Source organism: Mytilus trossulus, chromosome 7 (genome assembly GCF_036588685.1).
Source record: "Mytilus trossulus isolate FHL-02 chromosome 7, PNRI_Mtr1.1.1.hap1, whole genome shotgun sequence".
Classification (NCBI taxonomy): Eukaryota; Metazoa; Mollusca; class Bivalvia; order Mytilida; family Mytilidae; genus Mytilus; species Mytilus trossulus.
Window position 1 is genome coordinate 14092369 of NC_086379.1, and position 144179 is coordinate 14236547.

General features: G+C 31.8%; 5 protein-coding genes across 6 annotated transcripts in view; 2 read left to right on the forward strand and 3 right to left on the reverse strand.

Annotated features, from left to right (window-relative positions):
- Window positions 1–4568: 4568 nt before the first annotated feature.
- LOC134726844 (uncharacterized) lies at window positions 4569–11085 on the reverse strand. Its single transcript, XM_063591247.1, has 6 exons — window positions 10938–11085; window positions 8899–9094; window positions 7831–7916; window positions 6916–6987; window positions 5772–5786; window positions 4569–4902 (listed from the first exon to the last, which is right to left on the reverse strand). Exons 1-6 carry the CDS (start codon window positions 10990–10992, stop codon window positions 4694–4696), a joined length of 633 nt encoding a protein of 210 aa, XP_063447317.1. The 5' UTR covers window positions 10993–11085; the 3' UTR covers window positions 4569–4693.
- Window positions 11086–40962: 29877 nt separating this feature from the next.
- Window positions 40963–56198, reverse strand: LOC134726179 (uncharacterized). Its single transcript, XM_063590579.1, has 6 exons — window positions 56138–56198; window positions 45132–45327; window positions 44209–44294; window positions 42856–42933; window positions 42238–42252; window positions 40963–41169 (listed from the first exon to the last, which is right to left on the reverse strand). Exons 1-6 carry the CDS (start codon window positions 56196–56198, stop codon window positions 40979–40981), a joined length of 627 nt encoding a protein of 208 aa, XP_063446649.1. The 3' UTR covers window positions 40963–40978.
- Window positions 56199–93231: 37033 nt separating this feature from the next.
- On the reverse strand, window positions 93232–117444 carry LOC134724665 (protein PFC0760c-like). Of its 2 annotated transcripts, none has more exons than XM_063587824.1 (5): window positions 117276–117444; window positions 101091–101537; window positions 99724–99765; window positions 98572–98647; window positions 93232–97829 (listed from the first exon to the last, which is right to left on the reverse strand). In XM_063587824.1, the coding sequence occupies exons 2-5, from the start codon at window positions 101284–101286 to the stop codon at window positions 96389–96391; spliced, it is 1755 nt and encodes a 584-aa protein (XP_063443894.1). In that variant the 5' UTR covers window positions 101287–101537; window positions 117276–117444; the 3' UTR covers window positions 93232–96388. The 2 variants fall into 2 exon arrangements, with proteins under 2 accessions (XP_063443894.1, XP_063443893.1); XM_063587823.1 differs by having other exon boundaries at window positions 98572–98650; window positions 117276–117443.
- Window positions 112721–127450, forward strand: LOC134726181 (transmembrane protein 26-like). Its single transcript, XM_063590581.1, has 3 exons — window positions 112721–112777; window positions 125730–126293; window positions 127439–127450. Exons 1-3 carry the CDS (start codon window positions 112721–112723, stop codon window positions 127448–127450), a joined length of 633 nt encoding a protein of 210 aa, XP_063446651.1.
- An 11617-nt stretch (window positions 127451–139067) lies between these two features.
- LOC134726182 (transmembrane protein 26-like) overlaps window positions 139068–144179 on the forward strand; it is a 6733-nt gene continuing 1621 nt past the window's right edge. The window contains exons 1-2 of the mRNA XM_063590582.1: window positions 139068–139279; window positions 142286–142403. Of these exons, the coding sequence (XP_063446652.1) occupies window positions 139068–139279; window positions 142286–142403 (330 nt within the window). The remainder of the gene's footprint in view (window positions 139280–142285; window positions 142404–144179) is intronic.

The following is a 144179-nucleotide window of genomic DNA, read 5'->3' on the forward strand; positions in this document are numbered from 1 at the left end:
CATTTATTATAAATTTAATTTAAATTCCAGCAACCTTTCACGCTGAAGTCCGTGAAAGTTAGAACATACGAAAAAAAAATATCAAACGAATTAAACATTCAAACAAACTCATAAATTTGTTTCGAGTGTTTTTCTATAAATTTATTATATAGACTTTTTCAAATGATTAATTTAGTTTTATTTTATTTTGTGTCGTCGATTAGTTTGTTTTTCTTCAGAAGCATATTAACAATTAAAGTTAAAACAAAAATAATAATTTATAACTAATATCTACGCTTGTGTATTATGATGCGTTGTCTGTTTTCAAAGTTGGCAATTAATCTCTAAACTTTTATCACAAAATATTATATATTAAAGTGGCAAGTGCAATTTGAGGGATCAGCGTACCAATGTGACCCTGAGATGTGACCTCTGTTTCTAGCTTAAGAGAAATGTCTAACCGTTGAACTATCATTAGTTATAATGAGGTTTCCTGATGCACTTGAGCCAATAAAAATCAAATACCTTAATTGTTACTGTAGCTTACAGTAAACAGATGTATTAGTATCGTATTTCACTTCATTGATAAAACACAATATTGTGTAGCTTAGACGATTTATAATTAATCAGTTTATATATCTCTGCAGATTATAAAGTATTTATAGCACACATATGGAAACAGATACGCATACGTCAATGTGATTGCATCAACAATGTGTCAATAGTTGTATTTATGTCCTGCAATTATACTATTTAATTTTTTTCGATAATTAAAATACGAATCGAATATTTCCGCTTATCTCTCATTTAAAATTCTCCCAAACAGAGGTATGCCATGAACAAGATCAGTTTTCAAAATCTTACACTTTAAGCTAATTTAAGTCATTCCCTCACCATTTATACCGTCAGAGCATATATTTTCATCAGCAGGACTGTTAGTTACAAATGAAGTTGAGAATTAGCCTCATCCCAGGCACAGTTTTCAAGATTCTACTTTTAGACCAGACAAATTCAATGCACCTTATGTCGATCCTCAGAAAATTATTAAAGTCATCAGTGATCATCAGTTAGTTCAAACATCACCCCTTTGTTGATTATTTTAAAAATGTGTTTTTTAAGGTCCCTTAATACTGTTGTTTGAGTAATTATTTTTCCATAGTTATAACTTAATTACTGGATTAGATAATTGTCAGTTTACATAATAAAATGAACATGTAAGTAAGTAAATTATTTATTATAGTGACATGTGTAAATTATGTACAGATTATAAACATATAATATATGATAAATAGTAATACACCCGGCCCAATGGACCTATAAGTCACCTCAAATAAAGTTAAACAATTTTATCACGTTCTAATCGTTCGTTGACGTAAGTAAATTTCAAAAATATATAGACATAAAAATATTTGTAAACAAAAATTTAAGCTTTAAATATGTAAAAAAAATTAAGTGTTATATAACAACTGTATGTCATGTATTAAATAAGCTTTTAATTATGATTTATATGGTATATAATTCATATTATCTAGTCCATTGTTATAATGTTGAGGGTTTTATGTTTATAAGTCCTTAAATTCTTTATTGAAAAGCACTTTACGCCCATATGAGCCAATGGCTTAAAACATTATACATAATATACAGTTTACATATATAAAACAACTTGATGAAAAAGACAACGACCCACAATACATAAAATGGATATACTTTTGTGTTTCCATTTTGTAAATGTTTTACTGAGCGAGTACTCTTCACCGAGGTAACATCCCTTCATGTTATTATATATTTTTTTCCATTGTATTTAAGAAAACAATAAATAGATTTCATTTGTCTCCCTTTTTTTTTAGAGAATCAGTTTCAAAATATAGTTATCTCCCATCTTAAATTTAGCCTGTTAGTCAAAGGGAGACAACTTTAATTTTCCACAAAAATTACGGAATTTCATAATATTATGGAGTTCGCTAAGTGCCCCGACTGTATAATGTGATATACATTCTTCAAAAAATAAAACGTCAAGCAAAGAGATGGTATTGAGAATAAAAAACTTTTTGCTCGCTATTGTGTTATACTTGTACATGTATATGTGTTTTCAAAACAGGAATAGACAAATAGCAGATTTCTACTTGTATCATTACAACGAGTAAAAGTCGAAAGCAATAGCCAAATAGCTGTGCCATACTTCTATCTGTGTTTTTAAAAAGAAGTCGATAGAAATAACCAAATGACTGTGTTTTACTGGTATATGTGTCATTTAAACACATAAAAATTGATAGGAACAGCCATATAACTAAATAATATGTGGCCGTGTTTGATTAAGAAAGCCTCGGTCACCCCTTACCGGATAGCTGGAGCAGACAACTAACGGATAACTTTTTTTCAATCCGTTTATGTGTAAAACACATAAAACACAGTAAAACACAGTCATACATGTAGACGGATTGAAAAAAAAGATATCCGTTTATGTCCGTTAGACATCCGTTCTTATTCGTTAGACGTCAGTCCATATCCGTTGCATGTCCGTTAAGCGTATGTTTTATCCGTCGACGTCCGTTCTGTCCGGTGGAAAATTTTGAGCATGTTCAAAACTTTGAACGGACGTCCAACGGATAAAATGTCCGTAGGAAGTCAATTAGCCGTCCGTTTTTTACGGTACTCGTCCGTTTCGTTTCCGCTTTGTATCCGTTACGTGTCCGTTATACGTCCGTTAGAGGTCTGGCAGATGAATTCACCAACGGACTTCTAACGGATAAAACGGATCAAACGGATGTTGAACGAATGTGAAACGGACTACTACCGGTCGTATAATGGATTAAACGGATGATGAACGGATCTAAGACGGATAAATGTTAATTGAAAATTTCTCGTCAGATAGCTAATTAGATGTCTTATGGTTCATGAATTATTATTATTCATAATCGATCATAAAATAAGGGCACATCTTCACAATCAAGCAGCTGTTATTCAGGTCAGACACTGCCCTTTAGCGCCATTTTGAAGATCAAACCAAAACCAGTGACTCAGAACATTGTTTATATTAATGCGAAAAAAATAAAGCCGACACTAATAATACATGTAAATCGCATTAATATTGACAATGTTCTGTGTAACTGTTTTTTGTTTGTTCTTCCAAATGCCGCTAAAGGGCAGTGATAAAACGGATAAGCAAGATACTGTTAATTCCGAAATTGTTGCGTGCACTTATTATTGCGAATTTGTCATTTTAGACTCAAATGCGATTTAAATTTTTGCGAAATTAAGAAAAATTCTGTTTATCCGTTTTATCCGGTATGCTTCCGTTAGGTGTCCGTTTTCTGCGGTACTCGTCCGTTGGATGTACGTTCAAAATCCGTTCTGTCCGATACGTCTCCGTTTCTCGACCGTTGCTTATCCGTTGCATGTCCGTTATGCATTCGTTAGGCGTACGTTTTAGTTGGTCAGTATATCAACGAACTCCCAACGGATAACAATTTTGTCAACGGACAACTTTTATTTTCATCCGTTAGGCGTCTGTTCGTCTTATCCGGTAAGGTGTGACCGAGGCTTAATCAAATCTCACAAATATACGGAGAAAACACAAGTTCTTGTAAAACACCAAAAGAAGCGAAACAAGATGATAAAAAATAATGTTTTGTTTTCCATGCATCAGCTGTGGGTTGTACGTCTGACATAGACACAACAGTATAGATAACACTTTTCTCGATGGTGAACATCAAACCTATGTATTGGCGATTTCAGTTTTGTTTTTCTTATACATTTGTTTGTAGAAAATTGAGAACACAATAGTTGTCATAGAATGTAGTATCAAGTCGTTTAAAACAAACACTTACTTTAGGTAGGACACATTCAGCTCAATATAATATATAGGAAGAAAACATCATCAAACATATCTTAAAGTAATTATCGTTTTATTCTCCATAAACGTTCTTCTATGAGTACCAACACAAATAGGTCAAAATAAGTAGAAAATTAGTACCCATAGTCTAGTACAATATCAATCCATCAATACGAACAAATTATATGTCAGGTCCAACATTTGGATGGTTTTACCTCGGTGGTTTTTTTGTGGGAATGAGTGCGGTTCTTTTTAGTCAAAAATTTAATTTCAAGTTTTTTTTTAGTTACATTGTCTTCAACGTACTGACCAAGTTAACTAATAGTATAGTAACTATATCTCTATCCGCCATCCCCAACTGCAATAAGTCTATGGTCTTGTAGAAAATAAGACGAACTCAAACACACAACAAAACCACAACACAAAACTTTTAGACTAAAGTCTGCTAGACCCATCAAAACCGAATTAAATTAAGTTGTTCAGGAAAGATTAAAAATGTAAAGTTAAAAATGCATGAGAAACTCGTAATGTTACTTTTGTCGTTATTAATCGATCAATAAAACTGACAATCAAGCCTAAATGCTCATTAAACAATACTCATTGTTGAAGGCCATACGGTGACCTATAGCTGTTATTTTTCTGTGTCATGTCGTCTCTTGTAAAGAGTTGTCTCATTTAAAATCCCACTACATCTTCTTTGCTATATAAACAAAAAATAAAGATGGACTCCTCAGTTGATGAATGATATGCAACATAGTTATCAGATATAATAGTAATCTAAAATGGCAAGAAATTACAGAATTTTACAATGAATGTTCAGTTCTATCAATAGAGCAAACTGTATTTATTTAACTCAGTATATCTGACTGATGGCGGATGTGTTCAGTGATGTTTTCTTCTTTTATGACATCGTTTTGTAGGTTGAGTTATTGCCTCAGTGGTTGACTCAGTTGTTGGCTCTGTTGATGTCTCAGTTGTTGTTGCTATGGTAGTTGGTGGACACCCTTCTGGTAGAGTGTCATTTGCGCCACATTGATATTCATCTGAACAATATGACACCGTACCACACGGAAGATTATCTGGGCCCGTAGCTACAACAATAAATAATAAAAAAAAAAACGATAAGCAAATGAAACCCCGACTATACAGCCAGTAAAAATATATCATTTAACACTATGATTAAAGATTTTAAAGTTTTGCCATCAGTGATTCTCAGTTTCTGTTCAATGAATACACGCTATGGTTGGAATGGTAACAGACTTACACAAGTTAAAATAAAGAAAAGATGCGCAAGTTTATGAATTAAATTCACTTGTTACGATTTATTATTCAAGATTATAATTTACATCATAATAAAGCGTTCTTCAAACGCTTTGAGTAAACTCCCGTGTTGACAAATGTTAATATTGTATGTCAATTGATTGATAGAGTAAAGATTTGTATGTTTGGTTTCTTTCGTTATCCAACGTCGTGTTCTTTTGTTTATAAGATACCCGTGGTCAGTACGTCTAAATGACGTCATAGAATAACCGACTCAAACTTTCATTTTGTTGTGTGTCTATATATCATTTTATTCTGGTATCACCTAAGTTGAACAAAGGTATACAGAAAACATATTAATTACATTATATTGAAGTAACTTTTACCAAAATTTGATAATAGGCGTATTTGCGAATCTTTGGTTCTGTCATCTTTATATAAAAATATAACATCATAAATAAATTGATGATATTACCTTTGAACATGAATAGATTCATTCAGGGAAAGTTTACCAACAGTTCAATCTGACATAGCGTTTCGGTTTTATATCTTTATCATTTTCATAAAAACTGTAATACACTAAACTTCAGATGACAGTACTAACTTATTAACCTATTTTTATAAAAAAATTCTTAACGATATAACCACAGCTTGAAAAAATGTTAAAAACATTTGTGTTTCTAATTTTTTCTGTACTTACGTGTTTGTCCAGATTCTGATATCATGTGCATAAATTGAATGAAAAAAAAAATACATACAAATTTAACTAAGAATCATTTATCGACAATACATAGAAACTAATATTAATTTTAAGTCTTTTTTCTTAACTATTTTAATATATTTGATATTATAATGAATGATACTAAAAACACCTCTATTTTTTATTTTTTCAATTATTAGGTGAATGACTTATCATAGATAACCAGGATTAATTTTATATATACGCCAGACGCGCGTTTCGTCTTCCATGACGCTCGAATCCAAAAAGTTAAAAAGGCCAAATAAAGTACGAAGTTGAAGAGCATTGAGGACCAACATTCCTAAATGTTTTGCCAAATACAGCTAAAGTAATCTATGCTTGAGGTAGAAAAGCCTTAGTATTTTAAAAAAATCTAAATTTTGTAAACAGTTAATTTTTAAATATAACAATATCAATGATCATTCATGTGATACCCTCGGGGAAAATAAATCTCCACCAGCAGTGGCATCGACCTAGTGGATGTAAATAAACTCATCATAGATTCCAGGTCTAAATTTTATATATACGCCAGACGCGCGTTTCGTCTATTTCAAAGGACTCATCAGTGACGCTCGAATCCAAAAAAGTTAAAAAGGCAAAATAAAATGCGAATTTGAAGAGCATTGAGGACCAAAATTCCTAAAGCTTTTGCCAACTCCATCTAAGGTAATATATGCCTGAAATTATATTGATGCGTCAACAAACTGTCATAGAAATAACAAAAAAAGACGTCCAAGAAGGTGGTTTACTTTATGTCCGATATTAGAAATCCTCTGGGATAATTCTATAGTGCTTTTGAAAACTTTGCTCGCTAATCCGTATCTTTTTAATTTTTTTTTATCTAACACATTGTTTCAAGTTCCATTTAATAAAATTCTTAATATTTATTCATATTGTTTTGAGAGACCAGGTTTCAAAATCAAACGTTTGCAAACTCACGCTAATTTTTTATGTCTTATATTTCAAAACCAGGCAAGGGCCAGAACGTTTCATGACTTGATCTGCGTTTTAGGTTCACTATTTTTGTATTATCGATTGTTATTTGGAATAAAAAGAGCAGCCAACATCGTATTTTTGAGAAAGCAAAACATGAGAATATATTTACCTTTTGCTAGAAATGGTTTGAAACTCCCTTGAGGATCACAAAAGGTACATACATCATTTGTAGAACGTTTATCTTTTGAAAAAAACAATATGTAAGTTAGTAATAATGGTTACACTAATTAAGACAAAGACAAACATATAAGAGACCCGATGATATAGCATTTATGTTATAGTAGTTATATTGTGTAGCTTTCATTTTAAAACTTCTTTACAGCTTCACAATTTTAATTGGTTGATTAAACGATCAACAGTATTTAAATTTTTTTATTAAAAAGATGATATAAGATCGATATTATTTTTAATAAACTAAAACAACTATATTTTAGAACGATTGTCAATTAATTTTGAGAGAGAAAATATGTTTGGCTTGCTAGCTTTGTATAAGTTTTTGCTCAATAATTTATATTTAGATCACTAACTTCCAGGATAAATTCCAATCAAATTGAAGCATACTATAATAAGTAAGATTTAAGGATTTATATTGTCTACATATATAAGTCTTAATGATTATTTTTGATAAAATATTGAAACAAACAATAAAAGCAGGCAAATAAAAGTTCCACTCTTCAAACATAAGGAAAATAGCTCTAACAGTTTAACATGTTATGCTTCTAAAAACTTGTACTAAGACTCAATTGAAATTTGGAATTATATTGACCCCTCACCATCCGACTGCATCAAATCAGTAAACGGTATAGCGGTTCGTTTTGGCGAGTGTAAAATTTCGTTGTTTTCATTGAAAAAGGTATACGAAACATTTTCGCGAATTCGAAACTTTTCTTAATACCTTAACATGTCCACTTTTAAATTGGCGGAATTTATTTCGGTGGTTTTTATTCTACCCGCGAAAATTGGCAAAAATGTACACCCGGCGAAAATGACCCGCTATAAGGTATGTATATTACCGTTATCTTACCTCCAATTCCAAAGGTGAATGATATAGGTGTCATACCAGGAGTGTAGTCAAAGAGATAACATAAAAACTCGTTATCGTTGTTTACTCTTAAAAATGAAGTAAATAAGGCATATACATGTGTATCAATTTCGTAGTTTGTGACACGTCCATTTACAGATCCAAAATGTATGTTTGTATCAAAATCAAAAATGAAATCAAGGTGTAATTTTTATTAAGGATTTTGGCGGTTGAATCTTGTGAGTTGTGTATTGACATTTGGCCATTTAATGTTGATAAGCGCTTTTATCATGATTATATGTATTTCTAGTGATTCTTTCCTTAACGGAGTTAAAACATAGGACATAACAGTACTCGGATTGTGAATTAATCTGTTTTTATACCAAAAATGAGATTGACCTACAAATTAAAAAAAATAGACTGTCCGAGTAGTTTACTGTTGTTCAAATATAGTTAATCGTTTAGGGAGAGGCAGATCAAGAATTCAAACGAAACTGAGGGAATCGCATTAAATAATTCTGCTTCATATGTTTACAACAAAAATCAATCCAGTAGCGATAAACATTAGTTTCCCTTCGTAGACAAATACTATTGAAACATTCATATGTTGCTTTTTTTATATAATGAATTAAATGTCGATAAAAAAATGTGAAGATTTCTTCTTATTTTTTTTTATTATTACCTAAAACATTGAATGTATTTTATGGTTTCCACATTTTGTTAGCTCTGTTGAATGATAAAGTCCATCTTAGAATTGAGCAAAATATGAATTGGTTCGTTTCCTTTCCATTTTTTTCAATAAACATAGGGGATGTCGTAACGGTCAATGGTTTGTTACCCCGATTTTGTTTTTTGTCCATTGATTTATGAGTTTTGAACAGCGGAATACTACTGTTGCCTTTATTCAAACACACCCATTTTAATTTAAAAAAAGTGTCAGTTTGTGGAAATACATATCAGTGATAATATTAAATGCTTTTTTGTATTTTGTTTTTGTCCAAATCATGCATGTTTACAGAACGGAATCACTTCTGTGATATGGTGAATAAATAATTTATTTATTAATATAACCTGAAGATGAGGAATCGTTCAATACGTTGATAACAGGTTAGAAGATCCGTTGAGTTTGAACCAGAGGTCACGGTATAAGAACTTGTTACACCATCATTCGTAAACGTCCAAACTCCCACCGTCGTGTCCGTCCCATCTATAATACTCAATGTTCGACCCCTCAACTCACATGGAAATTCACAAGTGACATCTTGACCTGCATATGTAGAAGTTATATTTGTAAACTATATATATACTTCTACTAAATGGACGAGGTCCTATTTGTTAGACGGCCTGACGTAAACCCAATAAAAAACTAAAAATTCAAGCAGTTATGTTATATCCATGTTACACTATATAACACTAAGTTTCATATCTGTTATCTTCCACTTCAGTACCAATATTTAGTTTTGTTAGTTTATTTTAATAAAAATAGTTTATAGTTAGTTTATTGTATTAAAAAAGAAAGAACGGATCCGAACAGAAGGATTTTGAAAGCATACCCACAATCCTATTTTGCGAATGTGTTCTAGTATTACGTACAAGGTTGGGTTCAGTGCATTTGATGCTAAACATTTAGAAATGTTTTCTTTGACAAAACATTTCTCAAGTAAAATCAAAACCGGGGCAGGAGATAGAACCTTGCATGAATGGAATATCAATAATGATGTGTTGCCATTCAGAACATGCAACAAATTAAATAATGTGTCTTTGATCAAGACGCACAGAGGCTTTACTACTGTAAATAGTTGATTTATTAATTTTAAGGTAGATTCATGGTATACCATCATCTTGGATTGTACTATCTGAGTACACAATCAGTCTAGTTATTTGCCAAATTCTGCAAAGGAGTAGGTTCAGTAAGACCCCTTTTTGGCCCCAAAAAAAGCAGTTTTAGGAAAGTGTGAAAATGTAATCTTTTAGTTATATTTTGGAAAGTAAAATACTTCTGCTACATAAATATGAGCTGTTGTGACAATACAATGCACACATATCGCGTTCTTTTTTGCATTTTGGTTGATTTTTAGACGGTGTCCGTCTGAAATGAAAGTTGACGCATTTGTGTTCATTCATAATGTAAGTTGTATTTGCTAATAATAGAAAACATATATGAAGGTTGAGGATGAACACGGATTCGGGCACTTTCAATTTTGACAAAAACCATCTGAACGTTTTGTTGCATATTTGACAGATTATTCATATCTAAGCTTAAATATGACTAAATCAGTTAAAATCTTTCACATAAACTAATCGAATCAATTGAAATAGACACTTAAGTGTTAAAAAAGTTTCAAAAAACTTTCTGTAGATGTACCTGAAATTTGAGGCCAAAATCGGCCCTTACCGGACCTAGCTACTCTTTTGACAGATTTGTAATTTGATTGGTTTGACTGTTTATTAGTATGAAGAAAACTTGCTGATGTATTGCATCAATCAAAATATTTTATCAAATACTAAACATCTGTGTTTGAAAATCATTTTATTTTCAAATAAGCCATTCAAGGGAAGATAACTCTTTCAGTAAAAAGATAGACTGAATTGATCGGGAAATTTGAAACACCATTTTTTATTTTTATTTTCTTAAATCATGTTCTAGATCCTATCTTCTTACTATTTATTTCAAAATCTAGCTCATAGATTTCTTTTTATGCACACAAATGTGTTTTTTTCATTATCATTGTAAGCAAATTTATTCAATTTTCAACGACTAATAGCTTGAAAAAAAGCACGGTGACCAATCCCTTTTAATATTGAAAAGTACATAGAGAAATCTTTAGTTCGGCTATCAGAACATTGGATAGAGAGTTGTCTCATTGGCACTCACACCACATCTTTCTATATATATATCTCTGAAAACACATACCTATGATCTACATTAAGCAGATGACAGTTTCAATTTTGTGTATCACAGGCATACATTGTCTCAGTGAATACAAGAAACTCAATACAAAATGCAATGAAATTCCATGCAATTGTAAGTATAGTAATTCAAGAGATTTTACACCCTTCATATTTTGTTTATATTTTTCAGAAAGCAAATCTGATAGAAAGCGCCTTACCTTGTGTATGCTTTGTAACGATTAATACGAAAAATGTCAGTACTTTTGTGTACATTTTATCCAAGATTCACAATGAAAACCCTTTATCAATCTTACAGAAACTGATGCACATCAAAGTGTCCTTCTGGTTATATTAAATAAAACGTGCTTTTTTTCTCTCCATCATATGTTACAATAAGACAACGTTAAACCATGCATGTAAAATAAACTGTAAGATAATATTCAGAAGTTAACATTTGTATTTTACGTGCATAAATATGGATTAAATTTAAGCTGTTGTTTTAGTAATAATTTTATACACTGAAGTGTTACATTAAAATAACTGAACAGACAATTTAGATCGGGGAGCTCGTAATCAAAGGGCGAAATCAAAAGCGAAAACACATCAAATGAATGAATAACGACTGTCATATTCCTGATTTAGAACTTATATTTGCTATATAGAAAATAGAGGATTAATCCTGGTTTAATAGCTAGCTAAACCTCTCATTTAAATGTGAGCGGCAACTCTCTACATGTATCAAGCAAATCAAATATATGCATTCACTTTAGCCATAGTGTGCGAAAAAAGTGTTGTTTATATTTCAAATAAGTTGTTTACAGGTTTCATTCTCAGATAAAGAACTATATAAAGATCATGTTTTCAAATTCCACAATTTTGATTAGCTTAAATGCGGTTTGTTTAAATACACTTTTTCCCTTTTTGTCTTTTGGAAAATGTTGTTTGTGCTGTATTTAGACCCTTCTACCACGAAATTTGTTTTACATGCACACGTATAAAAACTGCGGTTTTTATCCAACGCAATCATAGATTTAAACGTAGTTTTCAATTTAGACTTGTTCATATTTTAACGTTTGGGCTTTTTATGATCCGTTCATCCTATATTGACTCTTAAAATTCAAGAGTCTTTCTAAAAATGAGGGTAAATTTTGTATGGCCTTCCAAATACTGTTTCGATCCCTAACATCACTGAAGAGACATTTTTTGTCGAAATCCAGATCTGGTGTACAAATTAAATATTGACACCATATCTTAGTGGCGTAACATCGTAAAATCAAGTTGTTTTCCATTCGTTGGATGTGTTAGAGCTTTTGATTTCGATGATTTGATGATTTGATGAAGGACTTTCGTTTCGAATTTTACTTTGGATTTGGAATGCTATTTTATTTTTATCAATAAATATGAAAAAAAATGGTGTTTGTTAAACATCAACAAAAACCGGTTTATATTTTATTGAAAATTATTCACCTGAATAGAAATTATCAGATCAATTGATTGAATAAGCTGATGTGTTGATACAAAATTGATCACAATAATACCGATAATCACAATAAGTGGACCAAGCGAAGATTTTATAATACAATCTTACTTAATAGAATTTTTAAGTTTTAATAAATATTATTGTAATAATTTAGCTTGTGTAATGTTATTTTATCAAAATATTGATAATGAACTAGAGATGTGTGGTTAATGCACACAGAATTTTAATATTTAAACAGATGGACGTGACACTAACCCATTGCTGTTAATTGAATATAGATGATAAAAAAAAGACAAAATATCGATAAGGCGAAAGTGGCGGAGAAAAAGAATATTCACCATAGGGAAACCAAAACTATTTTTTTGTTCCAATTTTAAAATATGCGTTGAGGTAAATAAGCATTTCAACTTAACACAAATATTATTTACAAAATAAACATGAACTATTAATTTAACATAGAACTGTCGACAAGACTTTGTACACACGTTTGATTTTAGTGGACCACATTGATATTGGTTTTAGTGAATAATCATGCTGGTCCAATGATATTTACAGAAGAATATACTTTTAACACATGTAGACGTTATTCAACTCATGGCATAGCATTAATTATTGATTATTTATCAAAATTATACTTGATTTTTAGACTGTTGTTCGCTTAACGTACTGTTGGAAATATGTTATACATGATACTTGAATAAACAATATTAAATCATTTTACTTTTATGGAGGATAAACGTTGCATACAGGTTTCTTTCTTGGTCATTGATAGATAAAATATTTACATTTGATACTTAACATGTTTTAGAGTTGGTAGCTGTTTAGTCTTCCCATTATATATATATTTAAGGTGGTATGGGTGTCTTCCTCCATCTTGGATTGTAAAAAACAAAGAACCAAAGGTCAAGATTTTCTAATAAGTCAGCAAAATTTGATGCAGGATTGCAGATATTTAATGTGAATTTTCATTTAAAAGAACCAATTTATAAGAATATATAAACTTATGAATATTAATATTTTTGCAAATATTGATTAATTTTGGTTGTTTTTATTTTAATTTTTTTAAATTGGCAATTTAAGGGGAGGTAACTCTAAAACAGTGCATTTTCTGAAGGAATCTACATGAAATTTTTCTATTTTGTATTTTAGTCGGGGAAAACGTACGATGACCCTATCTTTTATTTTGATATTCTCAAAGCATTGTCTGAAAGCTATATTTTTCTTCAGTATTTAACAATTCTATCATTTTGTTTAGTTTCTAATCCCAAAATGGTGTTTTTCCCTGTATAATCCATACAAAATGTGTCATTTTGTCACGTCCTGTAGCTTGTGAAAATGCCCGGTGACCTATTATGTTTGTTATATTTTTCAACATATATCAATAGATACTACGTTAAGGCAAAGTACGAACAAATTCTATCATTTTTATTTTCGACTCCCATACCACCTTAAGTCGTATGCATGTTATTGATCAGACATTTCTACTCTTATTTGTTACTTGTACTAGTGTGTGCACTACAATATAGCTTGAACATTTTCTATCGATTATGAGAAAGATTACGGATGATTTTATGAAATATAGATATAATAAAAAGTAAATTAACGGTATCAATTTGTATGCGCCAAGTGCGCACTAAGACAATTAATGTATCTTCAGTGATGTAAGAGGATGAAATATTTAAAAATCATAAACCTAAATATTTATAAGCTCTAACCAAAGTAAATGGACCTAGAGTATATAAAAATTCAATGTCTTGATTTGTCTGTGAGTGTTGTCTGCTCTATACATGTACGGTATATCTCAAATCAAGATATTTCAATTATCATGATTATTTCATCTTGTGTTATATTTGGGGTTTAGGTAGATGTAAAATAATAACCAATATGTGATATTTAAAAATTATTAAAACGAGGCAATTTCTTTGATTATAAATTACTCATCTTCTTTATAATTTCTTAGACATCAGATGTTACGATACAGCTAGTACACGTATACTATGACGTCAATGTCTATGTCTAAGTGTTACTAGGATAAAGTTCAGTGTCTCTATCCTTGGTACGATGATACATTTTTTTTTAAATCTATTCTATCGGTTTCGATGAAGTAAAACTTGCATAAGGTATAGAGGTTGATCATATCATTAGTTTGACAAATATAATAATTTGTTACAGGTTTTTTGGTTTCTGTTATGCATGTACTCAATTTATGTTATACATTGATACCTCCATATTTTATCTTTTCTATAGAGAAATTGATAGAAAACCAGATACAAATCAAACAAGTTCTAACCAAAGAATAGTAGGCTAAATATGTTAATTATCTTGCCTGCAATTACATGCCGTTGAAATCAGTGATTATCATAGAAATAACCGCTTTGATGTTCAAGACTTTCCTTGACTAAGCTTATGTGAACATTTCATGTATGTGACTATTTCAAGCATTTTCTGAAATATCTGAATCTTACAGGCATTTTAGAAATTGATTAACACAAAAATGCATTTTACAAGATGTCCGATTTTAGAAAAGAAACCTATTTTATGTATATGCTTAAACACTAACGTGTGTTGCAATATTGATATGACCCTTGTCTGAGATTTTGTTTTTATTGATAGTGAATTGTATGAAACGGTAGTAAAAAACCTAAAGCAAAAGAAACCTTTCAGCTATTGTTATTGTGCCATTTTAAAATCCAAAAGTCTGTTACCTTTTGCAAGCACACTGATTAAGTAATTTGCGGTATTTAATGCAATTCTTCGTTATATGTCTACCATGATATATCATCGTCTCTATTTCTCTGACGACGATTAGCAATGAAAAAATCAATCAAACAACTAATTTATGAAACAATTATTTTACCCATGACGACAACTTTTCATATCACTCGACTATGCTGAGATTTATTTATATTTTCAATCTAAAGTACTATTGATTATTGTGTTTGCCTTAAACATGCTTTATTTTTGCTGAAGGTAGATCATAGTATATATTTTTTTAGACAGAATTTTCTTATAATTTGGCAAAATGAAGATTTTACCATGCTTTTTTCAAAACTTTAATAAAAAGTATGGGTCACTGTGCTATTTTTCAAGCTATGAGTCGTTGAAAGTTGCCAAAATTTGGCTAGTTTGTTCAAGAGAAACCCATTAGTGTGCATAAAAAAAATCTATGAGATAGAATTTTAAAATAAATTGTGAGAAGAAAGGTTTCATAATATGTTTTAAGAAAATTAAAAAAAAACATGGTGTCACCGAACTTGTTTTCTTGCTACAATAAAAGTACAAAATTTCCCTATTAGCCAAGTATAAATTTTTACTAAAAAGGTTATCTCCTCTTTAATGTCTCATTGATAAAAATGATTTTTGAACCCACAAATTTGATATTTGTAAACATATTTTGTTTAATACAATTGATTAACAAGTTTTCTTTATATAGAAAAAACAGTCTAACTATTGAATTGAAAATATTTTTCCAAATTTGCAGATTTAGGCAAATAACTAGACTAATTTTGTACTGTGATTGGCGGTATACCATCAATCTTCCTTAAACCAATGTCTAAGGACAATTTACAAAGAGAGAACATTTTTAATTGTAAAACCATTTGAACATTTCCTGAAGAGCACCTGGGTTATATACAGCCCGACATTTACTGATCCTTTCTAAACGATATATCGAACATTATTTGAATAGAAAAATAAAAGTCTGTAGCTAAACATGAATGGAACACCATTGAACAATTGATATTTGCTCTCTGTAAAACAACTAACATTTTAACAATCAATACCTGAACTAATGATCAATATGATACATATATGAAAAGTTATATTAAAAATACAAGACAAACAAAAATAAACTTTACTATCAAGTAAATATCATAACAAACACTTAACATAATATACACCTTACCCGATTCAGAAGATAACTATGTAAAATTCACTTTCCTTGTATTGCTTAGTGAAAGATGTTAATTAACATTTACCGAATGATATAACATTCCGTCTAACATTTCTAAAGCTACATCTTAATTAGTATAAAGAAAGACAATTCATAATCTAATTCATTATTAGTTTAAATGCTTATACTAAAATCTGTTGAAAAAATAATCCCTAAAATTTCATATGACCTTATTTTTTGTCTTTCTATCTATCTTTTATCATATTTGTCGCGGTGAACAAATATTTTGAATGATATTTTTTGACTATTTCAGAAATATTGAACCCAGAGTTTTTTTAGAATCGATATCTTTTTAAAAGTTGAAAATTGAGATGAAACTACCTCTTCGATTAAATTTCTAAACAGAAGTATTTTTTTCGTTTATCATGGAATGAATTTATGAACAGTCCCTATACATATTTGTTTCCAATTAAGGTGCAATCTTTTATGGAGAGTTCTGTATTATAATGTTCACAGGGAATGATGCCGGAGTCAAAATACAAAAGACATGCATATCCAGACATTTTATTTTCATCCCTTGAAGTAAACGTTTGTAAGGTTAGTAAAATTAAAAACAAAATATAATCAGATTTCGTTGCCATATGCGGATCCAATATTTTGATAAGTGTTGAAAAAAGAAACGTTAAGAAGGAGGATGGCCATAAATATAAATATATATTTAGGTTGAGAAGCTGAATTTGAACCATACTCTTAATTTTGTCAAACCGCAGAAGACATTTCATCCTAACCGAACACATGAGATTGACCACGGACCAACTTATCTTTGCTCTCACACCCAAATATTGCGTGCTTGGAAGATAATACATATACCTCACATAGTAAAAATATACAAAGATACATTTTTCGGAAAAGAGTCATTTTGGGGTAAAAAATGAAATTTTGAAAGTAAAACTGTGGAAAATTGGGAAAACTAAAAAAATCAGTGTGTTATTTCCTAATGCTGATTTTGTTCTCTAGAATGCAGAAACTTAATGAATGAATTATTAAAAGATAGTGAGACATTTATTTGAAATCAATATGTTTAAATATTATCATTATAAAACAGAAAATCACCATAAAAGCAGCTAAAATCGGGAAAAAAATTAGAGTTTTGAGCTTTTGATGGTTTTTTTTTCGTTTGAAAGCCGAATCTTACTATTTGTCATATCTAACCATGCTTAAACTTTGAAAAGTGTATTAAACACATTCTATATGATGTCCTTATCTACTATCAAAGTATGTTTTTGTGTATTGCAATATAAAAAATAATTATTTGATTTGTGTTTATTTGCATTAAAGGGATGCATGCTAGTATTTCTTTTGTTGTAACATCTTACCTCGGAATGTGAATAGGTGCTTTTTTAAGCCTGGTGTAATACATGAGATTATTCCCATGCCATGAAAGGCATTATTCCCGTCGACAGTACATCAGTTGTGATATACGTTGACATCAACGTATTGGAGACAATGTGATTCATGCATATATGATTGGTTGTTTTTTCATGTTTCGAGATAATAGCAGTGTTTCGAATTTCTGAACTTCTGAATACGACGAACAAAAACCCATTTTGCTTAATTTATCAACTGAAAATCTCGAGCCAAACATATGATGCATTTGAATGGCAAGTCGAAGCTGCAATGGTTCAATTACAAGCACCTGAGATCACCCCTTGTTTTTGGTGGGGTTCGTGTTGCATATTCTTTGGTTTTCGATGTTGTGTCATGTGTTCAATTGATTGTCTGTTTGTCTTTTTTTCCTTTTTAGCCAGGTTTTGCGAGTTTATTTTCGATTTATAAGTTTGACTATCCCTCTGCTATCTTTCGTCCCTCTTTTCTTTTTGCTTGCATGATGGCCTGTTCTATCAAACTGATTTGCAATTAGGAGTCCTTTTCCGAATATAAAACCTCAAAAATACTGCCAAACATTCGGGAAAATGTTCTTCATGTGACAAAACATCGTTGTTGCTTGGATACAAATTCTTGTTCACTGGTACATATCTAATTTCGGTTTTAATAATTGCTGCTGCTGTTTTCATAAAAAAAGCTTGCTGTCTTCGTCTGATTTTTTAAGCTTATATTCTTCATAAAAATTGTGTATTATAGAAGACGCAGTTTGTCGGAATGTTACTACATTTTCGTTTCCATTGAACTCTGTTATTTAAAATGTTTTCCCATGATGTTCCTGTACCTTCTGCTTCATGTATCTTGACTATATGCTTCATCACCACACAATTTTTTGTTGAAACGGCCTCTTAAATTCTCGAGTAATGTGGATTTATTTTATTGTGTGGCGTACATAAAAGGCCTGTATAACGAAGTTCAACTATGCATTTTAGTCAGCCCGTATGTTTGATTTCGAGATGCAAATATATGCAAGACAAAGATAAAAGTAAAATCTTTAAAAATAACAACTTAAGGTGGCTCGGCCCTTTAACAATGCGCATATTTTAACGCATGTTTCTTACGACGAGTGCCTTGGAAACGGTCGCTTTCAGGGGTCTTCTCAAAAATAGCTTTGACCACCTTGGAACGCGGGCGTGTATGAAAGCACCCTTGATGATGTAAACAAGTGATGCAGAACGTTCTTGAAAACAGGAAATACGAACGGTCAGAAATTCAGAGTGCTTTCTTCATTTTTCGCATTAAAGTCTAAAAGGAGAGAAATATACATGATTTAAGCATATTAACATTAAAAAAAAAGAATATATAAATACTGACAAAGTCACATGTATGACGTCGACGGTGCCGCTTCGCTTCGCTCCCAAAACACATTCCCATCTTACACGGTCGACCCTTGGGTCCGTTTGTACCAGATTTTGAATTCACTTAAATACGGATTGAATATTCAATGATGTATTGGAGATTTATTTTTGAAAATGTTTTGCCAATGGCGCAATGATTAACTGTAAACTAATGATAGCGATGTACACAACTGCATGTCATCGTGCAGCTTTCAAAAATAGGTAAAACCCGTATAGTATGCTTTAAAGGCATCGGGCGGGTACTTTTTCAAGCTATCCGTTTGGTGTTTTATAACAGTTTGTATCTGTCATAAATCTCTTTAATATCTTTTTTTCCAGTTATTTTTAGGAGTTTATTCCCGATTATGTGACTATTTTTACACTGTAAAATTTTGATAATTCTAGTTTAATATTTTTTTATTTTCCCCAAAACAAATTTGAACATGCCAACAGATTTACTACTTTACTTAGGCACACCTAACATTTTCATTCTAAAGATTTGTTTACCTTATCAATGAATGAAAACGAAAATAATCTGATAAACTTCTTCGTATCACAATTCCATGATTTCCTGAACACTAGACTAAGTCCTATAATCTAAGACCTCGGGGCCAATGTTATCTATTTTATGATTTTTTCTATTACTTATTTTGCTTGATTTTCAATTTGCTGTTATATCTATCAATATGTCAATCGAGTTCAAATTTTTTAAAAAGAAACATGATTAAGTGAATCAGAGCATTACGGACTAATATTGGATTCAGCAACTTGTTTCACAAAAATGACTATCTGTTTTCCTGCAGAAATAAAAGTACACTTCAATAATTGGCTCATTTCATGAAGATGAAAATTGATCAATCGGGGCGGATCTAGCCATTTTAAAAGGGGGTTCCCAATCCAGGACAAAAAGGGGGGTGTTATATTTTCCCATTCAAAAGCATTGATCGTCCAAAAAGGGGGTTCCAACCCCCGGAACCCTCCCCTGGATCCACCACTGTCAAAAGTAACCGGGACTGGCTGAGTATTCCGACCATGATATAATTCCTCAATACTGCATGCTTTGCGGAGGACCGCAACATTTTTGGTTACTATGTCGGCATTTTTCTAGGAACACCCGCATCGTGTCGGACAGTCACAAACACTACTAAAGACTTTATATATAAAAAAAAATCTATACTACTTCTAGGTTCAGGAAATGTTTGGATGGTAATTTTAAAACTCCGCCTAGTACACAGGAACGATATATTAGCCGGGCAAATTTTAACTTCTATCTTTATTTTTGACATGCTTTTTTAAAAGGTAAGCTAATAAGGAAAGTTTTTGATGATTTAAATAATTGTAGTGGAATGATGTCACTGCGGCAAAAAAAATATGAATGACAATTTTGTTTGTGAGCACGGATTTAATGGTTTTTGAAATTGATCTTACTGTGGCAAAGAAATGTATAACTAACCTATCCGTGATGATAAAAGGAGATGTTGTTTTTATTTATATTGAATTTTAAATTTGAACTTTGGTGGATAGTTGTTTCATTGGCAATCATACTACATCTGCTTATTTTCAAATCGTATGGTTAACATAGAAATGTGACTAATCTGACAGGTGATCTCTTGAATATACAGGGTGCTCAAACAGCTGGATGTATACATACGAAGCCTCGTAAGATCAAAGGGGGAATTTTGCCTATACATGCACAAGGCATATTTTTCCATTCATTTTCTTATGGCAGTCCATATATCTAGCTCCTCTAACTTTGCATAACTTTCATAATTGATACTTATCTGTATGTTATCATCCGTATTATGTTTGATAGTTATCAAAAGTACCAAGATTATGATTTTATACGCCAGACGCGCGTTTCGTCTACATAAGACTCATCAGTGACGCTCAGATCAAAATAGTTAAAAAGCCAAAACAAATTCAAAGTTGAGGAGCATTGAGGACCCAAAATTCCAAAAAGTTGTGCCAAATACAGCTAAGGTAATCTACTCCTGGGGTAAGAAAATCCTTAGTTTTTCGAAAAATTCAAAGTTTTGTAAACTGAAATTTTTTAAAAATGACCATATAATTGATATTCATGTCAACACCGAAGTGCTGACTACTGGGTTGGTGATACCCTCGAGGACGAAACGTCCACCAGCAGTGAAATATTTGTCAGTGACCATTCAGTATGAACAAAATAGATATTCATTATAATCAATAAATTAAAAAAAAAATGATTTCTGTGACTTTTAGTTGTTTGACTATGTTGACTACAATTGTTATCGTCTAAGTAAATTGGTCTCCGGTTTAGAGTTGCCTCATAAACAATGATACCCATTTTCCTATTTTTATGCCAAACGCAACGAAGTTGCAAAGGGTATAATGTTTTTGACCCGTCTGTCCGTCCGTCAGTCAGTCTTGTTTCTTGTCATCACAACTCCTATCGAAACCGCCCAACAGAATTTCATGAAACCTTTTTAGATAATAAGGACATACTATGTAGATGTGCAGGAAATTACGATTCATTTATTTTTTCTAGGAGTTACGCCCCTTTGAACTTATTTGCTGCAATATAGTACTGTAACAGTCTCTAACTGCAACTCCTCTAAAACAGTACAACAGAATTTCATGAAACCTTTTTAGATAATAAAGACATACTATGTAGATGTGCATATCGACAGGAAATTACAGTTCATTTATTTTTTTCTAGGAGTTATGCCCCTTTGAACTTATTTGCTGTAATACAGTATTGTAACAGTTTTTCATTGCAACTCCTCTTAAACCACAAAACAGAATTTCTGACACCTTTTTAGATATAAAAAAGGGCATACTATATAGCTATGCATATCGACAGGAAACTGATTCATTTGTTTTTCTTATACCATTTGTTTTCTTATTTTATTTCACTAGTGACAATATGGGGACTGACAGCCAAAGCAGGGGCCGGCTTCAGTTATTCGCAATATTATCAACCAATGAGCCCGCACCCTATGTCAGACTCTCTAAAAATCATCTCATCAATCATAATATTTTGAAACACATTTAGAATTCAAGAAATTATAGACAAATCCATGAAAACGAGGTTAAGATAAACCCTGCAAGAAAGACATTTTTGTTTTTCATTCATTATTTTGAACATAAATTACCCATTAGTTTTCTCATTTGAATTGTTTTAAATTGTTCATTTGTCATTTCAAGAAAAACCAACTATGCATACTAGGTTTTACTCTTGTTGAAGTCATGGTGACCTACATGTATAGTTAATTCTGTGTTGTTTGGTCTCTTTTGTCTCATTTACAATCATATTACATCCTCTTATTTGATATTTTAATTTGTTATAATACATTTAATACACCAAATGATTGATTGATTGTTGGTTTCTTAACGTCCACGAAATATACATGAAAATGACCTGTTGATTACACAATATAGCATATCAAAAGAGGACTTACTGTTGATCAATGAACCATACAAATGAAATGATTATGTGGTCAATGATAATTTACAGAATTGTAAACTATTGCACACAAATAGTTTATCTACTACGTGTACCTTTTAGTATTTATTACATGAGTATATGTCGACCATGTTGACAACTGACAGTCAATGGTATACCATATTACGTCCTGAAAAAGGGTGTAAAAAAGACTCAACTAAATCAAATTTTTGAAACGTTATTGATTGTATTCCTCAAATGTCTATGAGATCAAATTTAACAAAATCATATATTCATTAAAAAAAACAATCAAAGATAAAGATAGAATAACAAAAGATAACAAAAAGTTTACCCTAAGCCAGATATGACTTTTTTTTAGAGTAAAATGAACAACTTTATTTGTTTTGTGTAAAGATATTAACTCGACTTCATTGACAATACTGATAAAGCAACAACATAAGAACTAATACAGTGTCTATTATTGAAATGGTTTTTTTTTTAAATAATGATATTATTTAGATAAAGAAAAGATTAAAAAAGATAGAAGATAAAAGTAACAGACTAACTTTAACATCTTATTTCTGAAACGTACATTTGGAGGAGCAACTCTTAACCAATGAAATTGTATGATTTTCTTGATTTTATTTCGGTCTGTTATTTCTTGTCACGTAGTCATTGGATATATAATTCTCATTTTATAGAAACATTTAATGATTTTTTTTAATATTGTTTCTGAGGGCTAAATTACTAATGCTAAGTTACGTGAACAAATTATTACGTTGATTAACAATTTATTATCAATATTGTTTGTCAAAGTTTCAACGAAATCGGTGACCATCCGTGCCCAACTTTGGTTTATGGTTACAGAGAATGGGTGTTACTTTGGCTTCTTACATTCCTGCTTGTTACAACCCAATAGTTCGTTCCCTCTCATCTTAGAGTAGATAGACTTTGACGTACGTGTAAAATTCTTTCCTTCTCAAATGCACAATAAATAACTGATGTAAACGACACAATTTCTAAATTCCATAACACTCCGCGATAATAAGCTAACTTAAGATTTTTTTACATTTTTGCAAAAAATGCTTCAACATTCAACAGGCATAATCAATCGCAGTAAACATTACCTACAAATTCAGACAGATAATCTAATTTTGCATTCAAAATTGAGTAAAAACTTATGTAACGTTTTCAAATTAACTAGTATATATATTAGCTGGCAAAAATTATGAAATTTGATAAATGATCTTCCTATAATTCATAAAAACATGTAGACAACTCATTTAAAATATGAACGACACTTTTTGTTCACATTCTTTGAATAAAGTAAATACATAGTTTTGATTTTCTTGATAGAGGGTTGCTGCTCGCAAGGAAGCTATTAAAATAAAGAGTTTCAAATAGTAAAATTTAAATTATTATAAATTAAGGAATGCATTACCCTCATGCAAAGCTCTGATTCCTTTCACTGATTTGGCTATACTTTTTGGACCTTTTGGATTATAGCTCTTCGTATTTTATATAAGATTTGGATTTTAAATATTTTGGCCACGAGCATCACTGAAGAGACATGTATTGTCGAAATGCGCATCTGGTGCAGGAAAAAAGGTACCGTTAAGCCCCGGTCACAAAATATCGTACGATTTTTTGTCGTGGAATATCACTTCAATAGTTGACGTGGCACGGTCGTGCAAAATGTAAAAAAATATTTCGAGTGGTCACATAAGCTACGACATGTCCACGATGATTCCACGATAGGTACACGACAGAAAACAAATGAAATTGTACTGTCGTTGCTTGTCGCAAGTCGGTCGTGCGACAGTCATTCGATAATCGTGAGTTGTTTGGAGCTATGATTTTAGGTTTTCATGACATGGGATGCACGTGTCACTGTCATGCCACTGTCATACAACTGTTGCACAACAATCGTGGGTCAATCGCACGTTTGACTCCGAGCTACTAGTATAAAAAGAAGGCCCGATTTATTGGGTTGGTGATGTGAGGGGCGACCCTCAGCAAAAGTTCTTGAAAGATGTCAGGCTTCATCCGCATGAAACCAACAAAATCACCAGCAGATTCCCTGACGCTTCAACTCTTGCACCAGTGTACTATACTGCCAAAACATCAGGCGCAGTTCGATCCATGGCCTATCCCACCAACGTCAGTTGTTTCTCTGGTTCCTATATATATGTATATACATATGCTGTTCATGGTCTCGAATCAACGCTAACATGACCATATTTGGTCTTGTTGGATTCCAGCAAGGCGCTTTTTAAGCAGGGCCAAGCGGAATTGTTCTGGTGAAATAACCATCGTCTTAAAACGACAGACTGTATGTTTTTTTCCAACCAATTATTCTCGCCGAATTGTATTCTTCTAAATAAAACGAAAATATGTTAAACGACGAACATACCACTGTCGTACGACAGACAATCGATGCTGTGCGAGCATCGTACGACATTTTGTACTCGTGAGACAATCGTGGGACTGTATCACGAGTGTCTTGCGACAGTCGTACAAATATTTTTTTTATTAAAATGGTTTATGTTGGTACCCATGACAATGTGTTAATCGCACGACGGTCCCACGACTGTGGTAAGACACTCTCACGACAGCCACAAGACCGTGACACAACAAAAAATAGTAGAGCAAAAAAGGTGGGTGCATGTCAAATTTTCGACACACGACAGCGCCACGATGCTCAAAAGATCGTGCAACTGTCGTACGACGATCACAGATGACCTGCAATTTGACAAAAAATCATGTCGTGAAGCTGCATAGATGTGTTGTGGGTTCGTTGTGACCAGGGCTTTAATGTTATTAAATCATCTCATTGTAAATTTTGCGGACGCCATCACGAGTTGGTTGACCTTTATTGAATAACCGTCCCATAAATTTATGTTCCTTACGTCATAACTACAATTCTCTTCCCATTTATGAATGTGACCTATTGAATTAGACTATTTACCGGGTTTTAAAACATGAGCAGCACGACGGGTCCAACATGTGGAGCAGAATCTCTTTACCCTTCCGGAGCACCTAAGATCACCCCAGTTTTTGGTGGGGTTCGTGTTGCTTAGTCTTTAGTTTTCTTTGTAGTGTCATGAGTACTGCTATTTGTTTGTTTGTCTATTTCATTTTAAGCCATGGCGTTGTCTGTTTTTTTTTTCGATCTATGAGTTTGACTGTCCATCTGGTATCTTTCGTCCCGCTTTTGTAAACAATATTCTGTGATTATCTTTGAGAATTATTGAGGATGTCTATAAAAGCCGTATCATATAATTCCTAAAACACCAGGTCGCTATGGATACGATTAAGGTTTATACCAGTGATTCGGGCACCCATTTGACTTTGGTAGTTCAAGTAACTATATAAAAAGAAATTGGATTGTTTAAACTAATGATTTTATAATAGTATATTTGAATTTACCGACTGTCATTCAAATGAGAGGTTTAGCTAGCTATAAAATCAGGATTAATCAAAAATTTTCTATATAACATATACAAGTACCAAATCAGGAATAGGACAGTAGTTTTTTATTTGTTTGATGTGTTTTCGCTTTTGATTTTGACTTTTGATTACGAACTTTTCGATCTACATTTTTCTCGGAGTACGGTTATTTCTCTGTAACGCTTCAGTGTATAAGATTATTACTAAAACAACAGCTTAAATTCAATCCATATTGATACACCGAAAATACAAATGTTAACTTTTAAATATTATCTAACAGTTTATTTTACATGCATGGTTAAGTGTTGTCTTATTGTAACATATGATGGAGAGAAAACACGTTTTATTGAATATAACCAGTAGGACACTTTGGTGTGCATCAGTTTCTTTAAGATTGTAACAGTATGTGCACACCATAACTTGAACATGTCCTAGCGATTATGAGAAAAATACTGATGATAATATGAAATAAAGATATCATAAAAAGTAAAAAATTGACGGTACCAATTTGTATGCCCCAAATCAAATATTTAAAATTCTAAATCTTAAGCGTTAGAAGCGCTAACAAAAATAAAAGAAGACCTTAAGTATAACAAACTTCAAGTAATATTTTGCCTGTGATTTTTGTCTTTCCTATACATGTACGACATATCTCAATCAAGTCAACATTTTTCAATTATTTAACTTTTATTCATGTTTGTGGTTTGTGTAGATGTAAAGAATAACCAAGATGTGACATTTAAACATTATTATAACTATGGGATGTCATAGATTATAACTTACTCATCTTCTTTATAAATTCTTAGACATCAGTTGTTACAATTAAGTTAGTACATGTATACTCTGGCGTCTATGTCTATGTAAAAGTTTTATTATCATACAGCTCATTGTCTTTATCATCAGTACATGCAAACATATCAGTAGTTTGACAAGTATGATAATTTGTTACATTTTTTTTATGATTCTGTTTTGTATGTATTAACTGCCTTTTATAAATGGATACCTCCATATTTTATCGTTTCTATAGAGAATTTGGTAGAATGACCAGATCCAAACCAAACTAGCTGTATTGGCCCTCGACCATACTGGTCTCGAGGCCAATACAGCAAACCTTGAATCTTTACCAGTGCCAATACAGAAACAGCCAGTTAATAACACTATAGTATTATAGTGTATTAAATTGTTGATATGACCCCTTTTGGATACCCTTTTAATTGATATTGAATTGTATAAAAGCTAGAAAAAAACCTAAAGCAAAGAAAAAAAATATCTGCCATTGTTCTTCATCTTTAATTTCAATGTGATATCCACAAGTGAAACTTTGTTACTCGGTCCAAAGTTACTGATTTATGACATTTAGTGCAATTCCTCGCTTTGTGTCTAATATGATATAACACTTTTTCTCTTGCGACGTTAAGCAACAACAAAAAGAATCAATCAATTATTTATGAAACAAATCTATAAAATAATGTTTTTTTTCATCAACAAATAAACAAAAAAGTCCAAAACTTAACAAATCACTATGATATTGACCAAGACCAGATATGTTTTCCTTGCATGTGTACGATATTCATAAATTATTTTTTTAACCAATTATATAGGCTCATCTGTGAGATGTTTCGAATTCGCTTTCTACAAAAGCAGGTTTATTCCACCATTTTGTACATTATAATAATGACTGTTCCAAGTCAGAAATGTGACAGTTGTTTCCTTTCGATGTGTTAGAACTTTTAGTTTTTGATGATTAAATGATTGGATAAAGGAATTTCGTTTCGAATTTAACCCTGTAGTTGTTCTGCTATTTCACTTTTTATCAATGAATAGGAAAATAAAGGTGTTTTTGAAACATTAACAAAAACCGCTTTAGATTTTTTTCAAAATCCTTCACCTAAATAGAAATTATTCGATAAATTGATCGAATCAGCTGATTTTTGTATACAAAAGTATTCACAGTAATACCGATAAGCTCAACAAGTGGACACAAAGAATTATAGGATAACTAATCATAAAATTAAATCGAGAAAAAAAAGTCAATGAATGACCGAACAACTCATTAATTCACGAATGACTTAATTATCAGTGTTGTTTTGTCACAAGTTAAATATTTTTCGATATTTGAATTCTTTGATTCGTCATTATTTTTATAACATTGGCAAATGTTTTTTTTTAAAGAAACTTATGTAAACATGTAAGGAACAATATCTTTTTTCTACAAATTCACATGTTTTTATCCGCCGTTCTTGACGTCTTAACAACGCCTATTGTTCTTTGACGTCAGAGAGTGAAATGATCACGTTTATTTCACATGTGTAATTATTGGTTTTTATTTAACTGGAAAATCAATGTAATTCATTACAGCCAATGTAATTCGCTTTTATAGTACAATCTTGCTTAATAGAATTCTAAAATATGAATGAACAGTATTGTTAAAATTCAGCTTGTTCGGTGTTATTAAAAATATTAATTATGAATATGTGTGACCAATGTACACATGATCTCAATATTACAACTAGATGGACATGACACAAAGGCATTGCTTCAACTTTAATTTGATAATTTTCGAGACAAATAAAACGACTTGTTAAACTGTTTAGGCGAAAGTGGCCGAGAAAAAGAAAATTAACTATATGGAAAACAAAATTCATTATTTTGCACAGATTTATAATATGCGTTGAGGTAAATGTGCATTTTGACTTAACACACATAATATTTACGAAACAAACGTGTCGAAAAGACGTTGTGCACACGTTTGATTGAAGTGGACCACAATTTGTGATGGTTTTAATGATGAATCATGCTGGTCCAATCATCCGTACAAAAGAATATACTTTTAACACATGTAGACGTTATTGAACTCGTGATATAGCAGTTTTTATCAGAAATATACTTTATTGATTAACTTTACATCATGTGGGATATATGTCAATTATGTTCGGGACGATGAATGATACTTGAATAACTTAAAGTAGATAATTTTACTTTGCTGAAGTGTAAACGTTTCATACATGTTTCTTTCATGTTCATTAACATGTTTACATTTGATACTACAACATGTATGTGTTTTAAAGTTGGTAGTTGTTTAGTCTTCATATTATATATACATTTATGTCGTATGTGTTCCAGCATTTATATTCTTCTTTGTTACTTGTACTAGTGTAAACACTACACAATAGCCTACATTTCCATGGGGAAATAAGAACCATCACGGATGGTTATATAGAATATAGATATAATACAAAATAAAAATTTAACGGTACGAATTTGTATGCGCCAAGTGCTTACTAAGACAATTAATGTATCTTCAGTGATTTTAGAGGATGAAATATTTAAAATCCTAAATCTTAAGAGTTAAAAGCTCTGACCAAAGTAAAAAGGGCTTAGAGTATATCAAACTTCAACGTCTAGATTCGCCTGTGTTTTTTTTTCTGTTCTATACATGTACGGCATATCTCAAATCAAGATATTTCAATTATTTACATACACGCATCAGAGATATCTCGACTAAATTGTGTATGTACTCCAGACGCATGTTTCGTCTACAAAAGACTCATCAGTGACGCTCGAATAAAAAAAAGTTAAAAAGGCCAAATAAAGTACAAGTTATAGAGCATTGAGGACTAAAATTCCTAAAAGTTTTGTCAAATACAGCTAAGGTAATATATGCCTGTGGTAAAAAAGTCTTTTAATATCGTTTCATGTTTGTGGTTTCTGTAGATATAAAAGATTAATCAAGATGTGACAGTTCAAAATTATTAAACGAAGTAATTTCTTTGATTATAAATTACTCATCTTCGTTATAATTTCTTAGACATCAGATGTTACAATAAAATTAGTACATTTATACTCTGACGTCTATGTCTATGTCTGTGTCTAACTAGGATAAAGTTCAGTGTCTTTATTCTCAGTACGATGATAGATTATTAAAATCTATTCTATCGGTTTTGTCGTAGTACAATGTTCATAAGGTATAGATGTTGATCATATTATGAGTTTGACAAATATACTAATTTGTTACAGGTTTTTGTGGTTTTTGTTTTGCATATATTCATTTTCTTTTATAAATTGATACCCCTATGTTTTATCGATTCTATAGAGTAGTTGGTAAAAAGACCAAATCAAAACTAAATTAGTTCTTACCAAACAATATCAGACTAATTGTGTAAAATATACTGCCTGCAATTACATGCATTACATGCCGTTGAAATCAGTAACTATCATATAGAGATTCAACCGCTCTGATATTCAAGATTTCCTTTGACTTATAAACAGAAGATGTGGAATACTTGCCAATGAGAAAACTGTCCACAAGAAACCAAAATTACACAGACATTAACAACTATAGGTCACCGTACAGCCTTCAACAATGAGCAAAACCCATACCGCATAGTCAGCTATAAAAGGCCCGATAAGACAATGTAAAACAATTTAAACGAGAAAACTAACGGCCTTATTTATGTGAAAAAAAATAACTAAAAACAAATATGTAACACATAAACAAACGACAACCACTGAATTACAGGCTCCTGACTTGGGACAGGTACATGCATAAATATTGTGGCGTGGTTAAACATGTCAGCAGGATCCCAACCTCCCCTAACCTGGGACAGTGGTATAACAATACAACATAAGAACGAACTATACAAATCAGTTGAAAAAGGTTTAACTCATCCAAAGGACGAAAATACAAATGGACGTGGCCGGGTACTTAGTTTATATGTACATTTCATGTATTTTATTATTTCAAGCATTTTCAGAAATATCTGAATATTTCAGGCATGCATTTTAGAAATTGATAAAAACGAAACGACATTTTACAAAATGTCCGATTATTAGAAAATACCCTATTTTATATATTTATATACATAAATATTATAGTGTATTATATTATTGATACACGTATGACCCCTTTCGGGGATCGTTTTTTTCATTAATTTTGAATTGTATGATCGCTAGAAAAAAAATAATAAAGCAAAAAAAAAAAACTTCCATTGTTCTTCATCTTAAATTTTAATGTGGTATCCACACAGATTGAAACTTTGTTAGTCTGTGCAAGGCTACTGCTTTATGATATTTAGTGCAATTCCTCGCTATGTTTCTACTATGATATAACGCGATTTCTCTTGCGAAATTTAGCAACCAAAAATCAATAATCAACTTTTTTCTGAAACAAATCTATAAAATAATGTTATTTTTCGCAAACAAACAAACAAAAAAAGTCCAAAAATTTTCACATCTCCAAAGAATTGACCGCGACCTGATATGTTTACTTTATATGTTCACGATACTTATAAATTATCGGTGATTATATCAACAAGATTGATTTTACCTATGACGACAACTTGTCATATCACTCGACTATGCTGAGATTTTTTCCCCATCTACGGTCCTGTTGCATATTGTGTTTGCCCCAAACATACTCTTTTTGGCGCAAACAAATGTCTAAAGACACTTAACAATGAAAGAGGAACATTTGAATTTGTAAAACCACTTAAACATGTCCCGAAGAGCACTTGGGTTATATTTAGCCGGACATTTACTGAACCCTTTTTAGTCGTCAGGAAGTCAGGAATATGTCAGTTGTTATCCATTCGTTTGATGTCTTTAGACCTTTGATTTTGCCTTTTAATTTAGGATTTTCCTTTTTGAATTTTCCTCGGAGTTCAGTATTTTTGTGTTTTTACTTTTTAAACGTAATATCGAAAAAAAAATTGAAAAAAAGAAAGTCTTCTCAAAATTCCTATCCTAAAAATTACTTTGCCGTACCTGTACATGATTTGAATACCATTGAACAATTGATATTTGCTCTCTGTAAAACATTTAACATTTTAACGATCAATACCTGAACTACTGATCAATATGATACATTTATGGAAAGTTATATTAGAAATACAAGACAAACATGATTTACACTTACAAGATTCAGAAAATAACGATTAACAATTTACTTTCCTCGTATCGCTTAGTAAAAGATGTTATTTTTAAACATTAACTGAATGAAATGACATTTCGGCTTACATCGCCTTGTAGATTAAGACAAAGAAAGACAAATCATTTTCCAATTTATTACTAGTATTAATAATTATAAAATCTATGAAAATAACTATATCACTAGGAAGAAATGTCCAAAACTGTTCGAATGATCTATCAGAAATGTTCAGGAAATTATTTATAGGTTCACTTCGATGTCTTTTAGTCCTTAAGAAGTAAAAGAGATTTCCCAAAAAATTACAAATGTACCTAATTTGACGTACGAACCTAATGAGACTGGTTATTGCTAACCATTGAATTTAATTACATACGTTGCTCTAAGTTGAACAAAGTATGCCAAACGTTTTAAAACAACATACTGGAACTTTTGTTCATATAAAATAATTTAATCATATGAAATTATTTCATCATAACGAAAAATGATAGAAATATAGCATTTTTAATAACACGTGTTTTTTCCAGATTCCCGCCGTTGTTTTCATAAACATATAATCGCGTATGTATAAGTACATTTATCCCATGCATATCTATCGTACGTACTATTTGAGTTATCATTTTATGGGTTTTTTATTATACTTTTTCTACATGTCCTATGCACGCTTCATTATACAGGACCTTATTTTTCAGTTTTTCTTTAGAGATTATCTATCTTTTCGTTACATTACCTTAGCCGTATTTGGCACAACTTTTTAGAATTTCGGATCATAAATGCTCTACAACTTTGTATTTGTTTGGATTTATAAATTTTATGATATGAGCGTCACTTATGAGTTTTTTGTAGACGAAACGCGCGTCTGGCGTATTGAATTATAAAACTGGTACCATTGATAACTATTATTATATTTGTGTCGGTGAAAATATATGGAATGAAATTTTTTCTTTATAAAAGTTGAAAATTAACATCATAGTATCGCTTCCATCTAAATTTGAAAATATTAAGTATTTTTAGTTTATCATTAAAGGTATTGATAACAAATCCCTTCAAATTTTTTTAGATTTAAGGTGTGTTCAATTAGAAATATTTAACATTGTTTAACGGGAATGCTATCGGAGTGAAAAAATCAAAAGACTTGCACGTGAAGGAATTTTATATCCCTTGAAGATCTTATAGTATTGTTTTTCATAACTATTGATAAACAATTGAAAGGGGTCACCGTATTCATTTCACTGAATATACAATTAATGGAAATGTGTATGGTAAGTTATAATGAATATCATAATTGAATACGATAGGGTTGCCAGATGCGGATCCAATGTTTCGAAAAGGGGTGATAAAGGCAACGTTTATATAAATATGCATATTGAAGACGAGAACATGATTAAGAATTAGACTTCCAATTGTATTATACCGCAGGACACATGATTTTGAACACGGACCAACTTATCTTTGCTCTAACATAAAAAATAGTGGGTGCTGTGGAGAGAAATTAACGCTTTGAGGCAACCACGTCGCCAATTTAAAGAACATTACAAAAGAGATGCAAATATCTCTTTAAAGTAACTAAGAACGTTTTCTTTGCATAAAACTGATTTAAACTAGAGGTCATAACTGTGAAACAAGTATTATTTTTTTTGTACTTATTACTTTTAGCGGACGAAGTTTTCAACATACAATTGACATTGCTACATATTATGCAGTACTCTTCTAAATTGATAAGTTTAAACGAGCCGTAGTAATTATATGTATTAACATCCACGCATTTTGACAAAACTTAAACATTAAATTTATAGACATAGTGGATCTTAAGGTTCCACTAAAGTCAAAATATAGGACACTTCATAAACATCTAAACTTTGCCTGTATTTTTCAACCTATAATGAATAAAGTCATAAACTATGAGAACATATGTTTATTTAAACATACTTTACATATACACATTGTGTAAATTGTAAATAAACTTGAAATTGTTATGTTGTGGCCAAACCGGTTCTTGGGGTGAACACTAGATTCTCAAAAAAATCTGCAGGCCTGCAAGACGACTTAATTTGCTTAAAATTGGTATGGACGAATACTATTACATATAATGCAGGGCAAGCGAATGTTGATTTTTTATAAAATGTATTGATTTTCGAGTTTCAGTTAATTTCATGTATCTAAGTGAACGAAGATCGAAGGTACAATACAGAAATTGGATAAATATGCCATTAAAACATATGTATGTGACAAATCAGCATTGGCTTGCCCTGCATTACATGTAACAGTATTCGTCCATACCAATTTTAAGCAAATTAAGTCGTTTTTCAGGCCTGCAGATTTTTTTGAAAATTTAGTGTTCACCCCAAGAACCGGTTTGGCCACAACATAACAGTTTCAAGTTTATTTACAATTTACACAATGTGTATATGTAAAGTATTTTTAAATGAACATATGTTCTCATAGTTTATGACTTTATTCATTATAGGTTGAAAAAAACAGGCAAAGTTTAGATGTTTATGAAGTGTCCTATATATTGACTTTAGTGGAACCTTAAACTTAAAGTCCCTAAATCTGTACACCAGTATTAAACATGTTATAACGGAAGCCGTACATTTAAATCTGTCAATTATGTTTGTTTCCATCTGAACCTGTCTGAATACTGGTGAAAAACATTCACCAGCAGTTTCATTGAAATGTATTAATAAAATGCGCGTTAAAATTAACATTTAATAATCATTTTCCTCAAATCTGTATTTCATGAACGAATTTATTGGCCAGTGTGTGACCTATCAAAAGTGTGATCACCTTCACCTATTTTGCAATTCATATTTACAATTATAATCGTCCACTCCCTATTTTATATAACGTCTTAAAACATAGATACATGTGCATGCTTTGACTGTCAAGATTCAAATCATTTGCCTCACCAGAAACAATATTCAAATTATGAAACTGTCGACTGATTAAAATTAGTTGTTGAACGTCCAGTGGCAAATATTCCATGTATAATTATCATGCAGAGATCATAACCTTTCTCCACAAGAGGCATCGGATTTGAAGTCCCCATTTTGATTTTGTATCTTGTTTGATGTTGTGTGTCTGTTCGTCTTTTTTCGTTTTGAGTCATGTGGTTGTCAGTTCGTTTTCTATCTGCGGTTTTGACAGTCCCTTTTCTATGTTTCGTCTATCTTTTAATGAAACTTTAATAAGATTTATATAAAAGATATTTTATAATTTGAAAAAAAATGTTAAATATATGTTTAATATTCCATAAGGCGTTTTGAAAGACAATATTAAGGGGAAAGTCTAACATGCTTTCAATGTTTGTTTGATGCGTCTTGCTCTTTATGTTCTTTGATTCTCAAATTCTCAAGTACATGTATAACCATTAAGTTCAATTTCGCACTTAAGTTATAATTGGGTGAAGAGTGTTTGATTTTAAAAAGCAAATATACTCAGGATAGAAAAAAAGGAAAATCTAAGATACTAACACTAAATTTTTTTTTTTCAAAAGCGAAGCTCCATATGCAAAATGTTAGGATATACTCAAGTCAAATACAATCAGGTAAACTGTCAAACTAATATATTTTATGTCATGAATATTTCAAAAATCGGTATAAAACATGTTTATTCTTGGTCTTTTCAATTGAAATCAAACAGGCTAAAAGAAACTTCCACTTACTAGTGACATTTTCCGTTTCAAAGGACATTCAGCATTTGTGGATTTTGCGATGTAAACGCTTACGATCCGTACCATCATGACCATCGACTCTTTATCTTCATGGTTAGAAAGATGGCATGGGTGAAGACAGTTCTTTACTAAGGAAGTCATTGCATGAGCTTTAATACATGCACAACACTTGTTTGATATGTACTTTCTTTTTTTCAGTATTGAGTAAAACATTATATTTTATTGAACAGCATAGTTTTCTGGTTCTTGAACGGATTAACAGTATAGAGAAAATGAGTTACACAAATTAAAAATCAACTTTATTGGCTATTTACCAAACCTCAAAAAGACACGAACCTACATCTTTTAAAAGTAAATGAATAGAGGCTAGATTGGTCTTCGGAAACAATTTCAGTTATCTTTCTTTCAACTTAAATCATACTGTTAATGGTCGTGGATGCAAGATGGCGCAAATTTAACGAGAACTTGACAATTGAAACTCATAATACTCAAAATATTTAGAATTGTAACGGATTTCAAGCAAAAAATGTTTGATATCGTTTCATTGTAATTTTTCTATTTTTTATTATTACATGTTTTTCAGGAAATTACGGTAAACGTTGCAAATTGTGATCGTTTTCATTTTCTTTTAAAACAACTCGACATGTGGGCAAATCAATTATATCTATAAAAAGTTATATTACATTTTGTACCAGTTGAGTTGATTCATTTGTAGGTCAACTATCTGACATAAATATGTAGGTGGATCGGTGTACGATGTCTTTTACATTTACAAATATATATTGATGAATGTAATGAAAATTACTTTCGTTATTTTAAAAATCCTTTCTTAAATGATAAAAAGGAAAAACACTGGCGATATTGTATATGCCTTACATACGGTATAGCTATGAATTCCAAATACAATAATAAGTATCAAAAGAACAAGGATTATAATTTAATACGCCAGACATGCGTTTCGTCTACATTGGACTCATCAGTGACGATCAGATCAAAATAGTTGTAAATCCAAACAACTCCAGAGTTAAAGAGCAATGATGACCCAAATTTCCAAAATGTTGTTTTAAATACTGCTAAGCTAACCTATTCATGGGACAGGACAATCTTTAGTTTTCGAAAACTTCAAAGTTTTGTAACAGGAAATTTATTAAAAATGACAATTTAGTTAATATTCATGTCAAAACCGAAATGCTGACTACTGGGCAGGTGATACCCTCAGGGACGAAACGTATACCAGCAGTGGCTTCGAGCCAGTGGTGTGAACTAACCATAGTTAGTATGAATCAGTTAATGAATGTTTCATATATATATATATATATATATTATCTGTTTATATCATATCAAGAATCTGATGATTTCCATGTAATTATATTTAGTGAAATAACAATAGATAAATGGAATTGAGATAAAAAAACGAATATAACTATTTTGATCTGAGCGCCACTGATGAGTCTTATGCAGACAAAACGCGTGTCTGGCGTATTCCTTGTTCTTTTGATAACTATTTTTGTATTTGGAATTTATAGCTATTCCGGTTTTTTTTCGGCGAACACGACCTGGGATTATGGGTGATTTGAGGTCGAGTAATTTGGATTTGGGTTGTAATTCCGTACCTTTCATGATACTAGTAAATCAAAGGGAAACCAACAAAATTACAGAAATCCAAAGGAATTGTTATTATAAATATATAAGGATTTCATTATAAACTTGCAAAATAAAAATCTAAAACAACTAATTTATATAGATTAGACCGTTGGTTTTCCCGTTTGAATGGTTTTACACTAGTAATTTTGGGGCCCTTTATAGCTTGTTGTTCGGTGTGAGCCAAGGCTCCGTGTTGAAGGCCTTACTTTAACCTATAATGGTTTAATTTTTAAATTGTTATTTGGATGGAGAGTTGTCTCATTGGCACTCACACACAACTTCCTATATCTATATAAAGGAATGGAAAACAACTGCATGTTCATGACAAGGTAGACACACATATATTATGACATGTATGATGTCTCGGGTTCTTCAGACCATGTCAACGTATTTAAATTCACAACATCGTGATATGCATTATTATGCGAGCTCAACAGAGTGATACTAACAGTGTGATGACCGATAAATAACGGCAACGGTAGTATATACCGCTGTTCAAAACTCATAAATCCATGGACAAAAAAAACAAAATCGGGGAACAAACTAAAACCGAAAGAAACGCATTAAATCTAAGAGGAAAACAACGAGAACACTAAAATGTAACACATACAGAAACAGACCAAGAATCAGACAAAATCCCACGAGAATAACAAATATAACATCAAAACCAAATACATGAATTTGGGATAGACAAGTACCGTGACACGTCTTTTCGCAAAGTAATATGTAAGTTTATCAAAAAGATCTTCATGAATTGCCACTGTAGAGAATATATGATTTCTCAAACATCGAATAATTAACCATTGTTTACGATTCGAGGACTGTACAGTGTTTTTAATTTGTAACCTTAAATAGTTTTATATTTGTATTCGTCGTAAAGGATTAATTTTCATTCTTTGTACAAAACCTATAGTTAGCTATTATAACAATGAGATCTTGTTTTGTTTCCTGAATATGCATGCAACCTTTTATACCACGCGTTTATGAAGAAAGAACCAAGCAATCAATAAGTTCAAGAAGACTAATCACCTATTTCTCTCCCGATATCCCTTTGTTGTTCTAATGATATCTTTTCATTTTTTTACTGGTATCCCTCTACTGTTCTACTGATATCCATATATTGCTCTATTGATATTCCTTGATTAATTTATTGATATCCTTCCAATGTTCGACTGATATCCCTTTATTGTTTTGCTGATATTTTTTCCCTTTGATATCCCTGTATTGATCTGCTGATCAACCTATTTTGTTCTACTAATATACATGTTTAGTTCTACTGATATTCCTCCATTACATTATTAACATTTCTCTTTTTCCGTACATATATCACTATACTGTTCTACCGAGATTGCATTATTGTTCTACTTTTGTTATTTCATTATCGGTTTGCCTCTATTGCTCTACTGATATTCCTCTATTACTCTTCTAAAATCCTTCCATTACTCTACTGATGTACTTCATTGTTCTACTTATATCCTTCTAAATATCATCCCTTAGCTCTACTGAAACTATATGTCATCTGATATTAATTGATTTTTCTACTGATATCCATTTATTGTTCTACTGGATTGTTCTACATGAGCATCAATGGACTATTATTAAAATGAACTCAAACAGAAGTCTTTAAAGACACAACACATCCACAGCTCTTCGCAAAATATACCCTCTATTGGATTATTACATTTGCATGATTAATTCAAAAGATCTTTTATAGTACACAAAATCAAGACTATTTCACCTTGCAATAGTATTAAAACATTTGATTTTTCGACACAATACACAGATATTACACATTCCAAGATCGAAGATCAATCGACAGAGTTTTTATTGCTTCGTTTCATTAAAAAGAATGGTCAACACAGCAACGTATTTTTCTTAGGAAGGGATAAATCCTACTTTGTAAAGAATCACTCTGATTCAAACAAAAATTCTCTAAAACAAACATCAAGATACTTTGGAGAACGCGTTTTTCAACAGATTGTCGGCAATCAAATGGGAACCAATTGTGCCCCTCTTCTTGTCGACTCTTTTATCAATATAAGACTGACTTCATAGGCTCAGGAAGTAAGATATAAAGTTAACAATATCATTTAACTGGTTTTTTTTTCCACTTTATAGATGGTGTTCTCTCACTAGATAATTCAAAATTTGGTGACTATGTTGTATTGAATGCGTCTACCTCATCAAACTAGAGATATGGGATACAGCAGATACAGAAATGTCTTTCTCATATCAAAAATAACATCAAGAAAACAAAAACTCCGACAATAGTTATCAAAGATACCAGGATCAAAATTTAGTACACCATATGCGCGTTTCTTCTACATAAGATTCATCAGTCACGCTCATATCAAAATATTTATAAAGCCAAACAAGTACAAAGTAAAAGAGCATTGAGGATAAAAAAAAATGCAAAAAGCTGTTCCAAATACGGTTAAGGTAATCTATGCCTGGTATAAATAAATCCTTAGTTTTTCGTAAAATTCAAAGTTTTGTAAACAGGAAATTTATAAAAATGACCCCATTATTGATATTCATGTCAACATCGAAATGTTGACTACTGGGCTTGTTATACCCTCGGTGACGAAACGTCCACCAGCAGTGCCATCGACCCAGTGGTGTAAATAGTTATCGATGGTAATTTGATTATAATTTAGTACGCCAGACGCGCGTTTCGTCTACAGAAGACTCATCAGTGACGCTCATATCAAAATATTTATAAAGCCAAACTAGTACAAAGTTGATGAAGAGCATTGATGATCCAAAATTCCAAAACGAGATGATTTCCCAATTGTAAACTTTCTATTTCTATGTAGAAACATTCCAGTAGTGCCTGCAAACGGAGTATATATCTCCCAATTCATACGATCTTCCCGGGATTGTATTTTTGATAATGATTTCCTTGCTAAAAAGTTGATGCTCAAAATGAATCTATTAAAGCAAGAATTTCAAATTGTGAAGTTAAAATCATCCCCTCGTCACAAAAGCATGTTTGTTGAGTACGTGTTTAACATGTACAACAGGAGATTAATTTTAATGACAGATCACTGGGTATTGTAATCCCCGGGTTTTTACAAGAAATGTCACGCTGAGTTCACTGCATACGAAAAACATATCAATCCATTCAGACTCAATTTTCGGACGCCATCAAGAGTTGGTTGAATTACCGTTTACCAGATGATATCAGATATGTTCCTCATGTCGTAACTAGAACCCCTGCCCTTTTCACCAATGTGACATACCAAATCAGACAATCAACCGGTTTGTAATAACATGAGTAACACGACAGGCGCCACATTTGGAGCAGGGTCTGCTCATTCTTCAGGAGCACATGAGATCCCTAAAATTTTGGGTGTGGTACGTGTTGCTGCATCTTCTGTATTTTATGTTGTTTCTTGAATGTGTACTTTTGTTAGTTTATTTCTCTTTTCTGTTTCAGCCATGGGATTGTCAGTTTATTTTAGATCTAAAATGTATGAGTTTGACTGTCCCTCTGATATCTTTCACCCCTTTTGTATGCTAAGTTTTGTTAAACCTATTTCAACGATGGTAAATAAAGTTGCTCCAGAAAGGCTGACAGTTAAAAACTAAAACATGCATAATAAACTCAAAATGTTACTCTTTCCATTAGTAACGGATAAATTATAATAATAATCCAGACTAATTATATAAATGCTCATAAAACAATGCTTCTTGTTGAAAGCCATACGTTGACCTATAGCTGTTAATGTCTCTGTCTCTTTTGGAGAGTTTTCTCATTGGCGACCACACTACATTGTCTTTTGTTTTACATGTTTTAAATATAAACAGTATATAAGAGGGACTTGCCGGTTGATGATTGACAATCAACAGATTATCGGACATTATATAGAGTTGTCAAATGTAACAGAAATTATAAATGGCAAGAAAGGAAAGAATTCTACAAATAATGTTCAGTGCTATGAATAGTTCATAGTGTATTTAATTTAACTCAGTAAGATTGACAGATTGCAAACGCGTTCAAACGTGATGATGTCTCCTTCTATGACAGGGTTTTGTAGGTTTAGTTGTTGTCGCAGTTGTTGTCTCAGTTGTTGTTGTTGTGGTTGTTGTCGGACACCCCCCTTCTGGTATAGTGTCACTTGCGCTACATGGATTAGAACTTTGACACGATGACACCGCACCGCATGGAAGTGATGCTATGGTCATAGCTACATCAATAAATACAAAAAAAGCGTAGCAAATTAAAACAAAATGATAAGCAAAAATAATTGAGTATACAGCCAGTAAAAGTATACCGTTTAAAACTATTACTGCAAATATCTGAGTTTGGCAATCATTGATTCTTATTTCTATTCAATATACACTGCTGTTTAAATGCACGCTTTGTTTGGAATGGTGCTAGTTCTAGTAAAGAAAATATGCGCTTTAATGTGTATAAAACTTAACATTAGAATATTCATGACTGATTATTGCAATTGTATTAAAATACACTTTTTCAAATTCATTTATAACTTGTATAACATGTATAATGCGACAAATTTATATTTTTTTTATCAAAATAAAACTTTCTTCAAACACTTTGAGCAAACTTCCGCGTTGAAATATGAATATATAGAATGTCATTTGATAGGAAGCGTCAATATTTTTGGTGTTTTTTTCATACCCCCACGTCGTATGTGTTTGCTGATAATATACTCTAGGACTGACGTCATAGAATGCCCGACTCAAACATTAATTTTGCTGTTTGTTGAGTAACTTTTAAAACCCTTTACGATAATATGAGCATCTACATTTGCTCGTGAATCTTTGGTTCAGTAATCTATGTGTGAAAATATAACGTCATGAAAACATTGATTATATCATCTTGGAACACATGAAGATCACCCCCAGTTCTTGGTAGGATTCGTGTTGTTTATTCTTTAGTTTTCTATGTTGTATCATGTGTACTATTGTTTTTCTGTTCGTCTTTTTCATTTTTAACCATGGCGTTGCCAGTTTGTTTTAAATTTATGAGTTTGACTGTCCCTTTGTTATCTTTCGTCCCTCTCTTATAATTGGTAAGAAAAATGTTCAAACAGTTTATTCTGACATAGCGGTTTAGTGTTATAGAAAATATCTTTCTTATTCATCAGATAAATTGTAATAAACTAAACTTCATGTTATGATATGCATACACGTCTTTTTTCGTCAATCTTATTAAAGACACAACCGTAAATTGTAAAAAGAAATGATTTAGCAAATGTTTCCTTTAAAATGTTGTATATTTCTATACCTACGTGAAAATCCAGATTCTGATATCATTTCCAGAAATTGGAGAAAAGAAAAAAAACATACATGTATATAAATTTTACTTGTAATTATTTATCGACTGAAAATAGAAACCAATGTTACTTTTAAGTTTTTTTCTTTATTATTTCAAAATATTGGATATCTCAATTACTATGCAAAATACTAAAACACAAAACGATCATTTTTTTTAACAATGGTTAGAAACTGTCACCATGGTCACAAAAAGAAGTCCAATAATGTTAATTGATTGTTTGGTTGGTTAATATTTTGTCTCATATTCGGAATCCTCTTGCTTTAGTCACCTAGTGCTATTTACACTATGCTCGCTAATCTCTACCATTACATAGAGTTTCAAAAAACATTTAATGAAATCCTTGGTATTTTGTTTTATAAGTTATCGAAAGACACAAAAGAAGTCAACGCCAAATATATGAAAAATCATGCAAACTTTTAAATAGATTATATATAATAACCAAGAGTCCCTTTATGATTTGTTCTGCGTTTAAGGTCCGTTCGATTAATAACACATTTTTTTAGAAATCGTGTTTTCAAAGAGCAGCCTGCATCCCTAATTTTGAGAAAGCAAAACAGGAAAATATAATTACCTTGAGCTAGGAGTGCATCGAATCCTCCATTAGGATTACAAAGATTACATACAACAGGCGGGCTCGAAGTAATTGAAGCTTTAAAATAAATATTGAATGTAAGTTAGTCTGTACAATCATAGGGTTATTGGATATAAGATATGTGAAATTAGTGCCAATGAGACAACTCTCTATCCAAATATACTCATTAAAATATAAGATAAAGCAAAGCATATGAAAAACACGACAAAATACCATTCATGTAAATCTTTTTAAGTAGAGTAGTTATACGTTTTGCACGGTACTTGTCCGTTTCGTTTCCGTTTTGTATCCGTTACGTGTCCGTTATACATCCATTGGAGGTCTGGAAGATAAATTCACCGACAGACTTCTACCATACGGAACGGATGAGAAACGGACTTCTACCGGACGTATAACGGATAAAACGGATGATGAACGGATCGGAAACGGATAGATTCCAATTGAAAATTTCGCGTCAGAAATGCCAATTATTGGTATGTCAAATTTCTTTAGGTTCATGAATTCTTATTATTCATAATCGATCTTAGAATATAAGCACGTCTTCACAATCAAGCAGTTCTTATTTAGGCCAGACACTGCACTTTGGCGGAATTTTGAAGAACAAACCAAAACCAGTTACACAGAAGCATTTTGAGCATGTATGCGATTTACATGACTTTTGTATTATTATTGTCACCTTTGATTTTTCCGTATATCTTTTTAATCCGTTTTATCCGGTACGCTTCCGTTAGGTGTCCGTTTTATGCGGTACTCGTCCGTTCAATGTACGTTCAATATCCGTTCTGTCCGGTATGTGTCCGTTTCTCGTACGTTGCATATCCGGTGCATGTCCATTATGCATCCGTTACACGTCCGTTTTATTCGGTCAGTATCAACAGACACCCAGTGGATAACAATTTAGAACGGACAACTTTTATTTTCATCCGTTAGACGTCCGTCCGTGCTCTCCGGCGAGGTGTGACCGAGGCTTTAGCTCAGCTTGTAGAATAAGACTAATTTTGGCTTGCTAGCTTTGTTTGTATACATTTCTGCTAAAGTATTTATATTTAAATTCAATCCTCCAGGAAAACATCCAATCAAATTGATGAGTAATTTTTACAGGTATAACTTCGCCTAGTTATATCATCTGCAGACGTCAGGCGTAATGGCAATGATTGACCAAACTTGACCAATATACAAACAATGAACGCATGTCAACAAAAGTTTCACTTTTCAAGCATAAGAAATTTAACTCTAACAGTACGTTGTTTATCTAGGCAACACAAATTTTTACCATTGACCCTTACCCATCACACTGCAGTGGCGAATTAGTATACCTGAACATTATCTTACCTCCAGTTCCAAAGCTGAATGAAATGGGTGACGTACCAGGAGTGTAGTCAAAAATATAACATACAAACTTCTCCTCACTGTTCACTCTTAAAAAAGGAAGTAAATAAGACTGACATGTGTTTATCAATTTTGTCGTTTTTTTATAATTCCAAAATGTAAGTTTATTTCAAAATTCTTTTTTTTATAGATGTACATTTCTTAGTATTCCCTTGGTTGGTAAACTTGGTTAAGTCTAGAAATTGGGAAGTCCAAAGCTGATACATTGTTGCCTCTTTTATCAAACTTGACAATTGGAAAGTTGAAATCATCACATATGTCATTAATGCTAGGTTAAAGTAGTTTTTGTACATGTAGGGCAATATTGAAGACCAGATCCAGATATGCATGCTGCATACCTCAAATTTCAATAAGTATCGATAATATCATGTTCAAAAGAATATATAAAATGTAAATATACATCAAAATTGTTCTGTGAGAATTCTACTTCATATGTTTACAACACAAAGCCACAAAGTAGTGTTAAAAATATCAATTTCCCGTTGAAGACAAAATATCAATCCAACAAACATGACAAAGAAAAGAAATATGATGTCGATCAACAAATTGTGATAATTTCATCTAAATCATATTTGTTCTGTTGTTGATCTACACGAAGTAAGATTTTTCATTACTTAAAAAAAAATTGTTTTGTTCTTTCCATATTGTAAAAGTTCTGATATGATACAGTCCATCTTTAAATTGTGCAGAATCTGAATTAGATCGTTTGCCTTCCGACACAATTGCAAAATACAATTGAAAAAGTAATATCGGTGATAATATTAAATGCTTTTTGGTAGTATTGTTTGGGTTCAAAAGCATTTTTGTATAAAGCACTGAATCACTGAAAAAAAATGATAATCAAATCAAGTAATTATTAACAAAACCTGAAGATGATGAATCGTTCCACACGTTCAAAACAGGTAAGAACATCTGTGGTTGAGTCTGCTCCAGAGAGTAAAGTATACGAACTTGTCTCACCATCGTTCACAAACGTCCAGTTTCCGCGCAAAGTGGGCCCATTATAAATATCAAATGTTTGACCTTTGAACTCACATGGAATCTCACAATTGACATTTTGACCTGTATATGTAGAAGTTATCTTTGTTACTTATATATCTGTACTACTCAATAAACGAGGTCCAGTTTGTTAGACGGCATTTCAAGAACTCTAAAAGTCATGTTCTATCTATGATACACCATAGAACACTTCAAACCATCATTCCGATGAGGCGAGTGTGTTCTTGTATTACATAAATGTCCGAGATTCAGTGTGCATGATTAATTCAAATGCTGAAAATCACCTCGGGTTCTTAACATTAGAAAGGGTATATTTTCATTTTATCAGTACTGGGATTTTTTACTAAGAAACATTTGTAAATACATGAAGCTCATCTATCTCTTGAAGTTGTTATATTCCTGTTGAGTTGTCTTTATAATAGATTTTTCGTTAACAATCATAGCGATTTTCCAAAACAAATATTTTTATTTTCATTTAAACATCTAAATAATATTTTATTTTCATTTAAACATCTAAATAATATGATAAATCGGAAAATATTATTTAACAGCATTCTTGAAACATGTTTTTGTAAAGTAATTTATTGAAGAAAATCAATAACCCACAAAAAATAAACTGAATGTTGATACCTATATTTAATATTTCGGGGCCTTTTATAGCTGTATAGACAGTATGCGATTTCATTACAGTTGAAGGCTGTATGATGACTTATGGTTGTCAAATTCTGTGTCATTTGGTCTTTTGTGTAGATTTGTCTCTCTGATAATCTTACAATAGTTATTTTTTATATTAAAATATGTAATTATTCTTAAACGACAGCTTAATCACTCAGAGTAAAAGAGCCAGAATGGATTCGTTGACAGCCCAAGGCATATTCGGTTAAGTGACACATACGACCGTGCTATCATGTCGGTAGTGAATACAGTCACAGTCAAATTATAGAGGTAAACAAATACGTAATAGTTACTGCAAGAATTACATGTACGAGGAGTTGATTTAAAACGTTGTCACTTATGTTAATGAAGTGCATGTGTTGAAAACGAGCGCATCTTGTTAACTGAGATATGCAAATGTAATAAATTGAGAATAGGATAATAAATACTGTGAAATTGAAATATGGTAAATGGAAGTTGATAGCATCACGTTTGCCATATATTTTCCTTGAAGTTGTTCATCTGGGTCAAAATCGAGAAACGAGATAATAAGACGCATCAGAAATTATTCTTATGGTGATATCCTTAATTCCAAGTTCACAGGGAAATATGAGATGGTACCATTTATTGTTGTCTTTCTTGTGTTTGTTTTGCGTTAACGACTCAAAAGTATACACTAACATTGGCATTCAATTATTTTGAACTGAAAATTTTAATTCAAATTCAGAAACGCGCCATAAAATCGTATGAGACACAGAAAACACTGCAATCATTTTTGAGTAATGATTGGAAGGGGTATAATCACGGCATAAAATTAATTCATTGGAAATTGGTCTTTTCCAGTAGATTTATCTTGCAATTTTAACTACGAAACAAGGTGAATTTTCCATTCCTCTTGTATCTTATTAGATTGATATAACAATGACTAGAAAAAATTGCAAGCATGGAATTAATTATGTGAAATAGAATAAATATTGTTATAATCACGTTGTTATCTGATTAACGGTACTGCACAATTTGTGCATTTCGCCAATACTGTGGATACATTATTATTCGTTGGATACCAATTTTCGTGGATTTTGTGGGCAATGAAACCACGAAATTAAATATTAAACGAATAATAATTTGTCTATAGGTGTGTATGCAGACTTCAGCAAAACCACGGAATTAAATATCCACGAATATGCAAGTGATTCTTAATCCATGAAAATTTGTACCCACGAAAATAGATGAACCCACAGTACATGTTTGTCGTCAGTGATGTTCGGGTCCACAATATTTTAAATCCAAAATTGTAATGATTATAATACTTAAAAGAACAAAAAGTATCACCACTGCCGGAGCTAGATACCAGACCTTGCGGTCATAAAACTTTCGAGCACGATTTTTGTACTCAGACTCAAGAAACAACCAATCAAAATACTGGATTTCATGTTTCGGGCATGATTTTTGAGCTCCGAGCACTGAGCAAAGTTTTGTGACTTCAACCCCAGAACTGGGCATGATTGTGATATAAATAAAGATCGGTTGCTATTAAGAGCATACAGAAGAGTAAACAAAATACGATACGAAAAAACATTTTTCTTGCAATTATAATAATAACTCAAGAGATTTTACCACACTCATATTTTGTCTATGTTTTGCACAAATTGCAAGTCTAATAGTAAGCGCCTTACCTTTAGTATACTTAGTAGCGATTAATACGATGAATGTCAGTACTTTCGTGTACATTTTGTCCTGATATATATTAGTAAACGTATTGAAGTTTCACAATGAAGAGCCTTCAACAATCTTTGGGAAACTGATGCGAATTATAGTTGGATACTGGATGTATCTAGAAACACGTGTTTTCCCCTCATCATCTGTTACAATAAAACAACGCTAAACCAAGCATGTAAAATATGCTGTTGAATATTTAAAAGTTTACATATATAATTTTACTTTTATCAATATGTATTGAATCTAAGCTGTTGTTTTTTTTAATGCAAGCCGTTGTTGAATTTATTTTTTCAATATCAATAAATCGATTTTTTTATATTTAAATATTCCTGGATAAAAAAAATGTCAAGCAATTTTTATTCAGAATAAATTTAAAAGCAAGATAATCAGTTTAAGCGAAAATAACAAACGTTCTTCTTTACAAAGCTTTTCAGTCATAAGATACTAAAAAAAATATCTAAGCTATTCAAATTTTGAAACTAGAAGTTCATTACAAAACAAAATAGAATTAGTGATCAGAATTCATAGCGAATGGTAGATATCTCGAGACAAAAGAACCTTGGGAGATGAAATTCACTATCTCCTCTACTGTCAAATCAATAATGTTTAAATATGTTTGTGTGTGTTCAACTCAGTTATTTTTTGGTGTTTTTAATTTTTTTTTGTGTCACAAATACCATTTTACTTATATGACGATAAAGAATTGTAATATAACACGTATAAAGGTAAAAAAAAATAATCTGCAATCATGAATTCGATTTGTTAGTATAAAATGAATTAATATTAAAAAATATTTCTAATTATTACTATTAAAAATCATTTTTTAATATTAATTAATCATTTTTTTTTAATATTATTAGATAATTTTTCAGTATTAATAAATAATTTTTTAATATCAATAAATATTTTTTTAATATTAATAAATCATTTTTTAATATTTATAAATCATTTTTTAAGATTAATAAATCATTTTTTAAGATTAATAAATTATTTTTAATATTAGTTATCATTTTGTTATATCAATAAATCATTCTTTAATATCAATCAATGATTTTTTTTATATTTATAAATCATATTTTTTAATAATATTAATCCTTTTGTTATATTCATCTATCATTTTTTTTTCAATATTAATAAAATCCCTTTTTAATATTAGTAAATCCTTTTTTTAATATTGATAAATCCTTTTTTAATATTAATCCTTCCTTTTTTAATATTAATAAATCATTATTCAATATTGATGAATCATTTTTTAATAATGATAAATCCCTTTTTAATAATAATAAATCAATTTTTAATATAAATAATCATTTTGTAATATAAATCAATTACTTTTAATCTCAACAATTTTTTTTTTATATCAATAAATCATTTTTTTTAATATTTAGTAATCATTTTCAAATATTAATAAATCTTGTTTTAATATTTACAAAATATTTTAATAACATTTTTTTTAATATCAATAAACCATTTTTTAGTATTAATAAATACGCCACCTATATAAAGGAGTTGTGTGAGCACTTTTATTTATGAGCATACATTGTACGTTACTGTAAGGATGTAGCACAATTAGATCAGTGGATAAAATGAATAACAAAAAGTAATACGAAACACCTGCTTTGATTCTGCTACCAGCCAATTATTGTATAAAAACAAGTTGATCAATGAAATTTTGTTTATTGTTATTTTTACAAATAAAGTCTTTAAGGCTTGTAACTTCACTTCCATATACAACTAACTAAAATGATAATATTCTGTTTCTGCCGTGAGAGTTCATTTTGGGGTACAATTCGCGGTCGGCGTTTAAACTGTGTAGATTTCTTTGAACAAATGTTAAAACTCGAAGAGTTGGATTTAAAAACTGAACATTCACTAAAGCTCCAGTTATTTATTGTAGAATATAAACAATAAATGTACATTTTCAGAAACACTAAATGTATGTGTTTATGTGGGTCTATCTCAGTTATATTGTGTTGTTGTTAAATTTGTTTGTGTCATAGATATCATTTTACTTATATGACAATAAAGAATCATATTATGTATAGTTTTTTTTATAAATATTAAAAAAAATACTCCTATCTATTACTATTAATAAAACATTTTTCAATATAAATAAATCATGTTTAAATATTAAGCAATAATTTAAAAAAATGAATTAATCAAATTTGTCGAAAAAACTGAATGTATAAATATGTACTCGCTAGGAAATAAAAAAAAAACCTCGACAAGATCTAGAGTTGTAGTTCGTTATATTTCTGAATCTTGAACCAAAAACAGTTTTGATTTTAAGAGGTAATGCGATTACAGGACACCAGATTGACAAAGCTTTGCCCTATAAATTGCTAATGTGTGACAAAGTTTAATTTCTATAACAACTGCCCACACTAAATGTTGACATAACAGGAAAAAAGTAATAAAAGTGATTTTATGAGTGTTGAAAACAATAAATTAATTCAAGCAAGAAATAGAAATTGTAAAAGATTTATATTCTTACGGTTGCTGTTTTATCCTTTTCTCTGATCTTTAATTCTAATAATCATTTTAGACTTGCAAACTTGCATATTGTGACACAAGATATAAAGGTTACTGAAAGTATGTAACGAAATTAGATCAGTGGAAAATATGAATAACAAAAAGAACAACGAAACACCGGTTTTTATCCTGTTATCAGCCAATTATTGTATAAATAACCAGTGCAAAAATAATATTTTGTATATTTTTTTTGCTTGTAAAAATAAAGCTTCTACATGTTCTGAGGCTTGTTACTCTACCCCATATTAAAAAAAAACGGTAATGAGAATATTTCTATTTCTGTCGTGGCAGTTCAATTTGAGGTCCACTTCGCTGTCCGCGTTTGAAATGTGCAGATTTGTTTTCAAAAATGTTTATAATCAAAGACTTGGATTTAAAAACTGAACATAAAAACACCAGTTATAAATTGTAAAATATAAAGGATACATCGTCACAAATACTAAATATATTTGTACTCGCTAAGAACGTAGAGAAAGTTTCTAAATCTTGAACCGACTTTTTTATATTTCAAAATGTAAAAACGATTACAGAAGACCAGATTATCAAAGCTTTGCCTGTGTGTTTGCCAATATATGACAAAAAATTCACTTCTATAACAACTGCCCACAATAAATATTGACATACATATTTCATGGCTGTTTAAAACATTAAATTAATTCATGCATGAAATGAAATTTTGAAAAAAATATGTTCTTACGGTTGCTGTTTAATCTTTTTCTCTGATCTTTTATTCGAGTACTCGTTTTTGACTTGAAAACTTGAATATTTTAACACCAGATGTAAAAACACTATCCAGTGTTGTAAAATGTTTTTGGTTATATTTACGAAAGAACTTACCTTTTTTAAACAATTATTTGGGCTTTGATTATGACTACAGGACATTCGACATGTACCTGCTATGACTAAAGGTTATTAATAGAGAACCTGTGACCAAAATACATTCAGGAAGAACCTACTATACTAATAAGATATTCAACAAAAAAACAATAGGACAGTCAACAAGTAATTAGGTGCCTGCTATGACTTTTGAACATTCATCGAAAACAAACTATGACTGAAGGACATCCAACAACTCCTGCCTTGAAATAATAACATTCATCAAGTACCTGTTATATCTATAGGACATTCAACAAGTTTCTACTAAAACAGTATATGTTCAACACGTATCCATTATACCAATATGACATTCAACAAGAACCTACCATACCAATAGCATATTCAAAAGTAACCTAATATAACTATAAGACATTCTGCTAAACCTGATATAACTAGGACATACAACAATTACCTTCTATCAGTATAGAACCTCCAACAAGTATCTGATATGACTAGATGACATTCAACTAAAACAGTATATGTTCAACACGTACCCATTATACCAATATGACATTCATCGAAAACAAACTATGACTGAAGGACATCCAACAACTTCTGACTTGAAATAATAACATTCATCAAGTACCTGTTATATCTATAGGACATTCAACAAGTTTCTACTAAAACAGTATATGTTCAACACGTACCCATTATACCAATATGACATTCAACAAGAACCTACCATACCAATAGCATATTCAAAAGTAACCTAATAAAACTATAAGACATTCTGCTAAACCTGATATAACTAGGACATACAACAATTACCTTCTATCAGTATAGAACATCCAACAAGTATCTGATATGACTAGATGACATTCAACAAATATCTTTTATAAACATAGGATATTGTACAAGTACCTGCTATAACTAGAGGACATTATACAAGTACCTCATATAACTATATGACATTCAACCAGTATCTGAAATGATTACAGGACATTTGACATGTAACTGCTATGACTAAAGGACATTGATAGAGTACATGGTGTTACTATATGACATTCAACAAGTACCTTCTAATAATTAAGGACATTTGAGTACCTGTTTTTTTTTTCTATAAGACTTTTAATAAGAACCTACTATACCAATATAATATTCAACAGTTACCTGTTATTACTATATGACAGTTAACAAGAACTTAATTATACCAATAGGATATTCAACAATTACCTTTATAACTATAGGACATTAAACAAGAACCCGCTGTAAATATGGGACAGTCAACAAGTACCTGCTATGTCTATTGGACATTCAACTAGTACCTGCTATAACTATAGTAATTCCAATAAGTACCTGCTATGATTTCAGGACATTCGACATGTACCTGCTAAGACTACATATAACAATAACCTGTTTAAACTATAGGACATTCAAGTAATTGAGAACCTGCTATGATTTTCGGATATTCATAGAGAACCATTTATGACAAAAGGTCATTCAACAAGTACCTGCTTTGAATTAATGATATTTATCAAGTACCTTCAACCGTTTAGCGGATTATTTTTGCGGGTGTAAACTTTTCCCGATTTCTTTTTAATAAGGTTTGTGAAATATTTTGACGGTCATTGTTTTGGCGGATTTGAATCTTTTATCGATACCTGCTATGTACACCTTTAATTTGGCGGAATTCATTTTGGCGATTTTGCGTTATCTGCGAAAATAAGCCACAATTTTATCCCGCGAATATAACCCGCTATACGGTATACCAATAGGATATTCAACAACAAACTGCTATAGCTGTAATCCACTCAACTAGGAACTGCTATATGCAAAAGACATTCGTCACGTCCCTGAAATGAATATAGAACATTAAACAAATACCTATTTCAACTATAGAAGAGGGACGAAAGATACTAAAGGGACAGTCAAACTCATAAATCTAAAACAAACTGACAACGCCATGGCTAAAAATGCAAAAGACAAACAGACAAACAATAGTTCACATGACACAACAAAGAAAACTAAAGAATAAACAACACGAACCCCACCAAAAACTAGGGGTGATCTTAGGTGCTCCGGAAGGGTAAGCAAAACCCGCTCCTTATGTGGCACCCGTCGTGATGCTTATGTGATAATAACATTCGGTAAATAGGCTAATTCGATAGGTCACATTGATGAAAGGGAAGGGGGTTGTAGTTACGACGTAAGGAACATATCCTATATCATTCGTGAAACGGTTAATCCATAACGGTCAACCAACTCGTGATGGTGTCCGTGAATTTTACTTAGGACATGCAACAAGTATCGATTTGACAATTTGATTTTCGACGAGTACCTGCTTCAAATATAGGACATACAATACGATCCTACTATAACAATATAATATTCAACATGTACCTGATGTATATATTAAAAATTCAACAAGTATCTACAGTACCAAAGGGATATTTAACAATTTCACAACACGTACCTATATACCAAAAGGATATTCAACAAGTACCTGTTATAGCTATAAGACATTCAACAATTTCTTGATATGACTGCAGGGAATTCAAGAAATACATGACATGACTGAAGACACAATTTGTATCTGTTATGACATTCAACATTTACCAGCTTTTATATATAAAAAATTCAGCAATTACCTAATTTACAAATAGAAAATTCAACAATAACCTGCCAAAGCTATGGAACATCCAATAAGACCTGCTATAAAAAAAAATGATTATTTACCTGCTATAAATATAGGACATTTAACAAGTATCTGGTTTAATTTTACGACATACATCCAGTATCTATCTGCTATGACAATAAGACCTTCAACAAGTTCTTACCAATAGGATATTCAATAATTTCCTGATACGACTACAGGACATTCAACAAGTACTTGGTATTATTATATGACATCCATCAAGCACCATCTATGACTATATGTCATTCAACAAGTACCTGCTATAACTTACGATAATTTAACTAGTATCTACTCCTACTATATGTTTCCCATAATTGGTGGACGTACAGTTGACTTTAATTGCTTACATTCCCTTCGTTTGAACTTTATGTGGATAGTTGTCTGATTGGCAATCACACTGCATTATTATACAATTCTTTAATATATAACTAAACAATAGATCCAAAATATATTTCCCGAGGTATCAAGATCGTCTCATTGTTCTTTTGCTCGACGCCAACGGCTGAGGGCAATAGAACAATGAGCTGATCTTCATACCGAGGGTTAAAATGTTACATCAGTGGTATTATAAATTACAAAACAACTTGAACGGTATCCCATCCGAAAAGTTTCTAAGTCTTAATGGTTTCCCCTTGGGACCTACAAATGTTGGTAAATGCTAATTTATTATATACATAATACGATTCTGTAATAATCCCATGGATCAAACTGTTGAAATTATGTTTGGCTATTCAGCATCATTCAAATGGTTCTTTAATTTAAAATTCATTATTTAATCGTTGATAATCATCAAATAGTTAAAACTTTTTTAAATACTTGGCTGGGTCGACATAATATGGTACAATATGTCTTTGTATCGACTTGTCGTATTATCATCATTAGAGCATTTGGCAAATATTGATTGGTTTGCCTTATATAAAACACTAAGTAAACATTGATATTGCTTTTTTATTATTTAGAAATGATTTTTTGATATAAAGAAATTAGCGTATATTTTTTTTATTATTAAAAAAATCCAACTGATATTTAATAGTAAATATTGATTTTTAATACTTATAAAAAAGGTACAGTCAAACTCATAAATCGAAAATGAACTGACAACGCAATGGCTGAAAAATAAAAACAAACAAACAAACAAAGAATAGTACACATGGCACAACATAGAAAACTAAAGAATAAGCAACACGAACCGCACCAAAAACTAGGGGTGATATCAGGTGCTCCTAGAGGGTAAGCAGATCATGCTCCACATGTGGCACTTGTCGTGTTGTTTATGTGATAACAAATCCGGTAAATAGTCTCATTCGGTAGGTCACATTCATGAAAGGGAAGGGGGTTGTAGTTACGACATAAGGAACATATCCGATAACATTTGTGAAAAGTTTAGTCCATTAGTAAAAGACGAAAGATACCAGAGGGACAGTCAAACTCATCAATCGAAAATAAACTGGTAATATCACGGCTTAAAATATAAAAACGTATTATAAACGTGTTTTTTTATATAACAAATATAACATTAAGATAAAGGCAACAGTAGTATACCGCTGTTCAAACTCATAAATCCATGGACAAAAAACAAAATCTGGGTAACAAATTAAAACCGAGGGAAAGGCATTAAATATAAGAGGATAACAACGACAAAAGATTATTACAAATATTTGTTTGTATTAATAAATGATTTATAAAAAAACGTACACATATTAGTAATGCTATCACACCAAAAAAAAAATGTCCCGGTTTACTTACTATTATTCCCATTGTTCTTTTTATTCAAGTCTTAATTGATAATGTCGTTTTCGTTTCAATTCCATCATGTAAAAACGTAAATAAACAAGGCCAATTGCTTAATGGTGTTAACATAAACTACAATGTAGGATATTTTTTTTTTTTGGGGGGGGGGGGGGGGGGGCTGGGTGAACAGTTCACATGTATCTTACATTTATATATCATTCAATACTTCAGAGTAAAATCATGTTGATGTATAAGTATCGTTTGTATTTCTCTCTTCACCGTATTTCGCTTTAATAACATAATGTTAAAATTATTTATATATCCAAAATTTACCCCAACTTCAAAGTAAGAATGTTGTAAACATATCTTCATCATCCCTATTTATGTAATTTGTATATAAATCCCATAGCCAACAAAAATGACTTTCCACATCTATTTGTATTTTTCTCTTTCAATTTTGTTTATACTTTGTGTTATTTTGTATATATTATTTCATTTTGTTTCTATGATGAGGATGATGATGATGCTGTATGTGTATTTATATGTATGATTGGATCGTGTGGCTGCCCTCTGCTTTAACTTATTTGCTATACTGAACCCCAATGGGTAACAGTATAGAAGACTACAGGGCAGCCATAGGTTCATTTCATATGACAAGAAAAAAGACTTTTAAATTTCTCGACTTTCGATCAAGTTCATATTACGAAATGTTGATAAACAACTTACGCTGCACTTGTTTAATCTTCTCACTTTTTCTTCTACAATCAGTAAATCCAAACATCGACATAGTTTTTCTGTTTTTTGTACTTCACTTAATCCTAATTATTGGGAATATTGAAACAAATCCTGGTCCTTGTGAAATGAAGGAATCGAATACACCTTTAACGGACAATGAAAAAACTATTTCTATATGCACTTTAAATATCCGTAGTATAAGGAATAAACTAAAGTTCTTAGATAATTTCAGCGATGAATTTGATATTTTAGCTCTCACAGAGACTCACTTAGATCCAAATATATGCGACAAAGACATCGAACTTAATTCATTTTCAAACAAAATCATCAGAAAAGATCGTAACAATTTTGGCGGCGGCCTTCTCATTTATGTTAAAGACGATATTGGTATTCTCCGTAGAAATGATCTTGAAAATCGATCAGATGAAACTCTCTGGGTTGAAATCCGTGCGAAAGGTCAACCATTCTTACCCTGCAATACCTATCGACCTCCCGAATCGAACGACGGTCATTATTGGACACGCTTAAATCATGCAATAGGATTGGCTTATCAATTCAATGAAAATATTGTAATTACGGGTGATTTGAACAGTGATTTATTCAAGGCGCAAAACAACAAATTAATTGAAATCTTAAATATATTTAATATACGCAATGTTATTGATAAACCAACTCGAGTGACAGATCACAGTAGCACACTACTTGATCCAATCATTTTAAGTGACACTTTGTCGTACTTTATCTCAGATGTTTTACCAACGCCTTCTAATATAAGTGACCACGATGCGCCAATAATTTTTCTCGAGTGTCCGACAACTATCACACGTTCGTATAAAAGAGAAATTTGGATATATGAAAAAGTTGACAAAGTTAAATTCTCAGAAAAAATGGACGACGTAGACTGGAATGCACTGCTTCCTGATAATAAAGACGTGGACGAACTATCTGGAATATTTACTGAAACATCCTTAAATATCGCGAGGGAGTGCATTCCCACTAAATTAGTTACTATACGTAGTTCTGATAAACCATGGTTTAATGGTGAATTAAAACGAGAAATTCGAAAACGAGACCGTTTTAGAAAATATGCCCTGAAATTTAAAAGAGAATCGGATATTGCGAAGTACAAGAAACAGAGAAACAGAGTTAACAATTTAAAAAACCTTGCTAAGGAAAGGTTTGAAACTTATTTATATAACCTTATATTGAGAAATGCCCCAAATTCAAAAAACTATTGGAAAATAATGAAAATGCTGATAAAGTCGAATAAGAGTTCAAATAATATTCCTCCTCTGCAAAACATAATAAAAGATGAGGAGTTCAGTGACATAGTTTATGAGAATAGCGAGAAGTGTGACTTATTGAACAAATACTTTGGTTTGATATCTAAACTCGAGGAAGAAAATGTTCCTATTCCACAGTTTAAAGAAAAAACTAATACTTATATTCAAAATATATACATAAATCAAAATGAAATAATTGATATTATCAAAACTATTGATCCGAATAAGGCATCAGGACCAGATTTGATTAGTCACAGAATGCTGAAAATTTGCTCTAAGAAAGTGGCGGTTCCTTTACAAATAATATTAGATAAATCCCTCCAACAATGTAAGTATCCTTTTAGCTGGAAGATTGCAAATGTTAATGCTATTTTTAAAAAAGGTGATTCGTCATTACCTTCAAACTATAGACCAATTTCGTTAATAAGCTGTGTAGGTAAAATCATGGAACGAATTGTCTTTAAACATGTATATAATCATTTACATATGAATAAAATAATTTATGAATATCAGTCTGGACTTTTGCCAAAAAATTCAACTGTACATCAGCTATTAGAAATGTATAATTGTATTCTTAACTCACTAGAAAAGAAGGAAATAAATTGTTTTGTCTTTTGTGATTTTTCGAGAGCTTTTGACAAGGTTTGGCATAAAATGAAAGCTTACGGAATACATGGCAATCTACTTAACTGGTTTGAGAGTTATCTTTGTGATAGGCAACAAAAAGTTGTGATTAATACATCATCATCCTCATTTTGCAGTCTTTCAGCTGGAGTACATCAAGACTCAGTACTTGGTCCCTTATTATTCATAATATATATAAATGACATTGCAGAGAAACTCACATCTCTAACTAGACTCTATGCGAATGACACTTCGTTTAATTACTCGGGGAACGACCAAGAGCAAATAAAAACTGTTATTGATCGTGACCTCGAAGAGCTAAACGAGTGGTCACGGAGGTGGCTAATGTCTTTTAATCCAGACAAAACAGAAATAATGATTTTTTTTTCAAATAAAGATGCACCCGTTTTAAAATTCTGCTTAAATGATAAAGAAATCCCTATAACAAAATGCCACAAACACCTTGGGGTAACGTTTTGCTCTGATGCTCGGTGGAACAGTCATATAGACAATCTGATTATCAGTGTTACGAAACATTTAAATATCCTGAGAAAACTTAAGAATCAGCTTTGTATGAAAAACTTAGAAAAACTCTATTTAGTATTTATAAGACCATTTTTTGAATATGCAACTGAAGTTTGGGATAATTGCGGGATAGGATATGTTAATAAACTTGAAAGTTTGCCTATATTTACAAAATCTGAAATTCTGTATGAGGAAATTGGGTGGGAAACTTTAGCTGACAGGAGGAAAAGACGAACATTACAAATGTTTTGTAACATTCAACATAACCAAGCTCCGGATTATTTATGCAAACTTGTTCCACCTAGTGTACAGAGCACACCTACATATCCCTTGAGAAATGGCAAAGACATCATTGTTCCTTTTTGTAGATTATCTCTTACTAAAGAATCTTTTATACCATCAACTATTAACCTATGGAATCATACCGATTTGTCCCTTCGAAAATCAGACTCTATAGCAAAGTTTAAAATACAATTAAAAAGGTTAAATACCACAAATAAAGATGTACCAAAGCACTTTCTATATGGACCGAGGAAACTAAATATGATTTTAACACAATTCAGATGCTACTCATCTTTCTTGAACTATGACTTGTTTAGGGTCAATATAATTGTACACTGTACACCATTTCCTTTTCGACTGCTCTTTATATATACACCAGAGAGAAATTTTGATGAATAATCTAAGATGGATTACTGATGACCTTATATTAAATGTTAAGTTACTTACATCTGGTAATCCGAATCTCTCGTATGAACAAAATGTGAATATATTCAAACACGTATTCGAATTTATTAAAAGGTCTGAGAGATTTCTTGTTATGTAGAAAATGTATTCACGGTAAACCCACGTCATCGTCATCATCATCATCATCAACGTTTTCAATGTTTACATCTACTTCTGTTTCATTTGTTTTTTTCTCAATTGATAGACTCGTAAACTATTGTTTATTTTGATATTGCATGCTCATATAAATATTGTATTGTAAATTATTGTCATTCGGAGCGGACTTCATAAGTATGGCTTACTTGTGTCCAATCCAATTTACTTTGAGTAAATAAAATATGTTTAAACTAAACTAAACTAAAACTAAATTTATAAATGTTTATTCAAAATTAATAAAATTCCACAACGGCTTGCCATATTCTTGCCATAACTAAACACAATGAAGCGTTACATATGTATGCTGAGGTGAAGCGTGACTTCACATAACACTTACTTGGACACTTGACAGTTTGGATCAATTCAGGGTCATTTTATATTTTACTCTTGGTATTATTCGATTTATTTTACTTGACTGGGCGGAGTTTAACCGGTTCGCTCATAATAAACCAATCCATCTGTAGATAAGTGTATTCGGATAAACTCATCAATGAAGTGTCCAGTAATTCTTTTGTAAATTCCTTTGAAGACACTGATAGGTGATTAGAAATCAGTAATAACGGCAATCATCCTTATCACACACATCTTCAAATATGCATGTATGTAAACCTTTATACTTTGAACGACAAAATTATTTTTATGTCTACCTGTGCGAATTTCAAACGCGCAATTTTACACCAGCAATGAAAACCTTCTATTCTTTCCGTGTAGACTTTATATAGATAAATTAAGTGGTATAAGAAAAGCAAAATGAGTATATTAAATTTGATGTATGCCTTTTTGTGCTTCTTCGTTTACATTTGTTGTTTTTATAGTGTTGCAAGTATGTTTGTTTTGTTCATACTTTTAACGACAAAATTATTTTTATGTCTACCTGTACGAATTTCAAACGCGCATTTTTATACCAGTAATGAAAAACTTCTTTCCTTTGCGGGTAGACGTTATATACATAAATTAAGTGGTATAAGAAAAGCAAAATAAGTATGTTAAATTTGATGTATGCCTTTTTATGATTCTTCGTTACATTTGTTGTTTTGATAGTGATGCAAGTATGTTTGTTTTGTTCATACTTTTAACGACAAAATTATTTTTATGTCTACCTGTACGAATTTCAAACGCGCATTTTTACACATATACATAGATAAATTCAGCCGTATTTGACGTGAAACTGTACTTATGTATCCCATCAAAATGTGAACTACACCATTATTTTATTTATTATTTTTACTGTTAAGTCTGTTTTTTGTTACATCTATTTTACGTGAGTCTGCATTTATGTATTCCGTCATACGACAAAATTATTTTTATGTCTACCTGTGCAAATTTCAAACGCGCAATTTTACACCAGTAATGAAAACCTTCTTTCATTTATGGGTAGACTTTACATAGTTAAATTCAGCCGTATAAGAAAAGCAAAATGAGAATGTTAAATTTGATGTATGCCTTTTTGTGCTTCTTTGTTACATTTGTTGTTTATGTAGTAATATTAAGATGATAACACAATATTGACTGTTGTACCCCTATTTTTGACATTTTTACTCTTTGAGTATGTTTGTTTTGTTCATGCATCGTTGACAATGTAATGGAATTTGATGCGACTGTCATTCAAGTGAGAGGTTTAGCTAGCTATAAAACCAGGTTCAATCCACCATTTTCTACATTAGAAAATGCCTGTACCAAGTCAGGAATATGATAGTTGTTATCCATTCGTTTGATGTGTTTGGACTTTTGATTTTGCCTTTTGATTTTGGATTTTCCTTTTTGAATTTTCCTCGGAGTTCGGTATTTTTGTGTTTTTACTTTTTCCTTATTCAAATTAAAACCTAGCTCCGCCCGATCAATTGAAATAACATTGGTATAATCTATGATGAGTTTATTTTGGACAAGTTTTATTTGTGTCTTTATTTTTATTAAAAGTCGAGTATTTGTTGTGGTCTTTTTTTCGATTATATTTGCTAGCAATTTACGATTTATCATATCCATCCTATGTTATGTATGATTATACTTTTTTGTTATTCGGAATGGTCTTATTGTGTGTTATATTTTTTTGTGCTTTTTTTTTATGATTGTGATAAATACATTATCTTTTTTTTAACTTTATTTTAATATATTTTAATATCATTATCGGTTGCTTATAGAAAAAACTAAAAAAAAAAACGTGTAAAATAAATGTAACGATATAATCGATATTACAGTAAGAAATTAAAAAAACAAAAATATCGATTTCCGAGGGAAAATTCAAAATGAAAAATCATATTGCTAAATCAAAAGCTCAAACACACAAAAGAATAGATAACATTTGTCATATTCTGGATTGGGTTCAGGCATTTTTTTTTTATTAATTAACTTAGTTGTATAGCTAGCTTAACTTCTCATTGTTACAACCAGTTGCATAAAACTCTATTATATTATAACATGATTAAATTAACCAATCCAATTTCGTAACTTTGTTTAATATTGTTATATGAACAAACAAACGGTATGTTGCCTTTGCAATTATGTCCTCAAGCTTCTATATATATATCATCAATAATTCCCCAGAAGATCATAGAAGATTTTCCAAAACTATGCATATACGTCAGCCACAAAGTATGTAAAATTGAAAAATGCCGTTTATATATTTATAATGAGTTTAGTTTGCTTTTAAAACTACCTTTATGTAATGTCGGTATAGAAGACAAGACAAAGCTTCAAAAGCTTTTTTTTGTACAACTCTAAAGATGCGTCTCTCTAGTCTTAAGGTCAAGAAACAGTAAATGGGCTATGTCGCAGATTTTGCTAAAAAATTGCATACAACCTTGTCTCGTTGAACTACAACTGAAAATCGAAAAAAATAATACATTTATCTCTTTTATTATCTGAAAAATTGCAGATTGATTTCTTTTGATATGGGTGAATATTTGTATAGAAAGCACATAAAATCGGCGAAAACCTTCTAAAATTTGTCTTAAAATAGTCAAATCTCTAATTCTACTCCATAGATTTTTCTTAAAAAACTATATATTGTTGACACATACGTTTCTGTTTTAATGATATAGAATAATCATAGGGTGTCACCGACTTCGTTTTTTGTCTAATAATCATTTTGTTACCTTGTTGGAAGTGAAAAACGTCAAAAAACAACGTTTTACGGCCTGCAACGCGATATCGTTACGATTATTTCGACGTTTTGTTGGATATTTTTTCACAAAGAACGCAACTTTAAATGATGTATACCGTATAAACGAAATCGTTGACCCTATCTTTATTTTGCATCATTATAACGGAAATTTATGTATCAACAACATATATAGTTTTTTAAGAAAAAATTATTGAGTAGAATTAGAGATTTGGCGATTTAAGGGGGCTCCTGGGTACAAATGATTTTTTTTTTCTAATATAGGATTTCGCTATATTTTTTCATAAATGAACTTTATCATATACTTAAAAGAAAAATGAAATAAAAAAATGGGGTTACCGTTCATTTAAGCTAAAATCTGCATCTGGAAGAAGCATACATTTTTGTTAATGTCCCTTTTTTCTGTTGAACTAATAGGAGAAAAAGAGGAAATATCGAAATAAAAAAAAAACCTAATATAAGAAATCGCTTAAATTTTACAATTATTTAGTTTATGTACAGCTTATTTGAAAACAATAATAAAAAATACAGGTCACCGATGAGTTAAAAAAGATATTTCAAATTTAAGGCAAAAAAATGGCATTTTTGCACCAAAGGGAGATAATTTGGAGCTTTTTCAATTTTTAAAGTCATCTGGGGCCAAACCAAATCATTTTTTTGGGTTGTTTTTTGTACCATATCATAAAGTAACAACTGATAGTGTAATAAATAAAATTTGTAATGAAAAAATGAAGGTTTAATTTTTTGCTAAAATTTTTGTACCCACGAGCCACCTTAAGACAAATTTTAGAAGGGTTTTCGCCGATTTTATGTGCTTTCTATACAAATGTTCACCCATTTTGTAAGAATTCGACCAGTAATATTTCAAATGATAATTAAGATAAATGCATTATTATTTCGATTTTCAGTTGAAGTTCATCGAGTCAGAGTTGTATGCCAAATTTTACAGAAATCTAAGACATAGCCCATTTACTGTAACTTGACCTTAAGTTTGGCTGAATGTATGTTAACAACACAAATTCAATTTTAAACCATAAACGGAAACGGATTAAAAGTATTTGGTAAAACTCAAATTATAAACATTTTTGCAGGTGAACATAATTCAGAAAAGTCATAAAAAATTATTTCAAAAGATTTAAAATACACATTAGAGCATACCTTTGTAAATAAGAGTCCACATGTTTTTTTACACAAATCGTTTTGTTATGATCTTTTGAAAACACTCGGAATATCTTTAAATAAAGGAAACAGTAGTGTTTTGCTGTTTAATTGTCAATAATCAATTAAACAGAAACAAATCCAGGTTTTAAAAAAAATGGAAGGTAACACATCAGTTATAATTATGAAAAAAACGGAACAACAGAAACACTTAACAGCTGCAAAAACAAACGCCAATATACTCATAAACGGACAATGGGATAAAAACTGCATCGTATGCCTTTATGTTAATGTAATGATGATAAAAATTTATATCATTTATAAATTACCATTTTCATAATTTTCATTATTCATTTGATTATTTTCATTATTGAATAAGTGAGGAGATATAACGAAAAACGAAATTTTGTTTTTGTTGTATGCTACAGCATGTACATATGTACAGCGTCGAACCAAATAAAGGCAACAATAGAATAAAGGGTTCCGAATATCATACATCGATAGAGAGAAAACAAATTTGGGCTCCAAATTAAAACTAAGGGAAAACATGAACTTTAAGAGGATGAAACTTCTCAAGGTTAGTTGTATGATATCATAGCCACAGAGTCGGATTGTAGAGACAATGGTATCAGTCGGTTCATTGGTATGATGGCACAGCGTGGGTTCCAAGGACAACGATAACGCATTTTATGATAGCCAAACGCTGGCCACAATGCAAAGATAGTAGTTGTTGTTATCAAAATTGAGTACATTTAATTCATAATTATTCGTTTCATATTAATTTTCGTCGATTTTGTTGATATAAGTGAATCCCGAAATCAATTTTCTGAAAGCCTGTATAAAGACTTCGGTAAAACCACGAACTCAAAGTAAATGTCCACGAACAGGCAAGTTTACTTTCATCCATGAAAATTGGTGTGCACGAAAATAAATGATTCCACAGTATTTGTATAATGTTGATAGGGTCATAATCATACAGTTATAAGTATTTGTTATAAAACATTGAATTATTCGAACAACTAAGGCTTTTGTTCACCAGAAATAAATTACATCGGCTGTATTCTGTAAAAATATTTTGGAAGGTTTGTTCCTAAATGCTGTAAACCAACTTAATTTCGCGGATACTTTATTTCGCGTTTAGCCCTTTCTAGTCCACGTCGTGGCGACTTAATTTCGCGATCATCAATTTTGCTTGATGTAGTTAAATAAGAAAAAATCCAAGTTAGACATATTCGCGTCTACTTAGATTCGCGTTTTTTTTCTACTCGCAAAAGTCGCGAAAACAAATCGCTCACGAAAATAAGTTGGTTTACTGTAATCTTTCTCAATATAAGATAATTTATTCGAACGTTTTGACCTTTTTACGAGTGGCCTCCGTTGAGGAAATTAGCGTCAGACGTACACGATTTTACTTCTGTTTTTTTTTTTGACGAGTCTGTTTCTACTTTTAAGATACACATTATTGTACATGAACTTACAAACCTATATTATTTAAGCAAATGTACACAATTCTTTTACATTTACTTCATACATACACACGATCATATAACATGCAAAAATCATGTCACAAACATGTAACTATTCCAACTATAATCATAAATTCAAGTCCGTATTGATCCTTTTTTTATTTCAATATTATCTTAACAGTTGCATGGGCCAGAACTATTGAAATGTTTGAGTTGTTTCTCATCTTTTTAAGTCTAATATTGCTTTGATGATGGCCTGTTCAACTGTGATAGCGGATGCAACCCCACCTCCCAAAAATATCATTGAAAAGAATAAACATCGTTTTCATTCAGTTATTGAATCATATACTAGTCAACAAAAGACACGATACAGATCATGTATTTTCCATGTGTTCCATATATAATGAATTTAGATATACCTCGTACCATGGTAGAAAATTGCCAAATTGGTCTCATATATATTGTTTTACTTTCTTATCAAATACATTGATTTAAGGCAAAAGCGCGATTTTTGTTTTGCAAAGTTTTCTATTTCAAAAATCGTATATTTTTATAGTTCGTTCATATGTTGTACTGTTATACCACTGTACCAGGTTAGGGGGAGGGTTGGAATCCTGCTAACATGTTTAACTCCAACACATCATTTATGTATATGCCTGTTCCAAGTCGAGATCCTGCAATTCAGTGGTTGACGTTTGTTTATATGTTACATATTTGTTTTTCGTTCATTTTTTGTACACAAATAAAGCCGTTTGTTTCTATTTTGAATTGTTTTACATGGTCATTTCGGGACCTTTTAAAGCTGACTCTGCAGTATGGGCTTTGCTCATTGTTGAAGGCCATATGGTGACCTATAATTAATTTCCTTTTGGTCATTTGTGGAGAGTTGGCAATCATACCACATCTTTTTTTTTATAAACACCAATATTTAAAAAAAAAATATATTAAAACTTATAAATTTAAACATAAACGTGGTCTGTTTCAAAATGTGTTATGCCTTTGCAGATCTGTAAAGATTTTTCAATACATAATTCTTCAAAATTAAGTGTGTACTTTTGTTTTCATTTCCGCAAAATAAATTTGACCCATGTGTTTAATAACACTTTTCAAATTTGGTCAGATTCTTCTAATCATATGAATTTGCTTTGCAAATCAATGTGTTTTCTTGGATAATTTAACAGTGTTTATTATACTCATGATAAAAAGTAAAATCACAAAAATACTGAACTTAGAGGAAAATCAATTCAGAAAGTCCATAATAACACGTCTAACTCAAATAACAAAACACATAAAATACGAATGGACAAGAACTGTCATATTCCTGACTTGGAACAGGCATTTTCAAATGTAGAAAATGGTGGATTGAACCTGGTTTTAAAGCGCTTAACCTCTCATTTTGACGATGCGTGACCTAAACACCATAAACAGACACACACATTAAACTAGTCAAAACATGAGTACAGCAGTCATCATCGTGTAACAATTTTAAAAGGAACAATTTAACAGAACACAAAAGCAAAAGAAATAGTTCATTCCACTACGCGATTGAATGATTTTGACGTTTGTGGTTCAATGTATTTGTGGGTTTTGCTCATTATTGAAGGCCATATGATGACCTATAATTAATTTCCTTTTGGTCATTTGTGGAGAGTTGGCAATCATACCACATGTTTTTTTTTATAAACACCAATATTTAAAAAAATATATATATTAAAACTTATAAATTTAAACATAAACGTGGTCTGTTTCAAAATGTGTTATGCCCTTGCAGATCTGTAAAGATTTTTGAATACATAATTCTTCAAAATTAAGTGTGTACTTTTGTTTTCATTTCCGCAAAATAAATTTGACCCATGTGTTTAATAACACTTTTCAAATTTGGTCAGATTCTTCTTATCATATGAATTTGCTTTCCAAATCAATGTGTTTTCTTGGATAATTTAACAGTGTTTATTATACTCATGATAAAAAGTAAAATCACAAAAATACTGAACTTAGAGGAAAATCAATTCTGAAAGTCCATAATAACACGTCTAACTCAAATAACAAAACACATAAAATACGAATGGACAAGAACTGTCATATTCCTGACTTGGAACAGGCATTTTCAAATGTAGAAAATGGTGGATTGAACCTGGTTTTAAAGCGCTTAACCTCTCATTTTGACGATGCGTGAACTAAACACCCTAAACAGACACACACATTTAACTAGTCAAAATATGAGTACAGCAGTCATCATCGTGTAACAATTTTAAAAGGAACAATTTAACAGAACACAAAAGCAAAAGAAATAGTTCATTCCACTACGCGATTGAATGATTTTGACGTTTGTGGTTCAATGTTTTTTGTAATTCATAACAGAAATATATCATAGTGACATAAAATAGAATAGCATCATACTGACGGGATCTTTTAAAGTACAGAGTCACGTTATAAGAACCAAAGAAATATAAAAAGTCGCATATATAAAACACACCAGCAAAAAATGAAAGACAATACAAACACATCGACGGGATGTATAAGTACCGAGCCATGTTAAATGGAAATTACATAAAACCATCCTACAGTAAATGTAATATTAATAATAGAACAAAGACAAACGAAAGAACAATAAAACACGTTGTTAAGATGATAAACAACATCAGTACGCAGAATCTGTACACCAAGATCATCATGTATTATTTGTGAAGTTGATACGGAATATTTATCAACAAGGTCTTGGTACCTTCCGATGAACTTTTTTTAGAAAAAGGACAAGACGTTCTTTAACATACCCAGGTTCATAAACTTTTTACTCAGACACTGATGACGTCTAACAAAGTCTAAGAAGGAGCTGCAAGCTCTAGAATATCGAATAAGTTTGGAAATATATATCCCATATGCAGGTGAAGTTGGTATATTGCTATAAACGTGGGGAAATTTATAATTTCAACATAAAAATTGTCTCGTTTGTCATAGATTCTGGTACTGAAATGACTGTGTAAGTCAAATTCGAGATATAATTTTTTTTTAAATGAGGCGGAGGAAGCCGTGTCTGTTGTTTCTTTAATTTCTAGTTCTGGGGGATATATTAATGGAACTCAATCAGAAAATTTCGGATGTTTATGAAAAGAGCATCATCAATATATCTGAAAGTGAAATTAAATAATCTGGCTTCGTTGATCCTTTTGTTTTGACCAGTGTCTGGAGGAACAAATAAAAAGAAACTCCGATTCATATGAAAATAAAAAGAAGTCGACAAGAAGAAGCGCACACTTTGTTCCCATAGGAATGCCGACAATTTGTTGGAAAAGTCTATCTCCAAACTCAACAAATATGTTGTCGATAAGAAACTCCAGCATACTGACCACTTGTTCTTCTGTGTAGCATGTTTTACCTTTTTGTTTATCACTTTTAACGAAATATGCCTTATGAAATTCAAAAGTGATAAATTTATAGCGTATGCTTCATTTTTATGTTGGAAGGCATTGTGGGTTATTTCTTTTAGGCGATTTTTCAATTTCACATGGGGAATGGTGGTATACAAGGTTGAAAAATCAAAAGTTTTGATAGAACTAATTTCAGAAAAAGACCAAGATTTAAAATTGTCTAAAAGTGCTTTAGAATTTTTAAGAACCCACATATGGATAATACCACTACGCGAGTAAACAGTTTCGCAGTATTTCTGAAGACTCTCTTTCACTGCGGACAGAATTTTGGTCAATCTAATGGACAATTCTTTAGTGGAACATGAAGATGAGCCAGCATTATACCGTTGTTTGTACAGAATTTTATAAAGCTATGGTATCCAATACAAACAAGGTAATCCCTTCGATTTGGTGTTCAATGTAATGTTTATGGAAGCCATGAAGGACCTGTGATTTGGTAAAATCTCATTCATGTCAAATGATATGTCTTTGTATGTGGGATTACCTGAGTGTTCCTTAATACCCAATTCTTTTACAAGACAATTTGTAGTAATACGATTAACACAGACAATATTATTAGAAGCTTTGTCCGCAGGAACAACAAAAAAATTCTCATGAAAAGATAATAAACATTTCATGGCCTCTTTGTCTCTGAAAAAAGGACTTTGATGAACTTGTGAATGCGACGTTTTATCAGAGACCTGATAGTTTTAACCCATTCTGACAAAGTGTCCAGTTCAACTTCTTCTCGCTTAGCCCATGCTCTGGCGTAGTCCTCAATGGAATCCATAATTATCTTAAAGTTATGGTTTCAATTGATGTGTTGGGGTTCTCTAAACGTAGGTCCATGAGAAATAACCTTTCGGAGATTTTCCTGTTGAATTATGTTTATAAGATAACAAGAGGGGTTGTGATTATAAGGCGAGTGGGAACAGTCACATGTCAAAGGGTTTGTTATGTATTGTTCTAAGTCAGTGTCCTGCAATGCTTGTTTATATATAATATGTTAGGTGCAATGGTTTTTGTGTAACTGTAGGACACAACAGGAACAGACTGATTTTGAAAATAAATAGGAATTTAAGATGTTACCTCCTTGTGATGTAGTACGTTGCAGATATTGATTGCATCGATTTCTCTGTTGGGAAAATCAACAGGAAGGTATTTCCTCTTTTCGTCATGTAAAGGTTCCGATCTTACCTGTTTGAAAAGACGGAAAAGAGCTACATCACAAATAATGCTGACTAGTCTGTATATTGCAGAAAATGTATTGGTTCATCCTTTGTAAAGTACGTTTTAGAAAATTAATTGGCAGTGAAAAGAGAATAGTTCTTATGTAATGTAACCCTAGTGGATGATAAAGATGTGCTAGAAAGTCATCCAAGCTCCCAGAGGGTGATTTAGATTTGGAAGACCATGACTGCGTTATTGTCGTAAGGTAGTATTAGATAAAGTCATTACATTAACATCACTGCAGGCAGGACTTGACAAATTTCCTACTCTTTTAATATTATCATTACAACTATATGGCATTGCAGTCCCTAATTCCCTTATCCAGAAATTGTCTCTATCTTTGCGGAAAGAACTTAGTACAGGGCTATTTGTGTGGTGATAAATTTTCTCAATGGTGCGTACTTTCATAGACAAAGAAGGATCATGGTCCGGATGATTAAAATGGATATAAAGAATCCTAAATTGATGATCTTTGTTATCAGACCGGTGTTGATTCATTCCTTTACGCAAAGTTTAATGAGTTTCGCCAATATAAAGAAGTCACACAAAGTACATTCGATTCCGTACATGACATTGTCCGTAGAACAGTCCAGAGGCTCGAAAGATTTAGTATAATATAATTCAGATGTTAAATTACTAATAAAATCAGGAGTCGTGATTAACAGATCACATTCTTACACGTGCTCCTTTTTCCTTTTTAATGTTTACAAGAAGAAATGATAGGTGTTGATTCACTTGTAGCAGGTTTCTTTAAACAGTCGAAAATATTGACGCAACATGGATTTGATTTATGAAAGGTATCTGAATTTTTAAAATAGTATTTACCTTCTGGCTGAACACAAGTGAAAGCAGGGGTAATAACCGTATCCCGGAGGATATTCCGTGGAACACACAAATAAAATGCTACATTGTTCGGTGCAGCAAAAGAGGACCTTAGTAACCCGAGCGACGTCCAAACCGGTTTGTTTTTTGTACTATTTGTATTCATCATGCAAAAAGCTACCAAGTTAATTGAAGTTCAACATTCTGTATCGTTACTTTTACTCGTTGACTAGGATACTAAACGAAGTAAATGCCTTTGTCATGCACCATACAGGACACCATATATAAAGATAATATAAACCATGATACTTTCCTACAATTTAAATATTATTTAAAATTAGGTCTTCGAAGAAATTTCAAATGACTCAAGTCAGATTGTAATGTCTTAGAAAAAGTTAGTGGTTGTTCTTCTGCATTTTAAGTGTTCTAACTTATTTCACAATTAACATACAGAAACGTGTTCTGCTGTTCGATATGTCAAATCTCCCAAAACATATCAGCAGGCATCAACTTTGTTCTGTTACTTTTAAGTGTCATACAATTCCCTCAGTGTTTTATATTAGTTAAAAAAAAAAATTATTTAGTATCTGTTCTATATTTTTACGATTATTATTTGAACATGTCAACTTAACGCATCGAAATTGGTTTCACTGGTAAATATAGGACGTGTAATTTGAGGGTAGCAGCGACATTCATTCCGGAAAAAAATGGCAGGGTTGTTCGTCCCTTATACAACAAATCTGTGAATATTTCGTCCATTTAACTGTTGACAGGTAACGAAATATGTGACATCTTACAAAGTCTAGCCAAGTTATTTTGGCGACAAATTCCTCTCTTGCAACGTTACTCCAATATGTTTGCTCTTGTGTTATGTCTTCGGGACTTAACACGTTACCGTCCTTTGTCTTTGAGAAGATATCCGTTTTCTTCGACTTCTGTTTTTCTGTTGTCCTTTTGGTTTATATACATATTTTATATACTCTTGGAACGCATACCAGGTATAAGGTGTTATTTTCCTCTGTTGGTGAATTGTTGGTCATCAATGCGACGGTATCCACAGTCAGGCATTATGTTAATTTGGGAGTTTTCGATTTGTCATAAAGTATTGACAGTATTAAACCCCTGGAATTCAAATGTGTACGTTTGAATGTTTCAGGTCAGCTTATAGCCATAAAAGCGTTTCGGAGGAATGCACAATTGTCATTTTAAATTGGTAGTATTGCCTTATTGTTTATAGCTTTAGATTAAATGCAATGTACATCAGCTTTGATTTGTGATTCTAATTGAAAGTAAATCTAAATAACAAGGTTAGTCGATCTCATTACTTACTTTAACTAGATCAATATTTGAGTACTGACACTTTATTACAGTAGAACATTTCAAAAAACTATATTTCTAAACTTCATCTACCATGTCATTTTCTATCCAGGCATGTGATGGCGTGCACATTATTCCGAACACTTTTCGGAAGCCTTCAATAATATTTTTTTTTAAATGTATGAACGTTTATTTTCCCCACCATTTAAAAAATACATATTTCAATATACATTTTATGTTAAAAAATCTTTCTCAAACATGTAGCATCTGCCGTCCATGTATGTATTAGTTGATATGAAAACGTGACCTTGGGTTGTCAAATCTATCGAATATACAATATTAAAAGTGCTTTTGTACGCTAACAGGAAGACGCATGTATTTTAGCAAGTGTTACAATTTCCATTGTCTTATTGAGGAAAAAAAAGTTTTTGCAGTGTTGTTTTCGTTTTAACAACCTGTTGTTTACTCTTTTCTGTACGTTGTCCTTTATTTGTACTTGATAAAAAAAAGTGTGTATAATATATACTTTATACTGTATGAACTATCAATTACATCAATTTTTTGTTGGCATCTTCGTCTTTTGGTAGAAATGTAGAACTCGGTCGTGCACTGCAGAACGTGTGTAATTGTAATAGTCCTTTAACTTATTTGTGATAATCAATATGACATGTATTTGCTTTTTGAAATCTGCAAATCTAATCTTATTTTTACAAGTTTTATTACTCAGTTAATGATGAAATTGCATTCAATATTATAAATAAAACTTTGTAACATTTCGTTATCGATGATATGCAGGTGTATATAGGTAAAATAAGATAATCGATAAAAGAATTACAATACTAGTAATAATTATTTTAACCATACAAAGTATGATAATGTGACTATCGTAGACCGTTTGATTATCATATGTTCCCAGGTGGAAACATAATAGTTGTATCTAAATCTTTCAGAAAAGGGCGAACATCACTCCTTTATTGAGTTTGTCTGCGGATGAAATCCGGTTTAATCCACTATTCTACACATAATGTCTGTAAAAAATCAGGAATATGACAGTTCTTTTTCATTTGTTAGATGCGTTTTAGTTTACGCTTTTTCCGTTTTATAAAGAATATTCTGTTTTAAATTCACCTTGAAGTTTGTTGTTTTGTTTTGTTATTTTGTTTTTTTATTATATTTTATTATTTTGAACGATCTCCTTTGGTTGACAACTTTAACTGATAAATAGGGATGGTGAATCTAGAAAAGCGCATAGGACGAACAACAATTATAAAGTGTCATTTCCATTTGATATAGATGCCCTTTTCTCCGAATCATTGGGTTGAAGGAAGTTTATTTTTACCTTTTGAGTGAAATTATATTTTAATGACTAGGCTAACAAGTCTTCTGTTATTCTTAACATATCAAGATCAATATTCGAGTACTGTTACTTTGTTACAGTAAAACATTTCAAAATAAACAAATTTCAGAACTTCCTCATATTGTAGAAATTTCTGACATAGTTTCTATTTGTGTAAATTTGAATTGGCAGTTACACTTAAACGAAGCTTCTCACTTATGTGAAAGAAAAAAGGATGAAATTGATACATTTTCTTTCAATTAAAAGTAATACGTGTTTTACTGCATATCTATCTTATGAAACAGACGTCATGGTGAAACAGGTAACATCTGCCTTATATGTTTATACAACTGGTATTTAAAATTTCCCATGGCTGGTCATATGCATCGATGAATACACGTGTAAGAGTTTTCATATTTTTTTTAATTACAAACAAAACTCTTTTTTTAAACTGCCAAAGAATTATACGAATAACGACTACCTATAATGTTTATGTTGGTTAGTCTTTGCCCTTTTTCAAGTTTTGCCTTAAAAACTATATTGAATTTTGATATGAACTTAAAATCAACCTGGAGAGCACATTACTTGATATATTTTATAGAATTGTATTTCTAAATCCCTAAATTTTGTTAAAAATTACTTGATATGTGTACAGACCATAATAGAGAAAGATGTTGTATGCGTGCCAATAAAACAAATCTCAATTCAAATAACAATTTATAAAAGTAAACCATTATAGGTCAAGGTACGGCCTTCAGCACGGAGCTTTTGCTCACACCAAACAGCAAGCTATAAATGACCCCAAAACATAGTAACGTAAAATCATTCAAATGGGAAAAACCAACGGTCTAATCTACATAAAATTAAGAAACAAGAGACACGTATGAACTACATAAACAGACGACAACTACTGTACATCAGATTCCTATAAATAAGATCAGATATATATACAAATGATTGGATCTCATTTCGTATCCGTCTTTGAATTTTCTCATATCAACAACTTGTTGTCTGTAAAAGGAGTGTACATGTGTACGATTTTTATTTTTATTTTTCAAAAAATTCTATTGACGAATTTGGTCAAAAATACTTTTATTCATTTGAATATACTTTTAACTCCGAACTGACGAAATTTCATTACTTTCTCTACATACATTTTTATCTAGATCTAAATGCTTGAAGGCTGTAACTTTATAAAACTAGAAAATATCAAAAATTATAATTTATACATTTCTTATACAGAAGTTTCCAAAAGCGCAGTGTGCACATTTTAAATAACACTGGAACTTTCATGGACCTTTCGCTCATGTTAAGAATTAAAAGTGCATACAATTTTTATCCATTTGAAAAAAATACGGGTTGCATTGCACTTTCTATCTTCTTGCACAAACATCATACTTGAAGAAGGTAACATCCGTCTTATATGTTTATATTAACTTAAAAATATTAACGTACTAAATCCGTTTGTTCCCATAGGAATGCCGACAATTTGTTGGAAAAGTCTATCTCCAAACTCAACAAATATGTTGTCGATAAGAAACTCCAGCATACTGACCACTTGTTCTTCTGTGTAGCATGTTTTACCTTTTTGTTTATCACTTTTAACGAAATATGCCTTATGAAATTCAAAAGTGATAAATTTATAGCGTATGCTATATTTTTATGTTGGAAGGCATTGTGGGTTATTTCTTTTAGGCGATTTTTCAATTTCACATGGGGAATGGTGGTATACAAGGTTGAAAAATCTAAAGTTTTGATAGAACTAATTTCAGAAAAAGACCAAGATTTAAAATTGTCTAAAAGTGCTTTAGAATTTTTAAGAACCCACATATGGATAATACCACTACGCGAGTAAACAGTTTCGCAGTATTTCTGAAGACTCTCTTTCACTGCGGACAGAATTTTGGTCAATCTAATGGACAATTCTTTAGTGGAACATGAAGATGAGCCAGCATTATACCGTTGTTTGTACAAAATTTTATAAAGCTATGGTATCCAATACAAACAAGGTAATCCCTTCGATTTGGTGTTCAATGTAATGTTTATGGAAGCCATGAAGGACCTGTGATTTGGTAAAATCTCATTCATGTCAAATGATATGTCTTTGTATGTGGGATTACCTGAGTGTTCCTTAATACCCAATTCTTTTACAAGACAATTCGTAGTAATACGATTAACACAGACAATATTATTAGAAGCTTTGTCCGCAGGAACAACAAAAAAATTCTCATGAAAAGATAATAAACATTTCATGGCCTCTTTGTCTCTGAAAAAAGGACTTTGATGAACTTGTGAATGCGACGTTTAATCAGAGACCTGATAGTTTTAACCCATTCTGACAAAGTGTCCAGTTCAACTTCTTCTCGCTTAGCCCATGCTCTGGCGTAGTCCTCAATGGAATCCATAATTATCTTAAAGTTATGGTTTCAATTGATGTGTTGGGGTTCTCTAAACGTAGGTCCATGAGAAATAACCTTTCGGAGATTTTCCTGTTGAATTATGTTTATAAGATAACAAGAGGGGTTGTGATTATAAGGCGAGTGGGAACAGTCACATGTCAAATGGTTTGTTATGTATTGTTCTAAGTCAGTGTCCTGCAATGCTTGTTTATATATAATATGTTAGGTGCAATGGTTTTTGTGTAACTGTAGGACACAATAGGAACAGACTGATTTTGAAAAGAAATAGGAATTTAAGATGTTACGTTGCGGATATTGATTGCATCGATTTCTCTGTTGGGAAAATCAACAGGAAGGTATTTCCTCTTTTCGTCATGTAAAGGTTCCGATCTTACCTGTTTGAAAAGACGGAAAAGAGCTACATCACAAATAATGCTGACTAGTCTGTATATTGCAGAAAATGTATTGGTGCATCCTTTGTAAAGTACGTTTTAGAAAATTAATTGGCAGTGAAAAGAGAATAGTTCTTATGTAATGTAACCCTAGTGTATGATAAAGATGTGCTAGAAAGTCATCAAAGCTCCCAGAGGGTGATTTAGATTTGGAAGACCATGACTACGTTATTGTCGTAAGGTAGTATTAGATAAAGTCATTACATTAACATCACTGCAGGCAGGACTTGACACATTTCCTACTCTTTTAATATCATCATTACAACTATATGGCATTGCAGTCCCTAATTCCCTTATCCAGAAATTGTCTCTATCTTTGCGGAAAGAACTTAGTACAGGGCTATTTGTGTGGTGATACATTTTCTCAATGGTGCGTTCTTTCATAGACAAAGAAGGATCATGGTCCGGATGATTAAAATGGATATAATGTTATGATATTGTAATGATTATCTTTATTTATGTTGGCCTAATTTGTGTTGAATGGCCTGATAGTTGTTTACCAAATTATTATATAACTGTGCAGTTTAGGAATCACTGGAACAATCACAGAATGATTGGAACTTTCTAGAATGATCCTTATAAAAGATGCGTAATTTAAACTTCTACGTTATTCCAGAAACTTCCGTTGTAACTTTCCAGGATTTTCCACAATGTTCCATTATAGAGTGTTCTAGAACTTTCCATGACAACACTATATATACAGACACTAAAGTTAAACTCTAATAATTAAACTTGGACATAGACATTGATAGACATTAGTATTCACAGCATTTGGATTGACACTTTTATTCTACAAACAACATCATACTAGATTGTGACCTTAGTAGTGAACATAATATTCAGATTGGATTCCGAAAGATTTCCGGATACAGATAAAAGAGTGGACTCATATTTTGACAGTTAAGTTAACATTTATATTTGTAAAATACTTCTTGTAAACTTTTGTATAATAAATATTGTTAAATTTTACTATTGATTTGTGTCTTTTGTTGGCTACAATTTAAAGGCGATTTCTGGCCGTAACAGAAATTGGGGGCTCGTCCGGGAGTCTTAAAAATATTTTATTCAAAATTTGATTAGTATTTTTATTATAACTAGCCAACAAAATTCTACAAAATGGCATTTGATGCCGGTAAATTTTTGAAAACGCCAGACCTGGAGAGTTTTGATAATTTAAAGAAAGAGGAATTAGTGTTGCTTGCTAAACAATTGAAATTAGTTTTTAAAGTATCTATGAGAAAACAAATTATAAAAAATTTGGTTATAGACAAATTAGTTGACGAAGAAATTTTAGGTGAAGAGGCTCTTGATCTTAAGGTTGAAAATGTTGACGCCTTTAAGTTAAAACAGCTTGAATTAGAATATGAACTTAAATTAAAAGAAATGGAAATGAAGGAGATGGAGAAAAGAAAAGAAGATGAATTTAAATTAAAACAGGCAGAACTGGAAATGAAGGAAAGGTTAGAAATGGAAAGAAAAGAAAAAGAAGATGAATTTAAATTAAAAGAACTTGAAATGAGAGAAAGGCTAGAGATGGAAAAACTGAAAATTGAAATGGTCAAAGAAGAAAGCAACACTAAAGTCCAGTCAAAATCAGATTATTTTGATGCAGCAAAAAACATACGTTTGGTTCCGAAATTTTGTGAAAAAACAGTTGATAAATATTTTCCACAGTTTGAGAAAATTGCAAATAATTTGAAATGGCCAAAGCCATATTGGACTACGATGCTGCAAAGTGTTTTTGAGGGCAAGGCCGCTGAAATATACTCTGCACTTCCATCAGAAAAAAGTTCTGATTATGACACGGTGAAACAGGAAGTTTTGAAAGCCTATGAGCTAGTACCAGAAGCATATAGACAGAAATTTAGATCTTATAAAAAGTTTGATTCACAAACCTATGTGGAATTTGCTCGAGAAAAAGAAGATCTTTTTGATAAATGGCTTACGTCAAAGAAAACAGATAACAATTTCGATAACCTAAGGCAATTGATGTTATTAGAAGAGTTCAAACAATGTGTTCATTTGGACTTAAAAACACATTTAGACGACAAAACTGTTGAGTCAATACATGATGCAGCTGTTATTTCAGATAATTATACTCTTTCACATAAAAGAAGTTTCAAGGGTCAAAATGTTAATACTTCCAGTGGAAATTACAAAAATCAAAGCACTGAGCGTACTGATAGTAAGCCTGTTGCACAGAATAAGAGTCAGTCCAGTTATAATATGTCTAGTCCAAAATTTGATACTTTTGAAAAGAAGTCACTGATTTGTGCTTATTGTAAGAAGACTGGTCACCTGATGGCTGACTGTTTTAAACTCCAGAAGAAGAATGAACGAGATAATAAGCCAAAAACCAGTGCTTGTACGACACCTTATATTACCAGTACATTGGAATGTCCTGCGCGTCAGGCTTTTAAGTCCAGTTTTTGTGATTACATGGAGGAATACAAACCCTTTATGTCTGATGGGTTTGTTTCTATTGTTGATGATACCACTCTTCAGCCTATTAAGATTTTACGGGACACTGGAGCTTCTCAGTCTTTATTGTTAGAAGGTGTGTTGCCTTTGTCCGAGAAGACTTCTGTTGGTGCCTCCATTTTGTTACAAGGTGTAGAGTTGGGTTGTATAGATGTTCCTCTCCATCATATTTATCTGAAGTCAGATTTGATAACTGGACCAGTTGTTGTAGGTGTTCGTCCTAATCTCCCTGTTGAGGGTGTTACATTATTGCTAGGAAATGATCTAGCTAGGAACAAAGTGGTTGCTGAACCAATTGTTACCAGTGGACCGGTGGTGGATGTTAAATCACCTGAAGATGATGCTGAATTGTATCCAGCTTGTGTTGTTACTAGGGCGATGGCTAGAAAACAACAAAATGAGAATTTGCAAGAAGACAAATTTGATTACATGGACCTTTCTGACACTTTTATAGTTGATATTGAAGATCCTGGTAGCTCAGAAAAGGCCATTACAAAACCACCTAGTGTTAACAAGAATGTGATTATGCCATGGCCAGACGTTAACAGCCATTCATTAGACCGAGAAAATTTATCTGAAGAACAACATAAAGACCCTGAGGTTCTTCAGCTCAGCCAGAGAGCTCAACCACAGGAGGAAGCAGACAAAGTGGCCGAATGCTATTACCATCAGGACGGCATTTTAATGAGAAAGTGGAGGCCTCCTGATGCTACCCCAGAGGAGGAATGGAAAGTGCTATACCAAGTGGTGGTGCCTAAAGTTTATAGGCAAGAAATTATTGGTCTTGCCCATGACACCCCCTTGGCTGGGCACTTAGGTATAAGGAAGACTTGCCTGAAAATATTGCAACATTTCTACTGGCCCAGACTTAGAAATGATGTCGCAGAATACTGCAAATCATGCCATATATGTCAGGTTGTTGGTAAACCTAACCAGAAAATACCACCAGCACCACTTCTACCTATTCCAGCCTTTGACGAACCTTTCAGCAGAGTTCTAATTGACTGCGTTGGACCTTTAACAAAGACCAAGACTGGAAATGCATATTTATTGACAATCATGTGTACATCTACTCGCTTTCCTGAAGCTATTCCGCTCAGAAATATCAAGACAACTACTATCGTCAAAGCTTTGATCAAATTTTTCACATTAGTAGGACTTCCTAAGTCTATACAGTCCGACCAGGGATCAAATTTCATGTCAGGTTTATTTCAACAAGTCGTATACCAGTTAGGGATTGCTCAATACAGATCAAGTGCTTATCATCCAGAATCTCAAGGTGCCTTAGAACGTTTTCATCAAACATTGAAGAACATGATTAGAACTTTTTGTCTTCAATTTGACAGAGACTGGGATGATGGAGTTCACTTTCTACTTTTTGCAGTCCGAGAGGCTGTTCAAGAATCCCTTGGATTTAGTCCCTTTGAGTTGGTATTTGGTCATACTGTAAGGGGACCGTTAAAATTGATTAAGGAAAAGTGGCTTACTGAACATACTGACTTGAATCTTTTAGACTATGTATCTAGATTTAAAGAAAAATTGTATACTGCTTGTCAAATTGCTCAGAAAAACTTAAAAAATGCACAGAACAAGATGAAAATATGGTATGATAAAGCTGCCAGGGACAGAGTTTTTGAGCCTGGTGATAAGGTACTTGTATTTCTGCCTGTCCCTGGACATCCTTTACAGGCTAAATATTGTGGTCCTTATACAATAGAGAGTAAAATTAATGATTTGAATTATATTGTAAAAACTCCAGGTCGGCGCAAACAAAATAGAGTGTGTCATATTAATATGTTAAAACCATATTTTGAGCGTACTAATGTACTATGTGATAGTAAACCAGTTGCCACTTTAGGCATGGTTAAATTTGAGAACAATCATGACAAACCAGATGTAATTGAACCAACTTTTAGTTGTAAAACTATGGAAGAGACAGTTAGATTGAAAAATTCAGAAATTTTGTCAAATTTAGATTCAAAACTTGCACATCTGTCTTTTGATCGTAGAGAAGAAATAAAAACTTTGGTATTTTCTTTTAAAAATCTTTTTCCAGATGTGCCAAACAAAACCACTGCTGTTTGTCATGATGTTGATGTCGGAGATGCTTCTCCAATTAAGCAACATCCTTACAGGCTCAATCCACTCAAACTTGAAGTTATGAGAAAAGAAATTAAATATATGCTTGACAATGATATTATTGAGCCGAGTAACAGTGAATGGAGCTCTCCTTGTCTCCTTGTGCCAAAACCAGATAAAACTTTTCGTTTCGTGACTGATTTCAGAAAAGTAAATTCAGTCTCAAAATCGGATTCCTATCCGATTCCAAGGATAGACGATTGTATTGACAATATTGGTCAAGCAAAATTTGTGAGCAAATTTGATTTATTGAAAGGTTATTGGCAAGTTCCATTGACACAGAGAGCTCGTGAAATATCAGCTTTTGTTACACCAGATGGCTTATTTCAATATACTGTAATGCCGTTTGGCATGAAAAGTGCTCCAGCTACATTTCAAAGAATGATCAATAATGTTATAAAAGATTTAGACTGTTGTTATGCTTATATTGATGATCTAAGTGTATGTAGTGATAGCTGGGAACAGCATTTAACACATTTGTATGATACTTTTGATAGATTGTCAAAATCAAATTTGACTGTTAATCTTGGTAAAAGTGAATTTTGTCAGGCCACTGTTGATTATTTAGGGCATACAGTTGGCCAAGGTCAAGTAAAACCTATAATGGCTAAAGTGGAAGCTATTTCCAAATTTCCTCCTCCTACAAATAGAAAACAACTTATGAGATATTTAGGCATGATTGGATTTTACAGGAAATTTTGTTCAAATTTTGCTACTGTTGTTCAACCATTGACTCATCTTTTACGAAAAGACTCTAAATTTATCTGGAGTGAAAATTGTCAAAACGCTTTTGAAAATAGCAAATTACTTTTAATTAACAGTCCAGTTCTGATTACTCCAGACATTGAAAAACAATTTAAACTTGCCGTTGATGCAAGCGATGAAGGAATAGGAGCTGTTTTATATCAAGAGACAGATGATAATGTTGAAAAACCTATATCATATTTTTCTAAGAAATTAGATAAACATCAGAAAAATTATTCAACTATTGAAAAAGAGTGTTTTGCAATGTTGTCAGCACTTCAACATTTTGATGTATATTTGAATCCCACTGTATATCCTATTCTTGTTTATACTGATCATAATCCTCTCACCTTCATGCATAAAATGAGAAACAAGAATCAGAGGTTGACTAGGTGGAGTTTATTGTTACAGGAATATGATGTAATTGTAAAACATATTAAGGGTAAAGATAATGTAATAGCTGATGCTTTATCTAGAGCTTATTAAATCACTTTGTATATATTATGTATTTTTGTTCATATTATTCATGATAAGTTTTTGTTACACTAAAACTTCTTTTAAGGGGGGAGGTGTTATGATATTGTAATGATTATCTTTATTTATGTTGGCCTAATTTGTGTTGAATGGCCTGATAGTTGTTTACCAAATTATTATATAACTGTGCAGTTTAGGAATCACTGGAACAATCACAGAATGATTGGAACTTTCTAGAATGATCCTTATAAAAGATGCGTAATTTAAACTTCTACGTTATTCCAGAAACTTCCGTTGTAACTTTCCAGGATTTTCCACAATGTTCCATTATAGAGTGTTCTAGAACTTTCCATGACAACACTATATATACAGACACTAAAGTTAAACTCTAATAATTAAACTTGGACATAGACATTGATAGACATTAGTATTCACAGCATTTGGATTGACACTTTTATTCTACAAACAACATCATACTAGATTGTGACCTTAGTAGTGAACATAATATTCAGATTGGATTCCGAAAGATTTCCGGATACAGATAAAAGAGTGGACTCATATTTTGACAGTTAAGTTAACATTTATATTTGTAAAATACTTCTTGTAAACTTTTGTATAATAAATATTGTTAAATTTTACTATTGATTTGTGTCTTTTGTTGGCTACAATTTAAAGGCGATTTCTGGCCGTAACAATAAAGAATCATAAATTGATGATCTTTGTTATCAGACCGGTGTTGATTCATTCCTTTACGCAAAGTTTAATGAGTTTCGCCAATATAAAGAAGTCACACAAAGTACATTCGATTCCGTACATGACATTGTCCGTGGAACAGTCCAGAGGCTCGAAAGATTTAGTATGATATAATTCAGATGTTAAATTACTAATAAAATCAGGAGTCGTGATTAACAGATCACATTCTTACACGTGCTCCTTTTTCCTTTTTTATGTTTACAAGAAGAAATGATAGGTGTTGATTCACTTGTAGCAGGTTTCTTTAAACAGTCGAAAGATTTAGTATAATATAATTCAGATGTTAAATTACTAATAAAATCAGGAGTCGTGATTAACAGATCACATTCTTACACGTGCTCCTTTTTCCTTTTTTATGTTTACAAGAAGAAATGATAGGTGTTGATTCACTTGTAGCAGGTTTCTTTAAACAGTCGAAAATATTGACGCAACATGGATTTAATTTATGAAAAGTATCTGAATTTTTAAAATAGTAATTACCTTCTGGCTGAACACAAGTCAAAGCAGGGGTATCCCGGAGGATATTCCGTGGCACACACAAATAAAATGCTACATGGTTCGGTGCAGCAAAAGAGGACCTTAGTAACCCGAGCGACGTCCAAACCGGTTTGTTTTTTGTACTATTTGTATTCATCATGCAAAAAGCTACCAAGTTAATTGAAGTTCAACATTCTGTATCGTTACTTTTACTCGTTGACTATGATACTAAACGAAGTAAATGCCTTTGTCATGCACCATACAGGACACCATATATAAAGATTATATAAACCATGATACTTTCCTACAATTTAAATATTATTTAAAATTAGGTCTTATTGGAAGAAATTTTAAATGACTCAAGTCAGATTGTAATGTCTTAGGAAAAGTTATTGGTTGTTCTTCTGCATTTTAAGTGTTCTAACTTATTTCACAATTAACATACAGAAACGTGTTCTGCTGTTCGATATGTCAAATCTCCCAAAACATATCAGCAGGCATCAACTTTGTTCTGTTACTTTTAAGTGTCATACAATTCCCTCAGTGTTTTATATTTAGTTAAAAAAAAAATTATTTAGTATCTGTTCTATATGTTTACGATTATTATTTGAACATGTCAACTTAACGCATCGAAATTGGTTTCACTGGTAAATATAGGACGTATAATTTGAGGGTAGCAGCGACATTCATTCCGGAAAAAAATGGCAGGGTTGTTCGTCCCTTATACAACAAGTCTGTGAATATTTCGTCCATTTAACTGTTGACAGGCAACGAAATATGTGACATCTTACAAAGTCTAGCCAAGTTATTTTGGCGACAAATTCCTCTCTTGCAACGTTACTCCAATATGTTTGCTCTTGTGTTATGTCTTCGGGACTTAACACGTTACCGTCCTTTGTCTTTGAGAAGATATCCGTTTTCTTCGACTTCTGTTTTTCTGTTGTCCTTTTGGTTTATATACATATTTTATATACTCTTGGAACGCATACCAGGTATAAGGTGTTATTTTCCTCTGTTGGTGAATTGTTGGTCATCAATCCACAGTCAGGCATTATGTTAATTTGGGAGTTCTCGATTTGTCATAAAGTATTGACAGTATTAAACCCCTGGAATTTAAATGTGTAGGTTTGAATGTTTCAGGTCAGCTTATAGCCATAAAAGAGGAGGAATGCACAATTGTCATTTTAAATTGGTAGTATTGCCTTATTGTTTATAGCTTTAGATTAAATGCAATGTTCATCAGCTTTGATTTGTGATTCTAATTGAAAGTAAATCTAAATAACAAGGTTAGTCGATCTCATTACTTACTTTAACTAGATCAATATTTGAGTACTGACACTTTATTACAGTAGAACATTTCAAAAAACTATATTTCTAAACTTCATCTAACATGTCATTTTCTATCCAGGCATGTGATGGCGTGCACATTATTCCGAACACTTTTCGGAAGCCTTCAATAATATTTTTTTTTAAATGTATGAACGTTTATTTTCCCCACCATTTAAAAAATACATATTTCAATATACATTTTATGTTAAAAAATCTTTCTCAAACATGTAGCATCTGCCGTCCATGTATGTATTAGTTGATATGAAAACGTGACCTTGGGTTGTCAAATCTATCGAATATACAATATTAAATGTGCTTTTGTACGCTAACAGGAAGACGCATGTATTTTAGCAAGTGTTACAATTTCCATTGTCTTATTGAGAAAAAAAAAGTTTTTGCAGTGTTGTTTTCGTTTTAACAACCTGTTGTTTACTCTTTTCTGTACGTTGTCCTTTATTTGTACTTGATAAAAAAAAGTGTGTATAATATATACTTTATACTGTATGAACTATCAATTACATCAATTTTTTGTTGGCATCTTCGTCTTTTGGTAGAAATGTAGAACTCGGTCGTGCACTGCAGAACGTGTGTAATTGTAATAGTCCTTTAACTTATTTGTAATAATCAATATGACATGTACCTATTTGCTTTTTGAAATCTGCAAATCTAATCTTATTTTTATAAGTTTTATTACTCAGTTAATGATGAAATTGCATTCAATATTATAAATAAAACTTTGTAACATTTCGTTATCGATGATATGCAGGTGTATATAGGTAAAATAAGATAATCGATAAAAGAATTACAATACTAGTAATAATTAAAAACCAATTGTTCAGAGAACAATTGAAAGTCTTTCCACAACAAAGAAATTTGGATAAGAAGGTAGTTTCTTCATACTGATGAGATAAATAATGGTTTAAATATCTTATTTAGTGATGTAAGGGAGATAATATGAATCTTCCGGTCTCATATGAAAGCTCTTTTCAAACTGATTCCAAAAATATATAGTTTCTATATACTTTTGCATGTAAAATGGGAGATACTTGGTTACTTCCGGTTTGTTGGAAGTCATTTTTAGTCTTCAGTAATCAGTTATGTATCTATATGACAAAATATATGGATTCTGAGTACTTGTATGTGAAAAAACTGCAAAAAAAGCTACTCCCGGTTTTCTCAAGGTCACTTCTGGTAGCCATTTTTCAAGGTCATTTGTCATTTAACCTTTTGTATAAGGTCAAATGTCTTTATAATGAACTTACTTGAAGTTATAATCAAATAACCTCATATCAAGACATTTCAGGGGCAACAACTCCTATAAAATGTCATTTAGTTGTATAAGACTAAAGCTAGCATATCTTCATTACAATTAAGCAGACATTTTGCACTTGTTCTTTTAAATGTATCTCTCAAAGTGAGGGAGAAAATGCAAAAACAAGCAAAAAGCACAATTGAGAACTTGACCTTGACCTTTGACCTTGACCTCATTTTCTAAGTTGAAACCAATGGAACTCAAATAAAAACATTCCAGGGTTATACGTTTAACTGTTTATAAGTTAAATAAACATACCGACAAATTTATTTTGTAAAGGTAGATAACTCCTCTAAAATTTCATCGAATCGCTTCGATCAAAATACGCCAAAAATTACTGAGGATGTAACGAACAATTTATAAAAAGAATTTTGTCGCTATCTTGTTTTGTTACGAAGGAGATGCACACAGAGGGTAAACAGTGAAAAGGGAAATAACTCTTACATAGAAAATGGTTCGGCTTAGCAGGGTGAAATTTAAAAGCACATAAACTATACGATACAATATGAAAAATATCTAAGCGACATATTGCAAAACAAACATTTATCGCAAGAACAAAATTTGGCGGAAGAAAAAAATAATAATAATCAGAACAAATACAATAAGTCTTTCCACAGAAAAGTGGAAAGACTTAATTATTTTAACCATACACCGTATGATAATGTGACTATCGTAGACCGTTTGATTATCATATGTTCCCAGGTGGAAACATAATAGTTTTATCTAAATCTTTCAGAAAAGGGCGAACATCACTCCTTTATTGAGTTTGTCTGCGGATGAAATCCGGTTTAATCCACTATTCTACACATAATGTCTGTAAAAAATCAGGAATATGGCAGTTCTTTTTCATTTGTTAGATGCGTTTTAGTTTACGATTTTTCCGTTTTATAAAGAATATTCTGTTTTAAATTCACCTTGAAGTTTGTTGTTTTGTTTTGTTTTTTTTTTTGTTTTTTTATTATATTCTATTATTTTGAACGATCTCCTTTGGTTGACAACTTTAACTGATAAATAGGGATGGTGAATCTAGAAAAGCGCATAGGACGAACTACAATTATAAAGTGTCATTTCCATTTGATATAGATGCCCTTTTCTCCGAGTCATTGGGTTGAAGGAAGTTTATTTTTACCTTTTGAGTGAAATTATATTTTAATGACTAGGCTAACAAGTCTTCTGTTATTCTTAACATATCAAGATCAATATTCGAGTACTGTTACTTTGTTACAGTAAAACATTTCAAAATAAACAAATTTCAGAACTTCCTCATATTGTAGAAATTTCTAACATAGTTTCTATGTGTGTAAATTTGAAATGGCAGTTACACTTAAACGAAGCTTCTCACTTATGTGAAAGCAAAAAGGATGAAATTGATACATTTTCTTTCAATTAAAAGTAATACGTGTTTTACTGCATATCTATCTTATGAAACAGACATCATGGTGTAACAGGTAACATCTGCCTTATATGTTTATACAAATGGTATTTAAAATTGCCCATGGCTGGTCATATGCATCGATGAATACACGTGTAAGAGTTTTCATAATTTTTTTAATTACAAACAAAACTTTTTTTTTTAAACTGCCAAAGAATTATACGAATAACGACTACCTATAATGTTTATGTTGGTTAGTCTTTGCCCTTTTTCAAGTTTTGCCTTAAAAACTATATTGAATTTTGATATGAACTTAAAATCAACCTGGAGAGCACATTACTTGATATATTTTATAGAATTGTATTTCTAAATCCCTAAATTTTGTTAAAAATTACTTGATATGTGTACAGACCATAATAGAGAAAGATGTTGTATGCGTGCCAATAAAACAAATCTCAATTCAAATAACCATTTATAAAAGTAAACCATTATAGGTCAAGGTACGGCCTTCAGCACGGAGCTTTTGCTCACACCAAACAGCAAGCTATAAAGGACCCCAAAACATAGTAACGTAAAATCATTCAAATGGGAAAAACCAACGGTCTAATCTACATAAAATCAAGAAACAAGAGACACGTATGAACTACATAAACAGACGACAACTACTGTACATCAGATTCCTATAAATAAGATCAGATATATATACAAATGATTGGATCTCATTTCGTATCCGTCTTTGAATTTTCTCATATCAACAACTTGTTGTCTGTAAAAGGAGTGTACATGTGTACGATTTTTATTTTTATTTTTCAAAAAATTCTATTGACGAATTTGGTCAAAAATACTTTTATTCATTTGAATATACTTTTAACTCCGAACTGACGAAATTTCATTACTTTCTCTACATACATTTTTATCTTGATCTAAATGCTTGAAGGCTGTGACTTTATAAAACTAGAAAATATCAAAAATTATAATTTATACATTTCTTATACAGAAGTTTCCAAAAGCGCAGTGTGCACATTTTAAATAACACTGGAACTTTCATGGACCTTTCGCTCATGTTAAGAATTAAAAGTGCATACAATTTTTATCCATTTGAAAAAAAATACGGGTTGCATTGCACTTTCTATTTTCTTGCACAAACATCATACTTGAAGAAGGTAACATCCGTCTTATATGTTTATATTAACTTAAAACTGATAAAGTACTATAAGTTCGATGTCTGACAACAAGTGTGGGAGTTTTTATTCATTTTATGATGAGAATCAAAACAAATTAAATATTTATAAAACCTGGTCAACAGTTATAATAAAAAATAACAGTACCAATTGTCTTGCACCAGATGCGCATTCCGACAATACATGTCTCTTCAGTGATGCTCGTGGCCAAAATATTTGAAATCCAAAGCTTATATAAAAGATGAAGGGCTATAATCCAAAAGGTCCAATAAGTATAGCCAAATTCGTGAAAGGAACCAGAGCTTTGAATGTGGGATATACATTCCTTAATTTATTTTGTAACAGCAAATTTTAATAACACAAACAATCCGTATTTTAATGCCAGTACCGAAGTACTTATGCGAACTAACTGTGTATTTCATTATATGTCTTTATTATCTATATTATAATTATGACTTGTTCGGTTTTGGTTTTAAAATGTAAGACTATAACTTGATGTTAACTCAACAAATAAAGGCATATTATTTTGTGTTTCATCTGAACATCCCCAGTTCGACCGCTTATATTCATGACGACCTTTAGCCGAAATATCGTGTATTTAAATACCTTTGATGAGTGATCAGACCTTCAGGATTGTTCATACCTGCCATTACTATGGTCTACTCAGCAGATAGTTCCACTCCATCTGAATATGGTTGGTTGCTCATTCCAACTTCTTTCAGTTGTCGTATTTTTGCTTTAAGACAATCTCGAGAATTTTAAAACTATTCATATCAAATTAATATTTTTTTTGTTTCAGATATAGGCATGCCATGGACATGTTCCCATCAAGCATGCTTGGTTGATGTGCATTTGATTATCCTTCCTTTGCATTTTCTTTTCTGAGACCAATTCAATTTTGTACAGACACTTGTAATTGTTGGGCATTCATTTTCAAAATCTCCTCGACATTTCTCATATTTATGAAGATATGTAATCAGTAAAAAAAAATCCCCATTTTCTGTGTTTTTTATTAATATATTCATTATCTCTCGCTAGCATAAACTGTTTCTTTTCATTTCAATCCATTTGCAAGATTCTCTTATAAAATGTATCAGAGCAGCTGCGTGGTGCAAAAACAGTCATAGCTGTTTTGTTTAGGTATGAAGAACCTTCATCTATATCAGTATGGTCTTCTGGAATATATTGTCCCAAGAATAACGGGTAGATTATTGGTGTATTTAATATTAGTTGCTAGAGAAATTTGTTTTTATGGTTGGATGTTTTATTTTGATTCTGATTGTGTTTTACTTTTTTCTCAGTCTCATTGGTTTCATTTGATTGGTTTATAAATGTCCATAATATTATTGTGAATGAAATTCACTGGAAAAATACGATTTGTTGACATTTCACCAGTCATCTCAAATTGTTTTTGTATATATAGTACCAGGTAAACTCTTCTGATTGGTGGCCACTCTAGCGTATAATACGCAATTGCTAAGGGCATTAGAAGCTACTGGTGATTTTTATTCTCAGGCGGGTCGAGTGAAAATCAAAATTATCCCATAAAAAGATCCAATCAAAAAGAAGTAAAATCACAAAAATACTGAATTTTACTACTCATATACAGAAATTTCCAACTGCGCAGTGTGCACATTTTAAATAGCACTGGCACTTTTATGGACCTGTCGCTAATGTTAAGAATTTAAAGTGCATACAATGTTCATCCATTTGAAAAAAAATACGCGTTGCATTGCACTTTCTATCTTCTTGCACAAACATCATACTTGAAGAAGGTAACATCCGTCTTATATGTTTATATTAACTTAAAACTGATAAAGTACTATTAGTTCGATTTCTGACAACAAGTGTGGGAGTTTTTATTCATTTTATGATGAGAAACAAAACAAATTAATTATGTATAAAACCTGTTCAACAGTTATAAGTTAAACGCACTGATGTACTGTTATACCACTGTCCCAGGTTAGAGGGAGGATTGGGATCCCGCTAACATGTTTAACCCCGTAATATTATTTATGTATGTGCCTGTCCCAAGTCTAGAGCCTGTAATTCAGTGGTTGTCGTATGTTTATGTGTTACATATTTGTTTTTCGTTCATTTTTTTTTACATATATAAGGCCGTTATTTTTTTCGTTTGAATTGTTTTACATTGACTTATCGGGGCCTTTTATAGCTGAATATGCAGTATGGGCTTTGTTCATTGTTGAAAGCCGTACGGTAACCTATAGTGGTTAATGTCTGTGTCATTTTGGTCTTTTGTGGATAGTTGTCTCGTTGGCAATCATGTCACATTTTCTTTTTTATATAACTATATTTCATTATATTTCTTTATTATCTTTATTTTAGTTATGACTATTACGGTTTTGGTTTTAAAACTTTGGACTGAAAATTTCATGTGAGCAGTTTAAAATTAACCAATAAAGGCAGATTACTCGATAAACCGGATGAAATTCATTACATTTCCGGGCATTTTGGTAGCTGTTTATTGACTACTATTGTAAAAATAATTGAAAATACGTTGCTGCTTATAATATCCTGTACTGTCGGTAATGGATGATGTTCGTGGTTGTTCTATAATTTAAAACATACTGTAACTGTTATTATATTATGTACAGTATGTGTACGTTTCTCTGTTCTGAATGATCCTGCGTTTGTTTTTGCTGTATATATGAGACGTAGTTTTGTCATTTTAGCGATATGTTTTAACATTGACACATAACTATAAGCAGTAGGTTTTGCTAGCTATAAACACAGGTTCGAACCACCATTTGAAGTTTTCCTTTTGAAGTTGATATGTTTGCCTCGTGTATTGACATATAGAAATGCATCACGAAATAACTGTGTTCTCAAGCCAATTATTGACGAACAACATCAATTTATGTTAGAGCCCTGAATAAGATTTAATTAAAAGATACAAAAAACACGAGAGATTTACTTGTTATAATGGTAGGCATTTCTAAGTAACTAGACAATTAATGTCTCTTCAGTGATAATGAGTGCTTACATATTTAAAGAAAACTCAAATATTATAATAAAGCATATAAAGTGCTGACCAAAGTAAAAAGGACTTAAAGAAAAACAAACTTCAAAGTAATAATTTGCCTGTGATTTCTGTCTGTTCTATAAGGTATATGTTTACTAAATCAAGGTATTTCAATTATTCAATTTTGTATATTGTTTGTGGTTTGTTTTAATGTGAAGAATTAAGAAGACTTTTAAAATTATTATTAACGATGCAACTTTCATTGATTATGAATAACTCCTCTGCATTTTAATTTCTTAGACATCATATGTTAAGGTACATCTATATCACATATACTCTTACATATTCTCCCTATGTCTTACAGTGATAATGTCATTATCCTTATCCACATTACCATTGTGAATAATTAAAAATCAATGCTATCGATTTTAATATTAGTTAAACGTCATAAGGTATACTATTTGATCATATCATTTCAACTATATTTTGCGTTTCTATAGAAGTTTTGAAATAAAGACCATACATTTTTATCTAAACCAAACAAGTTCTTACCAAATAACATCAGGATACATTAGTAAAATATCCTGCCTGTCATAACATTCGGTTGAAATCAATAAGTATTAAAGAATTATTTGCTCTAATATTCAAGACTTTCATTTGATGTATACTATTGAGAATGGAAATGGGGAATGTGTCAAAGAGACAACAACCCGACCATAGGGCAGACAACAGCCTAAGGCATAATGATCGTTGTGTAGTTGGTAATTATACTAAATCTCCTTATTTTTCTAATTTTGATGCCTGGGTTGACGGCCTGGTAGTATAAGTAATTTATAAACAGTGATCACTAAACCACAAACCACTTTACCGTCAGGTTTCCCTCAAATGTTACATCTACGAATACGTCATTAAATGTACTCCATGACGGGTATCACATGTAATGCAAAATATGTTTATCCTTCCCAAACAACTGTTGATCAGACTGTTAATTTTTGTAGAACAACTGGAATAAGTCCTTGTCGTTTTTATCTATGATATATGTTATATACTGCTTGTCTTTTTGTCTTTTTTTCGTTTTATGCCATGGCGTTGTCACTTTTGTTTCGTATATCCCATTGGTACATTCCGCCTCTCTTTTGAGTTTGGACGCGGTTCGTGCTGAGATGTAGAGCACTCTGATCTATATTTCGAATGATTGTCAGTTTTAAATTGGGTACAGTGGTTCTCGTCAGTTTACCAGAGGGGTCAATATCCTAAATGCGCCTGAAAATGAGGAACTCAAAAGTTGTGTGTAAACAAAAAAGCTCTGTGTAGTGATATTTATTAAGTTTCTATGAGAAACGAGTGACTGAGTTTAATCATTTGTGCTGATTTAGAAAGTAGGGGAACATAGAACAAATGTGTAAAACCTATTGAGCTATAATATGTATAACAGGTCAATATTATATTCAAAGTACTAAAAATTTTCATAGAACTTATTGTGTTAAAAAGGGGATTTTTACCACGAGTAGCCGTTTCACGAAAGGATTCTCATGGTTTGCTTATTTACGGGAAAAGTAGTCTCACTTCATACCCAAAAAATATAGGTGTAGTATGAGTACGTATGTGAAAATGTCTCAGCTTCGAAACAAGCCATCATACATATCCAAGTTAACGATATGAACTGAGTAACAGAAAAAAACGTTACCATTACCGCCTATGGAGAAACAATTGCGAACATTGACCCAGATGGATGGCTTTCTCTGCGACTTTATCTTTCCGTCATGCTTGAGCAAATCGCTAAAGCGTTAGGAACCAACAAACAAACACACAAACAAAGTATGCGGAGCGCTTACAGTCTCAAGGAGACAAACTTTCATTTATTGATATTTACAATTTAATAAATGTAATCAAAATATATAATGTTACAACATACAACAAATAAACATAAATGCAAAATTTGAGAATACTGCATGTATGGTCCTCGTGTCGCAGACTAAGGTATATGAACAAAAATGAAAACAATACATCAAAGATTTTATGAGTCCGAAATGTTTTATTTCTGAATATAATATCATCAGAAAAGTTTAATGGCAAAAATTGGAAAGCAAGAGATGTGTACGAACCAGTCGATAACATATGTACAGCTCTATATGATGGGAATGTCACATTGATTAATTATATTACATATAACGACGGCCTCTGTAAATTTTGGTGAAATTTCGCAATGCAAAACAGATCTGCAAAATGTTATGTATGTTGGGCCACTGAATTTAACTGCATTTTTTTGCATTTTGACGAATGAACTTTAATGTTAGAAATATGTTTGCAATTAAATATTCAAATTTAAAATATACAGTTTCTCTGCAGCCAATTTTGTTTTAAAGTATTTTAAGCACCACGTCATTTTGTGTATATTGATAAAATCTAAAATTCGCGTACGTGAAACATTTTTCAAATATCAAATATGAATGACAAAGAAGAAAATAGTGTAAATATAAAAAAGAATACGTGGCATGATTGCAAATGAGACAACTCTCCAACAAGAAATTTAAAAAACCCACAGTAATTAACAACTATAGGTCACCGTATGGCCTTTAAGAACACTTTTATCTGTGTGCTGTGTTAACATGTTTAATAACATTTAATCTATATTTTAGTAAGCTAACTTCATTTTGTACTTTCAAACATAAATTATCTGTCATCGATATTTTTTTATTTATAACACTAATTTCGGTTACCAATTTCAACCTATCCTTCGAAACACAGTTATTGTCCTTTGATTTTCGTTGCTTATATAACACATAGAAATATAGTCCTGTGTTGACAGTGAAATACTTGCAATGGTTTTTTTTATAGCCTTTCCAAATTTATTTCTATATGTATTATTCGTCAATTAGCAATTCGGGGATACAATTTACACCGAAAGACAACTTGGGTTGTGGGTGATTAAGTTAAGTAGTGATTTGTCCAGATTTAAAAGGTTAGAAATTAGAATATCGGAAACTGTCAGAAGAAGAAACGAAGTTAATAGGACCCTCTTAACATGTCATTATGAGTTAAAGCTGATGATGTTTTCTGTAATGTTGATATAGTGTGTACCGAAAGTAGTACACCACACTGTATAATATCATTGATGAAGCGCAGGATTTTTTTTGTGTTGATTTTCATTCATTGTCTAAAAAAAAATGCACAAGGAAATAACAGAGTTCTTGGACCTGTCACTTGTCAAAGGGAAACAACCTAAGTGTAAATTGTGTAAAGTAGAATCAAATCAATGAAAATTTAAATAGAATACTTTGGTAAAAATATATAATAAAACCCTGGCGTGACTTTTTACCCCAATATACTACAACATACCCCAATATACCTCAAAAACAGTTTCAACAATCTTATATTTGGGTATATTGGTAAAATTTTAACAAGTTACGAGAAAACAACTGATTTAAAATCAAATATATATTTATAAAATAAAGTATTTTTGGTTTTAAAATAACCTGGAAATACCTAAAGTAATATTAGTATTCAAACATATTATGTTTAATGTATATTGGTGTAAAAAGTCTCACCCGTAAAACCCGGTTGTTTCACTCAATATGCATCTTTATCACTGAACCAGTATATATATTTGTTTAGGGGCCAGATGAAGGACGCCTCCGAAAACAATTAAAGATAACATTTATAGGAAAACACGTGTTGTTTTGTTTACGTTGTCATTTATTTAATTTTCATGACTTTTTGAATGAAAGTACGTTTTATTAAAGCTAAATCCTAACGAACATAGTAATTCTTTCAAGGTATTTAAATATTTCGTATGGATAAATGTTGGAAAGTCCTCAATTCTCGCTTAGAAATAAGTAAACAAACCTACACGTGTTTTTCTACATGAGTTATCTGTTCTTGTTTTTCGTAGGCGTTCCTCACCTCCAACATCGAGGATATTTGGATTATCGTTTCTTTATTTTCGTGACGTCACGACGAGATTCAATATAGCTGAACAAAATAGGCGGAGAATGTATACAAATGGAAATAATTATATAATAGTGTTAAGGAAATGACTATTCAAACATAAATAGGTACATCATGTCCTAGAAAAATATCTAACGAAACGAACTAAATATATTGAAAAGCTTTGCATGGATTATAAACAATAAATGTTTGAGAAATAAGTGCGACCTGAACCTGTGTCGCAATACCGAACGTTTTGAAATAGGAAAAATCCGTATCTCTATGGTCCGCAAATAGTCAAAAAATAACACAAGGACCTAAGAGCTACGGTTCCGCAGCTATCGAATCACATTAAATGACATACTCTTGAAATGTTATATGATATTATTAACTACTTAAATAAATAGAAACTTACATATAGCGGTGAAGGAAAGTTTTTTAACGTTGTTTTTTTTATTATTATTATCTGTTCAAAAAAAAGAATCAATAGATAACGCTGCATTAGACAGTTTTATAAAACTGTGAAAAGTTGTAGGAATGCATTTAATATTACTTTCAAACAAATCTTACGGTAAACTGACAAGTTTTTATCAGCTCAGAACATATACGATGACGAAGGGATGTAGTTTTGACAAATCAGACAATTGAACATAGTATGAGGATGCATGTTCGACCAAATATTACGGTAAACTGACAAGTTTTTATCAGCTCAGAACATATACGATGGCGAAGGGATGTAGTTTTGACAAATCAGACAATTGAACATAGTATGAGGATGCATGTTCGACCCCAAAAGCTTATTCAATTCTTTTTAATTTGAGGGGGTTGATCAATGACCCAGTGTTGAAATCCATAAAATTGTCGATGCACACAATCAATCAATTATTTTTAATCTGACGTCATAAATCATTGGCGCATGATGTTCCACACGTCTTAGTGGTGTAATACATTTTCTCACAAAAAAAAAACATAAGAAGGAAAATACACAAAGAGAAAGTAGAAAAAGAAGAGAACAAAGAAAAATTATTATATCAGGTGATGAAATAAAATATTAGCAGTTGTCCGGTAGCTCTACTAAATCGTAATCCTCCCTTTCAGTAGGTAATTCACAGTGGTCATAATTGTCACCGGTAGACGGTCGGATGAAAAACCTTTTCTTCTCACTTTCATGATGAGTCACATCGTAATCACTATCTTTGGTTGAATCATATATGTCATCAGAAGTTTTCTCATGTGAGATTGTACTCGTCGCACAGTCGTAAGTATCATCTTCCGAGTTTTCGTGAGTCGTTGTATTGTTATCCATTTCATTATTATGATATATGACATCACCATCATCATCTTCTTGCTCGTTATAATAAATGGCGTCTTCAGAAAATGTTTCTGATTTTATAGGAGTTTCCTTGGAATCCTCGTAGTGATCTTCTGCTACTATATTTAGATTTACAAGTGAAATCTCGGTTTCATTTTTCGTCTTTTCCACGTCCTTTTCGTCGGCTTCAATGGGTACGGCAAAATCGTATACGTCTTCAGTGTCTTTTTTCTCAACTGCAGATCGGAGTGCTTCAATACATAACTCGCTACTTACTGCTTTTATTGAATTTGATGAAGATGCCGAATAAGCGTTCGCATATACTTCATCGTCGTCTTCTATACCTTCGTCGCCATTTGTCTTTTCACTTTCCTTAGATTCTTCAACCTTCAGATTTTCAGAGTTCTGTTCTATTTTGTGTTTATCTTCGGTACCAAATCTGTTCTTTTGTTTTATTGAATCTGACGTAGAAACAGAATAAGCGTTAACGTAGACTTCATCATCGTCTTGTATATCTTCATCGCCATTTGTTTTATCACTTTCTTTTGATTCTTTAACCTTCTTGTTTTCAGTACTAAAATTGTTTACTGCTTTTATGGACTCGGATAAAGGTGCAGAATAAGCGTTAGCGTAGACTTCATCGTCGTCTTCTATGTCTTCATCGCCATTTTTCTTATCATTCTCATTTGTTTCAATAACCTCTCTATTTTCGAAGTTCTGTTTTGATTTGTCCTTGGTTTCATAATGAACAACGGAAGGGCTGTCATTTTCCGTTTTTTTACCACGTTTTACGGACTTCGTATACACGTGCTCCACGTCTCCGTCATGTTTTTTATCATTTCCTTCAATTTTCGCTGAGGCTTTCGGCTTAAAAGTTACAACTTTTTCGTCTAGGTTTACTTCAATTCCGGAATCGCTAGCTCTACTATCATTTTCTTCTTTTTCGGAAGTTATGTCGCCTCCGTTCTGCTTCCTGTTTATTAAGTCTTCACTACTACCATTGTCCTTCCTTTTGGACATGAATGTCTCCTCATCAATCATATGATAGTTTTGATTTCCATCTGATATTCTTTGAAGATCGTTGTTGGACATCTTTGATTCACGATTGTCAGCAAAAGCCATACTTTCTGTAAAAGCTCTACTTTTGACCTCGTACCGTTTACCGAGAGATTTGTCGGTCCTACAAATATAAGGAAAACATTTCTATCAAACTTAAAATTTACAGCCGATGTCATTAAGTTTGTAGGCAAAGGTAAAATCTTTGGTCAGCTTGCTTGCTAGCTGAACCGTGAAGTCATTATTAGGTACGGTAAACTATCCTCCTTTAAGAGTAGACTAGTCCGATGGATAACCAATCTGTTAATCTGTTGGAATAGGCCTCTTCGAAAGGAGATTAGTATACCTGACTTAATAATTACATCACAGATCAGCTAACAAGCAATCTAACCAAATGTATTACCTCTACCTTCACACCCAATTAAATCGGCTGTAAACGTTAGAACAATATATACCTGCTGATAGATATAAAGAACAAGAAAGAAATTTGAAGTATATCTTTTTATTTTCATAATCGAAATTGTCTGTTAATTGGTTCAGGCTAGTGTTTATCCTCTATATCAATCAACTTGAAAATAAGAATATGTTCGCAAGTTTAAACTGTTTTTGTCGGTGTTTGGAAGTATAAAAGTATTTCGCTTTAACAATTTTCAATGATGTTGATCACGTTTTACTTGGAAACGGTTGTATCATCAGCAGACACATTTACTTCCTTTATTATTTCTTTTTGTATTCTAAAATAAGTTTATTGTAACAATTTAAACATAATATTTTCTACAGCTACATGTACGTCGGATGGCATCTATCGTTTCTTACATCCATTGATTATGCAATGTTTGAAAAGTGAAGGATATGTATATACTTACTTCTTCTTGCACAAAATAATAGCTATGATAATCAAACAAACAACAACTACACCACTCACAGCACCGGCTATGCTTGCTACTGAAATATAGATAAATATGAATATAAAAAGGTATGATTGCCAATAAGACTTTGATCCAACAAAGTCAAAATAAAGTGGTTGTTAGTAATTATAGGAAATCGTACAGTCTATAACAATGAAGCAACATACTGTATAGTCGGCTATAAAAGGACCCGACATTTAAAATATGAAATAATTCAATTGAGAAACATAATGGTCTAATATATATTTTAAAATAGACTACAATGTCCAAAGAAATAGTAAATTAAAATTGGGGGAAAATATTGAAAAATACTTGTCCATTCTCTCCTGGTTATGTTCAGATTCATCATTAAATTTCACTGTTACAACGTAATACTATATCAATCGCTACATTTCTTTCTGTTTTTGTTTTGGTCGCTGTATGATTGAAGTATCATCTTTTTTCATTCATATATATCAGACAAATATTTGAGAAAACTTTTTTCATTCCAAATTATACTTTATTATGCCTGACTTTTTGTTACATTGTAGGTGCAAATTAAACTCCGAACATTAATTCATGTTGCCATACTACATGTATCATCTCACATCTATCTTTCAAATTTATTATATATTTAATCAATTTAAGTGGAAGCAAAAAAGTGAATTACATTTCATCATAAAAAAGAGCTCTCCGTGAAAAAGTTACTACAGTGCGGGCGTTCTATAGAATTCGTCTTTTTTGTATTTTTTTCTTTTTACAATAAAGAGCTTCTTTTTTCAGAGACAATTCTAACAAAATATTGGTAAATTTGATAAATCAAATTGTCTTATTACACATTTTTACACAAAGGTTTCGATTCTTTTCAGGACAAAATGGACTATTGCACTTTCAAGGTAGATGTGATTTTTTTTTCTTCAAAATTTAAAATTTCGGAACTTAATCCATAATACAGGACTTACTTTATGTATTTTATGATAATTGCATGATAACTTAATTGTTATCGTTTTGAACATGCATGTGGGAAATATAGTTATGTACTTTGAAATTAAACTAACAACAATGAAGCAATCTGTTATTTTGAGTTATTTTCATGATAGTATTACAATTGTATTAATATTCTATAATTACCTATTTCTGACGACAATGCTTCCGGTTTAATCATTTTTGTGTCTGCGTAAGAAAAAACAAATAATGAAAACGGTAATCAAAATCATATCGAATAAGATAAATTTATCACTGAAATATATTTCCAGTAACAATTTCACAAATCAAACATCCTTGTATGTGTGTGTAAACTATACCCGATACGATATCCAAATGATTTCCATACTTTACACGTCAGATGCGTATTTAGGGAGGACTTCGAGGGGAAACATGAAGCAGGCCTTACACGTGTTAGGCAGTCAGTGGGCACCCACTTATACAAATTTCTCGATCCAATATAAATACTAGAATTAATGGTTTTCAAGATAAAAGAAAATCTGATATAAAGTTGGTAAAAAATTGTTTACATGTAGGCCAGAAATCTCTCCAGTCGACATTTGAAATTTCCTGATCCAAATACAAAAATACAAGGTAGATACCAGCCACGTGACAATCACTATGGGCTGGTTCATTTGGTTTTTTTTTTTATCTTGTATCGATGGTTTAAAAAAAATAACAAATACTAGAAACTTTAAAAAAAAATATATAATAAGATATATATTGATTGCATTTGATAATTATTTTTAAGTTGTCGCATGCATAGATTCACAGCCAAAGGATTTGTTTCAGTGAACGTATGCATACACATGAATGGACAGGGATGTTCAAATACACAGCTAAGGGATGCATAAATACACACAAGAACACTAAACATTGTCTATCAAATCCCCCTTTTTAAATAAGTCAATTACAAGGAAAAGTATGCTTAAATGGAATATCTTGAAACTTCATTTTAACAGTTAAAACGCTAATTTAAATGACGCTCAGTTAGTTGGCCATTCTTGCTAAAGTGATCGTTTGAAGGATGTTTCAAATGGTTACCAAAGTTTATCATATATGATTATTCGTATTTGACAATTTTGAAATACCTTGAGATTGATGAGCTTTTAGTTAATTCCTTCTTATTGCACAACCATGTATAACCGATTGGCATTGGCTATATGTATTCCCTTTGTCATTAAGATTGTTTAATTCTTTTATGATACTTAGGAGTTTTTCTTTTTTTTTCGTCCCTTTCCCACCTTCATCTAGTACATGATAAGCATTTATTGATGTCACAGTGTTTGTTTTATTTAGAAATTTCAATCAATCTACTTTTAGAGTTCCAATTGTCATGATTGTAGTATCCTTTGTGAAGTAAAATAATTGTCCTTAGACATCATATCCTTTCCGCTCCCTCGTTTCAACATTCAATGAAGGGTGACATAAATGTTAAAACCTTATTTAGCATTTTTTAACTGTTCTTTATTATCATAACCGACATGCCTATGTATACTGTACATCATACATACCATTTGAAGAACCGGTTATGATTTGAGTTGTTGTGGCATTAATGAAGGTTGTCACATTGTCTTGCATAAAGGTAGTTGTTGCATTAATAACGGTAGTCACATTGTCATCCTTCATGGTTGAGTTCACAGGTATGGTAACCTCTGTCGTGACATTTGCTGTTGTGTTATGGGGCATCATTGATATTGTAGTATCCATAATTACTGTATTTGTATCAGTTCTTGTGATGTTAGAATCTGTTACGTTTGGGTTTGAAACGGTGATAGTATCGATTGAAGTAGAATTTTCTGTAGCATTTACAGATGTTAGATTTTGATTGGTTGTTGTGGAGGTTACGTTTAAAGTTGTGTTCTGTTGAGTTGTAGTAGTGGCGAGTATTGACGTCGATGTCACGCTCGTTGTCGTCGCATTCGTAGCTCCCTGTGTGCTTGTAACTCCATAAACACAAACTAATGAGAAAACAAATTTTAATTAATTATAGTTTTGGGGTAATTTTAGATAGATACGCACCATTCGGATATTTCAGATGAAAAGTCAAAATATTTGTATCCACGCTCACCATCAATAAAAACTTAAATTTAATTAGAGATGATAAAATATTAATAAAAAGATAAAAGCGATGGATCATAAAGAAGATAACATTTCGAAGTTTCCGTATAAAGATTATTAGATGATAATTTAAGATTCTCAACAGGAACTACATTATCAAAAGTTAACATGATCGCTTTCACCTTCCTATAAAACAAATATTTACGACCGAGGCACACAGTAATATGATTGGAGAGGATGTTTTTTTTTTACCCAATTTTTTCACATAGTTGAGTTTGATTATAACATTTTTTAAATGCATTCATATTTTTCACTTGTACCACATGTTTTAGACATAATTCCAGAACGAGATTTCAACGAGACTGAACGAGACTGAAATGTCAGAAGAATACATCCTTAATATTTTGATATATGTGTTGAGATATGAATATCGGTGAGCCAATAATGCATTTGAAAAATCATCGGCCTTCGTCGAGTAACTTTTTAAAACACATACTATGTATCATGTAAAGTAGAGGGAATTTTCATTTCTGTATTGTCTAATTTTTTGGCCATTTTGTCTTTTCTTATATTTATTTTTTTTATTATTGTATATTTTATTTTTATTTTTGTGCCCATTTTTCCCTCTTCATAATTAAGCACCTCACTTTTCTTTATTACCCTTTTCTTTCTTTTTTCCTATTTTTAAAGTGCCAGTCTGCTTAAGAATCAGGCAGTGGTGAAAACATGACCAAAAAAAACCCACCCAATTTGACATTGATTTCAGTTCATAAAATGTAGTTATGCACAAAAATAACATTCATTTCCGTTTACTGTTCTGGTAATAGAAGATACAATTCGGTTGAAATGCACTAGAAATTAACGAATAAGGGAAGATAACTTTGTAATTTGCTATCATTCTAACCAATGTTATTTAATATTACCAGACACACACAAACGAAAGACCAATTATTTTTAACTCAGGATGATAGTTAGTATTGAATAGCATGATTAGCTCGGTGGGTTTTTTCTGACCATGTTTTGATTTCTACCTAAATTGCCTGATTCTTACAAAGACTGGCACTTAACGAACAAATTGTCGTATACAGTTGTTTGTCTATTAGTCCGTCCCTTCCATCGTCTGTCCATCCGTCATCAACACTTTGGACAATCACTATTTTTATAACACGTTCACCAATTATTTTTTTTTCATATTTCACGTTAAACATTCCTAGTTATGGAATTTTACTTCTCTTTTTGTCACACAGTCAGCTTGGACGGTTACAGAGGTTGAAGGCCTTCTTAATATTATTATTTTAGTTTCCCCTGTCTATTGTTTTCAACAAACAAATAGATTCAAGTTACTGATATCAGTGTAAACTACTTGTTTTAAGTACAATCGAATGTGTACTGAATCAATTCAGTCTCGAAACAGTTGGTTTTATCTAAAAATAAGAATAAAATCGAAAATGTATAGGAAGAGGAAGCTTTTGTATTTTCCATCTATTCTGAAATTGACAGTTTATGTTACTGAAGTGTTCTCTTCTTATGTTTTACAACATTTTGTTGATTTTTTTAACATGTCACACAAGTCGAAATTTTTAAATTGAGCTAAAACTGTAATTAATACTAACTGTAAACAATTGAAAAAAAACATAAGAAGAGAAGTTAATGTGTTCGATGTATAAGAAGTCAGATAAATGTACACTGGATGTTTATTCTCATAATTTATACTATCAAAATTATCTGTACGAGCTTAATAAAAAAAAATGAAATTGAAAAGCGCATAAAAGCTCATCTAATAATATGGTTATATTTACAAATTAACTGTTTACAAAATTTAGAATTTTTGAAACACTAAGGATTTTCTACTTCAGGTATAGATTACCTTAGCTGGATTTGGCAAAACTTTTAGGAATTTTGGTCCTCAATGCTCTTCAACTTCGTACTTTATTTACCCTTTTAAACTTTTTCGGATTCGAGCGCCACTAATGAGTCTTTTGTAGACGAAACGCGCGTCTGGCGTATATACAAAATTTAGTCCTGGTATCTATGATGAGTTTATTATCTAAGCAACATTTTGTAAAAAGACGACACTATCTTAAGAACAAAATTAAGTGGAAGAAAAATATAATAATAGCACGAATACAAAGGTATTTCCTTTAGTGGTGATTGTAATCAATTGTCATTTTTGCAATGTTATTACAATTAAATTAATTTGACAATTTTTTCTTTTATCTATTATCGTGATAAGTGGGAAAAAAAATTTAAATTTGAAACAAAGCATTGTTTTCACATATCAATTACCCTTATCCCCCTCCCCGAAATTCAAATACATGTAGTTACTATATATATATATATGTTACAGTGAATTTGTATAATCAGGAATTATGTAGAATCCCTGATTATTCAGGGAATATGTAGAATCACTAAAATCATTAGTAATTATATATAATCCCTGAAAATAACCAGTGATTTTACATAATCACTGAACATTTTAATAATTATTCTACAAATTCCCTAATATGATTTCAGGGATTATGAATAATTTAATGGTCCTTTGTTTAATAAACAAAATTAATATAGACAAATTATAATTTTAAGTTTTTTTTTCATTTTCCTTGCCAGATGAAATAATTTAGCTTTTAAACACATAGGATGATCTAAAAGATATAATCAACAAAAGGTTAAGAGATATAGTTGAAGACTTCAAAATCAAAAATATTAACCGTCCCTTATAACTATAGCTTTACATGTATTGTTTGTTTATCAAAAGCCATCTTCAAATGGATATTCATGCTCTATTTGTAAATCCACGTGATACATGTAAAGCAAATGGTGAAGTAGATTATGGAACAACTGTTTTGTGTGGTTTGTTTGTTCAAAGAACAATTTGCAAGAAATTCAAACTGTGAGAACTTAGGCATCTAAATGTAAAGATAAACAGGCAGAACTTGGGATTAAAATAGAACAAACTTTAAGAGGAAGCTTGCATATTCTCATATCAATTCAAAAGGATAAAAAAAAAGGGAAACCCAAAAAACATAATGGCAATTCTTTAAAAAAAAAGGGTCTAAAAAAGGATATTGCCTGACCACAAGACAATGGTATCTTTATCTTTCTTGCTCGAACCAGTTCAAGGTTGCAAATTTTCATTTTTTTTTTCATTATTATTTTTTGTGGGGGGGTGTACCTTCGCATGTGTTTACTGAACTTTTTATTTCTCTTAGGCGTGTTGTTGAAATCTAATTCGATATGCGCAGGAGAAGGATTTTTAAAATGTGGATACTGTGGTAAAAACAGATGTGAAGCATATTATTTTAATATATTGTGTTTAACATCTTAATATGGTGTGCCTAACTTTAAAAAAAAATGGGTTTATCATTTCTATATATTGTTATAATTTTGTTACTTTATTATGATGTTTTTATGTGATTTTATAGAATAAATTATTTTATTTTTATTAACTTTCTTTATAAATACAACTATTTCTTCATTTCAGTTATTATGTAGAATCCCTGACGTTTTTTCTAGTGATTAAACATAATCTCTGAAAATTTCAGGGATTCTACATAATCATTAAACTAGCCAGTGGTTCTACATAATCCCTGAACATTTCAGGGATTCTACATAATCACTGATTATACAAATTCACTGTAACATATATACTATATTAGTTGTTTGGCTTTGAACTAGCTGTCAGATAACTACGAGTACTCTCAGATCTGTTCATTGTCTTTTTGTGTCGGGATGTATAAATACCCGGCCACGTCCACTTGTTTGTTTTGTCTTTCTGAGGAGTTAAGCCTTTTTCAACTGATTTTTATAGTTCGTTCTTATGTTGTTCTGTTATACCACTGTCCCAGGTTAGGGGGAGGGTTAGAATCCCGCTAACATGTTTAACCCCGCCACATTATTTATGTATGTGCCTGTCCCAAGTCAGGAGCCTGTAATTCAGTGGTTGTCGTTTGTTTATGTGTTACAAATTTGTTTTTCGTTCAATTTTTTTTTAAAATAAGGCCGTTAGTTTTCTCGTTTAAATTGTTTTACATTGTCTTATCCGGACCTTTTATAGATGACTATGCGGTATGGGCTTTGTTCATTGTTGAAGGCCGTACGGTGACCTATAGTTGTTAATGTGAATAGTTGTCTCATTGGCAATCATACCACATCTTCTTTTTTTGTATAGTGCATGATTACGGCAGCCATGTGTATTAATATGCTAGGATATCATAAAGTGATCCTAAAAGTAACAATGATCTTAAGACTATCCTTGAACAGCTTATAAGTAGTCCTAAAGTTGGGAACAACATTATGACATTCAGTGAAGATTACTTTTAACCTCTCATCAAATCTGTCAGAATTTGTCAGGAGAACTGTTCTAAGAGAGTATAAAGAACTGTCATCCTACACCTGATCCTGACAGTTCTACCCTGCTAGAACAATTTTAGACAGGTTAATGACTAAAACAGTGCTATGGCTAGAACAGTTCTACGGCTAGAACGGTTCTACGACTAGAACAGTTCTACGTCTAGAATTGATGTAGTCAGTTCTATCCTAGAATTGATGTAGTCAGTTCTATCCTAGAATTGTTGTAGTCAGTTTTATCCTGAGAACAGTTTTAAGAACTATTTTTCTTAAAAGTCAAAAGAATATAATATACATGTATATTAAACAAAATTGCGTGTGGCTTTATCAACGATGATAATAACACTGCGGAATGGTGGTCGGTGATATGCTCTAACTGCAGAAACGTCATTTAGAACTGTTCTACAATCCTGACAAGCTGGGTCAATTCTACGAATAGAACAGTTTTAAACAAATCTGCTGACAGTTCTACGTTTATAACTGATATAGTCAGATCTGCTGGCAGTTAGTTCTAAGGTTATAATTGATTTTGGTCAGTTCTGTTCGCAGTTCTACGCCGACTAGAACTGATTTTGACAGTTCTACCTAGAACAGTTTTAGACAATTGTACCCTAGAACTATCCTGACAATTCTACCTTGAATTGATTTAGTCTAGTTCTCCAACATACATGTATATTATTAACTCTCTTAATTGAAACTTATAATGAACATTGACATCAGCTCATGCCAGAGACATATATGTATGCACACAGAGATCGGCAACTCTGTTAAATCACGTTAAATATCGCGGCCCGGAATGAAAATCTCGACGGTAATTACTGTACGGATCGGGGACAAATTACCCTCGATAGCTAACCAAGAAAAACAATGGGAAAACGTATCTCAGATCAAATAATTTCTTCTAAAAAGCTACTTTGAAAATCGTTGAAATTATTTTGTGTATAATGTATGTCTCTTCTCTTGCTAAATATTTTGATGAAACAAGGCCAGTAAATTGCAGTTAACCTTTTATAATACAACTGGCCTCACAGTACACCATCAAAACTGTCTGTAAAAATAACAAGATAAACACGTTTAAACTGACAGGAGAATCCAGCGGTTAAACAAGATTTTATGATTATTTTTTTTATTATTATTTCTAGGACGACAGAACTATAGACATCAATGAATTGTAATTATACATTGATTTAACAGCACTATCAAACATGGGTTGAAACATTTACTAATTATTTCCCTATTTTGTTACGATTAAAAATAAACCGTAAAAGAAAAGAAAAAAAATAAAGATAAACAGCTAAACATTTATTGAAAGATTATCGCACTCTTAATGTAGATATTTTAGATATATAACTATTTAAACTTCAACAATGACACCATGAAATATAAGCAAATACACACATCGTTCACTAACTTCCTCATTCCGCTTAGAGTGTGTATAAATATAAAGAAGTTATACTTAAAAATACTTTAAAACGGACGTATACGCCTTCGATACATTATATAACTTCGTGGTCGGCACACTCTTATTTAAGTGTTCTTTAGGTGTCACAGTTACACCTTTTAAAATTTATTATGCTAGTGTTTATTATTAACAAAGATTACCCGACTTTGCCATATGTATATTTTTTACTTTCAAGTACATATATAAAAACAGCTGATTTATTTGTAGAAGTTGAAGGCAATTAGCTATATTAGATGGAACATAACTATAATGTATATCGTCTTTGATCCTGTTCACACCATGCAATTAGGTTGACCCCTCCCACCCGAAAAAGTTGTTTAAATAAATAAATCAGGTAAAAACACACCAAAGACTTTTATATGTCATTAACACAGTTATCTTTAAATGTTGCATCTTTTGTTACTGAATTCATGCATGCATTACTTGAATACACATAAACATTTTTAATAGTTGTCAAATTGAATGACTTTAATAATGTGTATTGTTAAGTTTAGAACCTTATAAGGTACTGTAACAATAATAAAGACAATGAGAGATATGATAATGCCAACGAAACTACTATCCATATGACAACAGATTCAAGAAAGAGCTGCGCTTTAGCGCATGATACGCCCGTTGCTCTTTTAACTTGTCTTTTATGCTTTAAATGAATTTAAATGATCAACTAGAAATAGTGTGAGCCCTGTCACCCCCCCCCCCCTCCCAAATAATAAATAAAAATGCACAAAAAAATTGGCACTATTAAGGTCAATAGATATAAACAATTTATCAAAGTTGCATAAAAAATTCTGAAAGTGTTAGTTATAATTGTCCCAAAATTGGATATTCCTTCCTTTTTTAAGCATAAAAATTCATAACACGGAAATGTAAAATCTGAAATTTATAAAAATTGAAAGGGAGCTTACATCAATAGATATAAACAATTCACCAAAGTTTCATGGACATTAGTGAAAGCCTTCTTGAGTTATTGTCCGTAGTGTTAAAAATCCCCCTTTTTTTATGAATAAAGCCCCATAAATCCAAAACTTACAATCTGAAATTTATAAAAATTGAAAGGGAGCTTACATCAATAGATATAAATAATTCACCAAAGTTTCATGGACATTAGTGAAAGCCTTTTTGAGTTATTGTCCGAAGTGTTAAAAATCCCCCTTTTTTTATGAATAAAGCCCCATAAATCCAAAACTTACAATCTGAAATTTATAAAAATTGAAAGGGAGCTTACATCAATAGATATAAATAATTCACCAAAGTTTCATGGACATTGGTGAAAGCCTTTTTGAGTTATTATGCGAAGTGTTAAAAGTCCCCCCCTTTTTTTATAAATAAAGCCCCATAAATCCAAAACTTAAAATCTGAAATTTAAAAAAAACGAAAGGGAGCTTACGTCAATAAAAATAAACAATTCACTCAAGTTTCATGGAAATTGGTGAAGGTGTTTTTGAGTTATTGTCCGAAGTCTGGACGACGGACGGACTGACTAACGGACTGATGGACGGTACGACGGACAGACGGACGGACAACGGTATACCATAATACGTCCCGTCTAAAAGACGACGGGCGTATAACAACAAGGATGTAAACGAATACAAGTCACTGAAGATGCTTCACCATTACCTTGAAGGAAGCTGTTAAAGTCCATACATAATTCATGTCAATTAGGTTAAGTCAGTTTGACAATTTCTATGAAGTATAGGCAAGAAAGACTGACCATAATTTATAAGCAACCAATTTTTCAAATTTATTAAAAAAAAACACTAAAGAATTAACTAGAGAAGAGAACGCAGATAAGCGACCTAAATTCAGTAAAACCTTTAAGATCATTCACAAAACACGATAAAGACGGCCGGCAACTAGTAACAGTCACTGGACAACAGGCTCAATTGCTTGGTTAAAATTTGGCAGGGTTAAACCATTTAAGCTTGTGAGCGTCCACTTCTCCCCAAAACTGGACGAATTGAAGGTCGTGCTTTGGCCTATAAAGGTTTTCTTTTACATATTGTGACTAAGATGGTAAGTTGTCTCATTGGCACTCGTACAACATCTTCTTACTTGTCTATGATACAACAAAGTGCAATATATTGAGAACAAGCTGTAGAAATTCCTATAAATGATGTGCTTCATCAGTTCGGAACTGTGCAGTAAACAACTACACAGATGACAAAATCGAGCACACAAATTGCAGAGATAAGAGTCTTGTATAAAGCAAATCATATCGTCAATGATTTCGTTGTTATGGCTTTGTTGAGATTGAACAACAACTGTAATATAAAATTGGGAATTGAAATATGGAAAGTATGTCAAGACACAACAACTCGAACAAAGAGCAGATAACAGTCGAAAGCCACCATGGAATGGGTCTGCAATGCATCGAAAAATCTCGCATCTGGAGGTTGGCAACCTCCAGATGCGGAATTTTCATTTGGCATCAGCTGTGCCCTAAATGAAATGTGTTCTAGTACAGTGAAAAGGGACAGCAACTTAACTCCAAAATATATAAATGAACTTAAATTAAAAAACAATAAAAGACTAACATAGGCTAGTGGCTCCTGGCTTGGGATAGGCGCTACAGTTTGGCGCGGTTAAACATGTTTTGTGCCCCCCCCCCCCCCAAAAACCACGCTATATATCCAGAGTATAACAGAGTTGATTTCCGTGTAAAAAGTAATACCACAAAAATACTGAACTTAGCAGAAAGTCAATTCGGAAAGTCCATAATCACATGGGAAAATCAATTAACATCAAAAGCGAATGGACAAGAACTGTCATATTCCTGACTTGGTACATAGAAAACGGTGGATTAAACCTGGTTTTATAGCGCTAATCCTCACGTAAACGTTCAACATATAATTATAATATGAACAGATTAGGGAAGGTATAATTATTTATACATGTTTATCATTTAAGATTTACATCAAAATAACATTCAGTAACTGTTTATATCATTGTATTGCTACTTTGTGTCTTTCGTCCTTTTACGTCATTGTAAAATATTTTAAATCTCTAACTGTTTTGCAGGTGCGGATCCAGAACTGGGGGGGGGGGGGGGGGTTGGAACCCCCCTTTTTTGGAAGATCAATGCATTTGAATGGGGACATGTAGTTGGAACCCCCCCCCCCCTTTGTCCTGGGTTAGACCCTCCCCCCTCTTTTAAAATGGCTGAATCCGCCCCTGTTTTGGTTCTAATGCATCCTTGGCCTTCTAATTTGCGGCTTTGATTATTCTTCCTGCAGGTAAATATAGATAAGCGCTTCGGACGCATGCAGTTCATAACATGATCTTGTCACTTGTTATGTCTATAATAACGACTTTTTGTGTATATCCAATTGTCAACTGATTTTACAGTTTGTTTGATTTAAAACACCGCTATATTCTAGTTTGAAAAGAGTGCAAACCGCTTCAAAACAGCGGTCAGCGTTTGCTTTCTGCATTAAAATTGAGAATAAAAATCGGGAATGTGTCAAAGACACAACAACCCGACCGTAGAAAAAAAACTACAGCAGAAGGTCACCAACAGGTCTTCAATGTAGCGAGAAATCCCCGGTTATAAATGGTTATAAATATGAATCTGATTAAATTAGATATAATACACTATTCTTCATTTTTCAAAGAAATTTTTATTATTGTTTTCGTCATAAAACAATCTGAGGCAGTTGGTCTTCCTACTTTATGTTTGGTCATCCAGGAATAGTTAATACTTACTATGTGGTATAGTTTTTCTCGATGTTGAAGGTGGTACATTTTGTACTGGGATACATGTATATATTCTGTGAAGCATATTTTGTCTCATTGTCATTTATAATAGATCTCCATAAGAAAGAATTTGAAAGACCATTGAATCCATACATTTTTTAGTGTTACAAAAATCAGTAATTTCAATCAAGTACATACAACTACGTTAAAGTAACAAAAAATAAGTAAAATACCGAACTTCTTGGTAAATTCAAAAAGGGGAAGTACATAAAAAAATGACATAAACCAAACGATAATCGGTATATAAATAGACATATACCAAACGATAATCGGTATAGAAATAGACATATACCAAACGATAATCGGTATATAAATAGACATATACCAAACGATAATCGGTATATAAATAGACATATACCAAACGATAATCGGTATATAAATGACATAAAAATTATACCAAACGATAATCGGTATATAAATTGACATATACCAAACGATAATCGGTATATAAATAGCAGAATATAATTGGTGAACAAATTGTAAACACTAAATACAATTACTATGTTCTGCTAACAAAATATGACAAAGAAGATGGAAATAAGAACTTCAAAGATAGGATATAAGAAAGAAGATGTGGTATGATTGCCAATGAGACAACTCTCCACAAGAGACCAACTGACACAGAAATTAACAACAATAGGTCACCGTTCGGCCTTCAACGACGAGCAAAGCCCACACCACATATTCGGCTCGAAATGACAAATGTAAACCATTCCAAAAAAGATAATATAGTAATGAAAAATAAACTGCTGAATGATATTCCCGCTCATCATCAGAAGAGTGATGATCTAGACTTAGTAATCCCAAGAAGTATATGATGTTTATAAATATGTAATTGTATCATTTCTGTTCAAAATGTGAGGGAAAAGGCGCGGGGATGGCAAACAAACATTTGCAAATAGGATTGATTATAATATATTTAATAACTGTTTCTAGTTTGGCGTCCCCTCTCAAACCTCCAAAGAGTACTTCCCATATGGTTATAAATATAAATCTGATTAAATTAGATATGATACACTATTCCTCATTATTCAAAGAAATTTTATGAAGATACGAATGATCCCTACAAACAGTTATATATATACAGAAAACACATTAAAAAGATTATAATAATGTTCCCGTACGTGCATAACTCTACCGGATTAATCCTGGTAGTGCTGCCAATGTATAGTCGATCCTCCTAAGAGAATGTACATATACATTTAGATTAATATAGTTTTCAAATCTTATTATTATGAACAATATACCAAACGACATATACCAAACGATAATCGGTATATAAATAGACATATACCAAACGATAATCGGTATATAAATAGATATATACCAAACGATAATCGGTATATAAATAGACATATACCAAACGATAATCGGTATATAAATGACATAAAAATTATACCAAACGATAATCGGTATATAAATTGACATATACCAAACGATAATCGGTATATAAATAGCAGAATATAATTGGTGAACAAATGGTAAACACTAAATACAATTACTATGTTCTGCTAACAAAACATGACAAAGAAGATGGAAATAAGAACTTCAAAGATAGGATATAAGAAAGAAGATGTGGTATGATTGCCAATGAGACAACTCTCCGTAAGAGACCAACTGACACAGAAATTAACAACAATAGGTCACCGTTCGGCCTTCAACGACGAGCAAAGCCCACACCACATATTCGGCTCAAAATGACAAATGTAAACCATTCCAAAAAAGATAATATAGTAATGAAAAATAAACTGCTGAATGATATTCCCGCTCATCATCAGAAGAGTGATGATCTAGACTTAGTAATCCCAAGTATATGATGTTTATAAATATGTAATTGTATCATTTCTGTTCAAAATGTGAGGGAAAAGGGGCGGGGATGGCAAACAAACATTTGCAAATAGGATTGATTATAATATATTCAATAACTGTTTCTAGTTTGGCGTCCCCTCTCAAACCTCCAAAGAGTACTTCCCATATGGTTATAAATATAAATCTGATTAAATTAGATATGATACACTATTCCTCATTATTCAAAGAAATTTTATGAAGATACGAATGATCCCTACAAACAGTTATATATATACAGAAAACACATTATAAAGATTATAATAATGTTCCCGTACGTGCATAACTCTACCGGATTAATCCGGGTAGTGCTGCCAATATATAGTCGATCCTCCTAAGAGAATGTACATATACATTTAGATTAATATAGTTTTCAAATCTTATTATTATGAACAATTATACTATATAATGGTATTAATATAACAACTATATTTCTACATTCTTTGCTCCTTCGAGAACAAAAAATGTGTTATTGTTTTCAGCGAAATCAACATTATCATATTTCTAATTTAATATAATTAGGAAAAGTAACTATATAACATCAGTTTTATATGTATATGTTTTATGGCAATCAGTATGTGACACTTTAATAAACAAATTAATATATATTATAGTATTTATTTCATTTCAAACTAATTTTATAACTAAACGATAATGTGTTATATGAACAGGCACCCTATGCAAACTAATCATCATAAATAAACTCCACATAATTGTGTACATGAATTCCAAACGTACAACATTTCCACAATTACAATTTACCCTTAAATAGTAAAGAATAAGATCACCCAGGTACATGCATGTACGTTTTCGATCTACAAATTCAAGATAAGATACCCCACATGAATTTACGTTTCTCATCTACAAATTCGAAAGATTATTTATAATCTATCTCACACTTATTATCATCAATAGCTATTAGATAAACCTTACCCCATGTTAAAACAAGATATATCCACCCAGGAGTTGAAGAATCCATCACATCCTTATGAACAATATGTACACCCGGAAGTAATTTAAACAGATTCATTGCATACTTGAATTGGTATATTGTTGTTGACTTTATCCTTATACAGTATACAGGTCACTTTAAACTTTTAAAGGTTTGAATTTTAATTTATTATTTAAAGGTAGATAACATTATACAGAGTTACACAAAGGGACGTAGAAATAAGGAAATTTTGTTTAAAGATAAACATACGACATTTTTGTCAATTTTCTAATAAAAAACAGGAACAAGATATTTTCAGGAATACTTGCTTTAAAGAATTTTTATACTTAAAAAGGTAAACATTAAAAAATACATTTATTTTAGCGTTATAACCATTTTGGTTTTATATTACTATTTATACAAAAAGGTAGATTTGTATTTATATACCTGTAACCAGTTTCACAAAAATGTATATGGAAGTGTTTAACGACCTTGACTGGCTTTTCACAAAGAAATATAATCGTTAGTATAATTATACTGAATTGATTAAATAAGATGTATGTTTAATTATGATACGTTATTTTGCTCGGCTAACAGCAATCTCGAGTCTTTCTAAAATTAACATTCATTTCAATATGAAATGCAACATTCAAGATGACACACGTCTCCACAATAAAGTTTATAAACTTGATAGTTATCGTGTTTTCATGAATGTAGCGAAACATATAAAGCATGTAAAATAATTTCATAGGGTGTAAAAGCATTGACATAGCTTCATGCAAAATGTACTTCGGACAACGCTTTTTCTAGTGTATGTAAACATGATTATATCATAATATTCGATTTTACTGTATCTTCTCTTTATTTTTTCAGTCTCGCCTGCCATCATTTATGTTTATACATGTAATGTTTACTAGTGTATTTTCCTCTTGTACACTTTTAAAATATGTATGAGGTTAAAAAAAAAGAAGAATTGGAACCTTATAGAATACAACACTTTTACAGCAGCTTCTACAAAATGTACCCTACGTGCGAACCGTGACAAATTGAATGTAGAATTAATGCATTGGAAAAACAAATGAAAAGCTTAATATATATATATACAATAAAGTCAATGTCAGGACAATATAAACTTTTTGTATGAGGCTGATCATGAGAAACTGGGGAAGGGCGAGATAAAAGAGGGACGCAAGATACCAAAGGGACAGTCAAACTTATAAATCTAAAACAAACTGACAACGCCATGGCTAAAAATGAAAAAGACAAATAGAAAAACAATAGTACACATGACACAACATAGAAAACTAAAGAATAAACAACACGACCCCAATCTGATTCTACCGAGTCATTCCCCCAATTTTGCGTCGAGTACAAACAAGTGTATATTTTTATGACATTGACCTAATATTGTTTTAATACTGCAACTTAACTTAATACCTTGATACATTTGTAGCTTTTTGAATTGTAAAACAAATGTTAAATTTATTTTCATCCCTTAATGGACGCCTGCTTGTGGAAAAAGTGTTCCATGGCGAAATTGACATTGCACAAAATAAAACTGTGTAACTATATTTAGTTTAAAAAAAAACACAACTACATGTAGTTACAGTATAAAACTTTCAATATTATGGTTACAGAAAAAACAAGCTTTCATAAAAATGAAATGCTTCTTTTTTTAATTCTTTTGGAGTGTACAGGCGTTGATCTTGCTCGCTTCATACATGTACAAAATGCTTCGGTCAACAATTTTACACCCAATTAGAATGATAAAAGAACCGTTAAATTCTAAGTAAAAGTATAGAAGAACCAATTAAAGTTATTTATCGAATGTAATTTAAATGTTTTCAATGATTTTTGTCCTCGATTTTGCCATCCATTTATTTTTAATCTGATCCGACAGTTAAGTCATATTCATAGAGAAAAAAACTGTATGTCATGGATTATGCGTTTCGTCTATAAAAGACTAATCAATGAACGGCTAAAATTAAAAAAAAAAAAGGTTAAGAGGCCAAAAAGTACAAAATGGTCATTAAGTTCTGAAAGGTTTGTAAAAAATATACGCCTGGTAATGTCGATTATTTTTCTGTACAAGTAAATACTTATAGCGGCGTTATACATGTACTTCTAATTAAAAAAATAAATGTTGATAAAAGGATCTGCAACCCAACAACATACATAAACCCTCACCCAAATTAAACATAGTAACCCAAAAATAACTAGTATTGCCCATGTGGTGTAATTATAACGCAAACTTCCTAATACGTTTCATCACGATTCGTCAAGTTAATGTGGCGTGGGGGAAAACGATTTATAGTATTTAAGGAAGGACATTGTCTAAAACATCATTTATATTTGAGGAAGGACATTAATTTGTCTAAAAATATCATTTTATAAGATTAAACAAAGCCGTTGTTTCTATTTCAATTAATTTACATTTTGTCCACGATATTCATTTCTTACTATACGATATGTTTTTTGTTCGTTTATTACAGGACGAATTGTGAAATTATATAGTTTTTGCATGTTACATCATTGTGCTTGTGTATAAAAAATTGTTATGATTGACAATGAGACACCTCTCCGCCAGAGACAAAATGAAACAAAAAAATAAAAATTATAGATCACCTTTATACCGCCTTTCACAATAAGTAAAACAAATATACCACATTATTAGCAATAAAGACTGTGCAGTCCTTATATCATTGTTTTTCATATTGACGGAATTTAATGATTTATTTACTGCTGCTCTTAACGCCACGTTCTGCACTTTTGGCTCTATTGTGGTGTTAAAGTCGTATTGATGAAGGGAGCCGGATTACGAGGAGGTAGCCACCGATCTTTGCACATGCCACGTGTAAGGTTGGAATTGACAGCCTCAGTGTTGACAGATCGACTAGTGATACAGTACAGTAGGTGGACTACTTCGACTATTCGGTCATCTAGGCTCTGATACTTAAGTTACTTAAAAAAAAATACCAACAAGACAAAGAAAGGATTTTAGCCTAATGATCGCGTTCATGTTCTCGGTGGTAGATAACGACCATGTGTCTTTGTGGGGAGGGTTGTGGTATTTAATATATTCGTTTTTGTGAAAGATGTGAAGTGGAAAATCGTTTGTCGACAGTTATTAATATACCACGAGTATTTTAAAAAAAACAGCGCTGAGACAATGAATGTAATTGATTAGATTGAGTTCTTCCATATCACAGTTGAAAAAATACACGTGTTCTCAGATAAATAAATAAAAGAAATGATATAATTAAAGAAATCAACAAATAAAAAAAAAAAATTAAATCTTACCTCTGATTAGTTATAATAATTCTCTTGTGAAACTATTCTATATGGAGATAGATGAAGTTCAGTCGTAGATGAGGGTGTTTCTTTTATAAACCATTTCATGATGGATACGGATGTAGTATGAAGTAGAAGTTGTTAAAGTGTACATATTGCATATAGTTGTTTCCTTACATAACACTTATGATTTAAAGTACAAGTTTATATTTGTGAAGATTTTGTAAAAATACATGTTACATAGAAAATTGAATAATTTTAAAAGCTTACTTCTACGTCACTCATTGAAAGTCATGACCCCGAATAACCCGCCCTAAAACATCCTTGTTATCGGCCTAATTAGTCTACTATATTTCGTTTTATCATATTTTACTTGAATAACAAAAAATCGGATATTGTGGTCTGTATAGATACATGTAAGCTTTAGGAAAAAAAATGTCAATATCATTCCTTGAATTTTGTATTTTTCGTAGGTAAAAAGTGCAAAGGTCAAGTTTATCGGTTCCGTTGTATAAAATATTAAAGCGTATATGTCCATATTTTTCAGCGCAAGTGTGCTGTTATGTTACAGAACAAAAGTGCAAATCCCTGCGCTCTATTTCATCCACATATTCGACTTTTTGATTTTTTACAGGTTAAAATCACATTATATATCATGATACTTTTTTAAAATATATTGTGATGTACACACCATACATAGACATCTTTTGTAGAATGCCATAGGAGGATCACGGCGGGGGGGGGGGGGGGGGGGGTCCCCTTTCCTCCCTTATTTTGGCCGATCAATGCATTTGAATGGGGACATATAGTAAGAATCCCCTTTATCCTGGGTTGGGACCCCCTTTTTTAAATGGCTGGATCCCCCCTGATTATTATTGTTCTGAGTTCACTTCAACTCTAAAACTTTGTTCAGACCTCTGTCATACAGTTATATCTTTTAGGAGGTGTTCATCTACAAACATCGAATTATAGTTCGAGCTTTAGGTGAGTTCGAATTATAGTTCGAGCTTGAGTTAAGTTCGAATTATATTTCGCATTCGAGTCAAGTCAGAGTAGTTAAGAGTTTGAGAAAACATTCGAGTAAGTGCTCGGTAGAGTTTGAGTTGAGTTTACTAGACTTGTAGATGTTTTGATAAGAGCACGAACCACTGAAAATTATGCAATACAAATATCAGAATTGATTTGCACAGATAGAATATATTCAAAATAGGGAGAGAGCATGCAAATCAAAATCCAGAAAAAAAACCCCATATTATACTGTTTATAACCAAGATTTAAGAAAGATTCTATAAAATGAAAGAAGATGTGCCATAAACGTAAGTGAATATCGTAAGATTTTCAATGAGAACAAAATCCATCGGAAGCCTGATGTAAGCACAGTATAATAGGTCAGCAAATGGTCTTTTACCATTTCAAAACAACCTCAAACATATAGCATGCTAGAAAAAAATGAAAACTGTACAATTTTATTCAAAAGAATGAACTTACATCCTGATTTATTAACAAAACAATCTGAATGATTAAGTATACAAATCTGGTACATGTATACACCACTGAATTTGGTCTTTAAATGTGCATGGAAGAGGCATAACATTATACAGAATGTTTTCCGTTATAACATGTTTGCGAGCGCTCAAACATACATGCATTTAGTAAACGTTTTGAAAAAGTATACTAAAGTCACTTATTGTTTTCAGATATTTCATCGTGACTACAATCAGTGAATATTGGATCTTCAACAAAAGTTTCTACGAAATATTTTTGACTCCAAGAAAACATCCCAATTTGTTTAAAGAATAGACAGATATAAAATTATGATAAAACATATTAATTGCATGCAAACACACATATAGACAATAATAGTGCATTGACTTGATATAGATCTATCAACGATATAAGGATGAGGCTTAGTAATGGTGAAATGCGAGGCTCTCTCGAGCCTTTCCCCCGTTTCGGGCCGAATCCTTATATCGTTGATATGTCAAGTCAAATGAATGCACTATTATTGTCTGTATACTCTATAAATTGTTATTTAATGTGTTAATGTTATTTATTTTATTAAAATATTGTGAAAAAAAACCTTTAATAAGGCTTCATTTAAGAATTGAATGCTTCTTTTTGTAAATTTATTGGGTGGTAAAAGCGTTGACCGAAGTACATTTTGTATGAAGCGCGGAAGCGCTTCATTCTAAAAATGTACGCACGGTCAACGCTTTTACAACCCTATAAAGTTTCAAAAAGAAGTATTCAATACTTATAATTACATTTTTTTTAGCTCAAATCATGAAAACACGATTTTTTTCCTGTTTTATTTAATTCACCTGTGCACTTTTTTGTGGGACCTCGTGTCATCATGCATGCTAAATGTTATTGTCTGATGCAATTGTTTACGGAATAACATGTTAGCCAATCAGAATAACGTATTATAATGAAACTTACATCTAATGTAATTATACAAAAATGTATCATGCAGGCGGAGAAACACACAACACGATGAAATCTACATTTCCTGTTGAAAACAGAAATCGATGGTGAACGAATTCGTTCGAATATGGACTAAAAAATCAGCGATAAGCATAAAACATCATTATTCATAGGTTGTAAAGAAAAATACTAGAACAAGTGAAATATTTTTTTTTTCCAAAAATTGTAAAAGAAACAAGTTTGAGTCATTCCACGCATCGTTGTGTACATTGGAAACAAGAAAAGGTCGAAGAGGTCGTATGAATAATTATAAAAAAAATAATTTCGGCAACTTCTATTTAAATGTTCATGAGGAAAAGTAATATCGGACCAGTGACTATTTTTTACAAAAGATATATACAGTTAACGCATTTTGGCTTCTCAAATAGAACGAGTGCAGTATTAACAAGGCACTCGCGCATTTCGACTGCGTGCGATGATCGTATATTTTTATGTCATATTCAGTCACTGACATGATATCACTTTTTCTCATGAATACTTTGAAATTTCCGAAATAATTGAACAGATATATCATGTTAAGGAGGGGTATTTTTCGCAAATACCCCTCAATAACAAGATGTATCTGTTTAATTACACCGAATGTTAATGTACTAAAACGCATTGATGATCGTGAAGTTACAAGCGTCCAGTCGGATAGAGTATTTTTTGGCAAATACCACGGCAGAGAGGGTAAAAAGTGCATATCCTTTTAGCAAATACCCCGGCGGCGTTCAAAATGAACGATATTCATTTGATAACAGTAAATTGGTGAAAAATACACTGGCTATCAACCAATCAAAACCCCGGATTCTTACATAAGGTGTAATACATTAATTATTCATACGACCTATTCAACCTGTTCTTGTTTTCCAACAGTACAAAGACTCAAACTTATTTCTTTTGCAATTTTATCCCCAATAAAATATTTTACTTGTTAATATTTTTGGTCTGCAAACTATAAATCATTATGTTTTATGCTTATTGTTGATATTTTAGTTCATTAGTTCATTCTTAAACAACATCGTTCATCGATTGCGAATGTCAACAGGTAATGTACATTTCATCGTGTTGTATAGTTCTCCGCCTGCATGATATGAGGCCTTTTTATAAAAGGGGGAAGTTTCCCAATATTACATCAAATGATATTAACATTAACACATTAAACAATTTGTTACAATTGAAAATGTGTTTTTAGAATGTAGTATAAAGACAAGAATAGTGCATTGACTTGTTAATAATAAGTTAATGCACTAGTATTGGTTATTTACATTTATAATGATATATCTGAGTAATGTGACACCAACATATTAAAAAATTCTCGCGATGCAGTATTTATATTTTATATCGAAAACATGTTCTCGTCTTGGTATTTATATTATATTTGACCCTAGCTGAAAGTTATTTACAAACACATTTATACATACTTAAAAAAACAATTGTAACCATCACCCAAATGGAGACTATATCAATTGAGTAACAAAAACTCTGCTGTAACATCAGGTAAATAAACTCATCATAGATACATCCAAAAAAGTAAAAAAAATAAAATAAAGCCAAATAAAGTACGAAGTTGAAGAGCATTGAAAACCAAAATTCCTAAAAGTTTTGCCAAACACAGCTACATGTAAGGTAATCTTTGTCTGAGGTAGAAAAGCCTTTAATTTAGTATTTCGAAAATTATAAATTTTGTAAACAGTTAATTTATAAATATAACCATATCAATGATAATTCATGTCAGCACAAAAAGTGCTGATTACTGGGCTTGTGATATCCTCGGGGAAACATATCTCCACCAGCAGTGGCATCAACCCTGTGGTTGTAAATAAACTCATCATAGATACCAGGACTAAATTTTGTATATACGCCAGACGCGCTTTTCGTCTACAAAAGACTCATCAGTGACGCTCGAAACCTAAAAAGTTACAAAGTGTGTGCGCTCTGTATGATTACACGGTTATACGTTTCGATATCTTTCAATTCATGTTTATTTCTAAATACATGTACTTTTTGTTCAGTGTTTTCTAAACTTACTACATGTTACTAATATGAAGGCCTGTAGAGATTATTCAGTTGATGAAACAACTATTTAATTCAATAAATTATTATTAACAATTATTAAGTATAGAAAGCCGTAATAATCACTAATAAACTATTGTATTATTTATAAAACTCGTATTAACTAATTGATTAATAAATTATTATTTATTAAGAAAAATCGTTATTTGCAAATCATCGAAATCACGTGACATAGGGTTAATATTTACAGAAAAATAAAATATAAACCATTTCCAAATGAAATGAATTCTGATACGGATGTGCGTTCGAAAGTGCATATTTTCCAAGCATTAATTGTAAGATGTATATATTTGCTACATAGCGTAATAATTTTATGGCGAGTCGTTATTGTGCGAGACAGTGATTTCTTTTGGATATATTCAGTATTTGTCGGAATAATAGTCTTTGAAGGATTTGTGATAATAATTAAAAGAAAAGGAGTTGAATTTAAATGGTAAGACCCAAAATGCATCACCTATCACAAACCTTTGAAAATATTCTTGATACTTGTTGACTATTTATCATTGAATTGCAAATGTATATGAAAGGTAAATTTTACATGAAGTATACGTCTGGAGAAACAGCAACAAAAACGAACAACGATAACAAAAAAATAATTCTGAGGGAGTTTAAAAGAGTTGACCGAGGGTTGACCGAAGCACATTTTGTTTAATAATAAAACAATCACTTTATTCCTATATATTTACAAGTGACTTCGAGTTCTTCGTTTGTTTTTCAATGCATTGTTGTGATGTTGTCATGAATAGCACAAAAGTCATGTGTTTTATTTAGAAATAACTACGTTTCAAATACAATTAATATATATGTCAGACGAAACCCTAATTGCCTTTACTTTTGATTGGCTGAAAGTAATCAATAGTCGGTAGGTATACACAATGAACATGTATTCCAAATTAAATATCTGAGTTAATTTTTACTTCTTTTTTTTTTAAATAGGATGGCCCAAATACGAAAGCCTATTAGGGCCATCCTAATTTTTTTTAATTATCGCGTTTAAACTCGGATATCAACCAAAAACTTCATTTTAACCAAATGTTTTATTTTTAAGCCATGTCGTTCATAGTGCTTGTGTGATCATCGGACATATTATTTTTAACTAGATGCTCTAATACTGATTGTGATCAAGTTTTGTTAAATTTGTCTCAGTTGTTTCTGAGAAGAACATTTCTGGTTTGCATAACACGACAAGGGCAACTAGACACTCAATGGCCACATCAGGACTATTTTAAAAACTACTTGGAGTTATTGACCATTTTACTATTAGTAACGAACCTAAACAGTTTTGTAAAAGTAATGAGGTGTCGGATCAGTTGTCGAGACACAGATTCTCCATATAAGGCCGAATTTACCTAAAATAAAAAAAATGATACATGTACCTATCAAACATTAATAAAAAAAATTCGGAAAAAAATCAAAATTTATCCTAGAAACATACTACTCCTTTATTTTAGATAACTTAAAGGTATGATAATACAGCAATCAATATGCATGATAAATGGAACACAAAAACACATCCTCTTTTGTAACAACAGTTAGAAAGTATATACTAGCATATTTACTGAATGTGCAATGCGATTCATTATTTTCTATTTTGTTTAATTTGTTCTATTTATCTATTTACATATCCAAGGTTTTCGTCCTGCATTTTAACCTATTCGTTGGTCAATGTACCGTCAATATGGCAGCTAGAACTGTTCCGTAATATCAATCCAAGTACGACTAATACAACATCTATAAGCACATCAAATGTAAGTAATCATTTTTTCGAGTATTTGTTTCGCAAAACCCTGCCCGAAAATGGGACAGTGGTGTAACAATACAACATATTTTCTTAAGAACAAACTATGAAAAAAGACATTGAGAAGGGTTAAACTCATCAAATCCATACAAAGCAGACAAAACAACTTACAATAAAAACAGACCGGACGCGGCAGGGTATTTATTCATCAACCACAGCGTACTAAAATGATGCTTAGTACAGATTTAGGAGTACTCTCTGTCTTTGAGAGTCAGTTGATTAGCTACGAAACTACGGTTCTAACTTCCTTGTCGAAGTCGATAAGTTTGGCTGTTCTATTTATGTCCATTTAGGTCTGAACGTTTCTTGGTAATTACACATCTTCCTTTTTTGAAAAACAAAATGAATTCACGAACTTCAACATAATAAATATACAATTGCAAACCTTGTTACTAACATAATTACATTTTAACTATTAAGATTTAGATTATTGAAACACATGCATGTAATCATCTTCGAGCGTTCAAACATCGATTACTTTGTGTTCGTTAAATGCCAATTGGCAAATATTTCATACACGTACAGGACGATCCGGCAAGGTTTATGTAAAAACACATGATGGGATATAGATTGCACATATGCTGCATCCTACTTACATTTGTGTTCCTTATAGCATTAGTTTCTGAACTTCTACTTTATATTTATTATCACAGTCAAAGTGCAATGTTTATTGTGTAAAAACAGGTAGATGTGGTATGATTGTTAATGAGACACATATTCACCTGAGTTCAAATGCCAGGCTATAAAGATACATAAAGAATGTAACGCGGTTATGTTTTGTGTGTAATAGAGCTACAACCATCCATTACCTTCGACAGTGGTGTAACCGAGTCTCTGCAAAGTATAAGAACAAACTGGCGTAACTTAAGAGATCAGTACAAAGCACAAAAACCACCTTCATAAAAATAAAAGGAACAAATCACTGATGTAGGAGTTCTAGCAGTTATTATGCTAGTCCACTTATTAATTATTAACTTAACGTTCTTCAAGATCAGAGTTTTAAACTGAACATATCCTACAGAATTCAAACAACGACATCATAACTATCAAAATAATCTATAGCTTGTGGTTCGGTGTGAGGCAAGACTCCGTGTTGAAGGCCGTACATTGACCTATAATAGTTTACTTTTTTTAATTGTTATTTAGATGGAGAGTTGTCTCATTGGCACTCACACCACATCCTCTTATATCTATGTATAAAAAGTAAAAACACAAAAATACCGAACTCCGAGGAAAATTCAAAAAGGAAAATCAAAAATCAAAAGGCAAAATCAAAAGTCCAAACACATCAAACGAATGGATAACAACTGTCATATTCCTGACTTGGTACAGGCATTTTCTAATGTAGAAAATGGTGGATTGAACCTGGTTTTATAGCTAGCTAAACCTCTCAATTGTATGACAGTCGCATCAAATTCCATTACATTGTCAACGATGTATGAACAAAACAAACATACTCAAAGAGTACAAATGTCAAAAATAGGGGTACAGCAGTCAATATTGTGTTATCATCTTAATATCACTATAAAAACAACAAATGTAACGAAGAATCACAAAAAGGCATACATCAAATTTAACATACTCATTTTGCTTTTCTTGTACCAATTAATTTATGTATATAAAAAAAGTCTACCCGTAGAGGAAAGAAGGTTTTCATTGCTGGTGTAAAAATGCGCGTTTGAAATTCGTACAGGTAGACATAAAAATAGTTTTGTCGTTAAAAGTATGAACAAAACAAACATACTTGCATTATTATAAAAACAACAAATGTAACGAAAAAAAAAAGGAATACATCAAATTTATTATACTCATTATGCTTTACTTATACCACTTAATTTATCTATATAAAGTCTATCCGTAAAGAATAGATGGTTTTCATTGCTGGTGTAAAATTGCGCGTTTGAAATTCGCACAGGTAGACATAAAAATAATTTTGTCGTTCAAAGTATGAAGGTATACATACATGCATAGTCACGTAAAGTTGATATAACAAACAACAGACTCAACAGTAAATGTAATAATAATAAATAAATAAGGTGTGGTTCAAAGTATGACGGGATAGATACGTACAGTATCACGTCAGATGTATAGCCGTATCTCTGAATTATATTTTCGTTATATTTCAGTCTGTCATACCTATATATCTTAACGATGAAACTTGGATTTTTGGTTTGGAACACACATTTCTACTTTGTATTATATTCGGAAGATGGTTACTACCAAAGGGTTTCTTATCGCGTGACAAATTGTCCAGTCTATTGCTGCTGTTAATAGGAAAGGCATGTGACGTAACGGACTTTTTTACTCTCATAAATGAGACAAAAGTCCGCGAGGATACAAAGTTGGTCTATGCAATTTTGTCAACTTGGAGTGTAAGCGTAGTCCAGTTTACATTTGTGCTTACAGAAATTGAAAGTCCAAGCGGAAATAGTTCTTCAAGACGAATAACTCAACTTCAAAAAGTATTGCTTGGAACAGATGCCTGGTGTTGCACAATTTCTATCTTTATGGAAGAGTTACCATTCCTGATAATGCGGGCATATACCATAGCGACGCATAATATAACTTCGTACAGTACATTGTTTTTTATCACCAAAAATGTGTTACTGCTTTTAATGCTGTTTTATAGAATTTTAAGTGTATTTTTTAAAGAGTTTGAAATTCATTGGCCCGTCGTTCCGATTACTAAAGTAAGATGGTCACATGATACGCGCCAAACTTCACGCGAAAGAAATGACATCGTCCTTGCCGCGGTAATTTAGAAGAACAGTTGAGATCAGGTTCAACAGGAATAAACACGAGGTCTAATAGCATGGAAAGCCAATGGGGTCAAAATTCTTAATTCGTAACTTGTCAATTCGTTACTTGTAACTGTGTAATTTCTAAATTGTTAATTCGTAAATTGTTAATTTGTAACTTGTTACTGTGAAATTCATAATGCTTAATTCGTAAATTGTCAATTTGTAACTTGCACCTTAAGTTTGTAGTTTCAACATTCTTAATCGATAAATTGTAAGTTTGTTACTTGTAACTGTGCAATTTCATAATGCTTCATTCGTAAATTTTCAATTTGTAACTTGTATTTTTGTATCAAAATTCAACATTCTTCATTTGTTAATTGTCAATTTGTAACTTGTAGACTTCAAAATTCTTTATTTTATAAATTGTCTTTTTGTATATTGATGTTTTGTAACTTGTAACATGTGACTTGTCGATTCGTGAATTGTCGATGTTTGGAATGTCGAAGTGTAAATGTCATCGTTGCATTATGCTAACGATCATTATGTACTAAAATATAATCCTGGTACCTTTGATAAACTATTATGACGACAGATGGCGCTCGGCTTCTTCCTCTGCGCATAAGCCTCCTGTAAGTAGGAGCACCGCCATATGGAATATATACCAAAGAAGTTTAAATCAATCATGTACAGCGCATACATATAAAAGATAACAAATAGATAAATACATTGTTTATGTTATAAGGCATGTATAAAAGGGACTCGGTTTTATATTGAGGTAACCTCGTATAAACATGTGTGTTGACTGTACTGGTCACTAAACCTGTAATGAGGTGTGTCACTTCCTTTATTAAGGTATATTGATGGAACGGGCTTTCTTATCAACTTCGCAAATATATTACTGACTCTTGGCAAAAAAAAATCTACTTAATATTTAACCGGGTCAAAACAAGACTAAAAACATGAAATATAAGACGGTGCTGGAAAAATACTTATATTGTCCTGGGCCCCGCACATTTTGGACTCAATGTATAATGGCAGAAATGGGTTGACAACCATCATTCATTAATATTATAATCTCAATATTAAAATTTCAGAAAAGAATGTGATTATCTAATGATATGTTTAAATACAAGAAACAAATGAACGAACAGTCTTTATTTATTTGGCTCCTGCGTAATAAACATAAATCAGGAATCTGATGTACAGTAGTTGTCGTTTTTTTATGTAATTTATACGTGTTTCTCGTTTCTTTTTGCATTTTTTATATAGATTAGACTGTTGGTTTTCCCGTTTGAATGGTTTTACACTAGTAATTTTGGGGCCCTTTATAGCGTGTTGCTCGGTGTGAGCCAAGGCTCCGTGTTGAAGGTCGTATCTTGACCTATAATGGATAACTTTTATAAATTGTTATTTTGATGGAGAATTGTCTCATTGGCGCTCATACCACATCTTCCTATATCTATAAAAATGTTTAATGATAACATATAAGTACTTTGCAAAACAAACTAAATGGAAAATTATTTTAAATGAGTCACTTAGTTAATGTATACTATATATCAAATGTTGAATATGCACTATTTTGTAATAAAATCTAAAGGAACCAGAAAACTAATCGAGGCCTTAAAATTTGAGATATTGTCAAACGGAATGCGAGAAAACCGCATATATTTTAATGGTCAGGTCAATAATGGGATATAGCATATCGTCAATCGTATGGAACCAGTACACATCTACAAACATCAATAAGCTTGAAAGAATACAGCAACAACTTGCGAGATTTATAACAGGAGACTACTTTGGCTGCGACTCAAACACGCCCACTAAACTGAAACTACAAGACAAACAGACAAGACGCTCAAGCCAGAAGCTATTATTTCTGTACGAGGTGGTCGTAGTGCTATAGAACCAGACAATTAAAAAAAAAAGCTCGTCCAAAAAGAACACCAAATTGCTGTCAAGGGCCCGATTTAACAATTATCAGTCAAGCAATGTTGTGAACAAACATGCAGATAAAAAACTACACGAAGTGTTTTGAGATCTCATCGAGTAAAATACAACAAATTTCTAATTTTTCGCAAAAACAGTATGCGAATAGAACCTCTTTGAAGAAGCGCAGTGCGTACACCGAGCGTGGACAGCCGTTCGGAAACTACTCTCATGCATCGTCAATACATCGACGGTGCTCTCTCTACCGTTTTATTAAAACATGTATTTATATCCACAACATTCTCCTACAGATACAGTTCAAAAATGAGCATGGTACAAGATCGAAATAAATAAGGAGGTGTCCCCGCTATATACTTTTTAATGACCATGATCGTTAAACTATGAAACTGTTTATTTTTTACTACAAGCGTCACCTACATTAATTTGAGAACGGAGATGGGTAATGTGTCAAAGAGACAACAACCCGACCATAGAGCAGACAACAACCGAAGGCCACCAATGGGTCTTCAATGCAACGAGAGACCTTCTTAAATTCAAACTGACCATTATTCCGTGCGTTCATCGTGTATCGTGCGTGTTGCGTGCGTGCATCGTGCGTGTACCAATCGTGCGTTCATCATTCATCGCACTGTGTATTTTCCGTGTAACGTTCGTGCATCGTGTATTCTTAATCGTGTATCGTGCGCTCTTCAATCATTGAATTTCATTCTTAACCGTGTGTCGTGCGTTCGTCAATCGTGTATAATTAAGAAATAATTCATGGGGGCTTGAATATATCGTGATTTTACCACGGGTTGGCCCTTTATGACAAATATTTTACCCTGAGCGTTAGATATATTCAAGCCTCCATGAATTATTTCGATTCTAATAGGACAAATACGGCAATTCTTTTGGATCAAAGCGCTCTAGGTGGAGGCAAATATTTGCCGTTCTCGTAAATAAACGCACTATTAAATTGACGTAAAAGAACGGAGCAAACTGAATTAGTGACATGTTTTAACTATTTAAAATAACGTATTTAGATAGTTTTGGGTGAATTTAAATGATAATTTACTTATATGTCTAACATGTATAAAAAAAAAAGGCTTATAATAGTTATCAAAAGTACCAGGATTATAATTTTATACGCCAGACGCGCGTTTCGTCTACATAAGACTCATCAGTGACGCTCAGATCAAAATAGTTAAAAAGCCAAACAAATACAAAGTTGAAGAGCATATTATAACACATTTTAGCATCGTGTGTTTACGTTTCCTTGTTGTGATGATTTTCGGATTCACAAGCGTGAATTTCCCCGTAAAATGCTTATATTCTGACGTCATTGTTCTATGACGTCGGGTTCCTCATTCATTAAAAAACATATGACGTGGGGGTACAATGGGAACAGCCCATGAAATATATTCATATTTTACCACGGGTGTGTACTCAAAGCGTTTGAAGGACGTCATGTTAGAATTGTGTATATCAAATAACGTGCATTTGTCAAACGTTCATCTCTTATTGTGTAGCTTTCATACATTGCGGTTTTTATATATGATAGTCGGTTATAGAGCTCACCAAAGCTTATATTGTTTTCTCACGGTTAAAGTATATATATATATGTTCTGACTTAAAATAAAATACAGTCATACTTACTTTCTTGTGAACACTTAGTTAACTTCATCGTACATTACGTTCATACAGATTCATGACTTTTTGTGTACATATTTTATCATCTGTAAATATTTCGTGGTTATTCAGTGAATCTTGGCTCGGACTGACACATTTTGATATAATGCTACATGGTGTACGTACAGACAATAACATGATATTGACATTTCTATGACAGAAGAGTAAAAATTGGAATTTCTATTCAACTGAGCGAAATGGACTTAAAAATATACTGTTGGCCAACTGTTATTTGTTAAAAATATTCTGTCAATTAAAAACAAAAGTGCTTTTGCAAAATTCAAATGTGGGGTAGCTCCACTAAAAAAGTAGAAACTGTAAAGTATGAAAGAAAAGAAGTCCACGAGATGACATGTGTTGTAGATAGATATAGGAAGATGTGGAGTGAGTGCCAATGAGACAACTCTCCATCCAAACAACAATCCAAAAAAAAGTAAACCATTATAGGTCAATGTACGGCCTTCAACACGGAGCCTTGGCTTACACCGAACAACAAGCTATAAAGGGCTCAAAAATTACTAGTGTAAAACCATTCAAACGGGAAAACCAACGGTCTAATCTATATAAAAAAAAACGAGAAACGAGTAACACGTATATATTACATAAACAAACGAAAACTACTGTACATCAGATTCCTGACTTAGTACAGTTGCAAACATTTGCAGCGGGATTAAGCGTTTTAATGGATACAAACCTATAAACAATAGCATAACATCACAACATAGAAAAACACACGATAAAATATCAATTGGCAGACTTAACTCAATCAAAAAAACGTAAATAAATACACAATGAACGAATAAATTTGATCTGCAATATCTGAATGCAAATGCAGAGTGAATAAAATATTAGAGACAAACATTCAAGACCAAAAAGCAAACAAACGAGTTCAAACAAAGCCATGGCAAGACACTACTGAGAAATATTAAACCCTTCGAAAATATTGATCAATATTCACTTTAGTAAAAAAACGGTTTTAAAAAAAATAATTTAAATCTTGAAGTTTATACACATGTAGTAGCTCTACTATTGAAGATGAACTTCATGTCATTCTTAAATGCCCATTTTATGTAGTTTTAAGACAGATATTATACATTTTAATGAACATTTCAACCTATAAATATCAGATATATAATAGCGAAAAATTTATATTTTTATTTAATAACGGCAATGTTACTGCTATAGTCGCCAATAACACCAACAATATTTTATTGAAAAGAAACTATCCAAATCTTTGGTTCAACTAGGCTAGATTATAATTCTTCGCTTATTTGGCAAATTCATATGCTACTAAGATATTTTCAAATATTTAAGTTTATAAATATCATTTTTATCTTAGTTTCTAATGGTGACATGCACGTAATGCCATTCCATTGAGAAATACAATATACAAGATTGTCGGGTAAACAGGTAAATGTGGATTGCGGATTGAAATGTTAAATGTCTTGAATTAACAAATTAAACTGAGGCGAATTAACACGAATATGTATATTTTCGTCAACAGTGTTTGAATTCTCTGTTTCAAAATATATAGATATGCAGATTTCGGTATTAGAGATAAGGAATATATTTGTTACAAAATTGGGTTCTTACTTCATTTTTGTAACAATTCTTTGTTGATAATTGATTTTTGTTAAAAGAAATTGATTGAAGAAAAAATGGTATTTTTGTATATTTATCTGGTTAAAAAAAATTCTTCATAATAGATGGAACAAAATCTCAATACGGTATCAAGCCAAATGTTATTTCTTAAAAGAAGGGACATATGCATCTTTTCCCGATATTTCACAGTTTGACGTCGCGCAAAATAACATTTACGGCAGCAATTTTAAATGTGTCGATAAAAAGAACGAATTTTTCAATTATTTATTAAGTAAATTTCTGTCAAAAATATTATTAAGGTCATATAATATGTGATAAGACAGATAATAAAATACTAATTCAATGTCATGCAATAAGGTTTAAGTGCCAGTCTGCCTAAGAATCAGGCAGTGGTGTAAACATGACCAGAAAAAACCACCAAATTTGACATTGATTTCAGTTTATAATATGTAGTTATGCACAAAAATAACATTCATTTCCATTTTCTGTTCTGGTAATAGAAAATACAATTTGGTTGAAATGCACTTGAAATTAATGAATAAGGGGAGATAACTCTGTAATTTGCTATCATTCTACCCAATTTTCTAACCTAGTTATTTGATATTACCAGACATACACAAACGAAAGACTAATACTTTTTAACTCAGGATGATGGTTAGTATCAAATAGCATGATTAGCTCGGTGGGTTTTTTCTAATCATGTTTTAATTTTTACCTAAATTGCCTGATTCTTACAAAGACTGGCACTTAAATGCTAAAAGTCTTTAGAAGAAAGTGTCTGCTTTTTTAGATTTATTCTGCGAATAGTTTTTATCTGTAGAAACATCAAACAGAGAGATAAAGAGAATCACAAATTATTGAATAAAATAGAGGATTGAAATGGAGAATGTGTCAAAGAGACAACAATCCGACCATAGAGCAGAAAATGGTGTGTCCAAACACGACTAAGGACCCCTAAGTGCACTAATGACTTATAATATGCCACTAAGAACTAAAAAGGGTGCTTTACTTGCAAACAAATTTCTTATCTAGATAGAGATTAATAATTGATATTTAAAGCATATATTCAAATTTAATCAATAAGAGATCACAAATGATAATTGAACAATGCCTGTGCCGGTTTTCATTATTTTTTCCGAAAGTTACTGAACTATAAAAGACACGTCAAATTACATAACTGATAACACTATTACCTTAAAAAATGAAGAAAAACAATTATTTGGATAAGAAAATTACCCTGACATTTAGATATATACAGCTGTATTTACCATAAAAATATGTTTTTAAATTGTTTAAAAAACATTTAATATTCATCGGTTTATGATTAAATGAAAAAACATAGAAAATTGTTTAGCTGGGGTTTTTTTTCAGGAAGGAAAATAATGTTTGCATTGAGAAACATAGCCCCTTCCCTATAAATGATCATTAATTTACCTAAGTGGGGGCTTAAATTTGGACACCGATCGCGAGGCCTGACTGCCATAAACAACTGAATACAAACAGCAAACAGTGAAAGACAACGACGGACACAGAATCATTGCACTGAATAATTTCAACTACCATCGAGATCGATTTTTCAAATCTCCTTATCAAATTAGACATGCATTTAAAAAAAAAATTGGGATCTACTGTTTAGTTTCAAATAGGAATTAAAAATGCATTTTCCCAAAGAGTTTTAGGTATAACCCCGAGAATCTCACCTCCTAGAAATTTGAAGTGTCAGGATGTTTGAAAATATGAATGAATTTTCTGACATACTTGAAATTGTATAAGGAATATAAACAAATTTAGTATGTTTACTGTACAAACAAACAACAGACACCAATTGTGTCTTATATTGTTTAATCCATTTGTACTGAGAGCAAAATTTGATTAATTGATTATTCGGTGGTTGTTAAAAACGTCCAATGGCAAAAATGTCATACATATTCAGGACGAAAAGTCGTTTCAGAAGTATATTATGAAGTATTTGGTATTACAAATGTTAAGAATTTGATAACAATGGATAATTTAAGGAACATTGTAACTTACATAAAATCAAAGAAAAGCCGACACGTTCTAAATATTGTTCAACAGTTACTACTCATTTATTGGTGAAATTAACCTAATATGTCCTGTTGATTAGTATATATGTAGAGAACTACAAAAATTTGCAGTGCATGTTAACATAAAAGAATCAAATAATTTCTGTTTAGTGAATACGAAAACAGCTTACAATATTTGTTTTAGATATATACATATATAATCGTTTATAAAATTTATCCGTCAAAGTGAAAAAATATTTAACATAAAAATAAAAATACACAAATCATTTATTTGTTGCAATCAATTATATCAAACATGTAGTTGAAATAATTTCTAGAACAAGTCACTGTCTGTAGGTTTATTTTTCAGATTACTAATAAGGACATTGTCTGCATAAAAACAAAATTTAGATTTTTAATTGTATGAAATAAAATTAGTAAGGGTTTCGCGGAACACAATGTCTCGCCTTCGTTTGTCGTAAACTTGAACTCTCAGACTAAACAAAATCAAGACACTTTATTTTGATTGTTAGGAGCTTCTGTCCAAGTTCACAAATATTTCCGGTGCCTATAAAATAGCCGACTTTAATTAAGTTATTTGAAAATGAGCTGGCAAAATGGCATATTATCTATTATGGTGGTATCGGCAAAACAGCTACAAGTATTGCCTTTAATTTAAATGCATATTAATTTTGAATACTATTCTAAATAAAATAGCTTTGAGAAATGTGTAAAAAGCGCTAGTTGTTCATTTGTCAAGAATCATCCAACGTGCGTGTATCGTGTGTTTATCATTCATCGTGCATCTTAAGTGTATCGTGCGTTCACCAATCATTTTGCGTGAATCCTCCGTGTAACGCTCATCGTGTGTGCATCGTGTGTGCGTGTATCGTGCGTGTAGTCAGTTTGAATGTTAGAAGGTCTGTATATATATATATGGCAGTCAGCAGGGTTAAAGAACATCAGTTGTTCGACCTGTTAGTCAAATGCGTTTTGTTTAAATATAATTTTTTACTCTTTTGGTCTTTTGGAAAATGTTGTTTGTGCTGTTTTTAGACCCTTCTACAACGAAATTTGTTTGACATGCACACGTATAAAAATTGCGGTTTTTATCCAACGCAGTCATAGGTTTGAACGTAGTTTTCAATTTAGACTCGTATATATATATATATCACCGTATGTTTGTGGCATAACATCGTGGCCACAAGTTTATTATTTTCTGTTTAGTATTAAATTTGTATAAAGATCCAATTTGTTACATCTTGCGATCAATTTTATTTGGCAATCGTAAATGGCAGTCAGCAGGGTTAAAGAACATTAGTTGTTCGACCTTTTAGTCAAATGCGTTTTGTTTTAATATACTTTTTCATTTTTTTTTGTCTTTTGGAAAATGTTGTTTGTGCTATTTTTAGACCCTTCTGCAACGAAATTTGTTTTACATGCACACGTATAAAAATTGCGGTTTTTATCCAACGCAATCATAGGTTTGAACGTAGTTTTCAATTTAGACTCGTTTATATTTTTTCGTTTGGGCTTGTATCATATTTTCCCTCCGGTTTGTATGATCCGTTCATCCTATATTGACTCTTAAAATTCAAGAGTCTTATCTAATAATGAGGGTACTTTTTCTCAAAATGAGGGTACTTTTTATTTGGCCTTCCAAATACTGTTTCGATCCCTAACATCACTGAAGAGACATTTATTGTCGAAATCCGGATCTGGTGTACTAAAAGTATTGACACCGTATGTTTGTGGCATAACATCGTGGGCACAAGTTATTTTTTTTTCTGTTTAGTATTAAATTTGTATTAAGATCCATTTTGTTACATCTTGTGATCAATTTTATTTGGCAATCGCCAATGGCAGTCAGCAGGGTTCAAGAACTGAGGGTACTTTTTATTTGGCCTTCCAAATACTGTTTCGATCCCTAACATCACTGAAGAGACATTTATTGTCGAAATCCGGATCTGGTGTACTAAAAATATTGACACCGCATGTTTGTGGCATAACATCGTGGCCACAAGTTAATTTTTTTCTGTTTAGTATTAAATTTGTATTAAGATCCATTTTGTTACATCTTGTGATCAATTTTATTTGGCAATCGCTAATGGCAGTCAGCAGGGTTAAAGAACATCAGTTGTTCGACCTTTTAGTCAAATGCGTTTTGTTTTAATATACTTTTTCACTTTTTTGGTCTTTTGGAAAATGTTGTTTGTGCTGTTTTTGGACCCTTCTACAACGAAATTTGTTTTACATGCACACGTATAAAAATTGCGGTTTTTATCAAACGAAATCAGAGGTTTGAACGTAGTTTTCAATTAAAACTCGTTTATATATATATAGACCGGATCGTCTAGAATAGGCGATACTATGCAGATAAGGAAAAAATTATATCAGTCTAAAGATTTGCACAACGGTATATCACAGTAGCATGGGTTCGAATCCCGGCGAGGGAAGAACCAAAAATCTGCGAAAGCAAATTTACAGATCTAACATTGTTGGGTTGATGTTTAGACGAGTTGTATATATATCTATAATACTAAAATTACGAGGTCCAATTTTTCAGCCGTCATCACGTAAAAACGACGATTCATAGAATTCAACTTTATATATAAGTAATATAGTATAAAGGTGTAGATTAAAAATTACACCACTCCAGGCCCTTTTGTTTTCCACGTAATTGATATTGCCAATAATTAAGAAGTTCCGGGTCGAGTCCGATACCGATACCAATAGTATATTCACCTGTTTCCTATTACCTTATCTGTACGTTCCGCATCTTACGGGAGCACCACCAAACGGTGTATTCAGGATAAATATGCTATATGAACACGGGTCATAATCACAGGGTAATACTTTAATTCGGTCACGGACCCGTGATATCACGGGTGTGTTCTAGTATATATATATATATCTGACGTGGAAAGGTAACATATGGCCACCGAAAGCTCTTTTTTTGAGAGCCCAGGTGGTCGTGTGGTCTAGCGGGACGGCTGCAGTGCAGGCGATTTGGTGTCACGATATCACAGTAGCATGGGTTCGAATCCCGGCGAGGGAAGAACCAAAAATTTGCGAAAGCAAATTTACAGATCTAACATTGTTGGGTTGATGTTTAGACGAGTTGTATATACATTATGTACACAGCCATGTATCACCATCATTGATGGCGATCCGATGGATACATCTGTTGTAGGGTTGTCACTGACTCAGACGTACTTATGAATATAATTATTTTCTGTGACTGTATCTTACATTAATTTGTAGGATCCTTTACTATAGATAATTTAGCTGATCTGTAACAATAACATCTTCATGCCTTATATATCATTTACTGTAGTACGCCGCTAGATTAAAACTGACGTGGAAAGGTAATAAAATCAACGGTACCAATTTTGTTGCACCAGATGCGCATTTCGACAATACATGTCTCTTCAGTGATGCTCGTGGCCAAAATATTTGAAATCCAAAGCATATATAAAAGATGAAGAGCTATAATCCAAAAGGTCCAAAAAGTATAGCCAAATTCGTGAAAGGAATCAGAGCTTTGCATGAGGGAGATACATTCCTTAATTTATAATAATTTCTAATATTTTGCAACAGGAAATTTTAATAACACAAAAAATCCGTATTTTCATGCCAGTACCGAAGTACTGGCTACTGGGCTGGTGATACCCTCGGGGACTAATAGTCCACCAGCAGAGGCATCGACCCAGTGGTAGTAATAAAATCAACGGTACCAATTTTGTTGCACCAGATGCGCATTTCGACAATACATGTCTCTTCAGTGATGCTCGTGGCCAAAATATTTGAAATCCAAAGCATATATAAAAGATGAAGAGCTATAATCCAAAAGGTCCAAAAGGAATAGCCAAATTCGTGAAAGGAATCAGAGCTTTGCATGAGGGAGATACATTCCTTAATTTATAATAATTTCTAATATTTTGCAACAGGAAATTTTAATAACACAAAAAATCCGTATTTTCATGCCAGTACCGAAGTACTGGCTACTGGGCTGGTGATACCCTCGGGGACTAATAGTCCAACAGCAGAGGCATCGACCCAGTGGTAGTAATAAAATCAACGGTACCAATTTTGTTGCACCAGATGCGCATTTCGACAATATATGTCTCTTCAGTGATGCTCGTGGCCAAAATATTTGAAATCCAAAGCATATATAAAAGATGAAGAGCTATAATCCAAAAGGTCCAAAAAGTATAGCCAAATTCGTGAAAGGAATCAGAGCTTTGCATGAGGGAGATACATTCCTTAATTTATAATAATTTCTAATATTTTGCAACAGGAAATTTTAATAACACAAAAAATCCGTATTTTCATGCCAGTACCGAAGTACTGGCTACTGGGCTGGTGATACCCTCGGGGACTAATAGTCCACCAGCAGAGGCATCGACCCAGTGGTAGTAATAAAATCAACGGTACCAACATATGGGCACCGAAAGCTCTTTTTTTGAGAGCCCAGGTGGTCGTGTGGTCTAGCGGGACGGCTGCAGTGCAGGCGATTTGGTGTCACGATATCACAGTAGCATGGGTTCGAATCCCGGCGAGGGAAGAACCAAAAATTTGCGAAAGCAAATTTACAGATCTAACATTGTTGGGTTGATGTTTAGACGAGTTGTATATATATATATATATAAACGAGTCTAAATTGAAAACTACGTTCAAACCTATGACTGCGTTGGATAAAAACCGCAGTTTTTATACGTGTGCATGTCAAACAAATTTCGTTGTAGAAGGGTCTAAAAACAGCACAAACAACATTTTCCAAAAGACCAAAAGAGTGAAAAAGTATATTTATACAAAACGCATTTGACTAACAGGTCGAACAACTGATGTTCTTTAACCCTGCTGACTGCCATTGACGATTGCCAAATAAAATTGATCACAAGATGTAACAAAATGAATCCTAATATAAATTTAATACGTCACATATATATAAACTAGTCCGTCGTTTCTCCTCGCATTTCAGTGTCAATTCTTGTACGATCTTGGTCTATATTCCGATTTTATTTAGAATGTGCCTGCTTCCTGAAATACGATAACGACTGTCCGGATGGTAATTCCTTAACTATTGTACTTGTGTTTGTCTCAAACAGTCGCTTTATATGCGATTGTGCGCTCTGTATGATAACACGGTTATACTTTTCGATATCTTGTTTATTTCGAAGATCATATACTTTTTGCTCAGTGTTTTCTAAACTTACTACATGTAACTAATATGAAGGCCTGTAGAGATTATTCAGTTGATGAAACAACTATTTAATTCAATAAATTATTAACAATTATTAAGTATAGAAAGCCGTAATAATCACTAATAAACTATTATATTATTTATAAAACTCTTATTAACTAATTGATTAATGAATTATTATTTATTTAGAAAAATCGTTATTTGCAAATTATTGAATTCACGTGACATAGCGTTAATATTTACAGAAAAATAATATATTTACCATTTCCAAATGAAATGAATTCTGATACGGATGTGCGTTTAAAAGCGCATATTTTCCAAGCTTTAATTGTTAGATGTATATATTTGCTACATAGCGTAATAATTTTATGGCGAGTCGTTATTGTGCGAGACAGTGAATTATTTTGGATATATTCCGTCTTTGTCGGAATAATAGTCTTGGAAGGATTAGTGATAATAGTTAAAAGAAAAGGCGTTGAATTTAAATGGTAAGAAAAAACCAATCACCTATCATGCACATTTAAAAAGGTTCTTGACTCTTGTTGACTATTTATCAATGAATTTCAAATGTATGAAAGGCAAATTTTACATGTGGTATACGTCTAGGAAACAGCAACACAAACGACAACGATCATACCAAAAAAAATCTGAGGGAGTTTAAAAGAGTTGACCGAGGGTTGACCGAATCAATTTATTCCTATATACATTTGAAATTACAAGTGACTTTTAGTTCTTCGTTTGTTTTTCAATGCTTTGTTGAGATGTTGTCATGCTTAGCACAAAAGTCATGTGTTTTATTTTGAAAAAAACTACGTTTCATGTACAATGTATACATGGTATATGTCAGACGAAACCCAAATTGCCTTTACTTTTGATTGGCTGAAACTAAGTTGTGTGCTCAAGGTTAAAAGTTGTACACACAAGTTTAAAAGTTGTGCGCTCAAGTTTAAAAGTTGTGCGCTCAAGTTTTAAAGTCGCGCGCACAAATATTTTTAATTTCATCTTTGGCACTTAAGGGGCTCCGTAGGTAGGTACACAAAATGTACATTTATTCCAAATTGAATATCTGAGTTTAAACTTGGAATTATCACATTTCACAGCGGTTTTATCCCTTTTTTTTTGAGTTTGTATTTACATTGTACCATAAATCAAATGTATTCGTTCCTTGTAACTATGTTTACTTGTGTTAATATGTCTTTTGATTGACTTAAGCCATTTCAATTGATATTGCATGGGGTGTCTTTCTATGTTGTGATGTTACACGATTGTTTCAGATAAGAATGAAGGTTGGTACCTATTAAAACGTTGAAACCCGCTGCATTTGTTTGCACTTTTCTTAGTCAGGAATCTGATGTTCAGTGGTTGTCGTTTGTTGACGTGGTTCATAAGTGTTTTTCGTTTTTTATATATAGATTAGACCGTTTGTTTTCCCGTTAGAATGGTTTTAAACTCGTCATTTTTTTAGGCCCTTTATAGCTTGTTAATTGGTGTGAGCTAAGGGTCCGTGTTGAACACCGTACTTTAAACTATAATATTTTTTTGTTTTTTTTACAAATTGTTACCTGGATAGAGAGTTGTTTCATTTTACATGTTCTTATGTCTGCATGTGGATATGGCAAATACAAGAATCATGATTCTGCTTGATTTTATATAATTGTACTTTTTTTCGCGGGAACTTATTTTCGCGAATTGTGTATTTCAAACACGTTCGCGGGTATTTATTTTCGCGATTTTATAATTATTGGCTTTTAGTTGAAAGGTTCGATATTGATTCGCGTGTATTTATTTTCGCGATAACAAACCAACCGCGAATTTCGTGAAAATAAAAACACCGCGAAAATAAGTACAGTTACAGTATATGACAATATTTTTTTTATATGTTTATCATCATTACATTCTATATTGATACATGTATGCATTGTTCTTACATAATTTTATATTGATTACAGGTATGTTTCACATAATCTTAATATATGAATAAGTTATTGCAATTGTATATAAATGGCAAATTGTGGTATTTGAACCAATCATGTACATTTACAGTTCTTGTCCATTCGTTTTTGATGCGTTTTGTTTTTTGATTTTGCCATGTGATTATGGACTTTCCAAATTGATTTTCCTCTGAGTTCAGTATTTTTGTGATTTTACTTTTTAATGTATATCAGGGATAATAGCAATCAACAACACAAACTTAAAGTAAATACTATTATTGCACTGATTGGCAATGGCGAGAGTCCCGTAAGACACATTTTATGATATTAAGTTAGTTCAAAAAGTCACTAGGTTAATGAAATTCAAAACATTATGGCTGACTAACGAGGGTAAGCAGACGGAAGTTGGAATTTCCAAGTTTAGGGTTGATAATTTCACGATTAAAGTTGATAATTACAAGATTTAAGTTGGAAAATTCAAGATTAACGTTGATAATGCCAAGATTAATGCTGGAATTTCCCAAATTAAAGTCGACAATTAAAAACTAGAGGCTCCAAGGAGCCTGTGTCGCTCACCTGATATTTCTCTTTCCAATTGATGCATAGAATTATGCTTTTTGTATAGTTTTAATGATAGTAGTCAGAAACTGCATCTTCCCCTTATGTTCAAGCCAGGCAGGGCTCGGACATTAGACACATTTTTTTAATCTTGATATCCTTATGGTGAGTTTTGCCAAGTTTATTTCTATTTAGACAATTTTCAAGATAATAACCAAGAACTGTAACATTTCCATGATATTACGTATTCAGGGGCAGTAACCCAATTACGACTTGTCTGATATTTCTTCAAATTTTAGAACAGATACTAGATTAACCTGATGAACATTTTAACCCATTGTCAAATTAGTTTTAAATGCTTTAGTTTCAGAGATATCAACCAAAAACTTCATTTTAACCAAATGTTTTATTTTCAAGCCATGTCGTTCACAGTGCTTGGCTTGTGTGATCATCGGACATATTTTTTAAACTAGATGCTCTAATATTGATTGTGACCAAGTTTTGTTAAATTTGTCTCAGTTTTTCAGAGGAGAACATTTCTGGTTTGCATTACACAACTAGGGCCATTAGACACTCATGGGCCACATCAGGACTATTTTAAAAACTACTGACGGGAGTTATTGACCATTTTACTATTAGTAACGAACATAAACAGTTTTGTAAAAGTAATGAGGTGTCGGATCAGTTGTCGAGACACTGATTCTCCATATAAGGCCGATTTTACCTAAAAGAAAAAAAGCTGATACATGTACCTATCAAACATTAATAAAAACTTTTCGGAAAAAATCCAAATTTATCCTAGAAACATACTACTCCTTTATGTTAGATAACTTAAAGGTATGATAACACAGCAATCAATATGCATGATAAATGGAACACAAAAACACACCATCTTTTGTAACAACAGTTAGAAAGTATATACTAGCATATTTACTGAATGTGCAATGCGATTCATTATTGTCTATTTTGTTTAATTTGTTCTATTTATCTATTTACATATCCAAGGTTTTCGTCCTGCATTTTAACCTATTCGTTGGTCAATGTACCGTCCATATGGCAGCTAGAACTGTTCCGTAATAATAACCCAAGTACGACTAATACAACATCTATAGGCACATCAAATGTAAGTAATCAGTTTTTTCGAGTATTTGTTTTGCAAAACCCTGCCCGAAAATTGGACAGTGGTGTAACAATACAATATATTTTTTTAAGAACAAACTATAAAAAAAAAGACATTGAGAAGGGTTAAACTCATCAAATCCATACAAAGCAGACAAAACAACTTACAATAAAAACTGACCGCACGCAGTAGGGTATTTATTCATCAACGTACCACAGTGTACTAAAATGATGCTTAGTACAGATTTAGGAGTACTCTCTGTCATTGAGAGTCAATACAGGTTACGGGTTAGTTTTTATCCCACAATTCCAAGTTTATAAGCTACGAAACTACGGTTCTAACTCCCCTGGCGAAGTCGATAAGTTTGGCTGTTCTATTTAGGTCCGTTTAGGTCTGAACGTTTCTTGGTATTTACACATCCATAAATTTAAACGTTCCTGATAAAGGTAAAAATTCAAAATTCTTTTTTGACGACCATTTATATAGTGTTATCGTTAAATTACATACAATGGGATTTTGATAAGTTAACACAAAATACGAGTGGTTTTTATTTCAAATGTAGAAATCCTGATGAACGTGTCAACATTTAGACCTACATGTATTTCGTACAACGGCTTTATTTTTCGACTAAAGAAACTATATTTTCGACACGTTTTCTACTCTGTGGTAAGACATTCTAATACTCGGTCATATAAGAGCAACTAAAAAACAGTGAAGCGTACAATCGCTGCAATTCGGGGAATACAATTGTTCATATCTCGAAAATAAAAAAAAAATGAAAATGAAAAAACAGGGGAAAAACAACTTGAAATTTTTATTCTTCCTTTTTTGATACACAAAATGAATTCACGAACTTCAACATATTTTAACAGAGTTCCAGATAAGCTGCGTATTTGCGTGATCAAGCAATACTTATTCAAAACCCAATGCAATTGCAATTATATAACATAATAAAAAAAAAACTTGACTGACATAAATTACATTTTAACTATGTAGATTATACAAACATAATCGATTAAACACATGCATGTAATCATCTTCGAGCGTTCAAACATCGATTAATTGTGTGTGTTAAATGCCATTGGCAAATATTTCATACACGTTCAGGACGATCCGGCAAGGTTTATGTAAATAAAAATGATGGGATATAAATTCCATATATGCTGCATTCTACTTACATTTGTTTTCCTTATAGCATTAATTTCCGAACTTCTACTCTATATTTATTATAGTTTCATAGTTTATTAGAGAAAACTCAGTCGCAGAAGACTGCGGAACAGGAACATATTTATATGCACAATATTAATTGCAACATAGTTCATAATACAAACAGAATACATTTTTGAATTATACATCTTCAGAAACAAGTTTGTGTTTATTAGTTTTAAATTAGACAAGCATCTTTTCTACCTTTTGAATAAAAAATGACAGCTTAGACAGCACATTACTATTACTATATCTAAGCATGCCAAGTACTTTTTTTCATTTGGATATTTTAAATAATATGGAGGTATGAACTTCCCCCTTAATTCCTTAACTTCACAGTTGGTACATTTACATATATAGTGGTATACATCTTCTAGACCAGCTTTACAGAGTGGACTAATCCTCTCATTTCGTGGTACATTTCTCCATCTTCCTGTTTCGATGGGAAACTTTGTATTACATACCCTTAATTTACATATGTTTACTCTATGACCCCGCCTTAATTTTAACAGATATGGTTCCAAGCACAACTCTTCTTTAAAGTGTAGATAAAATCCCCCTTGATGAATTGTT

Excerpts from the sequence above, each read along its gene's own strand:
- LOC134724665 (XM_063587823.1), bottom strand. The coding sequence starts at position 101,286 with ATGGATACTACAATATCAATGATGCCCCATAACACAACAGCAAATGTC. Across the intron at positions 99,766-101,090 it reads CATAACCGGTTCTTCAAATG|ACACAAAAATGATTAAACCG; the intron begins GTATGTATGATG and ends TTTCTTACGCAG. Across the intron at positions 98,651-99,723 it reads AGCATTGTCGTCAGAAATAG|TAGCAAGCATAGCCGGTGCT; the intron begins GTAATTATAGAA and ends TCTATATTTCAG.
- LOC134726181 (XM_063590581.1), top strand. The coding sequence starts at position 112,721 with ATGACAAAGAAGATGGAAATAAGAACTTCAAAGATAGGATATAAGAAA. Across the intron at positions 112,778-125,729 it reads GATATAAGAAAGAAGATGTG|TCTGTCATACCTATATATCT; the intron begins GTATGATTGCCA and ends GTTATATTTCAG.
- LOC134726179 (XM_063590579.1), bottom strand. The coding sequence starts at position 56,198 with ATGTCGATGTTTGGATTTACTGATTGTAGAAGAAAAAGTGAGAAGATT. Across the intron at positions 44,295-45,131 it reads GAACGATTCATCATCTTCAG|AGTGAACAGTGAGGAGAAGT; the intron begins GTTTTGTTAATA and ends TCCTTTTTTAAG. Across the intron at positions 42,934-44,208 it reads ATTCAGCTTTGGAACTGGAG|CTTCAATTACTTCGAGCCCG; the intron begins GTAAGATAATGT and ends TTTATTTTAAAG.
- LOC134726844 (XM_063591247.1), bottom strand. The coding sequence starts at position 10,992 with ATGTACACAAAAGTACTGACATTTTTCGTATTAATCGTTACAAAGCAT. Across the intron at positions 9,095-10,937 it reads CGTTACAAAGCATACACAAG|GTCAAGATGTCACTTGTGAA; the intron begins GTAAGGCGCTTT and ends CTACATATGCAG. Across the intron at positions 7,917-8,898 it reads GAACGATTCCTCATCTTCAG|AGTAAACAACGATAACGAGT; the intron begins GTTATATTAATA and ends TTCATTTTTAAG.